This window comes from Dryobates pubescens, chromosome 3 (assembly GCF_014839835.1).
Source record: "Dryobates pubescens isolate bDryPub1 chromosome 3, bDryPub1.pri, whole genome shotgun sequence".
Lineage (NCBI taxonomy): Eukaryota > Metazoa > Chordata > Aves > Piciformes > Picidae > Dryobates > Dryobates pubescens.
The window spans coordinates 41640418-41741562 of NC_071614.1; the positions used below are offsets into that span (position 1 = coordinate 41640418).

Genomic DNA, 101145 nt, shown 5'->3' on the forward strand with positions numbered 1-101145 from the left:
CTGCATTGTTAAATATACAGTTACACTGTGTTCTCATAGCCTTTTCATTCATACTAGACCCCCCTATTTTGGGGGGTCTAGTAGGACAATCTGGATACAGAGTAGGTTACGGAATCTTTTTTATGAGAAGTCACCGAGAAGAAGTTAGATAAAAACATGTCAAAGACAGCACAAGTACACTTTTGCTACACAGAGGCTGAGTTTGCTACAGCACCTCAGGGTCTACTCCCTGGACAAACAGTTGTAGGAAATGAAAAAGTAATCTATTAGTGCATGAATTATTTCAAACAAGACTGAAGAAAAGATATCTTAGGCTTTGTGATTTGCTACATTATACATGAGTGGGACCCACTGGAGGTGATAAGAATTGGGCACGGACAGAAAGAATTCTGTGTTGTGCAGAGGCTGGAAAGGCTTGAAGAAATTTGCTTGTCACTATGTATAAAGAAATTAACCAAGAATATGTCAAAATGTCTGATATAGTAACTTGCACAAAGATAGAAAATTAAGAAGTTGCTCTTTTGTGAGTCAGACAGGACAGCATCTCCTGCTCTGTCTTTTGTGTTCCTAAAAACTGAAACACTAACTCAAGGGTTCCCCCTGACATGTAAGAACAGAACATAATAAAATTGGTAACAAAATAAGTTAACAAAATAGTTTTGATTTTAGTAGGCAGAATTCCCTCACATTCAATACCTAGCAATTTTTCTTGTAACGAGGATGAAAGTTTTACACTTTATGTAAGAAGTAAGAAGTGAAAAATAAGATTACCCATGCTTAAAGAATAAGCAGATTTTTTCAGCATCAGAGCTGAGTGTTAAAGACATCCCATCTGACCTCTGGAGACAAGCATATTGCTGGCAGAAGGAAGAGAACTCCGGTGTTTTGGGGAGCTGCTCTAACCCAGCTATTTGCACTGACACACAGGCACGTGACATAAAGAACGGAACTGGGTTTGCATTATGACTTATCACAATCAATTTCCATACCTATAGTGATTAGAGAAATTAGGAAACTTAAGATTTCAGATGAATTCTGCTAAGCGAAGAACACCTTGTAAGCTCTCTGGTATGGTGTATAAAACACATGGTATCTTGAAAGACACATTATCCTTTTTGAGAAGTCACATTTCAATGTTAGGTGCTGTTTAGTTTCCAAGCATCTGTTTCTGTTATAGATTTTATGGATGTATAAAACTCCAGGATTTTTTGGTCTGAGCCCTGCCCGATTCCTTTCTCAGATTTTCCAGTTTCAGCTCATGTTGGGTATTTATTGCCTCCCTCTTGTAAAGCTGTCACCAATAAGGACTTGCCAGCACAGCAGTGGGCAGAAGGGACATCTGACAAGGACAACTGGGGTGCAGTGGCAGCGAGGGGATGTGGCCACACATCCTCCCACCTCCCACCTACGCAGCACTTGTGACATCCATACCACCAGTGGGAAAGGGTCCCTGACTTGTGGGCCATGATGCTTGGCAGGGATGCTAGGGAAGAAGAGATTACTGTGGTGCAGAGGCTTATGGTGCAAAACACTACTCACAAAGCAACTTACTTTCTAAAGCTGTAACTGTACAGCATTACAAGCAGTGGGCTTTAACAAAAGCAGAGTTTTGAAAGATCAAGATATGAACATTGTTTACTGCCAGAGTGAGTAGAGCTAGCATCACCTGACATAACAGAGTGATTGCTGGCAGCTGCCAAGCACACTTAAAATGATGCTGATTCTATAGAATGATTTATAGCTGATTATGTCTGCAAGAGGAGAACATACTTTCATACAGGCCCAAAGTAGTAATTAAATCATGTGAGAAATCAAATCTGAGCCATCAGTCATCCAACATTAGGAGGGAAAGAATATTAAACATCATAAACAACTTTTCAGTCTTTCAGCAGTGTGACACCTGAGGACAGTGACAGAAATTACATTAATTTTAGTAGGGAAAGAGATGCATCCACAAATACTGGCCTCAAGTAATGAAGTTTTAATGTAAACCTTCTTACACATTGCCTTGTGAATTATTTCCTAGTTCTTTACACCTTAGGATGTTCACAATATTACAAAGTTACAAATTATGCTGCAGTGTCCATGTTCCCATTAAGGCCTGAGGCATGATTAACGTTTTTAAATTCAGGCATATGGAATTAGAGCACCGGATATAACAGCTCATGGTGAACATTAAGAGTTATTGTTGTTACTCAATACCACAGTACTTTGTGCATGGTAAAATAAGGATTAGATTTTTCTATCACCCAGGATTATCCTCCACATATTTGTTGTTATAGTAAGCCAAATATATGAACCTAAATTTTATTGTACTGTAAAACTGTGATTGACAGAACTATAAAACAACCGGGGATCTCTGGAAGGCACTCAGACATCTTAGACGAGGTTTATCTGGGCCTTGTCCCATCCCATCCACATTACCCCTAAAGATGGGGGAGTTGCAGCCTGGCGAGGCAAACTGTTCCTGTGCTCTATTACTCTCACCTTTAAATTTTTAAGTTAATAAGTACTGTAATTTGTTAGCTTTTCAGTACTATGGAGCACATCACCCTCAGGCCGGGCAGCTGCCGACTTTACACTTGATGTCCCATCCCACTGGTGTACAGGGCCCACATTCCCTTACCCCAGTTAAAACAGGGAGGGCTAAATTACCGTCGCTGCCATTCAGAAACATCACCTTCTCCCTCAACATCACCTTCTCCCTCAAGGTGCTCACAGTTTATCCAAGTCACGATATGTGGCTGGGTCCGCACTAGGCAGTTACACCGCACCGGGCCTCGCCCTCTCTCCGCGCCTCTGCACCCATCATGCCATGATCTGATCACAGGGACACCGTTAGGGTAGCCCTCCGCCCCCGCCCCTCTGCCGCGGCCGGTAGCTGTCACCAGGCCCACGTGAGGCGCGCGCGCCCGCCCCGTGACGCCGGTTGCTATAGCGACGGGCAGGCACTCCAACCACCGCCGCGTCCGCGACGATCGCCGGCCCGGCCATGGCGGCAGAGGAAGAAGAGGGCGATGTGGAGTGGGTGGTGGACACCATAGCTGGTTTCTTGCGGGGACCAGCCTGGTCCATCCCCATTCTGGAGTTCATGGAGCAGAAATGCGAAGGTGAGCGGCAGAACTGGGCCTGGTAGGACCGAGGCGGCCTCCCTTCGGCCCTGCGGCAGGGCAACACGGGTCCCCCAGACCCACCGTGGATTGGCCTGTTCCCGCTCCCGGTGCGAGGGATGCGCATGCGCTGGAGTTATCAGACCGCTCCGGGGGCTGCTCGCCTGTCGTCCCGCCGCCGGCCGAGAGTGTGGGCCATGGCAGCGGCCTTAGCCCACGTCGCGGGGTTGAGGGGTTGCAGGACGGCGGGAGGCTCCCGGGCCGGGGAGCTCGCCAGACAGCGGACCCGGCTCCTTACCGCCGCTGCCGACACTGGTCAGGGATCTCCCTGTGCTGCATCGGGATCAGCCCCCGTGGTTCTGTGCAGACAGCGGGCACATCAGGCCGGTGTTCCTGACGGGCGCCGATCGGAAATGATCCTCGGGGAAGGCTCGTGAGGCTTTGCGCAGCCATGGCCCGCGCGTTCCCATCGTTAATAGGGAGGGAGGGAGGGCCTCCCTCGGACAGTAAGTCTGCCCTGAGCAAGGCGCCTCTCAGGATGTGGCAGTTTGCGTTCATTAGCTCATATGGGGGATTATGGCATGAGCTTACAGCATGACACCCGAACGAGTTCTTCGTTCTGCTGCGCATAATACCCTGACGTGGCCAGAAAGCACTTGGAGGCCTTTAACACATTTCAATCACTAAGTGGTTTCTTTACTTAGGAAACCATTAAAATTTCCATTTGGCTGGCAGGACAGGAGAGTAGAAGTTAAATTAATGCAATTTTGTGAGTTTTGACAGTTAGAAGATGAGAAACTGTAAATTAGTACCTCTCATAATATCACAGCATTAAAATGTCAACGGTTATCATGTCTCTTTTCTGTGTGGTTCTGTATGTGAGTTTAGCTGGAAAGCAGCTCTGTTACACTTCCTTTTCTTCCTCAAGACGTAACTGAGGGAATCAGAATAATTCGGTGGCTGAGCAAACTAGAAGTATAGGCAGTGGGAGCAGGGTAGGGATAGACCTCTAGCTCCATGTAAAAGTGCAGGAGAGCTATATAGGTGTAGGTATGTAACGAGGAAACCTCTGCAGCAGAGATTTGGCTAAATTAGTTCTGCTGCTTACAGAACAAATTTTCTGCTGCCAAAGAACACTTAGATACTTATGCTAGAAATATAATTACAATTTGGGTGAGTCTGAAAATATTGCCTAAGCCCTTTAGAAAGAAAGGAAGCTTTCCTTTGTAATTATTAGGGGGGGGGGGACAGCACATTTGAGAACTGATTGCCCATGATCCTGCATCCTGCAGACATTCCCCTGTGAGAAATATTAAAGGGTGTTGCCATAGACTAATTTAGGATTTCTGTGGCTGCTATGAATACAGTGTGTTCCTTTAGTATCACCTGACAGGATGTAGGACTCAATAATTTTAACTTTAAAATACAGAAGCCAAGAAACTAAGACTTCCAAATAAATAGGGGCTTAGTACCATCAAGCTCAAAGTAGGATTGTTCTTACTGTTAAAGCATTCTACCTGCTTGCCTTTACTCTTCCCTTTCTTCCATCCTGTTGTGGGTTCTAGCACAGCTTCTTTAATGGTTTGCTTCAGCAGGACTGTCATTTTCTTTTACTCTCATTCTTGTTAGGGTTGAGTAACAGGAAAAATACTTATTTCATATTCAGTGAAGCGGACACACCTCTGATTCAGATCACAGTTTCTAATCAAGTTGCTTCTCAGCTACCCTGCATCATTTCTGCCCTTCACAAGCTTTGCATGAGGCAAGATGATTGTGAGCACATACACCTCTCCCTAGTATATTGTGAAATGAGAAAGGTAGAGCTGCTGGACTTGTTACAGCCAGGAAGCAGTAGAGAAATTTAGACTAGAAGTTTTCTCTTGGGAAGGCTGCCCAAACTTCATTTTGGTTGTGAATTTCGGTCATCATGCAAAGGGTCTAGGTTTAGGAATCAGGAATTGATTATCCCTCTCTGGAGCAATGATGTGTCTTTAGAAGGTTGAGGGGAATTTACTGGCAGTAAGAAGATTTATGGAACCTCAGTAAATTTCCATGTAGTGTGAGGTAGGCTTATATGCTGGTTGCTTCCTGCCAGTTTGTTTCTACATAAGAAAACAGAGAAACAAAACAGAGAAATTGCTTGCAGTAAATGGTCTTCCAAAGTGTTGTTTGTGCTGTAGAGTGTTGTTGGACAACTCTCAAGATATTGAGGCAAAAAAAGAAAAGTCTAAGTAAGTGTTCCTGCAATGTTAGAGTTGATAAGAAGCGCAGTTAAATAAAGGTGAGGTTTTAGCTACAGATATATGTGCAATTTTCTTTGCTTTTCTATAAATGTACTGTGTTGATTTCATTGCTGGGGCTTGTACTGGGATATTTTGTCAGGACAGAATTATTTTCATTCACAAAAAAATTAATCTTTCAGCTTAACAAGAAAATTAGCAATAATTTGATTACTTGTCAATAATTTGTGATTCCTCAAAAATAGACTTTGAGTTTTGGTAACTGGTATGTAAGGAATTTATTTTAGAGCTATAGTTACTTAGGCCACATCCTTGCATTTCAATTTATAAACAGTCCTAGTGTTTTTTTATCTGTTCCTCTTTCCCCCTCTTTTTGGGGACTTGATTAATTTATCATGGCTTGATATTGAATTTCCTTTCACGTGGTTGTGAAATTGAAGTTAAATCCATGGTTTAATGTCAGAGGGCTTTTCAATTTTCTCCCTCATTCTCCCTCTTTTTGGGAACTTGATTAATTTCCTTTCATGTGGTTGTGAAACTGAAGTAAAATCCATGGTTTAGGTGAGAGGGCTTTTCAGTTAATTGAAACAACATTTGAACATAGATAAGAGGGCCAATGGCATCCTGGCCTGCATTAAGAACAGTGTGGCCAGCAGGAGCAGGGAGGTCATTCTGCCCCTGTACACTGCACTGGTTAGGCCACACCTCGAGTACTGTGTCCAGTTCTGGGCCCCTCAGTTTAGGAAGGATGTTGACTTGCTGGAGTGTGTCCAGAGAAGGGCAACAAAGTTGGTGAGGGGTTTGGAACACAAGCCCTATGAGGAAAGACTGAGGGAGCTGGGGTTGCTTAGCCTGGAGAAGGAGACTCAGGGGTGACCTTACCACTCTCTACAACTACCTGAAGGGAGGTTGTAGAGAGACGGATGTTGGTCTCTTCTCCCAGGCAGCCAGCACCAGAACAAGAGGACACAGTCTCAGGCTGCACCAGGGGAGGTTTAGGTTGGATGTGAGGAAGAAGTTCTATACAGAGAGAGTGATTGCCCATTGGAATGGGCTGCCTGGGGCGGTGGTGGAGTCGCCATCACTGGAGGTTTTCAGGAGGAGACTTGATGGGGTGCTTGGTGCCATGGGTTAGTTGTTTAGGTGGTGTTGGATTGGTTGATGGGTTGGACGCGATGATCTTCAAGGTCTCTTCCAACCCGGTTTATTCTATTCTATTCTATTCTATTCTATTCTATTCTATTCTATTCTATTCTATTCTATTCTATTCTATTCTATTCTATTCTATTCTATTCTATTTAAATATTGTTGCCTGTGACTCCCTTCCCTCCCAATTCAGAGCCATCCCATCAGTCAGTGAAGATGGGAGGTGGGGGGCCAGAGGTGGTGGAAGAAAGAGAAGAGTTTCCTCAGGTTTACTTAAGAGCTCATTTCTCTAAGGCTCAGACTAACAGGAAGAACTCAATGCTTACCCTGTTTGAAGGCTCCTAACAAAGATTTTAAATTTTAACATGAAAACTGAGTTTAACTCCCAGGATATCTGGATCCTCTAGCTTACCTTGATACTGGGGTTCTTCAGAGCTTTGTTCCTCTTGGGCAACCAAAGACACTGTGCCAGAGTCTTAAGGGAAATGAAGACTCTCTGATTTAGAAGCCCTGATTCAAGAAAATCCAAGGTCTCCTTTCAAAGTACTCCTTAATGCCACTTGACTCAAAGGAGATGCTGAATGCAGCTTGTGTTACATGGTGCTTCATTCTCTTTCTGTTCTGAGCCTGAGAACAGAGAGCAATTTGTGCAGGCTTTCCATTCTGCTTTTTGTGTTGTCCTGTGGCCAAGGAAGGAGAGGAGGACTTGGATGCATCCCCTTGACAGCGTGAGGCTAGCTGTTGGTATGGATACTGACTGAGAGTTAACTTCTCTGTGTTACTCTTCCCTCAGGTACCCAGAGCAGGAAGGAACAGTAGGGGGTTGAAAGGAACAGAGAAACAAAGACCAAGGTTGAGGTCTGCAAGAGCTGTGAGGGAGGTACCCCAAAGGGAAAGAGATGCAGAAGACAATAGAGGCAGTAAGTTGTCTTCACGCACTTGGGAGGGAGCATAGCTTGCATAGGAGCTGCAGTTTTGTAAGAGTAAAATTAACTTTTCCTACCACTTGAATTTATTCTTACATAATTTTAAAGCTTTTCATTTATTTTTAAAAATCTTCATTAAAAAATTGTCCCTTGTGCAAAAATTAAACAAAAGGCTAATGTTGGTTTTCCAGATTCTGTCATTTAAAAGCAAGTTTCCCTGTGTATTCAGAGAGCCTGCACTACTTGATTTTATTTCTGTCATTGCATTGCTCTAGGTTGTTAGAAAGTGATGCAAGTACTTTTTGGTTTAGGGACAGCCATCGTGCATTATCACCTCTCGTCAGGATTCAGAATGACATTGCCTCACGGCTGTCAGCTGGGAAATGATGCTTTCTAAAAGTCACTCCAAATCTGTGTGAAAGCTATACTAACTCAATGGGCATCAGTACCATTTTCCATCAGGTGTCACATATATGTCATTCACCAATTTAAACAGAATTGCCATTTTCAAAGTATACATATGAGAAATGACTTGTCCAACATACAGTGGCTAATCTGTAAGGGGATTGAGGAGGTCTTCTTTCTTAGCCTGTGCTCTGATTGCTAGATTTTACATTACCTTTGTTCATTGCTGACATGGAAAAGATGTAAATTAAACCCCACCAAATCCTAGTTTTCAGTTTCTTTTCTGCTGCTTCTGTCTATTCTGCAGTGTGGAGTTGATTAGATACTAGGAAAAATTTCTTTGCTGGAAGAGTGGTCAGGCATGGCAACAGGCTACCCAGGGAGGTGGAGGAATCACAGTCCCGGGAGGCGTTCAAAAAACGTGTTGCCATGGCACTTCAAGATGTGGTTTAATAGCCCTGGTGGTCTCTGATTTGTGCCTTAGAGGCTGATAAGACTGAAGGATAGGATGGATACCATCCAGAGGGAATGGAGAGGTGGGCTGAGGAGAATCTCATGAGATTCAGTAAGGCAAAATGCAAAGTCCTGCACCTAGATCGAGGTAATCCTCAATATCAATACAGGCTGGCAGAGGATGAGATTAAGAGCAGCCCTGCAGGAAAGGACTTGGGGCTAATGGTGGATGAGAAGCTGGACATGAGCCAGCAATGTGCACTTGCAGCCCAGAAGGCCAATGGCATCCTGGGATGCATCAAAAGAAGCATGGACAGCAGGTCAAGAGAAGTGATTCTGCCACTCTGCTCTGATGAGACCTCACATGGGGTGCTGCATGCAGCTCTGGGGCCTCCAACACAACCGAGACATGGATATGCTGGAGCAGGTCCTGAGGAGAGCTACAAAGATGGTCAGAGGGCTGGAGCACCTCTCCTATGAAGACAGGCTGAACGAATTGGGGCTGTTCAGCCTGGAGAAGAGAAGGGTCTGGGAAGACCTTATAATTGCATTTCAGTAAGTGAAGGGGACCTACAGGAAGGCTGGGAAAGGATTGTTTAGAAGGACTTGTAGTGATAGGTCATGGGGCAATAGTTTTAAACTGGAGCAGGGTAGATTTAGGTTGGACATAAGGAGGAAGTTCTTTACAATGAGAGGGGTAAAATACTGGAACAGGCTGCCCAGGGATGTGGTTGAGGTCTTATGCCTGGAGATATTCAAGGTCAAACTCGATGTGGCCCTGGCAGCCTGATCTAGTTGGAGGCGTCCCTGCTCTCTGCAGGGAGGTTGGACAAGATGACCAACCCTATGCAATCTGTGAATCTGTATTAGATTGACTGACAGTTGGACTTGATGATCTTAGAAGTCTTTTCTGTCTGAAACAATTCTATGGTTCTATGTTTTTTTCCAGTCAAGAGTTCTTAATACAAATTTATAGGACTATGAATAATATGGTGTATGCGATACAGATGCCCACTTTTGTCTAAATCAGGATATATATAACACAATTCACCTACAGTAGATCTCCTTTGTTGGGTTATCTGCTTTTATGCAGGCAGGGCCTTGATTTCTTGCATCACCTTGGCTTCTTGCTAAATGGATGACATTTGAATAAATTTGGTTTAAGTCAAATAAATGGAAAGAGAAATGCCCTGCTTTAAGTATGTTATCTGCTGTCTTAGAACAAGTTCACATGGAGGTTCATGTATTAAATTTTAGTTTTTTAAGTATGTATCAACTGGATCCTCAGCTTGCTTAGAAATCTGCTTCTGTTCTGAAGGTAAGTTTTCCCAGTATTAAATTTGGAATTTTAATTACATTAAATTACCAGAAGTACATGCTTAGCCTGAACATGTCATTATTACTATCATAATCAATCATCAGCTAGATTATCGTATGATTAAGTACATTACCCTGTAAAGGTTAATCTTTCTCTCCTAGGCATAAGTTAATTTGTGGTGTGTACACTAACTCAAAAATGTGTGTATATTTTGTTTACTTTCCACAGTTTTTGATGATGAAGAAGAAAGCAAGTTGTCTTACACAGAAATTTACCAGGAATACCAAGCTCTGGTGAGCATCATTCAATATTTGTGGTAGATTTCTAAGAAATAAAATTTAATGTTAATGTAGTGTTTCTAATTGTGTTATCTCTGTTATTTAGAATCTCCTGATACTGTCTAAGTGTTACTTAGAAATCCTTTGAGTCCTAGCTGTCATGGGCATTTATATGCTTAAACAGCAGATACATAGAAAAGAAAGTTTATCACACAGTATTATCTCTTACGCCGTCACATATTTTTCCACTAGCTAAAACACTTGACTTAAAAGCTTGATAATACTTGTATTTTCTGGCAAAGAGACAAACAGCACAATGTGTTGAGAACACTTGCATTTTGTTCACTAACAGTCCTGTGAATCTCTTTAATCAACTTTGTCAGAAAAAGCTACAGGAGGGTTTTGGACCATGCTTAAAATACCTCTAAACCAATGCATACAGATTACTGAAGTTTTGGGGTTTTTTTTGGTAACAAAGCTTGGTAATATTTGATGTTTAAAAGCACCAATTGAATAAATAGGAACCAATGTCCATTTTTGCTTTGACCCCAAAGGGGTTTCAGGCTTACAGACTAGCCAGGAGGCTGGGGAAAAAGTAGAGCAGTGGGACTGGAGAAACTACATTAAGTAGTAATCAAATATAGCAATAAAAATGCTTTTTAAAAACAGTTTGTAAAAGTAAATAAATCCTGATATATCAGGAAAATCAGTTGCACTAGCACAATAATTTTCCTTTGATTTATTAAAAAAAAATAGACTATTATGGAAAAAAAAGCATAGGATTCTTAGGGAAAAACTTCTTGGAAAGTAAGGTTTATATTTTCTTACAGGTTGAAAAATTACTAGAAGACTATCTTAAGGAAGTTGGAATCAATGAGGAGAAATTTCAAGAAGCTTTTTCATCTCCTCTTGCAAAGACACACACTTCACAGGTATATAGAATTAATTTTTACCTTTGTTTTCACTAATTCAGCAGAGTGAAGATGAAACTTGGAGAGGTTTTCTTGTTAAAGCTGTGATTTCTTTAAAAGAGATAATGTTTCTTTGACCAGAAAAATGTACCTGTTGAACATATCGACAGATATTTGTGTGGTGTCAGGTGCTTTTAGAGATTCACCTTTTATACTTAAAACTTGCTAAAATAAATCTCTCAACTTAGGGTGTTTCTGCCACCTTTATCTGCATAATTGCCAGCATTACAGTAGCCGTCAGTCTACTTACAGCAGCAGACAAAGGTTAAAACAAGACATTGTTCAGTAGGTCAAATAAATTGCAGTTTTAAACTTACACTGGGAAAGTCTCCAGGTTTTGTGGCAATGTTATGTAGACATGTTGATCTGAAAACATAAACTATCAAGTTCTTTTCTTCACTAGCTCAACTTGTGTGGCAGGAAGAAGTAGACAGGAGAATTAATTACAAAAAACATGCTTCACAGAATAGTAATCTTCACACAATTTCAAGCAGACTGAGATGTTTATGATTTCTCTACCTTTTTTAACTTTGTGCCTATCTTCCCCCACCAGGCCATTTTGCAAACAGTACTGGCAGCAGAAGATTTTAGACTGTTTAAAAAAATGATGGTACAGAAAAATATTGAAATGCAGTTGCAAGCTATTAGAATCATTAAAGAAAGAAATGGTAAGAAGTGGTAAATTTGGGGTTTCCTTTTTCATCTTTTAGTGTTGTTTTGATGACTCTGTAATCTGCTCATAAAGAATAGTTGTTTAGTTCCAGTTCAGCTTAATGGAAAACATTCAGCTGATTTTACTGGAATGGGGATTTCAATATTTAGTCCTGGGCTTGTATTCTCAATGACAGTTGTCTGTATTCCTTTTTAAACTAACAGATTTTTTTGTTTCTGTTTTCTTGTTTAATTTTTTTCTGTGAAACTTGACTGACTTGTTGTGTTAAAGAATTTTGGGGATAATTCTGAGTGTTGAAATAATTACCTCAGTGACCATATTGGTAGTTTGACTTAGGCTACTTACATAGCTGTACTGTGCAGTTCACACTGTGCAGTTGAATATGAAACACCCATATAGAAAGAAGTTATGGCCTTCATTGTGTTGATGCATACCTGCTTTTAAAGAAGAGAAAATAATTTACACCCGACTCCGCTGCTCTGTTGATGATTCCTCCAAGGATTTTCATCTACCCCTTTCTTTTTTCTCTGTCTTTAGTTTTACCCATCTTTACCTTCTTACTGCATGCATGTTTTTTTCAGGGAATAAATTTAAATTTCAAGTTTCACATAACAGCTGAGTTTGAAAATGGTTCAATCAGCCATGGCTGGATTGCAGTCTATAGGAAATCCCATACAATGGTCAACGCAGAGGATGATATAAAGCTTATGCTTTACCCTTAGATGTCAAAACTTTCATAGTTCAGAAAGCTTCGCCTTTAGGCTGCTAGCAACTTGATGGTCAAGGTCTAGAACCTTTTTGGAAACAGGTACAAAGAATTAGATGTTGGATTTGTGGTGTGTTTTTGTTGTTTCCTTTTATTCTTTCATTCTTTCTCCTCCCCACCCAAAGAATGATGCCAATTGGAGGACAAAATTTTCTTTAGAGAAATGCATAAACATTGCCTTTTTTTTTCCCTTCATAGGTGTATTGCCTGATTGTTTGACAGAGGGTTCTGATGTATTCAGTGAAATTGAACAAGAAGAAATGAAAATACTGAGGGAGGTTCTAAGGTAAAAAATTAACCAGTCCTACTTTGTTATTTTAAAATAGAAAAATAAAAGTATGTAGGGCCTAACTCTTTTAGCCTTTTCCAGTAAACTGTCTTCATCACACAGATGACATAAATGTTCTTGTCAGAGTCCTGCCTAAGAGAAAGTGAATGGTGCTAGGCATTGGCTGTGATCAGGAATATTTAGATCTTGGAGATCACTGCTCCACTTTACTCAACTGTCTTGGTGATGCATGGAATGATGTGTAACTTTAAAAGCACTGCAATTCCCATTTTCCCCTAAATCTCCAGGTAGACTTATAATTGCCTCTGGACAACGGGAATATACTTGCTGTAATCAAGTGTAATCATTCAAGGGAACATCCTAAGTATTAAAGTCTTGGAAAGGCGAATTCTGCTTTTTTTCTTTCTAAAACTTCCTTCTTAGTTGTGTTCAATGACTGTTGCTATCATCTAAGAAACCGTGTGAGGACTGGTATGACTTCTGCAGATGCTCCTCCACTTGCAGTTCACACATATGTAAACATACTCTTAAATAATAGCAGGTTAATCCATTCAGGTTATATTAAGTTACAATTTTTCATCTGATTTCTAGAATTCTTCCCTCTCTGTCTTTAAACTAGCAGATAAAACAAAGGATAGACAAGCCCTCAGAATTCTTACACACTTATTTTTTCACAAGGAGTCATAGACTGAGGGTGGTAGGTTCTGTATGTTTTTCATGTTTATTTGTTTCTATTAAGAGTGCATTTTTATATAAGTTAATGGAATATTTTGGACACTAACAAATCCACATTATTCCATAATAGTTTTGATAGTCCTCAAATATTTAAGCACTGCTAAATTTAACTACAAGTCAGTGATACTAAAGATGTCTGGAGTATTTATTCATATTTTGTGTTACAGGAAATCAAAGGAAGAATATGAAATAGAGCAAGAAAGGAAAAGGAATGAAGAAGTGAGTATCTTGCCTTTCCAGATGAATTATGCTGATGATTAAGAAATACTTGGATATCCCTGTCCTGGGTGTCAACTCTATCACTTCAAGGCAATGTGTACCATACTAAGCTAACAAAAGGTCTGTCATGAAGATCTTACTGACACTTCTTTTTGACACTTACTGACACTGCTCTGTTGTTTACAATTGGGTTTTTTTGGATGACACCAGAGCTGTACATGGTAATCATCAGTCATTTGGTGGAACTCACATGATATGCATTTTGCCTTAACCGTATCTGGATTCTGAAATCCTGTCAACCTTTCAGATCCAGGGAACATCTGAATTACTAGTACTGTCAAGATCAAAGGGACTTCGAAGTATAAGCTTCTTAAAGATTACAGCATTCATAATCCTTCAGGAATTTTAAGGATCACTTCATAGATGATGTAGTTATTAATTAAGTCTGCACAATATTGCTAGAACATAATCACCAGAAAGCAGAAATCCTCTGCAAGTTAGACCATTGCTTGGTTTCCATCAGAGTAGAGCATTCGGAAAGGCAACTAAATGTAAATGGAGGCTAGCATTCAGCAACTTAGAAACGAGCTGAAATTAACTACAGTGGAAACACAGCTGTAAATAAAGCTCCCTTTGACTGGGAAAACAGATGAAAAATAGCTGGATATCTGTTTGAAAAGGGAATCGCTCTTCAGTTCTTTCCTGTCATTAATAAGTTGAGCATACCTAATTTGGCAAGAGAAAACACTGCTTCAGCCTGAACTGTAACAAAGTAAACCACCTGGAGACTAAATGTAGATACTACAGAGGTTGGCACTATTTCCAGCCCTACTCCTGACTTCAAGTGATAGCTGTGCTATTGAATCCAAGTCTGAAACAGTTGGGGTACTCTTCCAAATGAAACCTCTCTCCTAGTGTCTTATGTAGACAAAGGGTAAACAAACTCTTCTTTCCCATATTACAATGTTAGATTCCAGGAAATGAGTCACCTGTTCTACCAGATTTCTTGCAAAATAACTGAGAAATGCAAGGTTTGGCTCATTTGAAGAAGTTGAGTTGTATTTAGATGCATGCTTATCCAAATCTTTATAGACCAGCCAAGAGTACCAATATTCCTGATAAACAAGCCAGATTACAAAGGCCTCAAGTCAAGTTCACCTTTCTGAACTTGTGTCAAAGACAGTTCTTATGGGAGTACTTGAAAGAGAGGCAAATGTTGATTTTACCAAATAGTTCCAACAAGAGTTCTGGACTCTGAGACAGGCAGACATCAGGATCTTACCCTTAATGTGACAGTTCTGTTGCTGCATTGTATTTTGTTTGTGGACAGACATCTGCTTGAAAGCCATAGGCAAAGTGTGACCAAAAAAAAATCTGCATTATATATATTTGTAGCTAGGAAACAAAATACCTGTTTACCTAATACTCTAAATTCTGACTGTTGATTAGGGAGCAGGTTTTGAACTAAAATAACAAATGGTGGCTTATGACTATAAGCCAGTAAGAACCTTCCAATTAGTAAACCAAAGTAAGTAGTTTGCTTTTTTGTCAGTTTGACAATGCAGTGTATAAACACCACAATTTTAACTGAAAGTTCTTCTGGGAGCTTGCTTTGTGCTGACAGTTTAATGCCTGCAGTAAAGTGCCAAGAAATGTAAGGCTTGGCTTTGTTTGTTTTTAAATTTAAGGCACATGCGAGATGTAAATCACCAGATGTTACCTACAGTTTTCCAGGAGATCTGAGAGAAGCTGGAAAAGTCAAGGAAGCCACTGAGACAGCTGATGCTTCTGGAGAAACTACAAAACTTCCATTAGGTAATTTTTCTTGGAAATTTCAATGCCTGAGTGTGCAGTAGGATACTGTTTTCATGTTATTGAAGAGTCCCATTCATCTCAAGATTGTAGGAAGATGGATAAGTCTGCAAGTAAACCATCTCAGCCTTGAAGTTAGCCCTGTTTTGAGCAAGGTGTTTGCTCTGCAGGAATGTCCTGCAACCTGAGTTGGTTTATTATTTAGTCATATAAGTTGTCTCCAATTGGAGGAGAAATACAGGAGTCTTAACAACAGTTTTCATCTCTCTCTTTATTGTACTTATGCTGTCATTACTGTTAAGAACAGTATCCTTCCTGTAAGCAGCTATGAATCATTCACTTCAAAACTTATGCTTTCTCTCCCTGTGTGTGGCCATCAGAGATTTAATTTATGATTGTACAACATTTCACAGTATCACTAAGGTTGGAAGAGACCTCAAAGATCATCGAGTCCAACCTGTCACCACAGACCTCATGATTAGACCATGGCACCAAATGCCATGTCCAACTCCCTCTTGAAGACCTCCAGGGATGGTGACTCCACCACCTCCCTGGGCAGCCCATTCCAATGACGAACGACTCGCTCAGTGAAGAACTTTCTCCTCACCTTGAGCCTAAACTTCCCCTGGTGCAGCTTGAGACTGTGTCCCCTTGGTCATGAGACCAATCCCTTCCTGGCTACAACCACCTTTCAGGTAGTTGTAGAGAGCAATGAGGTGACCCGTGAGCCTCCTCTTCTCCAGGTTAAACAATCCCAGCTCCCTCAGCCTCTCTTCACAGGGCTTGTGCTCAAGGCCTCTCCCCAGCCTTGTTGCCCTTCTCTGGACACGTTCAAGTGTCTCGATGTCCTTCTTAAACTGAGGGGCCCAGAACTGGACACAGTACTCAAGGTGCGGCCTAACCAATGCAGAGTCCAGGGGCACAATGACTTCCCTGCTCCTGCTGGCCACACTATTCCTAATGCAGGCCAGGATGCCATTGGCCCTCTTGGCCACCTGGGCACACTGCTGGCTCATGTTTAGGCAGCTGTCAATCAGCACCCCCCAGGTCCCTCTCTGTTTGGGAGCTCTCCAGCCACTCTGACCCCAGCCTGTAGCTCTGCATGGGGTTGCCGTGGCCAAAGTGCAGCACCTGGCACTTGGACTTGTTAAATGCCATCCCATTAGACTCTGCCCATCTGTCCAGTCGGTCGAGGTCCCTCTGCAGAGCCTTTCTGCCCTCTAACTGACCAACATCTGCTCCTATTTGTTGACAGCAATCAAATATTTCTGCAGGAACCAGCCTTAAACTGTTAAAATTCATTTAAGCCAAATCATCAGACCACCAAACTGAATTGTTTTGCCTTTGGTTCAGATTTTTGTTTAATTGTTTCAATTTTACCTTTTTGGTTTTGAGTGGGATTTTGGCATGTCCTGGTTTGAGGCTGAACAGATCCTCTCTTGCCCCTGAGAGGGCCAAAAGAATAATGCTCACACAAATGGATTGCAAAAGTGATGTAAAGTTCAAATGGAAAGCAGAAAGTGTTTTACAGGAGTTACAAGCATAGTGACAAAAGAATCTCAAAGTGTACAGAGTCCCCTATAGCACACCCAAAGGCCTCCCAACACTTCCCTTCTCCCCACTTGAGGGTGTATCCAAAAACCACCAGGGCTCGCTCTTCTGTCCCCACTGCTAGGCTAGTGTCAGGCTGGCCACGACTGAGACTGCTACCCTCCTTGTCCTGGCATTAGGCCTAGCCAGGCCTAAGAGGCCTTCAGATACTCTTCTACCATTACGCGATAGGGAGCATCTCCCATGAGAACAGAGAGGGGCGACAGAAAGAGAATGACTTTGCAGATGGATTTATAGGGTGCAGGATATTATGGGTTTGAAATACACTGTTTCCTGTGTCCACCTGGTTGGGTTGGACACTCAGGACACTGGAGGTGTAACTTATATGGCAGGAACAGGAGACACCCAGCCTAAACTGCCACATGGCACTTGCCAACCTAATTACCAAAGAGACCTCTTTTAAATAGTCTTGAACTTCACCCAAGTTATGTAGCGAAAATTGTGTGAATTGTTTTGTAGGTTATAATTTTCTGGAGAGCATGAGCAAGCCAGTGCTTTTACAGAGAGGAGAAAAAAAGGAATTGCTGGTTGTGATAGAGGTGCTCTTGGAATGTTTGTGCTGCAGCACCAGCACAAAGGTGCTGACCTGTTTAGGACGTGTGTATGCATGCACCCATGCATCTATGTGTATCAGTATACATGGGTAATCTTCCAAAACAGGCTGCATCTCAGGGGGATCTGCTGTCTTAGGAGTTTGCAAAAAAATTGTAACTTGATGTTCTAAAATCACCTCCAAATACATAATTCCAACTTGGGGAAATAATAATCTGCACTTGTCCCTACTTGTATTTTTCCTGTGTCTTGTCTCTGTATGCATTCACATTGGAAGCTTTCATATCACAGACACCTGAGCTGGATGCTTTTCATTTTGGTCATACCTTTGGAACATACTTGGTCCTTGTTTTTCCATTTGATGGCAGTTGAGAGATGAAGTGGTTGTAGGACCCTCTGTGTTAATTTCAACTGAGTTATTGTGTTTTATATCAGGAAACTTAAAGAACAAATGGGTGTCACTGACCTTTTAAATATCATCTTCTTCCCCCCCTTTAGACTTCTTTCTTTCTGCTGAGGGTTCATTATGTCTGTTCAAACTCTTCTCTCCCTCTCACACTTGGAAGTATGCAGAAAGCCTGTAGAAAGCCTTGCAGTCTTCTCCTAGCCTGCTTTTACTCTTATTTTTGCATAATAGTGCCACCTTGCAAAAGCACCACTAAACTCTGACTGTCCTGCTGCAACCCATAGGGTTGCCATTACTGAGGAACAGGACAGCTCACCTTTCCTTGGAGGAACCCCATTCCTAGAGAGTTTTCAGCTGCCTTAGCAGCATGGTCTTTGCATGAACCACTTCTCAGAGTCAGGAAGTGGAAGAAGTTTTTCCTTTGTTTTTCATTCCCTGCAGTCTGATATATGTTCCTTTTCCTTCAGATACATGGCCGTTTGATTACCTTGCAATGCTTTTCCTTCGCCGTGAGACCACATAACCAGATTTAATGGCAGTTGCCTCAATTCTCTTAATGTCACCTTGGTCAACTCCTTACAAATAGTGTGTAGACCAGACTTTGCAAAGCTATTCCTTCTGTGCTTTGACCACCCAACTTGTCTCAGTATAGAGATCAGAAAGGGAAATGTCATAGTAAAGGTTGTTCTTAACACCTTGGAGTGCAAGGGTCTTTCCAGCATTCTTGGAGAACGCTTCCCTGTCTTGATACCTTCAGGACAACTGCTTCAAAAGCTTCACTTGTGTTCACACCAAGCTGTGTGTGTCACCTGGATAAGAAAGACACAGCACCTGGAGTGATCCTGGGTGCTTATATTTTGAGGAGATTCTGAAGTCCACATAGAAGAGATTGCTGCTTAGTCACCCACATCATGAATGTACGTATAGACAAGTTCTCGAAGGCGAAGAATCCATTCTTTGAGACGCACTGTGGTTGTACATTCACTGCCCACTCTCCTTTCCTTCTCAGCATCTTTTCAGGTTTGTGGGTTAAGTGACACTGAGGATCTTATGATCACATCCTACAGGTACTGCTCAGACACAAACACCTCCAGCTTTAGTGTTTGTAATATGGAGAGCAGCAGTGTTAAGTTTACATACACACAACACAGTTCAAAGAACTGCTTTCCGGTAAGTAACTAATCATCATGTTTGTGATGGCGTAGGTATTTGGCATGCAGTGTGGGGGCTTTGGTTTCATTTTCCCTCTGCTTTTCAGTCAGACAGCTCTGTGAGGATATTTTCTACTCTGACCTCTCACAGTGCTTCTAATAACTTTTATCCATCACAAAAAGATACTCTTTGGAGCATCAAGGCTTCCAGCAGACATACTTCTGTGAAATGCAAATTCTTCAACTTGACCTTTGTTTTATATTTCTGTTCTGGTTTGTTTCCTGTATTTTGAAGAATATTTCCTCTCCTTTCCATAAGCGTGTCTTGTAATTTTCTGTACTAAAAGCAAGAAGCAATTTTGAAGACCTAAATATAAATTACTTCCTCTAACTTAAACAATTGAGTAGTGTTCACCCTGCACTAGGGTTGGTGGAGCTTATCTTTGCCATCTGTCCAGTGGAAACCAAGGGAGTACTTGTACCTTCATACTCATGCAAGTTACTTCTCAGCATTACAGCAGGAATCCATAGTTCAGAACTGAAGAGTTATCAGTTACAATGTTACTTGTGGATCTTATAGATACAGACTCTGACTGAACACATTAAAATTCCAATTCCATTGCCTGGATTCTTGCAACTATATGGATATTTTCGGGTGTATTTTAACCAGTCAGTAAATGTCTTCATTCCTGATAGAAGTATAGTAGGAACAGCAACTTACCCGGAAATAGCTGTAGGTCAAGTCAAGAGAAGTCTTAGTAAAGCTCTGAAAACATAGGGTGCTCTACAGTCTGTCAACTGAAGAAGTTTTGATTCTCATGTCAGTAACTCTGATACCATCTCAGATGCCATGGTGTTCAGTGGGATGAAAGGCAAAACACACCTTGGTACCTGCAGAGATCAGAAAGGCACACCAGAGTCACTTTTCTGGGTCAGCACAGGCAGCATTTGTCCAAGAAAAAAAGCAGGTGGTGAACAGGGTAGCATGCCTGTTGTACAGGGCCTGATAGGGAGCTGCCCAAGCCTGGTTTGCACCACAGCCACACAGAGCTCCCCTAGCACCACCAGCCAGCCCATCTGGGGCTCTCTGCCATGCCAGACTCAGAAACCTGGTGGCTTCGCACTGTATCTTCATGCTGGGCAAGGTGAGTTCTGAAAAGGATTAACTGAGCTGTGCCAGCGTAATGCTTTGCATCTCTTGAGCTTCACTTACTCCATCTCCCATTCATTTTAATACAGTATTTTCTGATTTGTTTCCGTGAAGCTAAAAGCTGGACACTTGCAGTTGGCTGAAATGCAACTCAGAAGCTGCTGATTACTGTCTCAGCTTGCGAAGACAGAAACTGGAAGTATGACCTGATTGTGGAACAGTGAATATGAAATTTACAAGCGTTTGGCAGTAATTCACAATTCATTGCAATAGAAGTACTACTGATGATGTAAAGCATTATTTGATGGCTTTCATAGTACAAATACAGTACCTATGTTTTTTAAAAGAATGTTGTATTAGTAAAAAGAAATGTGATAATTTCTTTTTCTGTTTTGTCAGAAGAGATATTGGGAGAAATGATTATTTTTATTTGATATATTCTAATTATTTTCTCTGTAAAATTGATGTTCAGAGCAACCTTGGAAACCTGTGAGGGAAGACTTAGAACCATTACGCCCATTAAGGAAAGGACCAGAAAACTTACCTCATCTGTCTTGCACCAAAGGGAAAGAGGACACTAAGAAAAGGTCAGCTGGAAAGTGTTCAGAAAACACAGCACAAAAAGCTGGGACAGGAGGACCGGTAAGTGTAAAGCCAACAACCACCACCTCCAAATACAGAGCTAGAATGCAAAAAGATAAGATTACATTTAAATAGTCTTTTCTATTATTGTAATCATGTGGGTTTGTGTTTTAACCAGCATACAAACATTGTTGTATGGTACTCACCTTGAATAAAGTTCAGCTCATCATTCTGTACTTAGAATGGAATTCACCATTCAGTCTTTGTCCTGTGATAATTTCTTAGCAGACAGCTCTGGCTTCAAGCTTCAACTTGGATTTTTTTCAGCTAGTGATTTTGGAGGCAAGCAAGATGTAAATGTTTTTATTTCACATAGCATGCATCCTGAAAACTAATTTTAAAATATCATCTAGAATTTATCAGAAGTTGAAGAACAGCAGCTGAAGCAACGAGAGGATTACCTAAAGAAAAAACGAGATATGCTGATGGCTACAAAGAAGGAGTCGAGAAGTAACGTACTGTTACCAGCAGACATGGAGCAGAAAGAGGAGGAATCATTTCCTAAAGAGGTGAAGGATTCAAACTTTAATCATCCTGACTACTTCCTAAAAAGCACAGCTGATTTCAGTGATGTCAGTGCTGCTGCTGAGTGTTGTAACACGATAAACAACAAATGGGGGAAGTAGCAAGCATGTATTTTCAGTAGGCTAGAGCTATTAGTGAGTATTATTGTTTTGCTTCAGCATCACTAACTCGTAACGACTATGAACAGCTAAAATACTGGGTTTGTCTTGATCTGTGAGCTCTTTGGACATCCTTTAATCTCCAGCTGAAATGTGGAAAAGTACTTTTCTTTTGCAAAGTCTTATTTTAGAGAGGTAACAGCTTTGCTCTGTTATTTTGCTCTCTTCTGAGAGTTTTGTGCCTATTGCAAATGAAGAAATTACTGATTTCTACCCAACAGCCACGGGAGTAGAAGCGATGTGCTGATGAAACCTTTTGGAAAGACAAGGCACTCTGAAGGGTGGAGGCTACTCTCATCTACAAAGTGCCTTCCCACAAAAAAAATGTCTGTGGAAGGGTTGCATGTGGGACAGCAGAATGGGGTGTTGGGGCTTGTGTTGTCTAAAAGTTGTGGTGGTTAATCCACTGAGTAACTTAAAGTGTCCCTGAACAGAGAACAGTCCTTGATTTAAAACAAGTGCTGAAAATCCTTTTACCATGGGGATGATGGAAAATATACACTTTGGGGAAAAAAAGTAGTAAATCTTGGAGAAAGTACAGACATAAAAATACCTAGAATGCTATGACAGAAGAAATCCCTACAAATAGAGGTCTTTATGAGGAAAAAAAAACCACACCAAAAGCAACATTAACAAAAAAAGTTTATCACAATGCAATCTGCCCCAAACGGTCTGATCTACATTGCTATGAAAAGAAATGCCTGAAAGTGCTCAACACAACAGAGGAAATTACTGGAAGCCTGTAAAGCCCACACATACATGATGCAATAGCGTCGCTGGTTTTTTAACTAGAAGTCATTATTCTTTACAGAGCGCAAACTTAAGACCCAGGACCTTCTCCTGTTGCCTGGGATCCAATGGTCAACAAAAGGAGCAGTAATCATTTTGAAAAATCCTTCTGGAGAGAAGGTGATTTTGAAGGACTGCTCTCCAAGGAGGCTCTTGCATCTGGTTAGCAGTCAGAACACCCACCTGGAAAACTATGTGTTAATTACAGTGCTTTTTTCATTTTCATTTTAGGAAATGTCAGAGGAGAAGCAAAGATTGCTACAGAAGAGAAAAATGCTTGCAGAAAAACTGAAAGAAGAAGTTATTAACAAGCGGTAGTTTCAAGCAGCTCATTACAGACCCTAAGAACACAGAATCATAGAACTGTTTTGGCTGGAGAAGACCTTTAAGGTCATCAAGTCCAACCATTCTCTAACTCTACCAAGTCTGGTGCTAAACTCTCCCTCAGCACCATATCTAAACATCTTTCAAAGACCTCCAAGGATGTGGATTCAACCAGCTCCCTAGGGAGCCTGCTCCAGTCTTTGAGAACCCTTTCAGTCAAGAAGTTTCTTCTAATACCCAACATAAACCTCTCCCATGGTGCAACTTGAGGCCATTTACTCTTGTCCTATCACTTGTTACTGGAGAGAAGAGACCAACACTCACCGCACTCCAGCCTCCTTTCAGGAAGTTACAGAGGGTGAGAAGGTCTCCCCCTCAGCCTCCTTTAGTCCAGACTAAACAACCCCAGTTCTCTCAGCCAGTTCTCAGAAGACTTGTACTCCAGACCCTTCACCAGCTTCACTGCTCTTCTCTGGACCTGCTCCAGCACCGCAATGTCTTTCTTGGAGTGATGGCCCCAAAACTGAATGCAGTGCTCAAGGTGTGGCCCTTACCAGCGCCGAGTACAGGGGGACAATCACTTCTCTGGGCTTGCTGATCACATTGGTCCTGATACAGGCAAGGATGCTGTTGGCCTTCTTGGGCACACAGTGGCTTGTGTTCAGCCAACTGTCCATTAGCACCTCCAGGTCTTTCTTTGCTGGGCAGTTTTCCAGCCACTCAAGCCTGTAGCATTGCATGGGGTTGTGACCCAAATGCAGGACCCAGCTTTACTGAAGTCCAACTAAACAACATCCACAGTTCCTTCCCTCATCCAGTAAGTGGGTCACTTGTCATAGGAGGTCAGGAAATCACAGTTATTTTTAGAAAACAAAATTATCATCAATAATTTGGATTAGTTTTAATACTTTTAGACAAGAAACATGGTACTTCAAATATTTAAAGCTACATTGAAATATACTAAACCCACTCAGTTTCCAGAAGACTGGAACCTCACTGACTTGCACTAGAATGTGTTCAGCAATGAGGCCATTTCACATCACTGCAGCACATAAAGATTGTCTACACTACTGTGCAGAAGAAAAGCAGACACTGAGATTTGGTGAAATAATTCCTAGGTGAACAGTTCTGAATGTTAACTTTTAGTTTTGAACCTAGAACTTTGTTCATTAGAATATTATAAATGAATGTTTTTCAGCAGCACAGCACTAATAAAATCTAACTTCCCAAGGGGGTGCAACTACAACCATCTTACTTTTGAACAACAAGCAGCACAGCTTTTGATGTAGAGACATTGGATTATGTTGTTTTACTTACTTTTGGGGCGGTTCACCAGTCTTAAGGGCCATTTTTGCTGTAAGTATGTTTTTGACAGTCTTAAAGCAGAGAGAGGCTGGTCTTTCCACCACATTAGTGCACAGCTGACTGCACCAGTAAGTGGCAGTAGAAGGAATGACCCAAGCCATTTGGGTTTCATGTAACTTTTTATTAAAATAGCATTTATAACTGATACATGTTGGCAGATGTTCTTTTCCAAAAGAGCAGTAGTGGAAAGGACCCCAGGCACAGGAATATGGCTGCTCACTCCAGGACCCTGGCAGCACCCACCAGGTCAGACTGGGAAACAGCTTTGATAGGGGCGATGCCCCATGGTGACAAAAGCTGGTATCTCCTTCTACAGGGATTTGAGTTTATTTAAAATGGGACAGCTAATGCTAGTTTACAGTCTTTTTCTAGCAACTATAAAAATTTGTGACATTCTCGGTTTTGCTGTAAAAAACACCCCTCAGGTTGGTCTGACTGTATTTTTAAAGCTCCTGACAGTACTTCCAGGAAGAGTTGAGGTGGTGGGGAACAGAGTAAGGACTCGCATGCTTCAGTCGGAGACCCTCAGAGGACTTGTTTTGGGTAGCCATTAACCAGGACAACTTGGGTCCACAGACCAGGCAATGCAGTTTTTCAGCCTCAGGTTAGTAAAGGCACACAGAGTGTAACTGCTGCTCAAGTAGCATCTGTGGTGCTGGAGGAAGTTAATCATTGTTACTGATGGAGAGAAAAGAGCCATCAGGAAGAAAACCAGATGACTGACAGCAGGATGATGAAGACACTGCACCTGCACTTTCCCAGCAAGCTCTTCCTCGGATCCCAATGTTCAGAGACGAAAGAGCATCCCAGCATACAGGTGAGAGTCCCATTCTCAGTCGCCTGGAGCAGATGAAGAGCAATACCATTGTCCCCAGGTCCACAAACATCAACTGCCATCTGTCAGAAGGCTTGTGCCTAGCTTATGTGGCAGGAAGGACTCGCACATCCCCTCTGGGATTCCATCTAGCTGTATAGAGCTACTTTAAAACTGCATGGACAACTAATCTTAAAAAACACTCTAAGATGGCCACATTTAGAATTCTGAGTTAACTTGCCATGTACAACAAATCAAACCAAAGCAGTAATTATGGAATTACAGGGTCACATTTTAATTCCTGAATTGTACAGTTCAGCATTAATATCACCACATGTATACAAATGGTGTAAAACAAGTACAGTGGTACTTTTAATACAAAATAAACTTCTGTTTTATGGAAAAAAAACGAACTATACTTCATATCTACACAGACAGCCCATCTTTTTCCAAACAATAGCTAAATTAAAAGTAACTACAAAAAAAAAATCTCCAAAACAGAGAAACTGCTTCAGTTCAACCTATTCCAGGAGAAATGGACCCATAACACCTATTACAAGAGTGATCTATGTGGTGGATTGCAGCTGGTTTCATATTGTAACATTTCTGACACATTAATTTCCTCTCACTTCATCATGATCTCAGATCATGTATGGGCAAACTAACATTAAAATATTTACAGTTCACTTGCTGCTGAAAATGAAACCTGGACTGTTTGCCTCTATCAGCTCACCCGTTGCTGTTGCGGTTTGCTCACCTACCATGTGGAATGTGCTTTTATTTTTGAAGCAGCTTTCATATTACACCCAGATTCAGATGCTGCTTGTTGACTGTACCTCAGAGATGCTGTTCCATTAGTAACAATTCCATCTTGGTCCAAAAGTGACTTTGGTGTTCATCACTATGAAAAACTTAGTGTTTCTTATCACCACCTCAATTATGCAACTTAAACTTGCACAGAGGGAAATGGTGTACTGCCCTGAAGAGAGCTCATTTCACAACACAGGAAGCAACTCAAATCTGGGCTCTTCTGCACCGTGAAGCTGCCAGCTGTTCGGAGGTGCCATGCACAGCACCACTGCGCCACAAGCAGCTCCTGGAGACACTTTGGAAATGATCGTTCCTTGGCATAGATATTACTGGATGTCTAATCTTAAGCAAAACCATCCATTTTGAATCCAGCTTCCATTTTTCTCCTCTTAAAAGAAACAAAACATTTTAACTGTTTTAAACGACTTAACGTGCGCCATAACTGCAGCGTCCCTCCCTCTCAACTATGAGAAATACAATTTACTTGGTAAATAAGTGGTCCCAAATCTGGATTGTTCTTATGCAGAGTTCAGGTTTCCCTTAAAATCTTTTTCAACGAGGAACACAACTGACAGCACCATTTACAAAACTGAGATTACCAGGTTCAAAATTTAAGCCTGCATTTATTATTTTTTTTTTCCTAGTTCTGTTAAACCCTGGGGAAACCCTGCATTATTACTTAAAAAGCATTTATCACCCCCTCCCCTCCCCCTGAGACTGTCCTTGCTGAGAAGCCATCATCCAGGTCCTCTGAATACTAACCCACTTTTTTTTTCTTTTTTTTCCTTTTTTCTTTTTTTTTTTTTCTTTTTTTTTTGTTGGTTGCTTTTTGTTTGCTTTGTTTGACAGCCAGAATGGCAGACTTCTTACTTACTAGAAAGACATTAAGTTCCTTGGAAGCTTTGTGATTACAGAACTAACCCTTTCTAGCTGATACAGAGAGTTTCTTTTGCTACTCCTTGTATTATCTTATGTACTCATAGGAGAAAGCTTTCTGAATCAGATCCTTTTTAGCTCTTAAAACAGTTGCAGCATTTGAAACCCCATAATAATAGTTTATTCCAAAGTTTTGGTTTCTTTTATGAACCCAGTCGAGGTCTTTTCCGTGGAGATGTCTCCTCCTCTTCATCATCATCTTCATCATCAGGATAATCCACTAGGCCAACCAGACTTCCCTGCCAATTAAAAAAATATAGGAAAATCTCACACTGAATACCTAGAAATGTGCAATTTTAGTACCTAACCCCAGGCAACCTGTGTGGGACACACAAGGCTGCTGCAGGCGGCTTCTTGATGATGCCTTTTTCATCTGAAGATCCATTTGTCTTGAGAACGGTTTTGAACCTCAACGTTAAAAAGTACTTGAACTGCCCAGCTTCTCTGAACCTTACTCCAGCTGCTTGAAAACACTTATTAACTCCCTGATGACACTTAACTTAATTCAGATAGAAAAAGTCTTGTATGTGTATCACACACAAAGCAGCAACTGGGTAGTTAAAATTGAGGAGGGGGAGCAGTAACATTAGGCAGATGCGAGATTAAGCTGGGCCCACCAGACTACCACCAGACTCCAGTCCCTCCTAATTATTCCCTTAAATCAATCTCCAAATTAGGTAAGGGTTTATCTAGGCAGGGTTTGGATGAATTTATAGGTGAAGAAGATATCCTGCCTAGAGGCCAATGCTGACCTTGCCTCATGACACTGCTGTGCTGCCCTAGGTGAGGACAGCAGCTTTTCTATGAGTTCTCCCACCTTTGTGGCCGTCACTGCTGTGGTCAGGGTTGTGTTCTTTGAAGAGGAGCTGTTGGAGCTTGCTGGTGATGTCTGAGCTGCCACAGATTTACTGTTTGCACCATTTGCACCGTTGGCTGCGCTGGCTGAGTGGGAAAAAGTGAATTTGAATCCCCCAGCTGAAGTCCTTTTTGGTAGATTCTCTTTGTCTTCACTCTCTTTAGCTGAGGGACAAATATTTTCATACTTAAGTAGCAGCTGTACACTGTGGAGTACAATCCACATCACAGCATAATCATAGGGAAAAAGCCACCTTTTTGTTTTAATTTGGTTTACATCAATGACTCCTCTATGACCTCTGGCAAAGCACTTACACCGTGAGCTGCTCTGATGCCAGGGACACAGGCTACCTACCTAGCACACACAAGCACATGGCAAGTTTTGCTTTGGAATGTCGTTTAAACTAGAGGCATGCAGGGAGCAATTTAACTCATTACTTTAGCCCTAAACTAGCTTACAAAGACGTGCTAGCAATTAATCACTACACAGAATACCCCTACTCCTGCTTATGATGCACAAGCAGCTGGTTTCTTTACACAGTACTCCCCATTTCTGGCACACAGTGCCGACAAGCTGAAATCGCATGAATACCTTTTTTAGTTTCCATAAATTTTTCATAACTATCTGGAAAATCATCTTCCTGTTTTGACTTCTCAACTGGAGGTACAACAGCTTCACCTTCTTCCTCTTCATCTTCATTGAACCACATTTCTTCATCCTCCTCTAAAGCTCTTGCATCTCTGCGAAATCTATTGCTACGCAATATAGATGGAACACTGTAAGAGACACACAAGAAGTCGTTCAAACGTTGCTGCTGATTCAGAGTTGGCCAGGATCAGAAATGGCTTCTGAGGCTTCAGAATGAATGCAGTGTGTTTGAGAGGGCAGTCCTGCCCTGTCCTTGGTTCTACCATCAACATAAGCTTCACCAGAACCCCGGTCAGCAATAAGGCAGAGTGAATCGTAACTGAATGACAGAAGATTCTGCTCTTCATAAAATCTGAGTTTTCTGAATGTAACATTCAATACACTGACAAATACAAACTGTACTACTGTAGACCACAAGGACAAGTTAGATGAAGTTTACTCTAATTGAAGTTTTCATCAAGAATGAAAAACCGCCCCAACCCCAGACTTCTACTTCTTCTGGCCTCTGGGAAATCATGGAATCAGTCAGGGTAGGAAGGGACCACAAGGATCATCTAGTTCCAACCCCCCTGCCATGGGCAGGGACACCCCACACTAGGATCAGGCTGGCCAGAGCCTCATCCAGCCTGTTCTTAAACACCTCCAGGGACGGGGCCTCAACCACCTCCCTGGACAACCCATTCCAGGGCTTCACCACTCTCATGGTGAAGAACTTCCTCCTCATGTCCAGTCTGAAATAAAAAACCCCAGCCCGCAGTAGTAGAATGTGACCTAGTATGATGGCATTTAGTGGAAGTCTCGGAACAAAACTGGGACATACCTATTCAGTTTCTGGCTTTGTCGGTCTTTCTCTTGCTCATATTTTGTTTTCAGTCCCTTGAACGTCTGAACGTATTCGATAGACTCAAGTGCATTATAAAAGTTTTCAACTATATGTGCAATAAGGGACTTAATGTCTTCCTGCGTAAGAACAAAACAGAGTTCCAGTCTCCAATATTAACATGCAGAGTCAAAACATTATTGTGAAGAAAAAATGTGAAGTAATCAGACACTTCCTTAATGAAAAAGCTGAAGTATAGAAATGATGATTTCCAAATGGAAATGGACAAAAATCCTCAGTGCTGTGCCAATTCTATTTCTGCTAATTGGATTAAGCCATGACACTTGCGATCCAGGGTTAAGCCTACTTCAGCCATGCCCTGATCTCTCCACAAGGTTCATTTCTCTTTCTAGACCTCAGTGAACAAGGGCAACACTCAAAAGATGAGGAACCTTTTGGTCGGTCACCCTGTAACGAGCCTTGCTTTATCAGGCAATCCTAATGTTCACGCCATGCCGGCACCTGGAAGCACAACGCACTTTCTTCATGCAGGAAAAGCTAGCAACTACAATATCTATGGCTAAAAACTGCCCTCTGTTTTCACAAACCACAATACCATTTTTATTTCCAAGTTCTGAGTGTGGTGAGATTTGCTCTCTGGGGCAGATTTCTGAAAAAGTAAGTTACTGGGGGAATCTAATTCAACCCATAACAATTCCCTGAGAAGACTCCCCACATCAAGGCACTTGCAATGAATGTCTCAGGAGCTGTGCAAGTCCTTGTTTTCCAGCCTAGCAATGCAGCCAACTGGGAGCTCTTGCTTGTCCTGTCTGCCCTTTCCATATACACACTGTCCCCAAAAATGCTGCAAGTACAAAAGCTACTGATGGAGCTGACACTAGCTAAGAAAGCATGCAGGAAGGATTTTTAAGGACAAGATCATTTAAATTTGTAGTCATGTTTCATTTAGACCAAATAATACCCAGATCTACTCACATGAAACAGATTTCACTTAATTCCTCGGTTCATGTTATTCAAGGGTGAATTTTGCACAGAAACACTGTTAACCACTTAGAAGAACATAATCTACAGGATATTTCTCTTTGCCACAAATTCTTACGTAAACAGGGCTGACACATACTCTGTGATGGGATGATCAAGTAAAACAAGCATGAGGCAGGTTACTGGCTCCTTTCTATGCGGATATTTAGCAGTTGGATTTTTAGCTTGTGATTTTAAGTAGTAACACACTATTTCATGGCAAAGTTTGCAGTCTGTATTCCCACCTGAGATACCCCAAACGTCTAAGATCTGAAGAAGCTGCTTAACTTACCACTCTGATGAATTCAAACAGCTCAATCACAGCAGAGTTGAGCAGATTGTACCTAGTTCCATTATCCAAGAGAGCGTTTATAACTGGTTCAAACAGGTTCCCCTTGGTGATATAACGGTTATAAAATTCATCTTTTAGGCCGATTATCCTCCTCATAAAGCGAAGAGCACCTGCATGAAGAAAGATATTCAGTACTTTAATAGCCATGTGGCAGAGTTCAAATCCACTTCTCCTGGAAAATAGGAAACCCCGCTGATGTTACTCGGATTAGGATGTACCCCCAAACCACAAGCATTACAGAAGAAACACTTGCTGACAGGTAACCTTTCCTTCATGCTTTGGCTTTTCTGGGTGTAGGAACCTGATCAGGGTCCATTTATTTCCTTTTGAAATACAGCAGCAATAAACTATAGCACACATGAAATTAAATTATTGGTCTATTCCTGGTGCTCTTCTGTGTTCACCTCCCAGAACCAGCTCCTGTTTTTTAAACACTATGGTTAACAAAATTTCATTCTCTCCACAAGGAGCACTGGATTTATGATGTTACTAAGAAATGACAGTATGTCTGTTCCACAAACAATCCTTACTGGGATAAAGACTTGTAAGGATCACTGTGGACAAAAGATACAACAATTCTCCTTCCACCACAAACTACACTGATCTATACAAACAGACATCTGCCGTTTTTTCCAAAATTATTAATCAGCTAGTCAGTAATCAATAGGAAATTAAGATGAATTTTGAATTTCAGTGTCCATTTGCATTCATACACATTCTACACAGTACACACCCCCTGAAGAAGGAAATCACAACAGATCCATACTCACACAATGCCAGGAACGTGTGTTTTGAATTCATCAAGACCAGTACTCTTCTAAGCAGATCTTTGTTCATAATGTAATTCTTGATGTGGTATGTGTGGTGCTCCACACAAAACGTAAGCAGCTCCAAAATTAAGGCAAGTAGTTGTGCTGTTTGATAATTATCTACAAGAAAAATTCATTAGGTTGCATAAAAAAAACCCCAGAAGTTATCCACCAAACCATCAGGAACCATTAGGGTTCCTGACGTGGTTCTAATTGCACACTGGATTGCTTTAGGAAGCGGGACATTGGGTCCCTGGCTTCTCTTTTTACCAAGTTGCAAAAATCTCTCTGTATTGGAAGTGGGACTTCTACCAGATCAGCGAATTGCGGGTTACAGTGACCCAGAATAGCAGTAGGAAGTTAAAAGAAAACCAGTCACATCTGTATTTGTGTGAACCTGATTATCAGTGTCTTCATAATGCTCTTAAGAGCAGCCTACATGGATGAATATCTAAATCTAAACTTGATAGTATACATTCTGCTAACAATGATTTAAATTGTCAGCAGCAAGGCTGATTAGGGAAAAAAAAACCCAACAACAGTGAAACACTTAACTCAAAAGCAGATGTAAATGCTCCTTCAGCTTATTGTCATCTCAAGTAAAACAAAGCACCTACATCCATTTCAATAAAAGGTATTGAGAAAAATTAAGTATGGACAGGGCTAGCTTCTTTTTAAATAAAACCACCACACACAAAAGTTTTAAAACTCAAGAGCAATTAAAACTTACCAGGACAAATTGTATTACTCTTAGCAGATCCAACTACTGCATCTGAGAAATAGAAAACAAAGATCAGCAAAAGGTTTTCAAAGCCTTGTTTATCCATCTGTCCAACCTTTTCATCAAATCAGAAGTTTCTGTAAGCTACTGGGAAATGAGCACACAGCAAGAACATGTGCCAGAAGAGAGCTTTGTGTTTGATTTATATGACAAAGTTTCAAATTCAGCTACGTGAAAATATTTACCCTAATACTTGGGGATATTATTCCTACCTCAACTGAAGAAAATGCTACTCTGAATGTTTCAAATAGTATTATAAAATGAGTACTACAGATATTCTATAGGTTTCTTTTCATATAAAAGGACTAGAACACTGAGGTGTTTTTTTAACCTAACATTTAATATCACAAGATGGCCAAGATGAAAGAAACATTTTCAGCAAATACATATTGGTTTGATCTTATCTTTTGAAAGAGCACCCAGAGAAATGCCTGACCCTAGAAGCTATTAAATATCTGTTTGTAAATTACTAAACTACTGATTTCCAGTTCTTTTACTGTTACCAGAAAAAAAAGAAACAAGACAACAGAGCTGCAAGTTGCATTTCTTTCAAGATTGCATTTCCATGATACAGCAAATCGAGTGAAAACTAGTCTTCAGTTTATCACCTGAGCACTCCCAGTGCTGAAGTCAAGTAATCACTGATGAATGATCATAGCATTTTGATGACCTTTTAGAGGAAACTACCTGTGAACTACCGCTGTTTTTTGCCTAACAGCAAAGATTCTCTGAAATGATACTAGTAAAACCTGCATACAATTAACACTACACAGGAGATACACGTTTTACAAAGCACACCACAAAAGACAACATTATCATTTAAAGCTGCAAGACTGTTGAACCATCTGCCCACATTATCCTGCCACTGGAGGAACAACAGTTTTCAGCAAGCATACTCTCAACTTAAACAGTGATAAGCCTGCAGTACAAGTCACTTGAAAACACTAAGACTTTAAGGGGAAAAAAACCAAAACAAAACAACATTACCTTTAGCACATTTATCTTCTGATGTATTAGCCAGAAGAGGTGCAGTAAGAACATGCATACAATGGTTGTAGAAGAAATTGAGAAATTCACTTTTTTCTGTTTTCTAAAACAAATACAACTTCATTAATTACTGACATTTGTACACAACCTTTTAAACAAGCAACAGTAGTAATATCAGCCTACAAAAAATTCTATCAGCGCCTTCAAATCTGCCTGTGTCTTTTTAGTTGTGCCTCCCTCACTGTCTTCACTCCAGGAAGATGCCTTTCTTTGTTTAGTGAAAAAAACCACAACTGAGACACATTAAACCAACCTAGCTATCACCAAAAAATCCCCTGTACGGATGCAAACAGATACTGAACATACATCAGCGACTCAAAGTGCTTGACAAAATTTGCTTAAACTATTCTTAAGTGCAGTCATTTTATCTGTAACAACGTGCACACTGTTTGACACTCAAGAAGAAACTATCATTTGATCCATTTCACTATATTCTATATAGTTTGTGTGTACCACATGACTTCAGAATGTAAGCAGCTAAAAAAAGGAATGAGTAGAGATTTAAAACAAATTTCTATGAATTTCCTGCTCTGACATTGAAACACACATGTACACACTAATTCAAGAACATACATCTTTCAGTATGGCACCAGTTTGGTGAAGCTGTGTCTTTACTGTTCCACTGGTTTTAAAATATAGATCTAGTCTTATTTTGGCCTCTCTTTACTATTTTCATTCAGCTACCCGAGTTACAATCCTCTATTCAGTGTTATTTCACTGAAGCACAGGCTGCTTGGTTTAATAAATACTTGTACAATGCCCCATGCCTTTCATTATCAAAAGCTATACAGAAATCTTAGCTTGCTTTCATGCTGTTTAAATTTGGTAACAGACCACACATAGCATTCAAAGAAAATTTCTGATGTTTTTTTAGCCTTTGCCCACAACAACAGTAATAGAGAGTGTATCAGGTCTTTCATCTTGCTGAGACAGTAAAGTGTCATTACCCCTTTGTATTTTCTTACATTAGCTGTAGCCAACATATTCTCTGGGTCTATCAGAGTACGCAAAAGCCCCATTAGCTGAACAGCTCCCCCAAGTTCAGGATCAGTATCACAGATCATCTGCTCAATGACCACATTGATGAGGAGGATATCCTGCAAAAAAACCCACCCCAAAAAACCCACACAGAAAATAATTAAGACAATTTCAACCGTGGAATGATTTCCCTAGTTACTGCATTAGGCTTCTTCTTAAAATTTAAGTGAAACAGAAAAATTTGAAGGTGTATTTAAACACTAGAGTTCTGCCAAGGACAACCGCCTTCACCCCAAATCCCTGTTAGACAGATCTACAACCATCCAAATATAAACACAGGGAACACCAACATGCTTAGAAATTCCTAAATGTACTTTTCCCAGTGTTTCTAGTATCTGCACTTTGGGGCTAACTGCAGCCCAAATCCTGAAGAGGTTTGTTTTGCCCTTTCCTTTTCCACTTGCTCTGAAACTAGTGTATTCAAATTCCAAACCACTTTTACTTACATCATCACTCTGCTGGGCCTCTTGCATTACAAATTCTCGGACCATGGATGGGCTAAATTCTACTAAATAAGAAAATATATCTGTAGCAGCAGATCTAACCTGCAGATCATCCATTCCCTAATTAAAAAGAAAAAAATGTTAGAGTAAATTGAGTTTGCTATTTATTATCAACTACAACTGCAAGGAATAGGAAAAGTTTTGAGAACACTTTATTACAGAAGTTTCTATGACAAACACAGTAATTGTACCCGTTATCCATAGCTTACTCTTCTGTACAAAAGGACCAACTAGGCAAATCAATTTGTACAGGAATTTCTGTACTCAGTTATAGACAACAAGAATTAAGACTTTTCCTTAAGCTATGTGATTTTCTCTATACAACTTCTAACCCTAAAATACTAACATAATAGGAACTATCTGCACTGGTCTAACCCTGGAAAAGAATAATGAGATTAGGTTTTACCTAATCACTCAGTATCTCTAAGACTTTCGTGTTTCCATTAACAGTCAGGACCCTCTGGTTAAGTTCACAGGTTGTTGCTCTAGAATATAAAACCCCTTGAATTTCTAGTTTCTGAGTAACACCACCACTGACAGATGAACTGCAATAGTAAGGCAGCTTCGACCAAAGGAGTGGGGAAAAAAAAAAAGTGTTTTCACATTGCTGATTAAGAGAGATTAATCTGCTTTATACCCCTGAAAAGACAGGATTATGTGATCTTTTGGATAGGAACAAGCTAACAGTTCAAGATTATCTAAAAATACTTCTGTGGCACTGTTCCAAAACCAACAAGAACAGAAAAACCAGCCAGGCTGCCACATGAAGCAGAGTAGCTTTCCATTTCACACTGCATGGTAAAAAGGACTGCATTTACCACAGACTTCATCAAAGTGAAAATAGTAACTGAAGCCAGGCTACTTCAGAACACTGTGGACATTTCTGGATTAGGAGTGTTACAATAAACTTCAACTTTCGGACCACCTGACAACTGACCAACAGTCAAACTGACACATTGGAAAAACTGGCTAAATGAAGCTTTTGATTTTCTAAAATGAACCTTAAGTGTTCACTTACCATTACAATTTCAAGAGCTGGAAGAATTCCCAACTTTGCCAAAGTTTTGAAAAATGCATCTCTGTTCTGAGGTTGTAATGTCTGAGAAAATGCGCAGAATTCCTTGAAAAAGTTAACCTGTGGCACAGGAAAAAATAATTTAAGGTGTATTTGATTGAGAAAACTCCCTTGAAGTGGGAAAGGTGCTACAATTTCTCAGTTTGTGTACTGGTTGACATGTGCCTTCCTAGAATGGTATTACTCTAGTCTTCTCTCTTCCTACCATCAAAAAGAAAACCAAATAATATTAATAAAAGAAGGAAGTTGCAATTTCCCTCATAAAGGCATACAGTCACCCTGTAGCTATTTTATCACACCTACCATGCAAAGGAGTTACACTCCTGTCTGGCATGCCTTCTGTTTGAAAGAAGATGCCTCCCCTTGATGAAAGCAAGATTTTTAACATGGCAGTTTAAGCTGGTAAACCTACTGCAGGATAAATAATGTTTGTAATTTAAATATTAAGGAACTACTGGTAATCTCCAGTCACAAAACTGAAAATTATCTTTTTGAATAAGTCAAGTACTGAGGGGGAAAAGCAGCGTTTCTGTCACCAATAGAAATTAAACGGCATGCTGGAAAGTACCTGGAAGAAAGTACTTTGAAGTCTAGGATGTCAGCTTAGCGCTAGTACTTTCTCAGCAATAAAAGAATTGTTTAGAACAAATCAATCACAGTTTACATTGCAAGAACTGCTTTTCTATTGAGCACACGAAAGAAGACTGAGCTATACTGGAAAGGATTCCAGTTACAGAAACGTCTCATTGATTGCAGAACAGTTTCAGCACTTCCACTTCATCTCTACAGTTTAAAGCACCCAAAGAACCACCCAGTCCACTGACTTACCAATTCACATCGTTTGTCGTCATCTGTAGCTTCATCTGTTAATTGTGCAAATACTTCAGACAAAAATTTCTCGTCTTCCTGCATAATACATAAGAATACAACTTACACAGTGCCTCTTAGAAGTTGTAACACTGATCTTTATTGGATCTCACACTGTAAAACTGTCAAACTGAATTTAAGCCTAACCACTAGAACTGATTGATAAGGGGATTTTTTTTTTCCCCTCCACATAATTCTATCACAACAGGGAAATGCAGGAGTACACATTCAGGAAGACCATTTCAAGTGTACTGTTTCAATACTCATTCTGTGCAGCTGAAGCAGGCCCAGGAGACCAGAGACAAATTTAAGCTGAGCATAAGTGAGGACTACCAAAACTGCCTTGTGAAAGACTAGTCTTTATAGAAGTGCAGTTTCCTCTCCTGTCCTGTCATGTTGCCCCTGTGCTTTATAGCTTGTCCTGTATACTGTATGATGTGACACAGACCCCACACATCAAAAGTACAAAAAATGTCTTTGCCACAGTCTCTCTCCCTGCACTGTGCATGTGACCTTCCAGGGAGGTAGCAAATTCACTTCTACACTATAAATCACCAGTGAAGATACAATTTTTACCAGGCTGCACCTATGCTGTTCTCACTACACATGTATCAGACCTGCAGAGTTGCACGTATTTTTTCAGTTCTCCTATGCAAGGGTGACAAGACTGACACATCACCAGTTTGCTGTAGCCAGGTCCCCATTAACTTGACTCTCAATAAAACAAGCTTCTCCACTTGCAGAAGTGCATCTTGTCCAAAAGGGGAATTTTTTAAAAGTATTGTTTTCTATATTCAGATATACAAAGAGGTATTTTAACGTATATGCAGGAAAACATTTCACTTTTTGTTAAGCATTTCAGTTACATCATTGCTTAAAACTCAAGAGGTACAAGAAAATTGGGACAACCATCATCGCGTATCTCAACTCTTTGGGCACTTCCTACCCTTTCGGTACATTGATTTCTCTGTGTTCCTTCACATGGAAAGGTCTCGGCATTCTCTCAAGGCAAATGTCTCTGTTACCTTTTAAATACAATATAAATCTTAAACTAAGTAGTAACATTATGCTACAGCATTACAGAATTATGCATCTTTGTACTGATTCAACTCTGTAACTTAAAACACTTCAATAAACATGAACAGAATAGCAGCACTCCAATTAATGTGTATAAACATTTCATTGCACAATGTTGAGGGTGCTTACTTCTCTATTCTTCTGTGTGCTGTCATCGAAATCTGTGTGTTTTATTAACCTAACATAATATAGAACATTTACAGCTACAGGAATGCCAGCCAAAGGTTCACAATTGTCTTCCTAGAGATTTTAAGCTATGGGGAAAGAAGTGCTTTACAAACAAATGATACAACATCAGATGAGTACAACACAGATGCACATTGTAGCTGTATTCTAGGCTTTGCTGGGTTTAACTGCTTACTTAAGCCTGTGAAAAAAACCACACCCACCTGTGCCACAATCAGTAATAGATAGGCTAGAAACTCCCCACTGCAACACACTGAGGGAAAGATCGCTTCCTTATCTAAGGCTGCCCCACAATGCAGTCCTGATTTTCTAAAGAACAGGACAGGTCTAAGTTTTTCACACTCATTTTCCAACTGGGCTGTCCTTTGCTGAAAGCGGTGCCAGAACCAACTGCTTGGCAGCACGCAGAAAGGAACTTTGTGGCAGACACAAGCACAATCCGTTACTCCTATAAACTGCACTCTGAGGGAGCTTTGCCCGTGTATTTAGGGCAACAAGATTTCTGTGTTTGCCAAACCCAAAGGAGCTTTAGAGCTGATTTGCATCAGGGGACTATGACAACACTCCTGAACCAGAGGTCCCTACTACCACGTAATTCTCCTCAAGCATGTTAGCACTAACATCTCTCACATGTGTGCTTTCTTCTTAGTTTGTAATTCTCAGGGTAGCTCAAATGATGCAAATATCAACATTATTTGGAAATCATCACATATATCGAATTACAGTCTTTCAAACAGACAGGCAAACCTATGTGCCATATACACTCCACTGCAGCAAAACCAGCAGTGAAATAATAGCAAAGAACTGCCAGAAGATTTCAGCACTTTAGTCAAGAAGTACTAAAGACGACGGGCAATCACGGGTTTCTGTTCAGGCACAATTAAGTACTTGGCACAATAAAGGCTAAATGAAAAATAAAGAACTACACAGAGTTAAAAATCTTTAAATGGGAACAGGACTGTGACCTCAGGAGAGTAACACTGAATTTATTTTTAGCTTTAGGAAGTAATATATGCAAAAGAAAGGAAATCTTTTCAAGCAGGTTTAACTTCTTAGTTTCTTTCTGCTATTCAGTCAAGAAGAAGAAAGAAGCCCCAAAGCTTATTCATGCAATTCTCTGCAATTCTTTAGTTTTTATTTTCTTTCCCTCCAGTCCTCTATTGCTTTCTTTAGAAATATTACTTATGGTAATGTTATTTCTCCAGTGCCCCTCTCTTTCTATCACTACCTTATCCTCAATACAGCTTCCTGTTTCATAGAGAGTATCTACACTCACAACCAGCAGGTACCATGTGTCTGAGGACACGGATGACAAACAGAACGAAACCACTCTGACATCCATTAGTTTGCACAACAAAATATGAACTGAAAGTACCCAAGATGTCATGAAGTTAATCCTTACCAAGTCTCCTGCCACAGTCCAGCCTGGTTGTCATACCCAACTACTTTTAAGCATGCTTCTGACTACAAAGTATTAATTAAGTTTTTTGATGTAGTAACATGTTGGTTATTTATTAATCATTACTTCTGGCTATCAGTATGAAGAAAAAAATCCAACTACTTACTTGCTACACATTATGAACATCTGAAATTAATACCATAAAGCAACAGTAGTGTAACAGGAATGACATTCAGAACATGCTCTTTCAATCACAGATATTTTGTTATAGACACCACAAACGTCTCTGATATACAATACAAAAAGCTGCTTGTTCCATACATACCTATACAAAACCAGCTCAAAACATGTATGCTGCTTGTGAACCAAGGAGACCATTTAACAGTTTACAACTTATGAAAGAGTATTAATATACTCACCTGAAATCTGCCACCTTTAAAATACAAACTAAAAGGAATCAGAAGTAAGGGGAAGCATTCAAAACACAATGCAAATGACACTGCGTACGATTAACTTACATGGTGTTAAAGAGCTGTAATCATACTGGAAACTACAGCTAGATGCATCTACAGATAATCCATCGATACCGTATTAAAACCCACTTACCTGCAACATACTGACAATCTCAACTTTGTTGAAGAAAATAAAGGAAGTGAGGGTGGAAAGAAAATTCTCTTCAAAAACAGATGGCGTTGGCAAGATGATGTCCTGAATATACTGTACCCTGTAAGTCTGGTGGATTTTTTGCCTGAGTTCAGAGTCTGTTATAGGAATAACCTCCTTAAATTTTGCCGTTTTGGTCAAGAACTCCCTGTGCCGTTTTGGCTGAGCCAAAGAAGGATCATACTCAAGGCATCCAACAACATCCATAATACACTCATCAGAAAACATCACCTCAAACAGAGTTGCTTTGTTGAGGAACAAAATTCCTCTAATTATTTCATACAAGTGATGTAAGCCTTCAGTGTTCTCTAAATTCTCACAGACTTGGAAAAGCTGTAATAGTTTTTTAATGTAGCCCTCGTTCTCCAAGGCCAGTGCTAGCTTTTCTCTACGTATGGGTGAGGAGAGAACAGAGGTAACTAGGTCAGCAATCTCTTCAAGTTTGTTGAGTTCACAAGTAGGAAGGTCGATCAAAGGACTAGTTTCAGGCATTTCTTCTATGTGTTCCTCTTCTGACTCAATAAGGTCCTGTGTGACTTCCACTGAAGGATCCTTACCTTGAACCTAAAAAGAGTGCACACAGTTACTTGACTCATCCCAGAACATAAATAAAATTATTTCAATTACCAATTTGATTAGTATGTGTGAAGAAACTTTTACACCCTCAGTTGCCTGAAAAATGTCTAGCCAAGCAGAAGAGTAAACTTGCTGCCTCTACATTATACAGTTCACTACCATCATCCTTGATTTGGTAATAAAATCAAACTAAACCAAATCCTAACAGCATCTGTGCAGTCATGAAGCCTGAGGCACCTTAGAGACGAGGACAAACTGTAAAAAGAAAAGAATGGCATAACAAAACCTCCTTTCAGTAGCTATACCAACATGAAATGAAATATAACAAGATGACCAACAACAAAGGCAGGAAAATGCCACAAATATTAAAACTGAACAAAAAATAAGAGTTGAAGAAAGTTTGAAATCTACACTGTTTCACAGGAAAAAAAATAATTTTTTTTAAAACAATCACTGAGATTCCTGAGCTCACAGAACAGCAGCACCTCATTTGCTCCACTGCACTCCCAACAACCAGTTTCCTAAGGCTGCCTGCGAGAATGAAAAGATGGTACACTGGCATTCCCCTCTTCTACAAAAACCAACAAAAAACCCCTAAAATGCCCAGCACCTGAGCTGCACCATCACAGTCATTTTTCAAAGGCGTGGGATTCTATTATGAAAACAACCACCAATGCTCTAAAAAGTGGCAACTTAACAGCTTGGAAAATAATGATGAATATGCACTTATTTTTACAAACAGGTTTAAAAATTACAGAACAAATCCATGAAGTCACAGAGGACACTAAAACTTCAAGTTAACTGTACCTGGCAGATTTTTTCCCAGATTTCATCACAGCCAGCTTTTTCTTGAAAACTCAGTGCTAAATCGTAGTTTTCTGCTTCTGACCAAACAATCAGGGTGTCCTGTTGAAGACAAAAACAAAGAACCCAACTGTTTCTGAAACAGGTCTATGATGCATATTAATTTGTACTCTATTAAGTAATGTAGCTAAAGAGGAAATTTTTATTGAAGTCAGATTTGTCAAAAAAGAACAAAAGAAACTAAAATATTAACTCACCTGCTCTGCCACAATGACATATCTCATTTTTGCTATGTTATGACCATTACCTTACATATGATATACTTGAATATAATTTCATATGTATTTCATATGCAAAACACTTATAATGGCATTTTTCTGCAACATACTTCTGAGCCAAGTCTTGACAAGAGAATGCATAAATTGCAGGAGATTCAGAAAACCTGCACTATAACAATTTAAGTCTTTTCATGTTTAATGAAGTAGAAACAAGAAAACAAGATGACAGTGTTTCATCCTCAGAAACAATTCAACACAGCCTTAGCAATGTGAGAAATAATGCCTAACCAATGTGAACAGATTCTTTTACAAGTTGAAAGACCTACGAACTGAGTAATATAAAACCCCTAAGTTCTTACTGAAATTACAGACATCTTGCCAACAGGTGTATTCATTTGAAGAAGTTTATTTTCCTCTATTACTACAGCCTCTATCAATTCAATTTGTGCACTTGCACAGTGTACCTGGAAAATTCACTGAAATTTCTGAATAGACTAAAAAGGGGTTTTCATGAGGTTTTATCAGGATAGTTGCTACTGCACCGTAAGAAATTGTGCTCAGCATCCTACAGGATGTTAAACATTCAAACTGAATGGCTTTCTGCTGATTCTGTGGTACACTGGGTAAGCTCCAGCAAAATGATTAATGTTCCACCAAGTTTGTTGATTTTTAAAACCAGCAGGCCCTTGCTGGACAGTCCTTATAGACCAATTCACTTCCCACATCCACAAAAGTCAATATTTACCTCACAATTTAGCAAGGCTTTTAACTCTTTATGCATAGTTTTTTGTAAACAAAAGATTCCAATTGATACCTTTAAGCTTAGCAAACAAACCCAAACAGTTCTCCGATTCGCTTACAGATACTGGTGATACTGTGATGATGTTATATACTGTGAAAGAGATGCTGCCATTACCCTCTCACATCTTTAACCCAAAAGTACTTCTTTGTTCCCTTTGTACACCTAATGACGTGAAGGAATGAAGTTTGCTACACGAAAAGGCCAATCCATAACAACTATCCAGTCACCATCCTTCACATATCCAAAGACAAAGGGACAAATACATAATTAATACTGAGAGATCACTGCTGCTCTTGAACCTGCTGTCAGTCAGCAGACCTTTGTTAATGCAGTTATCTAGGCTTACACAGGTCAAGGAGCACTCCTAAGTATTTCCTCTGGTGGATGTGAGGGGACAGTCTTCTCTTCCTGGGAGGATCAGAGCATGCTGCGCTGTGGTCTTAATGCTGTTCAGGAGAATTAGCTTATTTATTCTAGTGACCTGTATTACACTTTTGTCCTACAGTCACAAATATGAATAGGTAGTGTCCCTACTTCCGGGCTCCAATTCATGTGCACAATTGGTGCAGCTAACAGTTTTTGCTTGCAGCTGTCCACCCTCATCTCCAGCTCACAGACAGCTGAACCTTCATGTTTACAGTGTGCCATTTTAAAGTAAGCAGTTGAACTGGGGTCTAAGGGAAAAATGATGACTGTCATCTGTGTGCACTGATCTGGGTCTGTTTTAGAGATTCCTCAAAAGAAGAGGCTTAAGTACAATTTTACAGCTGCTACAGAACCCAAAATCTGAAATATTTACCTTGAAACGTTCTGTGAAATTTCTAGTCCTCTGACACTCAACATCAATGCACTTCCAGATAAGCTGAGACTTAGGTCCCTCAATGAACAAAGGAGGACATGTACAAGAAGCAGCCCTATTCATAGCCCAGAATGATTCAAGTGAGAGATACAGTGCAGTAACTGACTGCATGCATCCATGGAGACTGCACTCAAAAATTGTCAGAGAATTCTGGAGTTATTGAACGGTATTTGTTACAATCTGTACTGCCCACATGAAGCACAACTTCTGTAATTTTATTCAAAAATATTTTTCAGACTAAAAGAATTTAATCAGAAAGTAATTGTCGAGAACCAATACAAAATCTACTTGTCTGACAAAGAAATTCTACTCATCCTGCATGACCTAAGAACCCAGGAAGACCACAGACAGCTTCCAGACCTAGCTGCTGCATGAGACTACTACTCCCATCTGCTCAGGTTAGCACCTACGATGCTACTTCACCACTGAGCAACAGCAATATTCCTTAATTCACTCAAACACAAAAGAGATTAATTCAGAGCAATTTAACCCAAGAGTAGTTCAAATCCCTCTTCAGTGTTGGCACTATCTGCACAATGTCTGCTGCTCCACCTCATCTTGTTTCTACATGCCCTGTCAACTCTCCAGCACAAGCATTCTGTACAGTGAACCAGCTGGAGGAATACATGCTGACAAAAATTTATCCAGCAACAAGAACTATTTCAACTGAATCAGTTTCTACATCTAACCCAGCAGACAGTAACATGAATACTCATGTGAGCATAAAAGAGTAGTGAAGCAGCCCCCTGGCAACTGCTTAGGATGGCTTTAACAGCACCTGCGCAAATGTGTCAAATCCTAGCTTCAACTAACTCTTGATTTTGCCTCAAGCAAATTGCTCTGTTGTCACAGGAGTGATGGCAACTCTGTGCAAAAGACAATACTTGCACATGCTCTTCATCTCAAACCTGAGACTGGAGAGAGTACACCTAAAGGAGGCAGTGTTCACAGCAACAGCTTCTGAGGCATACAGCCAAGCAGCTGGAAACTACCACCCAAGTAACTGATCTGCTGGAACACAGCACACCAGGATCCACCTGGTTTGTCACTGAAGACAAAGTTTTGCCAGGGAACTGTAACCTCAAGCAGACAGTGGAACATTACATGGGTGTGGCAACAACTTTTTAAGCTGCTGGCGCCTGAGCCTCCAGAACTTATCCCACGCTGCCCTTTGGCCAATGAAGTGTCCGCTGGAGGTATGTAACTACCAAGGCCTACACCCCAAAATCCAGGGGGATCTAAAGCTCTTCAGGGTCCATGCTCTTTGCATACATGCAATTAGAGATTCTTTATGCTGCATGCTGAGCAGCACTTACATCCAATCTCAGTAGTTAACAGCCAGTACTACGTAGCATATACAGTGCAATACTGTAAATCAGACTAATGCAAAGCAACTGAAAATCATCTTCTTGTCTTTTTCACAGTGTTGTTAAGAAAATCACAACTTATGCAATAACTACCTTCTAAGTCCATTCAAGTAATTTATATAAAGACAGATATGAAGGCACATTTCCTTTCCATCAAGCTGCAGGCTTTCCCCAAACCCAAGATGACCAGCACCTTAATGAAAATCTGCGTCTGAACTCTGGCAAGGGGGAAAGAGAGCTCTCCCTCCATGCTTTCACCCACCTACAGGCATCTACCCTGGGTGGATCAGTACAGCCTCCAAGTCTTCAGGCTACCTATACAACAGACTTCAACATTTCAGACAGGACCTCAGGAAAGCTGACCTCTCAAGGTCTAACTTTTTGCTACTCCACTCATCAGAAAGAACATAAAACTTGAGGACTTCAGTATGCCAACTAAAAGCTGTATGATTTCAGAGGCTAGACAAACCCAGAACCCATCTCTGGAAATTATCAATCATTATTCATCTTTAAAAAATGAAGCCAAATGTCTTCCAAAGAGAAAACAGTGAAGCAAACACTTTATCATAGGATCACAGAACCATTAAGGCTGGATCTAAGAGAGAGTACAACTGTCGGCCCAACACTACCATGACCACTAAACCATGTCCCAAAGAGGCAGCCATGAGGACAGAAAAGCATTAGAATCAGTAATAAAAGCCAACCAAAATAAACCTTAACCTGAGTTTTTAAAAACTACAACATGCAAAGACTTTCCCCCCAAGCAAAAGCTACTTAAGTGGTAGCAAAGTTTCAAGTGATTTAAGCAAAGGCTTTTAAATACTCAGTTTTATGAAGTTTCAGAAAGCAGGCTGCAACAGGTGGCACTTCAAAATTTTACAGCATCATAACCTGCATCTGTGTTTCACTTTGTATATTTCCTCTACTAAACAGGAAGGAGTTCAATGCTCTTGACTTGCAGAACTCTGCAGAGCTCTGTGAAGACCATCCTCCTTCCTCAGTATGGCCTACAACTGTCATCTACCTGACTAAATCCACCAATACCCGATGAGTGAAAAGCAGAAACCACAGCAAACAGCCTTCTAAAAAAAGCTGAGCCCAAGACTCCAACTCACTCCTAAACTAAAGCCAACCTGTGATCAACAGTCTTTCCTCAAATTCTCATCACATAACCTGTCACCAAGACAAAATCATTAAAAGACTTTTCATTATTTTCAAATAACAAAATTACTGATTACCAGTGCTGTAACACTTCTGCATACCACAATGAAAAGCAGCACAAAACACTCAACAAAAGGAACAGAGCATCTACTGCAGAACAAAGGAATAGAAAGGAAAAAAAAAACAACCATGAGAACAATGTAAGCAGAGACACCAACAATTAATGCAGAAAAAGGAAAAAGCAACAAAAGCAGAAGAGAATTAGTAACCTCATTATTTCAGTGTATTACACAAAAATGACCTATTACTGTAGTCCTCAACTGGTTTACTTCTTTGTTTTACCAAAGTGCCAGTTAAGTCTCAACACAGATACTCTGTTTACTTACAACAGCTTAAGTTTTCAAGGCTTAAACCAAAAACTAAACAGCAACAATGAGAGAAGTCCCATAAAGGGGACTCAAAAAGAACTCAAGAAATAAACACTCTGCAACACAGCTGGCAAAATTTTCTCCTTCCTAATTCAGAAACAGTTTGGGATGGGAAACAAAAGTTATGCATGTATGTTTCTAACTATTTTTCCTGTAATAAGTTCAGTATTTATCCATCTATTCTCTTTAAAGCCTGAGTCCAAAACGTGTTTTTTTAGGAGACCAACATATGAAGTATTATAGCACCTACAGATTTCTAAGCAAGTTTTACATCTCTTTGAAAAACACCATTGACAATCTCATGTCACGATACTTCCTTTTTCCTGAAAAATGCCGTTACTTGGAGCACCAAACAATTTCTCAGCATCAGCAATGAGAAAAAATAAACCCTAGGAGTAATACTTGCCTGTTGTTTTTGATATGCAGTATTTGGATTTATCTTCGATTCTAGCAGTAGCGAACCTGGAAAAGGTATGAAGAGTTTAACAAAGTAAGTCCATGCATCTTACAACAAGTGCCAACGTGCATCAACATATGCTCAACCTAATCCCTATTTTGCAGAAACCTAATCACGTTCTTTAACCATAACTCCCTAAAACAGGATGTGTTAAGATAAAATTTAACACAAATATCCATATCAAAATGTATTAATTCTGTACAGTAGTGTTTTTTTTTTTTACTCCTGAAACATACTGTGAGAAGTAGCTTCTTTGAAGGCTGTTTGACAAACCTACAGAAACTCACACCTGATAACATGATGCCAAGCATGTTATGTTTTTGCCCCAGAAGCCACATGGGTCATCTGCTTTTATTTCCTTCAACTGTCCTTCAGAAGTGAATCATCTAGACACTATAAACCCTAGGACCTTATCTTGTGTATACAAGTAGTTTATGTAGCCTGGCAACAGCTCCAGGGTAACTTATACCAGTCTTAGGTGGTTTATTTAGCACATTAGCACCTGTCGGCCGATGAAGTGTGAGCCTGTGCCCTTCCCCCTCCAAAAGAGACCCTTAAGGTGACTTTAAATTGCAATAAAGCCTAAGCAACGCCACAAAACTCGTAAACAATCGGGGAATTTCTAGGGGAAACAAACCAACCGGGTTTTACCGCAGAAAGATGGGGAGGAAAAGAACACTTGGAAAACAAGCAAAATTATTCTGAAAGCGAACAAGATGTCGTCATATGCAACTTCATCTCTCTTTAATCAAAAGATACGCTACAAGGGAGAAAGTCTAGTGCAGCGGTAGTAACCACTGCTGTAGTCTGTCGGGTACGGAGCCGCAAACTTAAGGAAAACCGGGGAAAATAACAATAATAACCCCCTGGGATCTTCCCTACTAAATGCGGCGAGTGAAGACACCAGCAGCCAGGCCCGGCAGCGGCGGGTGTCACCCCTGCGAGGACGGTAGCGAGTGGCACCGGGAGCAGGCCTGTACCGCGGCGAGCGAGAAGAGGAAAAGGCCCGGGCCCGGGTCGCGGCAAAGGGCCTAGGCCTCCGCGCAGCCCCGGCCACGCTCTCACCGTCCGACTCGGCGCGCACCAGCAGCGACATCCCCTTCAAGCGCTCCACGTAGGTAGAGGAGACGTGCCCGGTACCCCTGTCGTCCCATTGCCGATCCTCGTTGAGGGTGTAGACCTTCACCCGCCGACGGGTGTCCGACATGGTGCAGCCCCGGCCTCGGGCCTCCGCGCCGGCCCCGGGGCCCAGGCCCGGGCCCGCTCCGCCTCCGGGGGGCGATGGAGCGATGGCGGATAGGCAAAGAAGCAGAACCGCCGGGGCGCTCAGGGGCACGGCGGGGCCTTTAACGCGCCGCTTTTCATGGCTCCCCCAAGGCGAGAGCGACGCCGCGCTCCGGCTCAGGCCCTCGCTCGCGCTGATCCGCCGCCTCAGCAGCTACCGCAGCGCCGCCGCCATCTTGTAACCCGACTCTCGCCGCCTTTCTCTTCCTCTCAGCCCGGCCACGGGCTCCCCTCGCAGGGGCTACGGCGGCCGGCAGCTGCTGCCGCACCGCCGACGGGACGGCGGCCGCGGGTGGGGCGGGACAAGGCGGGGCCAGCTCTCCCGCAGCCCCCAGCGCCCCGCGGCGTAGTTTTCCGGCACAGGGGGAGGGTAGGGGCAGCGTTAGTTAGACGCGTATCGGTTTTTCTCAGCTGTGTAATGTCTCAGCTCCTGGTCGGCATGTGAACAACAAAGTAATATATATCTGTTTTAAAGACTAACCTAAAGGCTGGTACGAACACAGACAAAGCATCCCCGTCTCTTTACGCGTGGGGAGGGCTACCGCCATGACACAAAAGGAGGGCAAAAGACAGTCACAGCAGGGTTACGTTTAGGACAAGCCCGTGCAGTACTGACACAGCTTGCAAGACCTGGAGTTAAGATTTTGGAAGAAAGGATTCCCCCGCCTCATAAAACAGCAGTAACCTTTTTTGCCTTTAGTATCACAGTATCGCCAAGGTTGGAAGAGACCTCGAGGATCATCGAGTCCAACCTGTAATGCATAAACTACAATGTGCATTTTGTGGCATGTTCCAATGCTTTGTAAAGCTCAAAAAAGTTAAACTGAAGATGAAACTGATTGGAGAAGCTTCTCAATGAGAGAAGCATGCTTAATTAGGCTTTACAAATGCTGTACTACTGAAGACAGATCACTTGCCAGGCATTGTGGAGTCTGTAACTCTCATTGTCCATACTAAAAATGAGCTACACGTTTCCACTGTACCAAGAATAATAATAAAAATTAGTTACATTTCAGTGTTTGCATGGATATAGGCAAAACGGATATAAAAGCGGGCAACAAATCAAGCTATATGAAACAGTGGGAACTTTGGGGAGGAAGGGAAACTTTAAAGTGTCTCAGAACAAAATCTTTCAGGCTCTGAAAGGAAGGAGGGGAGGGCAAGTGCTCCCCAGGCCAGGGTGTGTCTCATTCTCAGACAAAGCCAAAGTTTTCCAGCTCTTGCCTCATGGTGAAAGCAGTTACACCGGTATAGCTCTTACAAGACTGGCATTTCTCTGGTGTGCAAGAGAAGGTTTACTATAGAATGAGCCACTATAAGTAACTATCTGCAACTTTTCAATATATTAGGCAAATGTTCTCTGGGTAGATGCAGACAATTTTCATCTCTGTAACATTTAAGCTTTAGCTTTTGCTCCAGCACTGTAACAGTCCTCCTTAACATCTACTGCCATTTCATGTGTCTGAGAACTGGTCAGCCTGCTTGTTCAACACCTGTAAAACAACCCATCTCTAAGAAAGGTTAAGAGCAGCACCCTTAATGGAGTTTTGCAGTAGCAGAGTTCAAACCCAGACAAATCCTTATTTTAATTGTAAACAGGCCACTGAATACACACTATCATGAAGTCTCTTTGCAGAAGACGACAACTGTAATAGCGCTGAGAAATACCATATACACTTATCTTTTGCTATATACAATATAGGAATATCCTTTAGGAAATTAATTGTATCATTGTGGATAAACTGAAGTTATTAACTGTCCAAAAGGTCACATTACATTAATGGATTCACTATGGTTTGAGTCACATTAAGCAGTTTACAGTTGAGCTCCACTCAAACCTTTCCTACTAGATGTCAGTGGACTTGTCCGTATCACATAGCCTCACCCCCTCAAAGTTTTACACATCATAAACATACCTGCCTCAGTGAAAGCTCAGTATCAAGAAAAGACACAAAAAGAAACACAAATTCCAACAGCCAGCATAGCGCTGCTTCAGGACATCCACCACTTGGAAACTCTTCTCTCACCTCTGCAATGCTTCTATGCGTGTCTTTTAGCTCTTCATACCAAGTACATAAAACTAAGTATGATCTCTCTTACTCAAGATCAAATGCAGTACATTTCTAGATATGCAGAACAGCAAGAAACCACAGCAGAATATTCTGGAGTGAAAGCCTATATATCATGGTGAATACCTATAGAAGGAGTATGAGTTATATGAGTTATAACTGGCATGAAAACCGTTTCTCTGTTTAAGCTGTGATATAAATCCTTGAGCTCTCCAGGCATGATATCAATGACCTCTGTGGAAAAAGGCTGCCTCAGAACACACCTGGATTACATTCCTTTGGACATGGGGCTCCTTTTTGCACTGACCACCTTGCAGGACTCCTCAGCCTGTGGTGTTAGCAACCACAGCATGATCTTGTCACCTTTACCAGTAAAAGTCAAGTCTGGGGGGATTTGTCTGAAGAAGATAGGCAAGACTTGCCCAAACAGCTCTTATGCAGCTGATTTGAAACCAGGACAAATACAAGACCAGGAAAGTAACATATTTGAATCTCTGCACTGTGAGATTCAGAGAAATCAAAAGAGGACTTTTTCATTATGGTGTTGCACCTGCCATTAGCTCATCTGTCCCTATTATCACAAAGCGACAATCTATAGCTGTTTGGATTCTCTGTTTCTCATCAAAACCAAGAATTTTGTCAGGGTGGGCTGCAGACAGAGCATGTCATCAAGTGTCACCACATGGAGCAGCAAGAAGATCTTTTTTGTTGTTTTCAGAAGCAAGACAGACAACTCATTCCTAAAGCACTTAAATTAACAGACTGTATCATTCCCTCCAGCACATAAGCCCAGAACTACAATTAGGCCAGCTCTTAACACTTTTACTATAGTACTTGTAAAATTTATTGCTGTTATTTACACAGGCCAGCTCCTGACACTTTGCACCTGTATGAAAACTGCAGTTTTTTCAAATAAATGCATTTCTATCCCTCTTGACCTGGTGTGATGCTGCAACTGCCCAGCTTCACTTTTTAAAGCAATTTCTTTCAATGACTCTATTTAAGATGGATCATTACAGAAGCTAATTATCTAGGGCAGCAGAGAAAAGAGCAAAAAAAAAAAGTATTATTTCAAACATGAAAAAACAGCTACTGCAATAAGGCTGAGCTCAAGTATTACTAACCTACCTGCTCGCTGATCATAGCTGATAGAACTTGAATGTCAAATACGTCCTGCCACAGTCCAACCTGCTGTTGCTGAGTGCTCTCAGTTGAACTCGGGATGTATGAAGCCAGCCTCCCTTCCCTCCAGGAAGGTTCAGACTAAACACAGACTTAGTCAGCTCTTGGCTCCCATCAAGCTTCTCTCCTCAGGTAAGAGCTGCTGGCTTGTGCTCCTCCCAGGCAGTTCCCAAGTGTATCTTTTTCCACCCCTTCCCATAGGGCCTAAAACTCATTACAAGTGCAGAAAGTCAGGCTGACTGTACAGGTTCTGCCACAGGAACAAAAGGGTTTTTCCTACTTTGTCATCTAACAAAGAGTAAATGCCTCAGCACTCCAATGGCTGATTTACTGAGACCACCACTGATCACACCAATCATTAATACTGTTACTGCAGGCAAGAAATACCTTAATGGGAAAGAATGGGATTCTTTTGACACCTAAATAATTTGGTTTCATAGATTCAAATGCATGCATGCTACTGGTAATGTGCTAGCTATAGAAACAAAACAACAACAAAAACAACAAAACAAACTACCACAAAAAATCAAACCAAAAAACCCCACCCCAAGTTTCTAAAGTTCATATTTTAGAATCATAGAATCAATAAGGTTGGAAAAGACCTCAAAGATCATTAAGTCCAACCTGTCACCCAACACCTCATGACTACTAAACCATGGCTTCAAGTACCATGTCCAATCCCTTTTTGAACACCTCCAGGCATGGTGACTCCACCACCTCCCTGGGGCAGCACATTCCAATGGCTAACAACTCTCTCTGTGAAGAACTTTCTCCTCACCTTGAGCCCAAACTTCCCCTGGTGCAGCTTGAGACTGTGTCCTCTTGCTCTGGTGCTGGTTGCCTGGGAGAAGAGACCAACTCCCACCTGTCTACAACCTGTCTACAATCAGGTAGTTGTGGAGAGCAATAAGGTCTCCCTTGAGCCTCCTCTTCTCCAGGCTAAACAATCCCAGTTCCCTTAGCCCCTCCTCATAGGGCTTCTGCTTCAGGCCTCTCACCAGCCTCATTACCCTTCTCTGGACACATTTGAGTCTCACTGTCCTTCTTAAATTGAGGGGCCCAGAACTGGACACAGTACTCAAGGTGTGGCCTAACAGTGCTGAGTACAGGGGCACAATGACTTCACTGCTCCTGCTTGCCACACTATTTCTGATGCAGGCCAGGATGCCATTTGCCTTCTTGGGCACACTGCTGGCTCATGCTCAGCAGGCTGTCAACCAGTACCCCCTAGTCCCTTTCAGCCTGGCTGCTCTCCAACCACTCCTGATGCTTGGACTTGTTGAATGTCATCATGTTGGACTCTGCCCATCTGTCCAGCCTGTCAAGATCCCTCTGGAGAGCCCTTCTACCCTCTAACAGATCAACACCTGCCCCCAGCTTGGTGTCATCTGCAAATTTACTGATGACGGACTCAATCCCCTCGTCCAGATCATCAGTAAAGATATTGAATGGGATTGGGCCCAACACTGATTCCTGGGGGACACCACTAGTGACTGGCCGCCAGCTGGAGGTGGCACCATTCACCACCACTCTCTGGGCTCGGCCCTCCAGCCAGTTCCTAACCCAGCACAGAGTGCTGCTGTCCAAGCCACAAGTTGGCAGCTTGGCCAGGAGTTTGCTGTGGGGAACAGTGTCAAAGGCCTTGCTGACATCCAGATAGACTACATCCACAGCCTTCCCCACATCCCCCAGGTGGGTCACTTATCATAGAAGTAGATCAGGTTGGTGAGGCAGGACCTGCCCTTTCTAAATCCATGTTGGCTGGACCTGATCCCTTGGCCATCCTGTAAGTGCACAGTGATTACCCCTGAGATGATCTGCTCCATAAGTTTTCCTGGCACTGAGGTCAGGCTGACAGGCCTGTAATTGCCTGGTTCCTCCTTCCGGCCCTTCTTGTGGATGGGCATCACACTGGCCAGTTTCCAGTCATCTGGGACCTCTCCAGTGAGGCAGGACTGGTGGTAAATGATGGAGTGTGGCTTGGCCAGTTCATCTGCCAGCTCTCTCAGCACCCTAGGATGGATCCCATCTGGTCCCATGGACTTGTGAGTATCCAAGTGGCTCAGCAAGTCCCTAACTACTTCCTCATGGATTTCAGTGGGATTATACTGCTCCCTGACCCCATCTACTGGTTTAGGAGACCAGTTATCCTGAAGTCCTCCTGTCTTACTGTTGAAAATGGAGGCAAAGAAGGTATTTAGAACTTCAGAGCCTTTTCCTCATCTTTAGTTATGATGTTTTTGTCTTTCACAGAAGTGGCCAGCTTAAGTTCTAACTGGGCTTTTGCCCCTTTTTCTCCTACATGATCTAACAACATCCTTAAACGTATCACAAGTTGCTTCCCCCCCCTTTCCAAAGGGGATACACCCTCTTTTTTCTCCTTAATTCCTTCAAGAGCTGCTTGCCCATCCAGGCTGGTCGCCTTCCCCAGCAGCTCATCTTTTGGCATGTGGGAACTGCCAGTTCCTGTGCCTTCAAGAGCTCCTGTTTGAAATAGGTCCAACCATCCTGGACCCCTTTGTTCTTAAGGGCTGCTGCCCAGGGTACTTTCCAAGTAAGTTGCTTAAACAAGCTGAAGTTTGCCCTCCAGAAGTCCCAAGTAAGGGTTCTGTTATTGCTCCTCCTTATTTCCCTACATATTGAAAGCTCCACTATCTCATGGTTGCTGCACCCTAGACAGCCTCCTACTATCAGATCTCCCACCAGCCCTTCTCTGTTTGAGAACATCAGGTCAATCAGGGCCTGACCCCTGGTAGGCTCACTTAACAGCTGCATCAGGAAGCTATCCTCCATACATTCTAAGAACCTCTGGACTGCCTCCTCTCTGCTAAGTTCCCAGCAGATGTCTGGCAGTTTAAAGTCACCCACAAGGACAAGATCTGATGATCTTGAGACAGCCTCCAGTTGCTTATAGAGTATTTCATCTGCTTCCTCATCCTGGTGGGGTGTTCTATAGCAGACTCCAACCAGGATGTCAGTTTTGTTAACCCTCCCTCTTATTTTAACCCTCTTATTTTAACGCACAGGCACTCAATCCTTTCATCTGCAACCTCAAGTTCTGTGGTATCAAGAGATTCTCTAATATACAGGGCCACCCCTCCTCTGCTTCTCCCTTGCCTGTCTCTCCTAAAGAGAGCAGATTAGTAAATAGAGCATCCATTTGTTTGACTACAAAAAGAAGCCTTACAGAAATTATTCTACAATAAAAGAAGCTAAATCTTGGAAAAATCCCTTTGTCTGGGGAAGTCAGCTTCTGAGAACAATAATGAGAAACACAAACGTCTATGTTTCTATTCAGGAAACATTTCCCTACATAGTTTCATTAACACTATCCAGGGTATGTAACAAATGAGGTATTAATCAATTAAGTCAAAGTAAGCAAAGATACTGGAATTCTTACTAAGAAATAACAGAATACAGTCCTTCAAGAAAAGGAAGAAATTGCTAAAGAAAACTGTTTCAATCTTACATGATGAAAGACAGACGGACTACAAAGAAGCAGGCCAGTCATTCCTTTCTTCTTTAATATTGTAACTTAGGGGAAAAAAAAACAAAACCAAAATCAAACATTTTTACTGTACATTCACATTTCTCATCTCCCTCCTGCTTCGTTTTTTCTTTCAGGAGATTCAGTGCCCATCTGCCATCAAGTGGGAAGTTCATTTTCTTATTATGTCTACATACAAATTGGTGAAGATCAAAAGGGACACCTCTTTTATTTTCAGTCTGGACCTCACAGTAGGAAAGAAAATGCAGTTCTTGTGGGCCCCTGGGAAATGTTCTGAAGTATAAAAGAGATCAGTGTGCCCACTGATGAAACAATCAGTAGAGGAATTCTGACATTCTTATTGAGGGGAATTTAGGGCAAGGATTTATCAACCACTCCAAAACAATTATTTTACTTACATATTTTAAAATTCAGTATAAATGAACTCAGACAATAAAGATGTTTCAGCTATATTCTTTGTTTTGTCCACCTTCTGCTCATATATTTTAGCAAGTCTGAACTTTATGGCAGTTATTGATGTATTTTTCTGAAACTGCTTTAATCACGTTCAAGGTGATACTCCAAAATCTTTATGTTTTGCTCAACGTTTCAGTCTTGTGCACTGAAAATCCAGTAAAACTTCAGCCAACTGTGCCTCTCAACCAAGTATGAAAGTTAATTCCTTCTACCCAGAAATAATTCTTAAGCACTTCTCATCTTTACGCTTTTGAGATGGTAGTGAGAAGAATCTTACCTACTCAAACAGCCTGCTCTTCAGTCTATAAAATTCCACGCTCTTGGGTTTTCTTCTCACCCTTGCTACACAAGACAAGAGCAGTGGTTGTTTTTACTTTTATTTTGAAAGTGTTTAATTGATTTTACGACTTCAATGTTCTACAGCACTTTCAAGCTTAAATAGTGTCTATTTTAAAATATGATTCCACCTGCAGATTCTTGTGATGACATCTACAGATTCTAGCAAAGGTCACTTGTATCTCCACAATCACATCTCTTTTTTTTCCTGAAAGAGACAGAAAAAACTCTGGTAACCAACTAATTATATCAAGGCATGAAATCAAAAAACATTAAAAAAGTATCTTCAGTGAATTTTAATTTCTTCTAGTGTAAAAAATCAGTCTGAGAGCACTGCGTGAAGTTATCATTGCATTTCCACTTGCCAAGTTCACTGTGCAAATTACTCTTGACTTCACAATCAGACACATTCCTGCCCTAGTAGCTTCCTAAGTTGTAAAAAGCATACAGAACAGCTTTGGGAAAAGTTTAGGTATAAGTCTACCAACAGTCAAATACATGCTAGGAAACTTGTTCCAGGGAAAAACTTTGAGCAGTCTATCAATTGACTGAGATTGACTGAGAAGTGTTCACTAGCTCAAAACTGAAGAACCTAGCTTTTTCCTTCTCTTTCCCTGGCAGCAAGGTAGAAAAGAGGCAATGGTTACATGGATGTTGTTGACTGACAAGTAAGTTTCTTTTGCAGAAAGTCAGCTGTCTAGGATGCCTAAATAGTTTAAGGCATTTGAACCAATTTTGCAATATCAGGCTCTTCACTGCAGCACAAGAAAGGGCAGTTGCTAACTTATGACATGCTGCTACATAACTGGAGAGCAGTATTTGCACACCACTGAAGGGTAACTGTAGGATATAAAAAAATGATTGGTAAAATTCTTTACAAGAGTTGTAAAAAAGTGCAGTACTGAGTTACCTGAAGTTGTGCCTCTGGCCTTACCTGTCACTGAGATGAAGTAGATGACTGTGGAACAGTACCTCCTAGGACAATACTGTTTTTGTCAGTTAGGGTTTTAAGCACAGTTGTGGCGGGTGACTGTAGAATTTTACGTGAAAGCCTCATTCTACCATCAGTTGGATCACGTCCAAAGTATTTAACCTGTTTAGAAAACAAATCACTTTGGGACTAACCAACTTAGAACTGGAAATATCATTTTCCTCAAAACATGGTGTTTTGGGTGGGGTTTTTCAATTTGATACCAGAAAAGTCAAAGAATAGGCCTTGTTTAGCCTATATTGCTCCGTCGAATTCGTAATTTGCCAAGACAGCAAGAGTATGATGCTAAATAAATCAACTTTGAAATTATCAGGCTTTAAAAAAGCACCAAAAAGGGAATCTGATATGGCAAAATATTTTCTTCATAAGTACAAAATTAAAAATTGACTCAAATTCTAAAATATGAGCTGGTAGAAATACTCACCAAGTTATTTTCTATTTGTGAGCAGCCCTGGCTAACAGGAGAGGCCACAGTTGACTGGATATTGGCAAAAGTGACTCCCTCCTACAAGAAGGGCTGGAAGGAGGATCTCGGTAACTACAGGCCTGTCAGTCTTACTTTGGTGCCAGGGAAGGTCATGAACAGATGATCTTGAGTGCCATCATGCAGCACATACAGGGCAACCCAGTGACCAGGCCCAGTCAGCATGGGTTTATGAAAGGCAGGTCCTGCTTGACGAACCTGATCTCCTTGTATATGACAAGGCCTGCTTAGTGGGTGAGGGAAAGGCTGTGGATATTGTTTACCTGGACTTTAGTAAAGCATTTAACACTGTCTCCTACAGCATCCTCACAGAGAAACTGGCTGCTTATGGCTTGGACAGGTGGACACAACACTGGGTTAAAACTGGTTGGATGGCCAGGCCCAGAGTGGTGGTGACTAAAGTTAAACACAGTTGGTGGCTGGTCATAAGTGGCATTCCTAGGGCTCAGTACTGGGCCAGTTCATTTTAATATCTTTATCAATAATCTGGATGAGAGAATTGAGCATACCCTCAGTAAATTTGCAGATGACACTAAACTGGGTGGGACTTTTGATCTGCTTGAGGGCAGGACAGCTCTCAGAGAGACCTGGAGAGGCTGGATTGATGGGCCAAGGCCAACTGTACAAGCTACAAGACCAAGTGCTGGGTCCTGCACTTGAGTTACAACCACCCCCCACAATGCTACAGGCTTGGGGAACTGTAGATGGAAAGCTGTCTAGAAGACAAAAACTTGGAGATGTTGATGGACAGCCAGCTGAACATAAGCCTGACTGTGCCCAGGTGGCTAAGAAGGCTAACAACATCTGGGCCTCTATTGGTAACAGTGTGATCAGCAGGGCCAGGGAAGTGATCCCCTGTACTCAGCGCTGGTTAGGCCACACCTTGAGCACTGCATTCAGTTTTGGGGCCATCACTCCAAGAAAGACATTGAGGTGCGGGAGCAGGTCCGGAGAAGAGCAGTGAAGCTGGTGAAGGGTCTGGAGTACAAGTCTTCTGAGAACTGGCTGAGAGAACTGGGGTTGTTTAGTCTGGACTAAAGGAGGCTGAGGGGGGAGACCTTCTCACCCTCTGTAACTCCTTGAAAGGAGGCTGGAGTGTGGTGAGTGTTGGTCTCTTCTCTCCAGTAACAAGTGATAGGACAAGAGTAAATGGCCTCAAGTTGCACCATGGGAGAGGTTTATGTTGGGTATTAGAAGAAACTTCTTGACTGAAAGGGTTCTCAGACTGGAGCAGGCTCCCTAGGGAGGTGGTTGAATCCACATCCTTGGAGGTCTTTGAAAGATGTTTAGATATGGTGCTGAGGGAGAGTTTAGCACCAGACTTGGTAGAGTTAGAGAATGGTTGGACTTGATGACCTTAAAGGTCTTTTCCAACCAGAACAATTCTATGGTTCTATGAACGGTAGAAGTCTGTTAGCCTTTTAAAACTTAGATTTACCTGAATTTCTTGTCCAACTTCTAATCCCAGAGCACTAGGATGTTTTATCTAGAACACAGTGTATTTCAGGAAAATTTGGGGGGAAAAGAAAAAAAAAAAAGGTTAATTTTGTAATCTTAGTTATAAAAATACTTTTGTGGATTCTTCCAAGAACACTTCAGACAATCATAGCGGCTTAACACTACCTCACATACAATAGGTTTTGTAAATGTTACCTAGAAAAGGGTATTGCAGATCTAAAGAACAGCTGGATTGTAGCATTTAGATTGGAGCTTTTATACAGAGCAAACAGATATTAAACAATAAGGTGCTGCTAAACTAAGTTTTTAGCATGAAAAAGGGCTCTAGAACAACAATACATGTGTTAAAGCTAATAGAGACTATGTGTAGTGAGAATCAATTAAAACCAAACGTAAGTGTCTAGTTTATACCTGTTTAAGCACATATTACCTTTCTTTGATCAAGTTGTGAATTATGAAGTAACACTGGTGTCATGTTTGGATACAATTTTACCATCACTCCAGAATCTCTGAAACAGAAAACAGGATAGCTATTTCAAAATACATCCATGCAAGTCTCTCTGTGATTTACTCTGTATTGATTCCAAAGCAAGCATTAGTAAACTTTTCATAAGCAAGACTTTATTCCTCCCTTTTAAAAAATTTTATACCACAATATGCTATCTCATTTTTTCTTAATTGGAAGTGGCTGGAAATTAATAAAAATTACTGCCCTGAATACTTAATTAATAAATAATTCCTTTTTTTTAGTAGTAAGTACATCCAGACAGTGCACATAAACTTTTTTTCAAGACAAATATGGGACTGAAAAGGGAAAAGCAAATTCCTATCATCTCTCTCAGATACTAGGACTAGAAAAGGGCCCTAAGTTCTATAATTTATAGTGACATTCTAATACAAAATGAACAGTCTTACTAAAAAACAGTAGTATTTTCAACAGAAACCATCAGGAATGCTACAGGTGCCAATGTCACACTAGCTAAGTTTGGCATTCTTTAAAAAATCAATTATTCTAGTTCAACTCCAGAGTACTTTTCATACCTTATTTCAGTTATTGTAGCTGTATAAACAGCACCAAATTCCAAATTAACTTCCTGCTGTAAGGAGTGAAAAAAAAAAAGAATACAGTTAAGACACAAATTCACCAAATGTAGATTGAAAAAAAGCTGCCAACAAAAGTCTGCCCTTACGTCGTCTTTGCAGATTTCACGGATAAATTCTCTTGCTTCATGCATAGCACTAGGTGCGGGTGCAAACACAGAGTATGTCTCTTCATCCAGCTGACTTACAGTTACACCTTGGAAACACAAGTTGAGAGGCTTGAGGTGAACATTGCTACTGATTTAGCAAGGGGAAAAGTGGCACTCAGTCAAGACTTGCATAGAGCAAAATTATTTGCACAGACTCATTAAGATCTGTCATAATAATTTTGACTGTTCTTCAGAACAGGCACTGGACAGCTTTACATGTAACAATGGAAACCACATTACAGATATGCTTGCCAAATACCTGGACAAATTTGCATTCCATAAGGAACACAAAATTATTATCAGAATCCTTAATGTCAGGAAAGAATTCTTGGGAGAATTGCTGTTTTGTGAATGAATCTTGGCTTTCATAAGTTAATTTCACAGATATTTTTTAAATAAACCCATGATTTTCATTAACAGCTGATGGAAATCAAAGTTTGAACAAAGGTTTTTTAATAGTGTACCATCACAGAAATACCTAATACTTTATAAATTTCATTCATTTGCTACTGAGGGCAACCACAATATCAAGCTCTAGGCCTAATTCTGGATGACCTGTCAGTCTGCATTTATCTCAAGTAAAGCATCAATTGCCATGCTTGGGGAATGGTAGTGTAAAAGGCACCACCTTTGAATGTGGCACTTAAGGTCAGGCAGGACAAATCATTGTGTAAACAAAAGAGAATTATTCCAAGAAATAGAATAAGATCAGAAAAATTTTGTCACACTACTTCCTGCAAGTTTAAGCCCCAGTACAGGTCACTCTTACAACGTGACAGTGAGTTGGATTTCTAACATATGCCAGTGTGTTAACAGTGTACACAAGCCCTCACAGAATCCTAGGAAAACAGTCAACGAGCACTGAAGGGTCCCCTTCTTCACCACAGCAAAAAAGCTTTAGTTTATAGGAAGAGAAGCTGCATAGATTTAATCTGTACTTCAGCATATTCATGATAAGACTTGTACAGATGACTACTTGTTAGGTTGCTGCTGCTGAAGCACAAACACCAGTTCTACTGAGGTCTGCAGAACAATTTTGGAAATTCATGTTTAGTTGTTGAAAGAGCAGAAAGACAGTGTTAAGATTCAGCAATAGCTGTGCTAGTAGTACCTGTGCTACCAGGATCCACTAATTAAAACTCCACACTACTAATACACATATAGAGAAGAGATGCTAATAAAACATTAGGATAAATTATGACAGGAAGCAAGAATGTCTTACCAGTCTGTGCTTGAAGTTTTTTCAAATTATAGGCCCCAGGACCAACAAATCTTAATCTTTTTGATAGTGGAACATGGATAGTTTCTGAGAAAAACATTTTAAAAAGTACTTTGAAATGCTAAATGTGATAATCTTGAAAGCTATCATAAAAAAACAAGCCACATTCATTTAGATTTTAACCTTCTATAGTTACTTGTATTATTTGCTAAGTATTGATGCAATTACCAAAATAAATTAGAGCGTAAAATACAAACACTTTGATGAGTGTAAGTTACCTTAAGCTGTACCAATATACTGACAGCTATATCCAAGTCTGAATTTATGAGAGCTTCACATAGGCTCGGTTTAATTTTGAGTTCTGGTGTATAGCAAAATAGCTGTCCCACATGGCAATAAAAAAAAATTATCAAAATCCCAAATGAAAAATAGCCTCAAGGGGAAGAAACATACACCATACATTCATTAAAAAAGGAGGTTTAAGCAGCAGATAATTGTTAACAAGATTATAATTATAAAAACCCATGAATTCTTCCCAACATAGAACTAACATTACCTACAACTGGTCCACTTTCTTTTCTGTTAGGTCTGGGTTTTGCCAGCGTTTGGTTCATAATTTGTAAAATCTCCCTCTTTGCAGCTGTGGGGGTTAGGGAGGGAAAGGAGGAGGAAGGAAAAATAAACAAGTGTTGTGGAAAATTAAAATAAATTTGTAACTTTTTCTTACAAAGCAGATAAACATTTACTTATCTCCTCCTGCTGAACTTGAGAACTTATTGTAACACCACAATTCAGGCAGCGTATGTGTGTTGCAGTACAACATTCTGCTCTGAGTACACAAAACCTATGCCTTCAGAATATTTATTGATTTTCTACAGCGTAAAACTACATGCAGTTCTGTTTTGGTGTATTATTGAAATAAATGAGATTGCTGTTAAGAACAACAGAGTGTAGCTTTCATTAGTTAAGAGTATGATAAACTCATCTGGAAATTCAGCTGAACTTCTTGAAGTGACAGACTACCAAGTATGAATTACTAGTTCTAACCCTTATTTAAAAAGGCTTTCTTACTAAAATATTGCTATTTCAACCTATTATAATGAGGTTGAAATTTTTCTTTTACAACTAGTTAAATTATTATTAAATCTTGTAGCTTCACTTTTTCATATGGCTTACTTCAGCCTTTACTACTTGTGCTACTTAGAGTATTGAGCTGCTGGATCTGAAGATGACACATCAATTTATTTCAGCTGTAATCGGTTTGGAGTGAGTTTGGAGATTATTTTTTAATAACCCACTCTACTGATTTATTGCACAGCAAAGTGGAAGCCTTTCCCCCCCAACTCACCACATACGGTTTGAGTACAGTAAGACAGAAATATTACAAACTGACACAGCTTAAAAATACCGCACTCACATCAGTCAGATCTAAACTACTGCAAATAAATATTTCATAATATATTTCTCTACTCTGATGTTTGCTATTTCATATAAAGTTCCCTCCCTCCCCACTAATTTTATTACAATTTTTCAAAATGAGTTACCCATTGTACTAAACTGGGGACTGTTAATACCGTATTATTTTTGTTCTAACAAAAAGTAACCTCCAGGAGCAGCAGACATTTTTACTGGTACGATGTAGAATAATATGAAACTTAAATGTGGTGAGGTCTGGCTTCTTGGGAGACTGAATGACACAAAAAGCTGTTGTTTTTGTATGAAGTACATATATTGAAGTGTAACAGACAATACCCAAAGCAGATTTTGTTTGTTTGTTTTAAAAGATGGCAAGCTTTTATCACTGTGAGAATAAAAAACAGTGGGGTTTTTTTTTGTTGTTTTATTAAACTTCACATTATATCAAATGATATTTTATTAAATGTGTGCAAATATATATAGACCTACCTGTAGCTTGTTGAATAGCTTCCATTACAATTTTCATTGGTATTCCTGGCAGTTTTAGATCAACCTAATAAGAGAATTAAGTTACATGAATGTGTAAGGAAAGCTTTTTTAGGTACGTTCCTAGAATTATATTGTAGGAAGATTTAATGGTACAATACCTGCAAGGCAGTTACTCCTTTATTAGTACCTGCCATCTTGAAATCCATGTCACCATAGTAATCTTCAATTCCCTAGCAGCACAGACAGAAAGAAAAGTAAATTGGAGTAACTTTATTCCCATGTGAAGTCTCACAATACCTCAAGTATGTTCTATGTTTCAATAAGCCACAAACAGTTTGGCAGACATGGAATTACTTCAGAGACTCACATGTTTTTCCTCAGCTGTATTTTGCTGCTCAGGATTAACACTGTTCCTCTCTATCATTGTAAATTAAGAGTTTTCATGGACTAACTTCTGAACAGACCCACATCTGATTCTGTACTATCAGTGGCTGCCACAAGAAGCAGACTAAGCAGCACGATAATGTCAATTTTTCCCTCACCAAAACTTTGCCAAGTGTTCATTCTCCATCCACTACATTGTGGTTCTCAGTAAAGTATGCAAGAATTACTAATCTCATTTTCCCAAGAGAAAAGACAAAATTTATTGGAAAGAGATTGAAAGTTCAAAGGAAAAAACCTGAATAATTACCAAAAAAATAAGAAACATGACTTGGCATTTCATAGATTCTTATAAATAAGGGAGGAGTTTGAGAGTCAAAACAGAGAAGATGAAGCTGTTCAGTATTTCCAGGAGTGCATGCTCCAGAATTAATTGGGTGAAGTGTTACAAAATAAGGCCATAATGGGTAGTTTACAGAATTGAGCAGTAACAAAATCAACATGCTAGAAATACTCACCAGGATGTCTGTCAGCAAGCGATAGTCTTCAATATCTCCTTTTTCCAGATTGCATTTAGTAATGAGACCTATTGCTACACCTGCCACTGCATTCGATACTGGAACTCCTAATATTGGCAAATAAAAATACTTTTTTATAATCTCATTTCCAAATCCCAATACATTATTATATGTAGTTTATCCTTGTAAGTGCCATGTTTTGTACCTGCATCCATTAATGCCAAACTTCCTCCACACGCAGAAGCCATTGAAGATGACCCTACAGAGTTAAAATACACGGGAAAAAGAAAGTATTAAACATTGGGTCAGAAGTATCTGACACAAAACTTGCTAGAGACATTCTTCAGTGGCAGTTTGACAGCTTGCTGCTAGCTAGAAAATACTGTGCAGCAGCACACATACTACAATAAAACACCACAATTTGGAAGTCCTGTCAGAGAAGTGCTTTTAACAAGAAATGGGTGATATGGTTTGAATTTTTTTTTTTATACCAACACTAACAAAAAATAAATCTCACCAAGCATCAAAATTACTATAAAATACTCTATGCAAGAAATCTGTGGGTTTTGCAGGAAGATGCAAATGGGACTCCTTCCCTTTCTCTACTACTGCATTGTTAGACAAATAGAAAGACAGGTCCATTGTTCATGAACATATACATCCATTTTGTTTTAAATACTTCAGGTTAGAGAGCTAATAAGAAGGCTAAAAATTAAATATCATACCTAAAATGCCTATGACTTGTTTGTCTAACTTCAGCTTTTTTTGAGAACCAAAATTAGTGCCTAGCATAATGTAATGGGTTGGGGCAGACCCCCTCCCCACCACGCGCAGAAATAACAACTCAGACAAACTGGTTGCAAAACTAGTGGAGAGTTTAAATAGAGAACAGTGAGTGTGCACAAAAGGAAACATGGTGACAAGAAAGGAACCAAAGTAAACCCAGAAAGACCCCAAACCCCACCTGAGGGTGCATCCAAAACCCCCAGGGCTCCTCCTTCCCCCCCCCCCAAACTATTAGGCTGGTCTCAGCTGGCCAGATCTGAGACTGCCCATCCCCCAGGGGCCTTGGGCCCAATCAGGCCCATGGCCGGGAGATCTCTCCCCCAGTTACCAAGTCTCGGAGAGGGAAGGAAAGAGGAAGTGCCAGACCCCACTGCAAAATTTATAGTGGTGCAAGGGATTATGGTAGAAATACCTAATTTCCTGCGTCCACCCACTGGGATGGACTTCTGGACACAGGAAACACCCCTGTAGCAGAGGGCACCCAGCCCAAACTACGACACATAAGGTTAAAAATAAGAAAATCATAATACCATTTGACTCTAAGACTTCAGAGGTAACTCTTATCGTGAATGGGAAATCCTGGGGAATAATTGGTTTCAAAGCTCTTTCTGCCAAAGCACCTGATTAAAAAGAAAAACACACCACGTGATCCATAAATAAAACCAGACAAAAACATTAAAGCTTACAGCACAGCATTTCTCTAGTCTGCTTACCGTGGCCAAGTTCTCTTCTGTTCATGCCAGTAACTTTGCCAATCTCATTAGTTGCATAAGGAGGAAACTGTGAAGTTTAAAAAAAAAAAAAATCAACAAAAATGTGTGTATAGAAAAGTAGCTAATATTTTTTTCTCAGTTTTGAAACAAACAAAAAAAAAAGTTAAGTTTTGGTGAATTGCAAGGTAAAAAACAAATTACAGAAAATAATAAATCAAAGCACCTCATGACTTGTATTAATCACTTCAGTTTGCAAACCAAGACAAGTTTAGGTATTTTTTTATTGAATGTTTTACTTCCACAGAGCAAGAGAGAATAAAGCAGTTGCAAGGTAGTTTAACAACAACACAACAAGCTTACTCCAATTCAACTTGTCAAACAACATATCAGGAATCTTGTTTCTGTCATACAGATAATGGAACAAGATATGCCTGTTGCCTGTATGAAATACTTTGGGCAAGTTCCAAAGGCTGAGAGAGATCTAAGATGTAAAAGCACTTACTTACTTTTGGTGTAGTATGTCAGCTGAACAGAGTTTACTAAAAATAATACCGCAGGTTCATCCTGCTTTCTGTAATAACCCATTCTTCAGGGGCTAACAATATTGTTTACTAAAAAGGTTGTATGAAATTGCAAATTATCTACTGCTTTTTAGGAAACCAGCACTTTTGTTCATAAACTGCAGTACAAATTCACATATTACCTAGAATTAATACATTTTAGAAAAATCTACAGGTAATTTATATCCTTAGAAGTGATCAATTTCACCTTTAAAAGCAGGACATGGAGCCACCCTGTGAATTATGCAGAAAGCTGTAACAGTAAAAACTCACCTCATAATGCAGCATGAAGTTTTTATCCTTTATTCCACTATTAATCAAAAACAAGACAGTGTCAAAAGACAGCAACCAAACATGTCTTACATACGTAAGATAGTATTCAGTTTTGCTTACAAACAGACCCAGCAATACCCACAAATCAGTAGATTGCTTATCACTCATTTTTCCTATGGTTTTCTGTGTAGTAAACCAATTAAAAAGCATAGTCAAAGGAAAAAAATCTTCTGTGAAATCAGCATAATTAAGTTTCCCTGGCTGTTTAGAATAGAATAGGCCCTATCAGTTTCTTATACTGGTTTTGGTGAGGAAAAAAACATAAATCCAAGTACATCAAGATCTACCACACTCACAAATAGAAGTGCTCAGAAGAAAACGGAAAAATCTTTGTAACCATGAAATAGCTCTTGATTAAATAGAAGTATCTGCACTCAACTTACCAAAATATCACCAAGACTTTACTCTTAGCAATAAGTAAAAAAAAAAAAAAAAAGGTTTATAAGAAGAGTTGCTGCAAGTCAAAACTTGCCTGTGATTTCATAGCAGCACTCTCATTCATGAAGCAAACTAGTAGCTGCTATTTAAACTCCATTATTTAACACAAATTAATTTACAGCAGTAGCAAAATTACAGAATATGGACAAACACATGAAGGAAATAAAACTTTAACTAAAGCAAAGCTGACATGCTTCAATGTAAAACCTCCCACACTGGTGGGATGAGATCACTGAACCACAGCTGTAAATGGAAGGAGTTTCCACTCCCCAAAAAGCTGACTCTCATAAGTTAGATTTTCCTTGCTCCATTGAAAAAGAGGACAAATGTTTTCACACTCTAAACATTTTTGAGACAAAATAGGAATAGTTGATCCACTTCAGGAGAGATACCCATGATTATCTGCTTTTAAATTCTTTTCCCCTCTGAATCGAACTGGACAAACAGAACAGCACTTCATGGGCTGTATGCATCCAATTGACTGAGCAAAGCTTCAGAACTTGTGAGAAGTAAGATTAAATAAGTAGAATACATATCAAGTTCCAGGTGTGATTATGAATTCTTAGAATAAAGAGACAACCAACTTTCATCAATAGTTTTATTTGAAAATACTCAGTATGTGGACACTACAGATTGAAGAGTAATCCACTGTTTTTCTCTCAAAACTAGACTGGATGTTACCTGTCATATTCTAATTTCAAATGCATGTCTATGGAATCAGTGTAATCTTAAAGAAAAACTGGCAAGATCTCTCAAAAAGAGGCCACTTCAAAGTCTGATTTTACACATTTTTCATACATTTGTCAAAGTCCAAAGATATTTAATTGAATGTGCTTAAACCATCCACTGAAAACCCAATAGAAGATATACATACCTCACTGCTGTTGAGATAACGTCTGATTTTACACTTGATTCTAGAGAGTCAAATGTAACTGTACAGAGAACCTAGAATAGAAAGACAGAAGGTAAATAAACTGCTCTTAAGTATTTTTATATCTCACAACTTTTACTGGTTATGAAGAATAAAAAAAAATATTATTTCAGTAACAAATGATACCTTCAGCAAACATTCCCCCCCCTTCATCACATAATCTTATGTATAATCTAATAATCTGTATAGATTATACAATCTTACAAGCAATCACATTGTAAAAAATACCAATTTAATGCTTCTGGCAGGAGCCCAGAACACTTTGTTCACTACAAAACCAAACTACTTCATTTAAGAGACAGTGTGAGATGCAGCCACAATATTGTGCAAAGGAGCATGTCTGAGCAGTGTGGGTTATTTTTAGTATGTCACATTAGGAGTAAATCACTGTTTGCAACTACCCATGTACCTTATAATAAAAAGATCAATGGATGAGTTACAAAAATACAGGAGATGAAATCTTGCATACAATCTTAATTCAATCTATGCAGCACCCTTGCTTTTGGCAAAGAGGAAAAACAAACAAACAAAAAATAATTAAGTTGATTTTTTGGTAAAATTTCCCTATTTAATCCAGGTTACATCTGAAGTTCCTTTTAAAAGATTCCTCACGACACACACAATTTAGCACTGCTCTGTGTCCTGACCCATTAGCCCAGTCATCCATTTTTCTAGAAATGGACAGGATTATATTTGACATGAAAAGCTTTTGTTTCAACAAGTACCTTTAACATAAAAGTCTGGAGGGATGAAAAACATGATTTTGGACTTAACAAGCAATTTTACTTGAAGCCATCCTGAACTGGAAAGCTTTCTTCTCAAATCACCTCCCCACAAGGCAAAACTCAACCAACCAAAAAAGCCCCATATTTGCTAACCTGAATTGCAGAAGAATCTTTACAGCGTCTAACTTCTGTTACTTCTACAGGAAGCCTGAAGACACAGTAACACTTACCAGACTCTGAGTACATGCTTAGAACATTTTCCTAAAATATTTGTACTGTTCAGAGAGCAAGGAATCAAACTTTGCCTACTGTCTTAACTCACATTTTCATTAAATCTGAACTGTTCTCTACTTATTACTATTTGAATGTGAAGACAAAGACAAGTTTGTAATTAAAGATACAGATCCTTCTGCTTTTGACAAATTAATTTTTCATTTCTGATATTTGAAGATACTACCTGTGTTTGACCTCTCTGAAATAAGGCTGATCCGTGAAGCATTTTAAACATATTCACTTCACATTTAATATCTCTGAGGGAAGTCAAATCTCTCCCGTCACACCTAAAGTTATAAGCAGAAATTATTAAATCAGTGTAGTCTTCAATAAAAAGTTGACAGAAATGGCATTCAGTAGGAGTTTGATATACTTGCCTTCTATATTCATTCAGAACAAGATTTCTAAAAATATCCTTTGAAACCACATTGAAAGATTCCATGATTTCATAAGGCTCAGCCTCTGGAAATTTTTCTGGGTATAAAAAAAGTAGTAAGAATTTGGAAAGTGAATTTTATAGAACTTAATTAAAATATATTGGCCAAAGCACACACTGTAACTCCAAGCAGTGCTAGCTCCATTTAAGCATTCTTTAAATATTAAGAAAGCAAAAAATACCTTTCAGCTGTTCTTCTGTTTCAAGCCTTATTTTGTTAATTGCTTCATCTCTAGAAATCTAGAACACAGGATTTGCAAACAGTTAACTCTACGAGGCAGAATAACAGAGGAGGTTTGGGTTCACAGCATGGTGATTGGAAGGGACCTTTCAAGATTATCTAGTCCAACTCCCCCTGGATAAACCAGTTACCCAGAGCAGGTTGCCAGGATCACATCCAGGCAAGTATGGAATCTGTAGACTCCAGAAGTAGACTCCAGAACCTCTCTGGGCAGTCTGTTCCAGTGCTCTGGCATTTAGGTGGAACTTCCTGTGCTCCAGTTTGTGCCCATTGCCCACTGTCCCATTCCTGGGCACCACTGATAAGAGTCTGATCCCATCCTCTTACCCCCCACCCTTTAGAAACTAAATCCTACTCCAGTTTAATTACTATATTGATTAAAAAAATAGTGATTTAATGTTTAAATTGCTGACTTACTTTATCATGGCTGGAATCTGTGAACACCGCATAGATCTTGTCAAAAGCAAATCTTTTGGAAGACAAGAAAGCATTTTGAAAACACAGCTTAAAAAACACATAACTAGTTACTTGTGAGGACCAAATGTTTGTTTCCATTAGCAGTTTGAAAGCACCAGACTGACATTTATAAATACTACTTGCTCCAGCCGTTCTTGCTGCTACCTCTCTGAAATTACTTATTTCCACAGCAAACTGGGACAGGCCAACACCCTGACTCCTCCTGTCACCATTTCACAAGAATGGTATATTAACATACAACGTTGCCACCAGGTTGTCAGGGTGTTTCTTTTGCCCTGGCCTTCTTAGTAAGTATAAAGCCAGAGAGCTGAAGGCTGCATGGAAAATGCAGCAAGTGCGTTCAAAACATTTTTTTCATCAGAGCCCCCAGACTATCTGATCAGAGCTCAGCAAACTAAATAATCATTAAAGAATCATTTTGAGTCACTTAACAGAATTCAGATAGAAGTTACTTGTTTTGAACTTACTTCTTTGCACACTCCACAATCTCTTCCGGAGCAATGAATAACTTCTGAACAGTTCTTTTGACAACACCCCGTTCTTTCACAAGTTGTTGAATTCCCTGAATGATTTGCTGGGTTTGCTTTACTCCTACTTTGATGGCATGACAGAAGTCTTGTTGTAATATATTCTCGGCAGTTGCTTCCAACATAACTATCAACGGAAAGTTAAAAATCAAGTAATTATCTGGTTTATTGTTCAATAACAATTTAACTCAGTGGAGAAAATACAGATTAACATTAAACTGCATAAATAGAATACACTTTAGTTAGCCAAAAATTACCTAACCAACCACTGTTGTTCATTCCTACTATTGTGTAAAAATATTTGATATTCAAACACTTGACAGGTATTAATATTTAACCTACTTACCAACTTGATTTTGTGCAGCTCCAGCAACAACTAAATTTAAAGCACTAGAAGACATCTGTTTTCGAGTTGGATTGATAACAGTTTCTCCATCAACCAGCCCCACCCTTACTGCACCTACAAAGAAACTCCAGAAAATTATTATTATAATAAGGAAGTTCTTTAAGGCATCATTTTACTTTGGAAATTACACCTCTGAAAAACAGTAATTAAAGCTACGGATTCATTTTACAATATTAGCATGGTAGCTGTATATTAAGAACAAATCTTTGAGGTAAATTTATCTATTCTTTGATTTCTTTTGGGTAGCACTACTAGGTAGGGCATATAATGCAAGCCTGTTGGGTTTTTTTTGGTCATTTGAGCACATATTTTCCAGCAAAATGAAAGGAAAATACAGCTCAATATTTCTTCTTAGTGACATCATTTCTCTTCCCCCAAAATACTCATAATGAAACTAAGCTTTTCTAGAGTTCCTGGAGAAAAAGCATTATTATACAGATAATATTCTAAACAATGCCTTTCAAGATTAAGTTTCTTGAAAGGAAAAAAAAATAAGTTATTGGACTCTAAACTGTACTATTTCTGGATTGAAAATCCCCACAGATGTATACTTCATGCAGGAAAAGTAATGCTTTCAAAGGCAATAATGCTATCCATGGTAAAAATATTTCCAATAGTTGAAACAAAAGATAGTGGACTTTAGATTCAGGTTTGGGTTAAAAACAGACAGCACGACCTGTGGTTTAAGCCTTCTATTATGTTCAAATCATCCATCATTTCAAAATACTTACCAATAGGCCCATTCCATGGGATATCAGACAATGCAAGTGCTGCTGAGGCTAGAACAAGATAAACATTTGTATTAGAAAAAGTGCATCACAGTTAATCACAGACAAGCAATGATTTTTAACAATCCTCTTACCTCCATTAATTGCCAGAATATCAGGATCATTGACACCATCTACTGCTAAAAGATTACAAAGGATCTGGCATAAGATAAAAGACAATGAATAATTTTGACCTGTACATTTTTTTTAACTGTCAAAATAAAGCTAAGGACAATAAAACAAAACATTCCACATATTCATCCAATCTTACACTGCAAATGAAAATTTGTTCAAGTATTTAAACTGGAAAGCTCACAAACTTCCACTAATGCACAATACTGTATCATACCATACACCATATACTATGAGTCTTTTTTTCTTGTGTTGCACAAAGGATATTTGTATTTTGTCCCTGTATCCCTACAGGATTTGGAAATCAGTACGCAATAAAATAATGCAAGAAAAGGAGACGGCGAACTCAAAAAGCAGTATTAGACTGTTTTTAAAGTGTAAAACCCTCCTGGTTGCCAATGAAAAATTGCTTTTCTTAAAAGGGTGCTTATATTATACAACATTTTCTTTGGACACAAACCACGTTTTCCATTCTGAAGGTAGCTATAAGTTAAGGACAGAGAGTGCAGCCTACCTGTGTGTCATAAAAGTAGCCTGCTGGAAAGAGTGGTCTGATTGACCGATCTGCAAAAGAAATAATCCAAGTCTAAGAAATATTTGGTTTTCAGCAGGCAATTCTTTGTCTTGTAACACCCCTACATAGAATAATGAAACAATTTAAATCGTAGACCCGAAGAAAAACAATTATATGTGCGTGATATAATCCACTCTAAAAACTCAACAGCAGTGAAAGTAAAATACAAAGTAAAAACATTGAAAAAAGTCTCTGTGCTTTAAGATACAAGTGATTTATTTCATATTTCCATAGAAATATTTTCAATGAAGGGACATAGGCCACCTACAAAGAAAAGCAACAAAAGCACGTATGTTAAAAACACCACATTATTTCCATGATGCATAGATTTCATATTAGTCTTATTTCAGTCTAAAACATACAGGACTCAAAGGCTGCTCCCTCTGCTAATTCTGGTCATTGCCATCTTTAGATGCTGACGTATTTGACATATAAATACTGAATTTCAAGGTATTAACTTATTCATGAATGGAGACAGCCATGATGGAGATGACTTTGCGAGCAGGATCAAGCGGGAACGAGTATACACCAATCAGCAAGTCTGCCTCCGTATTTCAGAGTTTAGCAGGGTAGTCTCTACCACCTGATCAGGGAGTTGTGCAACTGCAGTGCTAACACCTCTGCAGTTAGAATGGGATCTTAATGTCAGCTAAGGTGGCAAGATTACTCAAGATACAGGCTTGTATATAAAGGACTATGCACATAGCTCCAGCTGACCTATCATTTTAAAAATCAGTCCTGCTGAACAAGAAACTACAAGTCTGTTTTCTTCTGACATTACTGCAGAAACCACCAGCTCTGCCAAACCTGTAAATTATGATTTTTTTCAAACATTTATGAGGATATTAGAAAATATTTAAAATACACTGTAGAGAAATTGTTTCAGCCTACCTATTACTCTACTTGTAAGAATTTCCTTATCAGTGGAACCAAGCTCTCTTCTTAGATAGTTTGTAGGAATTCTTCCTGCTGCAGCAGCTTTCTGACGATAGTCAACCTTTTAAGAACAAGACAGGAATTCCTAAAGAGAACTGATTACTTATTTCAGAGCCACAGAACACTTCTGAAGGTCTATAATCCAATATCCTGCTCTGAGCAAGGTTAGATCTCTGAATTCAGGTAACATATTCAAAGGTTCTGTCTTGATGACCAAATGGACACTCTCATCCTCTATCATATATGGACTAGCCAGTCAGCCAGTCTCCAGACAGAACTGGTGCAGGGCACTAAGTGCACCTCAAGTTCAGGGACATGTTTGTCCTTTGAGAATTTCACAGGGTTCCTGTTGGCCCATTCCTCCAACTCCAGTCCCTTTGGATGACAGTCCTGCTTCTGAGTGTATTATCTGCACCTTCCTAGTTTGGTGTTACCTGCAAACAGGAATTCCAGGGCACTGATACAAATATGAAAGAGGCTGTGTTCCAGGACAGATCCCTGAGGAACTCACTATTATTCAACCTGAAGGTAGAACATGAATCCTTACTAATCACAGCCCTTTGGGCCTCATAATACAAGCCATTTTTCCACACTTCTGAAATATAACGTGTGGTTGTGGATTTTGTAGTCAACAAGTTCATAAGGCTTTTGTGGAAAGCCTTGCTAAAGGCAAGGTAGACAACATCCAGAGTTCATTGCTCATCTACAGGTCTAGTCCTTTTATCACAGACTGCTATTCTGAAGTCCAGGGTCTGTTCCTTGCTCCCCTCTGCAACTTGAACTCCACAAATTATTACTACTTCCAAGACTGCCACTGATTATCAAACCATTTTTGTCAATAGTACTTACCACTAATGGCATAAACTGAGATGCAGAAGGCTTAGTTTTACTGACTGCTGTGACCATTACTGCTGTATCACCTAGCTGGATTAAGGGGAAAAAAAAACCAAAAAAAAAAGTCTTGAAAGTACCTGCAGATAAAATGTCACCTTAAGTCCTAAACTTATTCACAAACTGAAACTCCAGAATATTTTTTGCAGAAAATCACTATATAAATTTTATGTTTCACACCAGTATTTTTCCTTTTCAAACATGTTTTCCACAAAAATACAGTAGTAAATTAATTAAAGGACTTAAAGGACTTAATTTACCACTTGAGGCCCTCTATCTTTTTAATAGACTCTGATATCCCACTAAAAATAACTGTTCAAACCCAGACATTTTGAAATTGCAGACATTTTATTATTTTTTTTACCTGAACAACAGCAGAACCATCTGCAAATCGAGCAAGTTTTCCAGAAGACACTTCCATCTTTCTACCAAAAATAAAGAATCTATTACTTACAGTGAAATCAAATACATTTTCCAGTAACATCTGCACTACAGCACCAACTGTACAAAACAATGGTTACACTCAGACATAAAAATTCTCATTAGATATGGAAGTTGAAACTCTTTGACCAAAAGTGACCAAATCTTAACATTGATATTGGGGCTGTTTAGTCTTGAGAAGACTGAGAAAGAATCTTGTCAATGCCTGGAAATATCTGAGGGGTGGCTGTCAAGTGGAGGGGTCAGTCTCTTTTTGGTAGTGCACAGTAGTAAGACAAGAAATGATGGGTTCAAGCTTGAACACAGGAGACTTCACCTCAATGTGAGGAGAAACTCCTTTACAGCGAGGGTGATGGAGCACTGGAACAGATATCCAGAGAGGCTGTGGAATCTCTTTCGCGGGACACATTCAAAACCCGTCTGGATGCGTTCCTGTGCAGATAAACCCTCGGTGATCCTGCTTTGGCAGGGGAGTTGGACACCATGATCTCTGGAGGTCCCTTCTAACCTCTAATGTACTACTGTGATACAGTAACGCACCTTTGCCTCAAACACCCTGCTTCTTTTCACCTTGAAGCAAGACTTGAAGCCACATCAGATGTCAACTAAAGTTACAATACGTCCTTGAAGCAAAATGCTTTGTTGCCCTGGAAGATGAACTACCTACCTGTTCACGTTTAGTTTCAGTCTTGCCACTAGAAACCAAAAACACACTCAATGAGGCCTGCTACATGCTTACAAGGAAAGAGTAGCTGCCCCTGCACCCATAATACAACCTTTTTCACCACGGCTGCAGAATATTGCCTTACCCACATAGAGAAGAAAAGTAACCGCCCCTGCCCTTCACCCGCTGTGAGCGAACAACAGAGCGTACGTATGCCAGCTGGAATTTCACCTCACGTTTAACCCACCACCCCGGATAGCTCTCTTGACTACGAGGCCGCGGGGTCCGCTAGCCCCCTGCTCAGAGAGAGTTACCTAAAGCCTCTACTCCGCACACACTCAGGGACCAAGGTGTTCCCAGAACGCCTTCCCCCTCTACTCCCTTCCTCAGGGTGCCAAGAGCCCCTCACCTGCCGCCCACCTCCACTGTTACCGCCTGGCAGGATCCGGGCTCTGCTGCGGCGCCGCGGGCGGGCGCCATACGCAGCACGCAGACATCCGGCGGCCGCAGCCGTCGCCATCGTGCCACGGCCCCACCGCCGCTGGCGGCCAACCCGCCGAGCGCCACACGGCAACAACCCATGGCGGCAGCCATGGCATCTGTTAGTAGAAAGAGGCAACCCCCCAGCCAGTCGCCATCCGATTGGCTCTGAGAAGCAGCGGGGGGCGGGCTGCCGCGCAGTAAACTCGAAACGGATTTGCTTTCGTACTGGCGGGTTAGTTTCGATTCCGCAGAGCGAGCACATTTCGACGTCCCGCCGGCTACGGCGGCTGAGGAGGGACAAGCGATTCGTGCGAACGGGGTGGCTCCGCCGCTCTTAGCAGGGCCTTGCTGAGAAGTGTGAGGTAAACGTTGATAGAAAAAGTTCCGTGGCGGCCTCTATATAGGAGGCGGCTTTATCACCATCTCAGACGAAAATTTAGGGGGCACTAGTCCAAACGGGGGCCCAGATTGCGGGAGAGAACAGCTGTAGCAGGGGTGCTGTCTCCTTCCCGCCGCTGGCGCCTCAGGAGAATTTGTGACACCTTTGTGCCCGTGGAGCCTTGTCCTGCCTCAGGCTCAGCAGCCACGCATCTTCGGCTCAAGATTGCTGCAGAGCAACACCAACCACAAGGTCTGATGTGTCAAAGTTACTACATGTTACACAGTCAAAAATTCAGGACCCTTCCTTTAGGAGCACGACTTGAAAAATTACACCTGAAAGGAAAAACACAACTATTTGTAATTAATTTGTCCCAACGACCTTTTTCTCTACCTCGTTTGCAAAACTGTAATGCAGCCCCTCCCAAATTAAAGAGTGGCGGTAAAGTCCTTGAATCTTTTTAGTAATTGCTCTTACAGCTGTATTAACAGTTCTCTATCCCATAGCAGGATCTGGTAACTGGAGCACAGCAACACCATGGAGATATTCACACCATACTTCAAGGTCACCCTCCTTTCAAGTAGCCAAAGGGGTCACTTCGTGCCATGCATCACTTTTCTTGGTAAGGCAAGAATAATGATGTTTAATACTGTGCTGAGACAGGAATGTCAAAAGTTTGGGTTTATTTTGAAGGGCAAGAGGAGGGTTAGAACCGCCGTTCCTGCTTGTCACAAAGGCTTTCCAGTTAAAATACTTGTTGTGCTGTTACCACAGTTTTATTCACACGTTAGTTATTCCTGAGGTTACTGCTCAGCTGTAGGCAAAAGAAATAATAAAATAATCACTAATGTCTGTGAGCATCAATGTGATCATGGAGATATGACCATCCCAACAGTAATACCCATGCAGGATTAAATTAATACAAACTGTCACATGTCATTTTAAACTCATGTGTCACCTGGAGTTAACAATTTGCATTTGAGGGTTATTTAATAAAAAGGTAATGCTATTTATTATCAGTTTATTTCCAATGCTCTTTTGATATTGCTTGTTGTTCACTAGTCTGTTCTGTTTACTTATAACTGGATTTTTCTGTTAAAGCATTTATAAAAATCGGATTCACTGGCTGAGAGAACAGTCCAAGTAATAACTTGGTTTCTGTGCCAACATGTTTCTTATCTTTTTGTCAAGACACAGGAGAGAGAAGAAGAGCGATCTAAAAATTTAGGGTGGCAAAGCAAAAATGTTCATTATGTTTACCTGAATTCACATTTACTTCCCTGGTGACAGGAGAATTGTTTGGAAAGATTTTTATGACATTATTACTCTTTAAAATTACTATTTTCTAGCTCATGTCAGATAACTGTTCAAACTGTTATGAAATGTTCTTTGATTTTGTAAGGGTGATGGAGCGCTTGGCAGCATTTGTAAAGTATAAGAGACACAAGTAACAAAATCTTGTCCCCAAATGGAGCAAAACTAGAAATGGGTAGATTCAGATTGGATGTTAGGAAGAAGTTCTTCACCATGAGAGTGGTGAGACACTGGAACAGGTTGCCCAGGGAGGAGGTAGAATTCCAATCCCTGGAGGTTTTTAAGGCCAGGTTGGAAGTGGCTCTGAGCAACCTGATCTAATGTGAGGTGTCCCTGCCCATGGCAGGGGGATTTTGAACTAGATGATCCTTGAGGTCCCTTCCAACTCTCACTTTCTCTCTTCCTAATTTTATTTTTTTTTCTTTTTTTTTAATTTAAAAAAAAAACTATTAGAGCAGGTAAGGACAATACTAGTGAGAAATTGTGCCTATTACTATTCTGTTAAACTTTCCCAGCAGTTCTCCAGCTATGCTACCATACCCATATAAGACATTCCAATTCATTGATTTAATTAGAAGCTATAAAAGACAAGGCTGATCCCAGTCACATTCCTTCATTAAGTAGCCCTTGAGGCCTGTTCATATGTCATACCTGAGCAAGTGACTGGTTTTTGAACTGGTAAACTTGTTTTAGCAGGATGCATAGCTCTCATCCTAACTTTCTAACAAAAACCTTAGAAGCATACATGAAAATCGAGATTTTAAAGCAATGTCTTGATTCTCCTTTACTTGGTCTTCTCTCCCTTGCCCCCTATTCTTGTCATATTTAGCTCTACTGTAATTCCATGCCATATCTCTTGTGGTAGCTTTCAAATGCTGCTATATTCTCTTAGCTTGCATTAACTCTAATGTTTGCTTGAGTGAACCCCACTGTTTTCCCCAGAAAATTTATTTGAATGAACTTGAATCAAACTTCCTGTGGCAAGTGGATGTAATCTATTGTTTGAATGAAGGATTTTGGATTAAAAGTATGAAGATGGGCTGACTGCATTAAGCAAACTTCCCAACCACACCCATCTGAGTCCTGGTTTGCATCATCTTGATGGGGCACTTGTCTCATTCTGTTTTAGCGCAGCAGCAGTTCTACTTCTTCCTCTCCTGGGTACCTGTAGGTTGCATAGTGTTCTGCTCTTCAAGGCTCAATGCATCACTATTGCATGTGCCACTTTGTGGGAAGGGATAATAGGTTCAAGCAGAGAATGTAGGTAACTGAATTCAAGACTGATCCTCCCAAGTGCTGTTGGCTGACTGAGTAAGTTGGAGATGTCAACAACCAAGTATTTCTCTTAGGTGAGTGCTTGAACTCATAGAAACAGTTGAAGGTTGCCAATCTCTTTTCCCAAAGCAGTGCTGGGATTTCTGAAGTGTTAGGCTTTTGTTTTTTTTTTTTAAGTATTTTAATTTGAAGTTTTTTTGAGTCCTGTGGACCCTACAAAGCATAAGCAAGTTAGAGGACTGAATGATTGTCAGAGAAAAATCTTTTTTCTGCTTTTTATGTTTCCTCCAGAAAGGCTCTTTGCATATGACAGTAATCAAACTGTATGTTTATGTATTTATAGCCTAAATGCTTGCATACAGTGCAATCTTACCACATCAACAGTGTAACAGACACATACAGTCTAACATATTTTTTGGTTTGAGTAATAAGCTTCCAGGACATTTGAGTCACAATTTTTATTGCTGTGAAACCTAAAATTGGTGAAAGGCTTCAAGAAAAGTTGTTATATTTTTTCCCAGTTGTGGTAGAAAACAAAAAGGGCAAAACAGCAAAGATGCTCCTTGAACAATCTCCTCCACATGTGCCTGGACTCTTCTCAGTTGTGCCTGTTGTATTCAGTTAAGAACACATCAGTCTTATGTTCAGCAAATTGCTTTTGACCACAACATCCTGCTGGTGTATGGGATGTGATGTGTCTCCAAAAAGGCAGCTTTATATGGAAGGAAAAAAAAACTAATATAAAACCACGCAACTCTACCCCCCCCCCCCCAAAAAAAAAAAAGCCCACAACCAAAACAAACCAACCCAAAACAACAAAAAACCCAACACCTGGGCAATCAGCCTTCTGGCAAGTTAAAAACAAGCTCATCAAATGCATAGGGTGGGAATAGCCTTAAAAACTGAGGTTCTCTAGCGAAAACTTAGATATTCAGATGCAGGGACATCGTAGCTGCATGCAAGCTTTAGCTAAAACATGTTAATGTGAGCTTCTAAGAGTAGTTCTGTGGGGTGATGAAAGGTGCCTCTCTGCTACTTGTAGGAATTGGTGTCTATGTTGATGGAAAATTCTGTGTTACTTGGAATTAAAGATATGGTTTGTAATTCTTCTTTCTGGAAGCTCTAGCATCCTTTCCCAGGTACTGAAGTAGAGCTGTAGCAGTTTCTGGGAATAGTGGATTTGGGTCCTATGGTAGTCAAAACTATCTCTGCTTGTTTAATCTGATCCCTTAAGCCTGGATTCCTCTGACATCGCTATCTGCACATACTGCGAAATTGTATTAATTTATGTTTCTGTACCATGCTTAAAGGAGAAATATTCCCTCTAATAAAGTCTGACTTCTTAAAGGACTTGCTTTTGTATTTTTTGCCACTTCTTTCTGACTTGTTCTCTTTCACTGCTTCCCTTAGAAATAGGTCAGCGTTTGGGAGAGGCTGTGGGGGTCTTGTCTGTATACATGTGTATTTGCTAAGTATGGTGTAGCATTTTGTTGTAGTTTGAGTTGGGTGCCCCCTGCTGTGTTTACTTCCTGTGTCCAGAAGGCCAGCCCAGAGGGGTGGACACAGGAAATTGTGTATTTCTTACCATAATTCTTTGCACCACTGTAAGATCCAGTGCGGGGTCTAGCACTTTCTCTTTCTTCCTCCTCCTTCAGCTGGTAACTGGGGAGATGTCTCCTGGCTTTGGGCCTGGCTAGGCCCAAGGCCATGGGGGGACGGGCAGTTTCAGATCTGGCCAGCTGAGACTAGCCAACAGTGGGGGGGAAGAAGGAGCCCTGGGGTCTTGGGTGTACTCTCAGGTGGGAATGGGATGCCTCTGGGTTTGCTTTGGGATCTCTGTTTGTCACTGCGTTTATGGTTTTCTGTAAACGTTCACTGCTCACTATTTAAACTTTCCTCACTTTTGCAATCCGTTTGTCTGAGTGTTTATTTCTGCCCGTGGTGGGGAGAGGGGGCTGCCTCAACCCAGCACACATTTGAATTTCTGAAAATTCTTCTTTTATTTATTTGTGTGGTATCTTTGAAGTTAACACCCCTTTTGAAGTGGTAATTATGCTTTGTCTGGGGTTGAGGCTTGTGCTGGAGAGCTGGGGGATTCTTATGAGGTCATACAGAGCAAAGGAATGAGTAGGTGGACCTGAAACACTTGTTCCTCATCTCTTGTGTTGTTGGAAGAAGCAAAAATGTCATAAAGCTGGGGGGCAGATATGGGGATCAGATTTGTAACTGTAGTGATTTGCAAAAGCTGCATGAGTACCACCGGGTGTAAAGGAGTGTGGGAGAGTGGTTCCCTTTAGATGAGGCAGCAGATGTGAAGTTGAAGAAACTATACTGAGGAAAAGAGTCTTTTATTAAAGAAACCCCAGCAAGCAGAAATAGAGAGCATCTACCAAAGCAGTGTAGGCCTAGCCCTGTAGGTCTTAAGTAGAGTCATTGTTCTGCCTGCAAGTCCCCTTCTCTTGTTAGCCCAGACTTGTTGGAGAGGCTGTCTCACAGAGCTCAGTAAAAGGCTTTAAAAGTTACCTCGTCTAACACCAAAGTTGCTGTTTCTCTAAGATGTGTGACTTCATCATCTTTGGCTTTGCCAGAAAATTAAAGGGATGAACAACCAGAGCAAATTACTGTTTTTAAGCAGTTCACTGAATAAAAATGTCTTCCTTCCAGAACAGGGTGAAACATCAAATTTTCATCCCGCAGACCATCCCTTATGCTACATGTCTTTGCTAGAGTCTTTTTGGAAGACCTTTGGGAAGAAGGGGAGAGTCTCACTGTGCTCCAGCTTACAGAATGTAGTAAAAAATAAATTAAAAAAAAAGAACAGCCTGCCTACATCCCTGGCAAGCTCCCTGGACAGAGGAAGACCCTAAAATGAGTTATTTCATTCATCGTTCTCTATTTAATCTTCCACCATATGATGGCACTGGTTAGCTGTCCGAAGTATATGCTTTTCCTGTTGCATTCTAAGCTGGATTCTGGCTGGTTATGGTGATACACACAGAATGCAGTTTCTGCCCACCTAACTCTTCCACAGTTTTCATGGAAACTGCAGAAGATAAACTGAATATTTGTGGAATAATAAGAAATTGTTTTTCATTACATTTTACTTGCTAGCTCTCCAATTCTTGAGATAAATCCCCCAATTCAGTTCTTTAGTGTAAACAAATGACATTTGGGCCATTTTGAACTTGCAGGGATGAATGAGTGTGATAGATTTGTTTCTTTCTTTCTTTTTTTTTAAATTTTTTTTTTTGAAGGAAAAGGGAAAATATGCACAAATGGTAAATTCCAGAAAATTTACAAGATACAGTGCTTTCCCTGTTGTGTGTGCAGTGGGAGTGAAGAGCAATTTAAGAGCCACTAGGTCTGTGATTTAAAAAAGGGCACCTAAGGGTGTGATTTGAAAGCCTTTTCAGGCATTCACATGAATTCTGAGCAGTCAGTGCTGTACTCTTTACAAAACAGGAAGGTTTTAACAAAAATAAATGCTCAAGCTTTCTCCCTGTTATCTTGGTCCAGAGAGGGAAAGAGACTCAGTTCTTTTGAATATTCCCGTGTTATGAAATTAGAGACACAAATGAGGCCAAAATATCAACAGCAAGGCTATTACACAAATAAAGTAGATGGATCAGAAGGAGAGAGAGAATAGAAAGTGAGAGGGAGAATAGGGAGAGAGAAGAGGAAAGGAATTATGTTACCACACCCCTCATCCCCCAAGACAGTTTGAGTCTGTGGAGGAAAGGTGCTGCAGCTTTGGAAGGGAGGAGATGTTGGGTCTGTGAAGAAGGGCTACTGCAGCTTTGGCATAGAGGAGGTGTTGTCCTTGTTGGCTGTGCTGTCCTCTGAGCAGCCTCTTCAGCTCCGTGAGTTGTAGCAGGCAGAACTTAGGACACAGAGAGAGGGTTTCTCTTGGTCTGCTTCTTCCAGGCTACATGATGATGTCTCTGTCATTTTTCTCTCCTGGTATTCTCCCCATTTTTCTTCCCAGCAGCATTGCCCCGGGCTTTTCCTTCTCTCGTGTTTTTCTTCTCAGCGTCATTGTTCCAGTCTTCCTTCTTCTGTGTTTTCCTTCTCCCAAGCCAGTAGTTGCTCAGATTTTTTATACAGTTTTTAGGTATGAGTCCAGGTGGTGAATGTGCATATTCCAAGAGTATCAATAGCAGTGGCCTCTGCCCATAATTCCCAGGGCATCTGCAGTCTGGTGAGCAACCTTTATCTATGCACCTTCCAGAGAGTCGTTATCCAGTGACAACTGCCCAATACACATCAGCTTTGTCTGGGCAAGCAGCAAAGGTGACTTTATCTTTGTTGAGTCACATCACCCCATCAATCAAAGATAAAAGCAAGAAAGAAAGAAAAGAAAGGAAAGAAGTTTTAAACAATTTTTACAATAGACGTAAGTTTTGATTGGCTAATGGCACAAATCTGTTTTACCCCATCATTAGACACAAATTGCATATTGGACACTACATGTTGAATCAATTGTAGAAATCAGGGAATTACACAAGGTGAAAGAGTAACCATACTAAACCACAAAACAAAATAGAACAAAATTAAAACCGGTGAAAGTATCCATATTCCTCCTGGAAGCCAGGAGAGCAAATCCATACTCCCCCACCCCTTCAGTTGGAATTGAAGTGAGAGCTTCCTTCCAGATCTGAATGCATCTGTGGGGATATGAGGAAGGTACAGTCCTTGAAAAGATGTCTTCTGTGATGATGCTGCAAGGAAACCTTTTTTCCAAGGGTTGCAGCCTGCAAAATTTGAGAGGGCTTTTATATTGTAACAAGTCCTTCTGACAATACATCAGGGAATCTTCAGCATTAGAATTTAAATAAGAAACAGCCTCAAAACATACAAAACTAGTATTTCCAGATTTCCCACACAGAGAGAGGTTCTCTGAGCCACCCTCTCAGGTGATGTCCCTGAAAGAGTTGGTTTAGTTACTTTCAACGGGCCTGTAAGTGCCTTTGATTGTTTAAACTTCTCTCAAAGCCAAGCTAGACACAAACCCTTTTTCCCCAAACCATGTACAATTTTTTGGTGATCTCCTGAATCATGCTTCACCCCCCCATTCACCATTGAGGAGTGAAGCTCTTCGTTCCCCTGGGAGGCACACCCCTCCCCTCATCAAGTGGTTCCACCAAGAGGAGAGCAGTGGGCTCAGCCTTCTCTTTAGGCTCAGGACAGCATTTCACACTCATTTCTAATTGCTTTGTGGATACCCCATCAATCACTTCTTTTGGAATACCTTTCTTCTGACCCAACTGCCACCAGTATTGCCGGGTATTCAAGTGTTCCCTGCCCTTAGCCAGGTGCCTACTAGGAATAGGGTGCAACTGGCCCTGAGGACTTGGTGGATGAATCATTTTCTCATGCCTCAAGCCTCTAGTTTCAGTTAATTTCCTTAGGTATACTATACTGCCTGGCATAGTGTAATAACTTCCTTCCCACTTCTTCCCATGTCCATTGCTTCAAGTCAGGCTGGCTCCCCCAGGTGATAAATTTTCCCTTAGAGCAGCTTGCATCCTTGAAGAAAGTGGGGTATCTGCTATTTCTTTTTGGAGCTGGATACCTCTTATTTTAATCGAATCAGGGAGACCCCTGACCAAAGGAGTCATTCTGTTTGCATCCACCAGGAGAGAAAGGGGGCATTCAGAATAGTGTTTTAGTTCTCTTTCATATATCATTTGGAGGCATGCAGCCTTTTGCACATTCTCCATTATCTGATTCATCCCTCGCTGCAGAACTACAGGTTCCCCTCTCTCCTTCGGGTCAAAACCTTCTACCCAATAGGCAGCTCGCTGGGTAAGGCTCCAGGGTCCACTTCTGTTTTTTGTAGTTAGAAAAACATTATCACCCCAATAGCCCCTGGCTTCAGCTTCTGTTAACATAATCTGATCACCTCCAGTTTTTGAAATGCACCATGCATATTCCACCTCAGATTCCCCACCAGCGCGAGCAAATTCTTTGTGGATTTTGGCTAGCTCAGTTGAGGAGAGAGGTGTCTCTAGCTGTAATAGTGGGGATAGTTTTTAATGAGGGGTCTAACATGCACAGCAGCTTCCTTAGCTGCTGTCAATTCTGCCTGAGGGTATATGGGAACAGAATCTGGGTAATTCACATCCTGTTTTGATTCCAAATACGAATTTCAACTCCTCTCCTTTTCTAATTGAATTTTAAGATCTGCCACTATGTCTTTCTAAGTGGCAACATGGCTTTGTAGTGACTCCACAAAGCCCTGCAAAGAGGAAATAGTTATATTCTCTTGCTCGTGGCATTCCTCTTTTTCTTTCACTGAAGCTGCTAAACATGCACCTAAACCAGCACAAATAAAAGCTTTGCCTTTTCCAGCTTTTGCTCTTGATTCTTTCTGCAGAGCCTAAACACGATCAGCCACACTCTGGAAATTATTTCAGTTTTCCTAAGCCCAGTCAAGACCTTATATAGATGGGCAGGCACCATGAGCTTCTAAAAGGTTAAAAAGCCTCTCAGTCGGGGCCATTTCTTTTGTTTCACAAAGCACTTCTTAATAGGGCACTAAGTTTCACAGGGAAGTCAGATCAAAACCAGTTTGTACCTGAAAAATCTTCCCTGGAAAAACACACACTTTTAAAAAGCTTACTCCAAAATACTCTTCTCCAGGAAAAACACACAATAGATTTTTCAGGAGAGGTCACACACAAGAGAAAACCAAACTGGGCTTCTCAAAGGAAAGTCACACTGTTTCCCTGAGAGAACCCACACTTGCAAAAGCTTCTCAGCTTTTGTTCCTCAAATTTTCTGTTACAACAGGATAAAAAACCTGTGTTTCTTAGGGAAGAGTCACGCTGTTATCCTGAGAGAACACACACTTGCAAAAGCTTGTCAACTTTTGCTTCAATACTGGGCTTCTTGGGGAAGCCACACTACTTCCCTGAGAGAACACACACTTTACAAAATATCACCAAAAAACTGTTTCCCAAAACAGGGTACTGAGAATTCTTGGGGAGGTCACACTATAAAACCAACATTTGTATCCCAGTTAATCTTCTCTGAGAAAGCACACACATTTAAAGTTTGTGAGAACTTCCACACAGTCTCTCTGAAAACTTCCGCTTTGTCCTTCTTTGGCCACTTCCCTCTCGGGAGAGTGAAAACACAAATTTGGACTCCTCATTCCCTTCGTGCTCCGAGTACGTCTCAGACACACACACACATTTTGGGGTTCTCAGAAATGCAATAGTCTTGCTGTGATACTTTCACTACATGGGAATCCTGCCGACTATGCCAGTATTAATGTCTCGGTCCGGAGAGGGAAAGAGACTCAGTTCTTTTGAATATTCCCATGTTATGAAATTAGAGGCACAAACAAGGCCAAAGTATCAACAGTGAGGCTATTAACAGACTAACAAAAGGAGGAAGAGAGAGAGAAGGAAGAAATAGAAACAGGGAGAAGAGGGAGAGAGCAGGAAAGGGATTGTATTACCAGCGGTCAGAGGTGGAGAGAGGGTTTTCAGAGTCCAAGATCTGTTGTGTTGCTCCGTGATGTTGCCAGCGTGTGGTGTCGTCTTCTTTCTTCTGTCTTGCCAGTATCGCTCAAGTCTTTTTATACAGTTTTTTAGTCCTTAGGTATGTGTCCAGATATTGTCCCCCAGGAAATCATCCTTAGGTATGTGTCCAGGTATTGTTCCCCAGGAAATCTTCCTGTGTATTCCTTGTGTTTGGACAGGGGTCTGGAGGAAGGGGGGACACTCCGCTTCCTCCTTCTCCATTTACCTGGCCATATACCCAATACACATCAGGGGCCAGGTGGTGAATCCATTGTCTCACCATCCTCCCTTTCTGGGTAGAGATGATTTTGTCTTATGTATATTCCTGAGGGTTTAGATAGTAGTGGCCTTGGCCCATTGTTGTCGGGGCAGCTGCAGTCCAGTGAGCAATCTTTATGTTTTGTTGGGGCACATCTCAATTCATGATACAATCACAAGGTGACTTGCATCCAGGATTTGTAGACAGGATTCCTACACCCGTGTGGGATAATTTTTAGACACCTGTTTTCAAGGCTGAATAAACACCACTTCTAACATTACAAATTACTTCTGTCACCAGTATCATCAGTTTAAAAAATTGCAAGTGAAACACCATATGTAATGCCCAAAGCTTCCAGAGGTGTGTGCTTGTTTACTGTCAGTTCAGATTTTGGGTGCTCAAGTTAACATAACTTCTACTCTGACAACCTCTCCTCAAAAATTTCATTTGAGGGCTGAGCACTGCCTGGGTCTCCTCTCTGTACCAACCTATAAGATCACACATGCCAAAAGACTAATTTTAAACTCTCCATCATTTTCCTCCAGTCCTGGCTCACTGGAGAGGTCCCAGATGACTGGAAACTGGCCAATGTGGTCCCCATCCACAAGAAGGGTGGGATGGAGGAACCTGGAAACTCCAGGCCAGTCAGCCTGACCTCAGTGCCAGGGAAAGTGACGGAACAGATTATCCTGGCGGCAATAACTGCGCACCTGAAGGACGGCCAAGGGCTCAGGTCCAGCCAACATGGATTTAGGAAGGGCAGGTCCTGCCTCTCCAACCTGATCTCCTTCTATGATCAGGTGACCCACCTGGTGGATGTGGGGAGGCCTGTGGATGTGGTCTACCTGGCCTTCAGCAAGACCTTTGACACCGTCCCCCACAGTAAACTGCTGGCTAAGCTGTCAGCTCGTGGCTTGGACCGCAACACTCTGTGCTGGGTTAGGAACTGGCTGGAGGCTGAGCCCAGAGAGTGGTGGTGAATGGTGGCACATCCAGCTGGCAGCCAGTCACCAGTGGCGTCCCCCAGGGATCGGTGCTGGGCCCCATCCTCTTTAACATCTTCATTGATGATCTGGATGAGGGGATTGAGTCAGTCATCAGCAAGTTTGCAGATGACACCAAGTTAGGAACAGATTTTGGTCAGTTAGAGGGTAGAAAGGCTCTGCAGAGGGACCTCGACCGACTGGACAGATGGGCAGAGTCCAATGGCATGGCATTTAACAAGTCCAAGTGCCGGGTGCTGCACTTTGGCCACAGCAACCCCATGCAGAGCTACAGGCTGGGGTCAGGGTGGCTGGAGAGCTGCCAAACAGAGAGGGACCTGGAGGTGCTGATTGACAGCTGCCTAAACATGAGCCAGCAGTGTGCCCAGGTGGCCAAGAGGGCCAATGGCATCCTGGCCTGCATTAGGAATAGTGTGGCCAGCAGGAGCAGGGAGGTCATTGTGCCCCTGGACTCTGCATTGGTTAGGCCACACCTTGAGTCCTGTGTCCAGTTCTGGGCCCCTCAGTTTAAGTGCCTTGAGCACAAGCCCTATGAGGAGAGGCTGAGGGAGCTGGGATTGTTTAGCCTGGAGAAGAGAAGGATCAGGGGTGACCTCATTGCCCTCTACAACTACCTGAAAGGTGGTTGTAGCCAGGAAGGGGTTGGTCTCTTCTCCCAGGCAACCAGCACCAGAACAAGGTGACACAGTCTCAAGCTGTGCCAGGGGAGGTTTAGACTCGAGGTGAGGAGAAGGTTCTTCACTGAGCGAGTCGTTCGTCATTGGAATGTGCTGCCCAGGGAGGTGGTGGAGTCACCGTCCCTGGAGGTGTTCAAGGGGAGATTGGACGTGGCACTTGGTGCCATGGTCTAGTCGTAAGGTCTGTGGAGACAGGTTGGACTTGATGATCCTTGGGGTCTCTTCCAACCTTAGTTATGCTGTGATACTGTGATACTGTGAATTATGATACGTGCCAAGGAATATAAATAGGTCTAAAATGACCCTGAGTTACTTGCCCCAAGCTGAACACTGAGCAAATGGCAGTGGTAGACTGAGAGTGGGCATCCTTTTGGGAAGATGGTTTCTAAAACAAGGCAAAGACCTTTGTTTGATGGGCAAGTAGCTGTCTGATTGTCTTTGCATGTAATGCAAAGAAAATGTACATGACATAAATACATTTTTATGCATTTAAAATCCCCCAAAAGGTTATTGTCTGTGATTTTCTTACATGGTATCTCATAAGCAGGTGTGACTGCACTTAAATTTGTGGCAGACTTAACAGGAATTACAACTTTTAGGACCAGTGTATTTCTTTTATTGGGGAAATTAGCATTGGTGGTTAGTGCACCAAATGGATGAGTTAAACACGATGAGGTGGAGGAAGGATGCATGGCTCAAGCTAGCAATGGACCATGAGGTGAAGATGAGTGCGTCAAAGGCAAAGCAAGATGATCCATGTTGTGTCAGGTGATAGCACAAAACCGGTCAAAAAGGTACATTTGGAACTCTCCAAGTCCTTTGAAAAGCTGGTCATGATTTTTCAGCTGTGATGTGACATTTTGAAACAGCTATTTAATGCTTTCATGTTGGACATGTTTTCCTTTAACTTAGTGGTTTAATTTGAGAAAGCATTTTCAAGTAAGAGAAGGAAAATACGGTGATTAACAGGACCTCTCTAGCAAAGAGCAAAGCTCTGGAAGCCTCAAAGTTGCTGGTGATGCCATGCAATGGCTCTGGTAGTCTCAGGGAGACAGGAAGATGTAACATAAAAATCACAAAAAATTCAGAAGATGATGGCTTGCCTACAACTTGTCAGTAGCAAAAATGTCTTCGTGATTAGATCTTTTTAATTTTGCTGTCTGTGAAACTCAAGGAAAAAGTCTTTGAAATTTTGTCAGAAGTTGGATATTGGCAGTTTGAACTCACAGCAGTGCTGTGGGCACAACAGACAGCAGGCTTGAAATGAAGTAACAGCCTTACAGCTCAGAGTCCAGTGGGCTGTGTCTGTTTCCTCTCTCCCCTTTGGCATGGCTGGAATTTCAAAGTAAAATTATAAATAGGAGTTAGGAACTGTGTGGATATGGTGATTGATACAGATTTTGTTTGCTGTTCTCACCTACTCACCTTATAAAGGAGGTCTAAGCTTAAATTAAGTAATGATAGGGCATTTCCTCAGCCTGTGCCATGTCCTTGACCTGTTTCCAGCACATTGGCTCCATCCTCTTGCTGTGAGAAATGTCATTGATTTAAGCAGGACTTTGTATGGAGCTTTCAAATTTTACTACAAACACAAATATGATAGAATAAACTTAATTCTTTAGAATGACTCTCTGGGATTACAGAATTGCAGAATGGCAGGGATTGGAAGGGACATCTGGAGATCATCTAGTCCAGCTTCTCTGCTAATGCAGGTGCACAGGAATGCATCCAGAGAAAGAGACTCCACAACGTTTCTGGGCAGCCTGGCTAGTGCTACAACACCCTCACAGCGAAGAAGTTTCTCCTTAAGTTCAAGTGAAACCTGCTTTATTCTAGTTTGTACCCACTGCCCCTTGTCCTATCACTGGTCACCACTGAAAAGATCCCAGCCCCATCCTCACAACCTCTGCCCTTTAGATATTCCTATGCTTTTAGAATATCCCTGCTTAGTCTTCTCCTTTCCAGGCTAAAGAGTCCCTGCTCTTTCAGACTCTCCTCAGAGAGATGCTCCAGTTCCCTAATCTTCTTCATGACCTTTCATTGGATTCTCTCAAGTAGTTCCCTGTCCTTCCTGAACTGGGAAGCCCACAACTGGACACAATACTCAGGTAAAGCCACAGTAGGGCAGAGTAGAGGGGGAAGAGAATGTCCCTTGACCTGCTGGCCACACTTCTTAATGCATCCTAGGATACCATTGGCCTCTTTGGCCACAAGGGGACATTGCTGGCTTGTGGTGAACTTCTTGTAAGCCAGCACTGTAAGGTCCTTTCCAGCATGTCACCCCCTAACCTGTACTGATGCATGGGTTATTCCTCCCCAGCAGCAGGATGCTGCACTTCTTGTTGAATTACATGAAGTTCGCTCTACCCAACTCTCCAGCCTGTCCAGGTCTTACTGAATGGCAGCACAGCCTGATAGTGTGTCAGCCATTCCTGCCAGTTTTGTATCATCAGCAAACTGCTGACAGTCAGTGATGAATATGAAGAACAAGACTGGACCCACACTGACTTGGGGAACACCACTAGGCACAGTCTCCAACTAGACCCTGCACTATTGGTCACAACACTCTGTGCTCATTGGTCTTACTGCCCACTCATCTGACCCGTATTTCCTAGGCTAACCTATAAGGATGTTTTGGGAGACAGTGCCAAAAGCCTTGCTGAAGTTGAGGTGGACAACATCCACTGCTTTCCTCTCATCTACCCAGATGGTTACACCATCACAGAAGGCTATCATACTGGTCAAGCTTGATTTCCCATTTGTGAGTCCATGTTGATGCTTCCTGATAATCTTTTGCTCTGTATGTTTAGAAGTGACCTCCAGGGATGGAGCTGAGGCTAGCCAGCCTGTAGTTTCCTGAATTCTTCTCCTTGCCCTTTTTGAAAACAAGTGACACTGCCTTTCATCCAGTCCTCAGGCACCTCTCCTGTTCCTCATGAGCTTTCAAAAGTGATGCAGTGGCTTAGCGATAACCTTAGCCAGCTCCCTGTGTGTTCATCCCATCAGGGCCCATGGATTTGTGGGTGTCCAGATTGTCTAGATGGTCTCTAACAAAGTCCTCCTTGGCTAAGAGAGAGTATTCCTTTCTTCAGCCTCTCTGTTAACTCCAGTGACTGAGGGCTGGCCTTAGTGGCAAAGACTGAAGCAAAGAATTCAGTAACTCCACCTTCTCTGTATCCCCTGTCAGCAGGCCACCCACCACATTCAGCAGCGGGCCACATTTTGCTTGATGTTCCTTTTCCTGCTAATGTACTTGAAAAAGCCCCCTTCTTTTTGTATTTTACATCCTTTGCCAGATTTGATTTCAAGGTGGCCTTAGATTTCCTTATAGCATCCCTACATCCTCTGGCAATGTTCCTATATTCCTCCCAAGTATCCAGTCCCTTTTTCTGCATATAGTAAAATGCCTTCTTCCTTTGAGGTTTTCCAGAAGATCCTTGTTCATCCACACAGGTCTCTTCTGTCCCCTGCTTGATTTTTTACTCATGGAGATGTGCCAGTCTTTAGCTTGGAGGAGGTGGTGCTTGAATACTAATCAGCTCTCTTTGCCCTGCTGCTACCTTCTGCAGCCATAACATGTGGGATTCCTTCAAGTAGGCCTCTGAAGAGGTCCAAGTTGGCTCCCCTGAAGTCAGGATTTCAATCCTACTTTCTACTCTGCTACTTCTTCACATGATACTGCACCCCACCATCTCATGGTTACTTCAGCCAAGGCAGCCTCCAACCTTCACATCCCTAAATGTTTACATTATTTTTTTTAATTTTTAGCTTAGGAGGAAGGAAGTGAAAATCTGTGTTATCTTTTGTGGCATGTAATCAGAACTGCAACTTGATATAGGTCCTCGTGTTCAGAGGAGAGAGCACATATTCCTACAAAATGAAGGAGGGAAAAGGCAATAAAGCTTATAAGGCAAATAAAAATATAATTTATAGTCAGGATGCAGTTATAAATCTCATTTATACTTACAGCTATGCTTGCACATTTCTGTGCTGCTGAAAGAAAGGTTAGTAAGGGAATTAAGTGTGTGGTGTTTAATTCATATGGTTACTCATACAAGTTGCAACTAGCTTGAAAAATGCCAGCATTGTTTGTGACAGTAGTAAGAGAATAGTGATAAATGTTAATAGTTATAAGGGTATCTGCTGTTTAGAACTAAATACAGTCAGCTGAGTTTTGAACCTGGAATATACATAGAATAGAATACATAGAATAAACCAGGTTGGAAGAGACCTTCAAGATCATCACGTCCAACCCATCAACCAATCCAACACCACCTAAACAACTAACCCATGGCACCAAGCACCCCATCAAGTCTTCTCCTGAAAACCTCCAGTGATGGCGACTCCACCACCTCCCCAGGCAGCCCATTCCAATGGGCAATCACTCTCTCTGTATAGAACTTCTTCCTAACATCTAGCCTGAACCTCCGCTGGCGCAGCCTGAGACTGTGTCCTCTTGTCCTGGTACTGGCTGCCTGGGAGAAGAGACCAACATCCGTCTGTCTATGTAGAACATACAAAAATTCTAAGAGGGTAAGAGCAGCTGCAGAAGGCAAAGTAATAGAGGGAAGAGGAATGCTCCATGGTGGCAGGGGTTTGCTCCACAGCTGCTATTTGCAGTGATTCAACTTCAACCTTTTATTGATCTCATTTAACTTCATACTGTGTCTTAGGCCTTGAGCTTTTTTTTTTTTCAGGCATTTCCCTGTCCTAAGCGCATCCTAAAACTCGTAGTTTGGGCTGGATGCCCTCTGCTACAGGGGTGTTTCCTGTGTCCAGAAGTCCATCCCAGTGGGTGGACGCAGGAAATTGGGTATTTCTACCATAATCCCTTGCACCACTATAAATTTTGCGGTGGGGTCTGGCACTTCCTCTTTCCTTCCCTCTCTGAGACTTGGTAACTGGGGGAGAGATCTCCCGGCCATGGGCCTGACTGGGCCCAAGGCCACTGGGGGATGGGCAGTCTCAGATCTGGCCAGCTGAGAGCAGCCTAATAGTTGGGGGGGGGGGGGGAAGGAGGAGCCCTGGGGGTTTTGGATGCACCCTCAGGTGAGGTTTGGGGTCTTTCTGGGTTTACTTTGGTTCCTTTCTTGTCACTATGTTTCCTTTTGTGCACACTCACTGTTCTCTATTTAAACTCTCCACTACTTTTGCAACCAGTTTGTCTGAGTCGTTATTTCTGTGCGTGGTGGGGAGGGGGTCTGCCCCAACCCATTACACAAATGTAACCTTTGTAAGTTATATGTAGTAGTATCCAAAGGAAAGTACATCTAAGTTACATGTAGTAGTATCTAAAGGAAAGCCAGGAGTTTCTGCATAATACTATGTGATTTTTAAGGCTGCATCACTGGATTGATTTTTATCAACAACTCTCAGCATATTATTTCCAGGACAGGCGATACTCTATCCCTCTGACATTGGCTTCACCCCAGTTCTAAAAAAACCCTACCTCTTATTAAATGATTTTTAAATTGTTATTGCTGTTTGTGATGTACTGAAATGATTGTGGGTGTCAGAAAACCATAAACACTTTTAAGGCAGCAGTATCCAGTGTATCATATTAGCTACATACTCTTTCTTACTTAATCTTAGCTTCCTTTAGGATTATGCCTATTTTGTCCAATTCCAAGCAGTGATGGGTAGTTTCTACTCGCAGAATCCTCCAACAGATGTAATTCTGCCTGTGCCATAATCAACAAACATTTGGAAATCTTTTATATATTTTCCTGAACCTGCTTTGGCCTGACACTTTTGAGAGGAGTAGTTGTAAAAGTATGCTAGTAAAACCTTTATTCTCCTTTATCAAAAGCGCATGCCCTGTAGCCTCCTCTCCTGGTTGTGTATGTTATAGCCTGTTACTCTAACCCACTCACATCATGTGTGTGAGCTTCCCTGCAGGAGTGACACTGGGAGCTTTGGATTTCATGACTAAGTGTGCAAAAGGAAATGTGAAAAATCAGGTTCCCTCTGTAATCCTGCTTTGTGTGTAGTTGTATTATAGGCTTTAATTGCATGACTGCAAAATGTTGCACTACAGTCACCATTTTCTGAAACCTTAGTTGCCTAAGTTTAATCTTTTTTAATATTTTTTTTTTTCCAAGCTGATTTGCTTTCTTCAAACTGCTGTGGTCATGATGCCTGCCTGATAGTGCTGTGTGGTCAGCTGTACTTGCACAACACAACACTTTCTACTAGTAGCAGCAATACAGTGCAAGATGCTGATGGGAAGCAGCAAACACACAACCTCTAAGGAGGCTGGGCACAAAAAAATGATGCAGAGAAAATCCTCTTTTCTCTCTGTTCTGTGGTCTGAAAAGGAGTTTGACATGCTATGCCACATCATTTTGAGGCTGGGGCTGAATTTTTGACCGTGTGAAGGGTTAAAAGCATCTGTGAGGTTGTGAGCCTCTTGCCCTCAGCAGCTGAGCTAAAATAAAATGGAATTTCTTGACCAACTCTGCAAGATTTGGGAATTGTTGGCCTCTGCAGTGCAATCCTTTGGCCAAGGCTGGCGCTGAACCCCAGTGCCTCCTGTGCCTTGCTTACATGCGGGAGGCAATGTTTTTGAGGACTGTGGTAAAATACTGCTATAGATGCATTAGTGAGAATTTGGGGTTGCTGCTCGGCGCCTGCCTTTTACTGGGCGGGTGTTAGTTAATGCTTCTTGGAGGGGATTTGTCTTCTCTTACCAGGCAGCTGGTTATGGCATCTCCTTGCTTGATCCTTAGATTTTGACAGGACACTTGCTGCAATCACAAAATGCCTAGGGGGCTCAGGGCTGTTGGGATCCCACATGTGTTTCCCCCAGCTTGTGGTGCTGATGGCAGAAGGATGAGATGGGGCACCCTGAATGCCTAGTTGTGCTGGTTTTGTATGGGATGGAGTTCAATTTCAATGCTAAGCAAATAACAAAGCAGTGGCTTGCACAGTTATTCCTGTTCAGGGAAATGGGCAAACCTTAGCTATAAAATAAAGAGCACAAATATTTCAGAGAGAAGGAAAAGACGTATTAGTGTACACCCTTGCATCATGGCTGTACATCCAAATTGAGTCAATTATGGATCCATTTCCTGAGCTCTCCTGTACTTTTCCTGTATATTTTTCTGTATTTTCCTGTACTAAATACATAGAATGAAATACATAGAATGAAATGAAAGTATGCCTCTCATTACTGTTGTCTGAGTTAGGTGGAGTGAAACCTGCCCTGTGGAGCAGCATTTCCATTGTGATCAACTTCACCATATTACATCATTAAACTAATTTTTCACAATTGAGTTTTCTTTACATTTTGGTGCTTGTTGGCTATTTTATTCAGTTGACTTACTTCAGTGGAGTTCCTGAATGTGGAGTTTTAATGTTCCTGTTTTCACCAGCCTTCTCAAAAATGTTAGCAGGTACCTTGACTTCTGAGAGCTTCACAGATGCAAAGAACAGCACTCTTATTTCATGATAAAAACACTGGAGATATTAATGAATAAACTAATGATCTGGATAATTATCATACAGGTTGACATGCAAACATTTTGAAAACTATGCTAGTGAGTTGCTGTAATGCCAGTGTTTTCTGCCTTACTGGTCTTGACTTGAGACTTGAGCACAGATTCTTTTCAGGGAGGAATTGGTTACAATTGCAAACTTGTTTTGGAAAATTCTTTTGGTTGTAAATACGTTCCTTCCACCAATCCAATGCTTCTTCAGTTATAAATGGTTTTACATTTAAGAGGAAACGTTTTCTGTGATATTAGTAGACAACAGCCTTTCTTGGAGATCCAGACCTGGTCTGAATCAAACTGATTACATAAGCAAAATCTGTGTATAGCTGTTGCCATCATCAGGAGTTTTGGTCTCCAGTCTTTGTTGTCTCTGTATCATGGCAAAAAATGGTGTTCAAGTTCTATTTCAATATCTGACTACACTGGAAATGAGGCAGAATAAATTCAGCCATTGCTAATAAGGATAATGCCAAACCTTCAGGAAGTTTCTTTCCTTCTCTGCTTTTCCATAATCTTGTTTGTAATGTAACTTTCTTACACTATTGTGTTTTATCTGAATGGTTTAACCAATCGTTTTGGAGATGCACCTGCTAAATTTTCTGGTGTTTTGTGACCTGAATCATAGTGATCATAGTTACTGTGCACATAAGCATCCACTTAGATCTGCCCATCTTGTTGGTGCATATAGAAATGTAGAAAAATTTGGTTTAATGCAGAAAAACACCTCTTCATGAACCAGAGTTACTGTTCTGGCTAGGTAAATTTTAATCGTACTTACAATTCGAGCCCAACCAGTTTTGTCTTTATAACTGTCTTCCTCATAGCAGTAACCAGCAACAACCACAGGCATTTAGGTTTTGGGAAAATTGTTTAGCAGTTAAGAATAATAGCTGGCTGATACTTGCATAGAATACCAGTTCAACTGTATGATTGCCTTTCACAGAGCAGACTTGCAAACCAGATCTGGCACCCAAACAGGCCTGTGCTAGACTGAAATTTTTCATGCGTAGTCAGATAAGCAAACAAATAAGGAATTCAGAGTCTTTTTAGCTTATGGATTTTTTCTTTTTTTTTTAATAATTTGGTATCTGCCTTTTCATCTTGGAGCTGCCCAGGATGTCTTCAAACTAAGCTTTTACGTTTCAAAGCTCATTTATTTATTTCTAGGGTATGTTATTGGTACTTGTAATAAACCAATTAGATTTAATAACAGTCTCAAAAGGGAGAAACTATTCTTCAGTATGGTGGACATATCTGAGCAGACAGATCCTGTACTCTTTGCTATCAGGTTAATGCCTCTGCACAGTTGAGCTATATGGCACTGATAGCTCAGTTCTGCTCTTTAGTGAAATATTATTTCCTTGAGTGATCCCTTTGATGTTTCAGAGTTCCAGAAAAGGTGTGTGAGCCCTTAATAGGAACAAATGCCTTTGCAAGGGTGATGCAAGGTGAAAAGAAGTGGCTGACTCCTGAGCTGCATAGAAAATGCTCAGAATATCAGATGTGTAAGTTGAAGTTGCCTCAAGGCAGCTTAATCTTATATGGGAGGAACTGGCATAGTGCATAAACCAAGCAGAAATGGGCCTTGGCAAGAGCAGAGGAGCAGCAGTGTTTCCGGGACAAGTTGTTCCGAACAGTTTATCACTCGTGTGAGCTCACGCTTGCTGTGTTGCTGACCTGGGGAACATGTCTCCTGGCTTAATCTCAGCTTGATCTTGCCCTCGGCAGAAGAATCCTGTGCTTTATTCAGAACTGAGCTGGCACTTCAGGAAAATCCTTAATGGTTGCTTTCTGCCTGGCCTTTGTGGTGGTAGACAGGACTGCAGAACTGGCCCCAGAGTGGTGGAGCCAGGCTTAGAGTCTTAGAGGAAGATAGTGTAATGAAAGTAACATTTTCTCAAATGTAGGTAATTCTCTGCTTTATGTTTCTCCCCCTCTTTCCCCTCCTTTTCCCAGTTGGGATGAGACAGGTTTCTCAGTGGTCTGGGCATCCCAATGTTTCAATCCACTTGGGTAATTTGGTGCCTCAGAACTCAACTTTGCTTTGTGATTGCTTCATGCTGGCATGTTGTGATGGGGTTACTTGGTGGGGGGTGGGGAGAAGTTAAATGCTGTTTTGTTGTTCTTCTGGATGGTTTTGGCACTGCGAAAACCTGTAGCTCTTGCAAAACATTCAGCATCCCTGAGCTGTAACATCAGCCCTCACTGATTTTGGCTTGAAGCTTGCATCCGGAAGTATTAAAATGCTTATGTTAGACAGGAATGTTACCCTTGATATAAAGTTCCATATAAAAACCTCTACTTGTCATGTCTCCATATATTCCCCATGTTTGTCTCACTCTTAATTCTTTTTATTGCTGTTTCTGCTTGGCAAACATCACCATGGTCCTAGCTCCTTGTCAGCCTTTGGTGGAGCTTCTGTGGGGCAATGAGGCTTTAAAAATTTAAAAAAGAAATAATTAAAAAAATTAAAAATTAGGCTTCCTATGGGTGCTTCTATTTGCCCTCTTGTTTATGCCTGATGAGGGAGATTTGTGAGCAACAGGAGTGGACTTTTGGTTGGGGGTTTGGGGGTGACATGGGAGGGATCCCACAGCGTTCTCCCAGTGCCTGAATGGCCCCAGCTGTGGCTTTTTGCTGTGCAGCAGGACACCCTGTCCCTGCCTGGTATTCCCTGCGCTTTCCAGTCCTGCTGTGGTGGCCGGGATGGCATTTACACCTTTAAAACTGCTCTGCACTGGCAAAAGGCTGTGTGGTTGTTGGCTCCAGCCTCAGTGCTTCAGGGCATGATTTCAACCATGTCTATGGAGACCAATTTTCAACATCCAAACAAAGCAGCATAAGTGGAATTTATATTACCTTTTAAAAATGCAAGTCAACAGAGCTGAAGACCCTGCTTCAAGGAAGCCTCTTGGGTTTGTTCAGGGAATTACTACAAATATTTTACATCCTTTTTGAGACTCCAGGCAACCTCAGGAAATGTCTGCTGAGGACAGCTGTTGAAATACCCCAGGCTGCCTAGCTGAGGGGTATTTTTGGGACTGTTGTGTGAGAAACTACCTTCCATCACCAAATATCCTACACTGACTGAAAGTATTGTCTAATTTTGAGAGCCAGGCTGGTCTTTTAAAACATCTAGATAGTTTTTTTTTTCCCCACTGAAGCACAGTATTTTCAGTGTGGGTGATGATGGTCAAGGGTGATGAGAGCAAAAGCCTTCATCTCAAGTGCCTGTGCAAATCTGGGTAAGCCCAAAGGAAAAAAAAAGTTCTATCATCTAGGTACGGAAAATATCCCTGCAGCTATGTCACAGCAGTGGAAAGTTTGAATTCAAGTCAGAAAAGGCTGCAGTGGAGGGCATATCAGGAAGAAGGAGGTTAAAGGGATGTTAAAGATGAGTGAGAGTGGGCTGGGCGAGCTCCACCTCCCTCCCACCTTGAGTACTCGGTGCTTAAACTGAATGTCTTGGAAACTCAGTAACAGATGCTTGAATTGCTGGGAATTTTACAAATGTGTTTTGGTTTATATCAAAGTTGATTAGAGCTCATGCCGTCTTCCTCTGTACAGGATGGAGAAAGACATACAAGCTACTGGACTCAACATATGAAAATAGCTAGATTTAGGGATTTTGGCCTAGGTAGAAGTACTGAATTATCTTAAGATTAACTGCTAACTTTATGATAGGAGAAGTCTGTGCCATCAAGCTGCTAGCTCAGAGGTTTGTTTTACTTATCTTGGTATCTTGCAGGCAAGTGGATTTGGGTGGAATGTTGGCATTGACTAGATCCTTGTTTCTTTACCTATCAGCACTGCCTTTATGTATCATGCAATGTGTATGTGTACATAATCTTTCAGGAGAGCTTTATTTTCATCTTTGATTGCCATGATACTAATGTGGTGCTTCTCTAGCTTTTCTTCACACTTGCATGCAAACAGCCTTTCTGCAAAGCAGAAGCTGAAGCTTTACAAGAACACCTCTGCAGCTACCTTTTAATTTTTGCCAACTTCAGAAATTCGAAGGGGAGAAATCTTAAACTGAGCAAAGAAAAATATTCCTGAAAAATGTTTACTGATGATGGAACTGGAAAGCTTTGGACTTGGTATAATGGAAATTGGAACAGCCAGCAATACCTCTTCTATATAGCAGGGAGAAATATGTGTTGTTGGAAAAGGGGGAGCTTCCTAAAAACCCATACCCAGTTTGCCTAGAGACAGAATGTATTTGCAAAATGTGATGCTCTTGCACAGGTTCTACTGTGGTTTGAGTCTGTTTCTCAGCACTAATGGGGAAAATGATGCACGAGTCTGGCTGGCAGTAAGACATAAGCATATGTCATCCTGCTCTGCTCTGATTTTGCTGAAAACAGAAGAAATGCAGCCTTTTGTGATACATTAGAAGAAAATTCTGCTTTCATTGTCCATGAATTTGTAGTGCTCTGTTGGAGATGTTCACTGTATAATTTAGGCTTCCCCCTTCAGCATACCAGAGCAGAGGCAAAAATCATCCAACCCTGTTAAAGTTTTGTGTTACTATTTTGATCCTTGTGATTTGGTTTGTTGTACAAAATCACCAGCCTCACACTGAATACTCAGCATGTTGCTTCATGTTTTCCACTGCCTATCTACCTTTTCCAGTTTTTAAAGCTCTCATGAAGCAAAGCAGCCTTGCTAAATATTGGGGGTTAGTCTTTACACCAACCCTGGGCTGCAAAATTGTCTGGAACCTGGTTCAGTTTGGGAGGAGGAAGCAGCAAATGCACATGTTAGCCTCAGGCTTTGAGTCGCTTCAAGGGTCAATTCATGGCTAAGCAGTGTGTCCAGAAATGGCTTTCCTAGAAACATCATTATTTGCCCCAGGCTGTGCCTTTAAACTGGGCAGAAGAGACAGTTTTCTCCCTTGAAGCTGATTGTTTGTTTGTTTGTTTGCTGATCATTGATTTTGCTTTAATGCTTTTTGTGGCCACTGTTGAAGTGGGTGCAATGGCTGACTAAAGCTGGTGCTCGCAGTTCACCATGACTACAACAACAACACAAAAATGCTGCTAATGCAAATGATGGATGTAGTATGAAAATACTTTGTGCTCTTTTTGGTGTGGTTAGTTTTTAGGCATTTGGCATTGTAACAGACTGTGCCGATGGGTAGAGGTTCTGGCAAGGCTATGTAACAGCTTCAGAGCTGCTAATAGCAAACTGCAAATGCTTCCCCTGTGCCCACAGGTTCCAGGGAAGAGTCCCTGACCAGGATACCCGCATATTTAATGGGTCTTTGGAGGTTTTTTCTGTGACTTTGTGCAGTTATTTTTCAGACTGGCTGGAGCTTTAACTTTCCCAACATCCTGTTGTAAGAAGGGATCAGGGGTATAGGACCCAAACCGCATGACACGGTCAAGATGCAGTGGTTTTACACAACTGTGTAAGTGTTCAGCTTTGTTCCATGCTCCATCTCCAATTACTCCTGATGACAGATTTGCTTTCTGGAGCTATGATTTCCTTTGAATGCTCTATCATAACTGTGACACCATCTTCCTAAGAGCTGGTGCTCAAGTTCAAGGGCCTTCACTGTTCAAATAAAGCCAGGATAAGTTTCCCCATGTGCATCACTTTACATTTATTCCCTTTGGGTTTATTTGACATGTTTTGCTCAAAATTTGGAGCACTGTGAAGGTCCTGTTTTCCTGAGGATGCTCTTCTTTACCTGAACAACTGGATATGATTAACAAAAATTGCTGTTCCTCCTCTTCTATCCACTTCTTACTTCAAGGCAAATCCTTTGATACAGCATCTTCAAGAACAGCTCTGGCGTCGCTAGTTTTACCAAATTCCTCTTCCATGAACATGATAGAAATCTAAGCTTAATTTTTCTGCCATGGTATTATCTTTGTTTTTGTTTATTCCCTTAATGTGTGGGTCACTCCGTTGCCCCATCAGCCTTCTGGGAGGTTGTTTCTGCTGTGTTTCGAAGAGGCTGGGTT

At 41.0% G+C, this 101145-nt stretch overlaps 3 protein-coding genes across 4 annotated transcripts; 1 reads left to right on the forward strand and 2 right to left on the reverse strand.

Moving 5' to 3' along the window:
• The first annotated feature begins 2947 nt into the window (after positions 1-2947).
• Positions 2948-23499, forward strand: CFAP36 (cilia and flagella associated protein 36). The gene is made up of 10 exons (XM_009902055.2): positions 2948-3110; positions 9827-9891; positions 10707-10808; positions 11401-11515; positions 12485-12572; positions 13478-13529; positions 15218-15344; positions 20684-20853; positions 21207-21362; positions 22557-23499. The coding sequence occupies exons 1-10, from the start codon at positions 2993-2995 to the stop codon at positions 22641-22643; spliced, it is 1080 nt and encodes a 359-aa protein (XP_009900357.2). The 5' UTR covers positions 2948-2992; the 3' UTR covers positions 22644-23499.
• A 2956-nt stretch (positions 23500-26455) lies between these two features.
• Positions 26456-48029, reverse strand: PPP4R3B (protein phosphatase 4 regulatory subunit 3B). Of its 2 annotated transcripts, none has more exons than XM_054180041.1 (16): positions 47553-48029; positions 46418-46473; positions 41120-41218; positions 39680-40300; positions 36373-36450; positions 35488-35604; positions 34413-34529; positions 33894-34025; positions 32869-32971; positions 31831-31872; positions 31062-31220; positions 30232-30401; positions 28899-29038; positions 28022-28206; positions 27392-27594; positions 26456-26813 (listed from the first exon to the last, which is right to left on the reverse strand). In XM_054180041.1, the coding sequence occupies exons 1-16, from the start codon at positions 47620-47622 to the stop codon at positions 26718-26720; spliced, it is 2388 nt and encodes a 795-aa protein (XP_054036016.1). In that variant the 5' UTR covers positions 47623-48029; the 3' UTR covers positions 26456-26717. The 2 variants fall into 2 exon arrangements, with proteins under 2 accessions (XP_054036016.1, XP_009900352.2); XM_009902050.2 differs by having other exon boundaries at positions 47534-48029.
• An 8207-nt stretch (positions 48030-56236) lies between these two features.
• PNPT1 (polyribonucleotide nucleotidyltransferase 1) lies at positions 56237-75354 on the reverse strand. Its single transcript, XM_009902049.2, has 28 exons — positions 75170-75354; positions 74020-74080; positions 73614-73688; positions 72720-72825; positions 71769-71818; positions 71218-71281; positions 71087-71134; positions 70296-70409; positions 69890-70076; positions 69363-69414; positions 68887-68944; positions 68646-68742; positions 68453-68555; positions 67214-67284; positions 65842-65878; positions 65009-65075; positions 64826-64915; positions 63715-63768; positions 63510-63616; positions 62769-62840; positions 62611-62674; positions 61262-61345; positions 60709-60792; positions 59427-59533; positions 59278-59333; positions 58667-58745; positions 58217-58264; positions 56237-56396 (listed from the first exon to the last, which is right to left on the reverse strand). Exons 1-28 carry the CDS (start codon positions 75352-75354, stop codon positions 56241-56243), a joined length of 2376 nt encoding a protein of 791 aa, XP_009900351.2. The 3' UTR covers positions 56237-56240.
• Between the last annotated feature and the right edge of the window lie 25791 nt (positions 75355-101145).

What these genes read in the sequence shown, in the direction of transcription:
- PPP4R3B (XM_009902050.2), bottom strand. Translation starts at nt 47,675, where the DNA reads ATGTCGGACACCCGTCGGCGGGTGAAGGTCTACACCCTCAACGAGGAT. An exon ending in GGTGCGCGCCGAGTCGGACG is followed by an intron (nt 46,474 to 47,533) that starts GTGAGAGCGTGG and finishes TACCTTTTCCAG; the next exon opens with GTTCGCTACTGCTAGAATCG. An exon ending in TGTTTGAATTCATCAGAGTG is followed by an intron (nt 29,039 to 30,231) that starts GTAAGTTAAGCA and finishes GTTCTTACGCAG; the next exon opens with GAAGACATTAAGTCCCTTAT.
- CFAP36 (XM_009902055.2), top strand. Translation starts at nt 2,993, where the DNA reads ATGGCGGCAGAGGAAGAAGAGGGCGATGTGGAGTGGGTGGTGGACACC. An exon ending in CAAAGACACACACTTCACAG is followed by an intron (nt 10,809 to 11,400) that starts GTATATAGAATT and finishes TTCCCCCACCAG; the next exon opens with GCCATTTTGCAAACAGTACT. An exon ending in AATCATTAAAGAAAGAAATG is followed by an intron (nt 11,516 to 12,484) that starts GTAAGAAGTGGT and finishes TTCCCTTCATAG; the next exon opens with GTGTATTGCCTGATTGTTTG.
- PNPT1 (XM_009902049.2), bottom strand. Translation starts at nt 75,354, where the DNA reads ATGGCTGCCGCCATGGGTTGTTGCCGTGTGGCGCTCGGCGGGTTGGCC. An exon ending in GTTCTGAATGAATATAGAAG is followed by an intron (nt 68,556 to 68,645) that starts GCAAGTATATCA and finishes TTATAACTTTAG; the next exon opens with GTGTGACGGGAGAGATTTGA. An exon ending in AAGTTGGACAAGAAATTCAG is followed by an intron (nt 56,397 to 58,216) that starts GTAAATCTAAGT and finishes TTTTCTAAACAG; the next exon opens with GTTAAATACTTTGGACGTGA.